This window comes from Glycine max, chromosome 13 (assembly GCF_000004515.6).
Source record: "Glycine max cultivar Williams 82 chromosome 13, Glycine_max_v4.0, whole genome shotgun sequence".
NCBI lineage: Eukaryota > Viridiplantae > Streptophyta > Magnoliopsida > Fabales > Fabaceae > Glycine > Glycine max.
Genome location: NC_038249.2, coordinates 13,404,009 through 13,533,821, shown reverse-complemented (window position 1 = coordinate 13,533,821; position 129,813 = coordinate 13,404,009). Strand labels below are relative to the sequence as shown.

Sequence of the window (129,813 nt, the reverse complement as noted above, 5' to 3'; positions counted from 1 at the left end):
ATTATGAATTAAATAACTAAAAAATAATAAAGTAGAATTGTGGAAACAATACTGGGGACTGTCTAATGTTACAAGTTCTTTTTTCTTCTTCAGAATTTGTTAATAGTAAGGTTTAAAAAAAGGAAAGAAAACAAGCTTTAGTGATTTGACTGTCCTTCCCCTTTTTGGAACCAAACAAGGAATTGGAAAATCAAATAACATATGAGCCAATGAATTAGTTATAACTTATGGCACAGTAATTAGGAATTAGAGATAACGTGATGAATGGTCGAGATTTTGAATAAGTCTTCTTGAAATGCTCCACAACCATTCGTCACCTAATTTAATAAAGAATGTTTGAGTTTGCATCCTCTCTTTAACTATTGAATCTAAGCCTTTTGATACTCGAAACTTTCTTTAAGATTTAAAAGATTTTCACTTGTGCAATGCACAAAGTATATATACAGAATGTGAAAGATTTCGTTTGGATTTTTTTTTTTTTGTTTCTAATTACATTTTATGTAATTATAGACATAAATGTTTCATTTCTATGTCTATTTTATAAAGAATTTAACTTAAGACATGATCAATTACATTTATTTGGCCTATTTAACTTTGAAATAACAATTGCAATAAAATATTCCGTATCTAAATATTTTTTTACCTAATTCACTTAAAGTTAATTAATTTAGTTGATAGTAATATTTTTTTATTAATTTACTTTTTTAAAAAAATGAGTATAGACTTCTGTGCCCCTTAGTAGAATCAAATAAGGAATTGAAAAATCAAGTCAGATCTCCTCTAGGATAGTCTCCATGCAGCCATTATTATATATGAAATTGAAGATATATAAAAAAATTTACACAATAACTCACACGTCCTATTCAATGCATTAAACTAGATTTGATTGACACATTCCTTATCTATAAAGCCAAATATGAGTCCTACAATGGGTTATTATAACATGGTAAAGGGTCGATGGGTTCCAAACTCTTGGAAAATAGCATGTGAGGGAATTGAGTCATGCCCAATAGCAGCCTTATCTTAATTTCATAGATTTAGAAAAAGGGAGTACGTTTTTGGTAACAAAAAGAAAGAAAAGAAATTATAGTTTTACATTAACTTAAGTACGTAGAAAAAAAAAGTATATTTAAAAAAGGCAAAAGAAATAAATATTCACTTTGTTTCTACTTCCTTTAAAACAACGTAACAAACGACCGATACATACAACCACTCACTCACACACGCAACACTAATAGGAGAATAGTGTTGTGAGAGAATTTAGAATTATTTATATGCTTAAAAGTATTATTTATGTTTAGAATAATTTTAAATTAAATCCTCCTACTAATTCTTCTACTTACTTTGAATTAAGGGTGTTTATATGATTCAACCCATTTCACTAACATAATCTTAGCCCAAAATTAATTTGAATGGGTTATGGGTTAAGGCTATAGAATTTAGACCCAACGTGTTTTGAATACGATTTCATGTTTAGGTTATCTCAACCCGACCGTATATCCAATATTTTCTTAATTTTTTAAATAGTTATGTATTATTAATAAAAAAAATTAAATCAATGAACAATATTTTATTTTATAAAAGATATTATAATTATATTGATATTATTTATCTTAAAATATATCTTAATTATAAATTTATACTTCTTAATTCTACAATTTAATTATTCATAATGTCTTAATTATAGGTTCGCAAAGACAAAGATATAACCTGCTCCAAAGGCGTCTTACAAATATTTTTACTTTGTATAATAAGTATGGAATGATTTTCATATTTTCGAAGCATTAGATCCAATTACTTTTTAATTTAATACATTTCTTATAAAATATAATTAAGAAGATTTGTAAGAAAATTTGTAAAGTTAACAAAAAAAAAAATAATTGGGAGTATTTTCCAATTCCTTGTCTGATGATTATACTTTTTTTTTTGTTAGAAGATTGTCTGATTCTACCAAGGGTTGGAGAATCACCCAAGTTTGTACTATTTTAATTATTATCATTTATATTGTTAACAAATCGAGAAAAATTTATCCAAAAAAAAAAAAACAAATCGAGAAAAAAATGTAATCTTATCCTCTTCCTAATCACAATGATCTTTTCCAATTTCTTAATTTCTTTTTTTAGTTGATCTTATTATTGCACTTCACGTCTATCCAATTCATTCAATATTTATATTTATAAGTAACAACAAAAAAATGACATTAAAAAAAGTGAAGGGCGGCTACTGGTATATAAACCTAAATGTTACACATAAAGTCCTCGTGTCGAAGTGCTGGCAACAGCAATGAATTGCCAAAGTCTTGTACCAAAACTGAAAGCAACATCCAATATATATATATATATATATATATATATATATATATATATATATATATATATATGAGATTCATATCCATATAATAAGGAATTGTAAGAAACAGACATGTTATAGATCATGTCATGATATTGTTGTAACTTTATTATAGTTTTCTTCTTCTATAACATATCGAAATCATTGACTTATTGGCATAGTAATAATTTTTTTATTATGATGTAAGACATATTTGATGATTTTATTGGCATAGTAATAGTAGCAATAATAATAACAACCAAATCAGCAGTGTTGTCATGTTCAATAACCAAATCCATTCTATTCATCACTTCTGCTATGAATCCACCACAAGAGATTGGTCAAAGAGTTTCCACCATCAAAACCTTTCAGGTTTCTTATCTTCTGCAGTGCACTTTCATTGTCATAAACCCCTTCAAGGGCATACACAAACCCCTTCCATCCTTCACCAACACCACCCTCCCTATCCAAAGCAGGCAAAGTCCACTCCACAAGCTCCTTTACAAAGTCAACATTGGAGAAAATGGCTTCAGAAATAGGAGCCAATGGTAAGAGCTGAATGCCAAGCCTACACTCTTTCCACTCAGCAGGAGCAAACCAAAGTCCAGTGTCCCTCTTGTTAGACCATAGAACACCCATCACCCTATTCTCTTGTGTAAACTCTTTCTCATACAAAGTACCTCCCTCTTTCACATGCCACCACATTTTAGTCCCTTCAATTTCCAATGCTGTGAGTGTTGATCCAAGTGCAACAAGAGGTACATCACCATATGCTAATCCCATCAAAGCAGCAGAATAATATGCACTCACAGCCTCACTTGTGCTCTCTTGATTCCTTCCATCTGTGAACTCAGTTAACCCTCCAGCCCAAGAGTGAAGCACATAAGGGTCAAAACACCTCAAACGTGTGTAATTGGAGTTTAATTTTGTGTCCAAGTTCAAGAAGTCTTGCACTATAGAATAGGCTTGAGGCTTGTACTTCCTACCCCATGCTGGATCAAGCTTAGTGAGCACCGCAATTCCATAAATGAAGTACCCCAAATGATAGTGGTGATCATTGTAAATTCCAAATCCAAAATCACCACCAGCATCAGTGGACCCCTTTTGGGTAATAATGCCACCCCATTTTTCATCATGTAGGAATCCATTCCCACTAAAAGTTCCCTCCAACCATGGCTCAATGGTTTCTTTCAAAAAATTCCTAACCTTTGGAATCACATCAGGGTAGTTCAACTCCTCAGCAATCAATACCAACCTTGCAGCCCTTGCAATCAACTTCCCATAAAAATATGACTCTGTTGTAGTTATTGATGATGAATCTAGGCTCTCAACATCTTTAGAAAGGGCTGAGACAATCTCATCATGGGATTCTTCTTTGATTCCCTTGATTGAATGCCATGTTACAAACAAAGGATCTGTTTTCAAAACCCATGAATCCCCGACAACACCAACAAGATCCCCATCAATGCTTTTATACTTTAAATCTTCAAGAATTTTGACATCATTGTCTCCATTACGAAGAAGCTGAACATGGAGAGGGTGAGCCAAGAGTAGCAAATCCCCTGAATCTTTCTTCTCCCAGTTATATTCCACACAGAAAGGTTCTCTGAACACAGCTTTACCTGACACGGGGTAACAAGAACTATACTTGTCAAGAACAGCCTCGTGTTTCGAATCCGAATCCGGCAACAAAGCTATCCGGATTATGCCAGAAAATGCATTAGAAGTTATCTCAGAAAGGGTGTGGTTCAACTTGATGGGGGAGGTAGCATAAAGAAGCCATGTTTGACCATTGTTGAACTGAAAGGTGTACTTGGTGTTGGAGTCATTTGAAGAGAATGAGAGAATGGAATGGATGGTGGTAATTGAAAGAGGAGTTGGTTGAGTCACAGACACAGTCAAATAGGGGCTTCCCCTAACAAGGAAGAAGCTCAGATTGGAAGAAGGGAAATCCAAGGTGACACTGAGATCACTGTAGGAGGAGATAAGGTGTTTACCAGGGGGACCTTGTTTGGGACCTTGTGGGGCTGAAATGGTAAGATCAGGATTGAAGACTTGGAATATGACAGCTGAACTGGCTTGGCGAGAAGGGTATGAGAGAGAGAGGGAAGAGTTGGAGGATTTGATGAGGTAAGGATGAATGTATTCTTGTTGGTCACCATTTTTTAGGACAAAGTTTTGGAAGAAAGAGTTTGTGGGGAGTGGACTTGAGAGAAGGTTTGAGGAGAAGAATTTGGAGGGATCAGGAAGAACAGTGGATTGTGTTTGAGGGAAGATGTAAGATGTATTGGTTTGGATGTTAACCATTGTTGCTGAAGGTGGTTTAATTCGAGTTTGATTATGGTGAACAATGGTTGAATGGTGATGTTGAAGGTGGTGAATGGTGATCATAAATATATATGGGTTTTTGAGTGTTTGAGGGGCTTGTGATGAATGTACTTGTTTCTTAGAGTTTATTGTTTTCATTATTGGCGGCTACTCTATCTACAACTTGGTTAGTTATTATAATGTTATAAGTAGGATAGTGGGGTTTGTGTTCTGGAGTTTTGGGGATGCTTGTTGGGTAGTTTACCATAATTTATTGATTTGGTGAACTGGATTTCAGCACAAGTTGAGGCTAAAGTTGAGTTGGTCAGTTGTGATGAGACTAGAGAGTACTAAATGATTCTAATGAATGATGGAAGGGTGTGAGTAAAGAAGATTGAATGATTGATTAAAGGGAAGGGAAACTTAAGGTGCGTGAATGTGACCATGTCCAGAAACAAAACCTAAGTTTCTCAATGGGAACGGACCAAATTCAGACCCAAAAATGAAAAATTAGTACTCCACATAAAAACAAAGTTATGTGTACACAATTGGAAGATCTGAACAAGAAGATAAACACGAGTCAGTCAACACACATATGAATCATATTCTATGGAGGTTTTGCTTGCAAAGTCAAAATCCATAGTTCGTTAATTAATTAGCTATAATGTTTGTTGTTCTTTGAAGATGCCTTGACGAAATTTTTACCCATATCCACTCTGTAATAGGTTACTTATCTTTGTACCATTATGTAGAAATTCTTGTATACTTTTTATGAGCAGAAGTTAAAATAATGAAAATAAAAATGAAAGTAGTAATGTAAATGAAATTAAATCAACAGAGAATATAACAAAAACAGAAGGCGACAGAGCCGCACAGAATAGATATGAAAAGAAACTTTGAGTTTATTCAAATCGAAAGGAAAAACTTACAAAGATTTCTGAAGAGTTAGTTTCTTCCTTCTTTTATATATATAAAAAAATTAAAAGTTAAAATAATCAAGTGGGTTTTATAACGGAAAACACGCAGTTGCATGCTTTTACGAAACCGGCTTCGTATTAAACAATATTATTCTTAAATAAATTTTGAAAATAAATATACTTAATAAATCAATTAATAATCAATCAAACATTATTAACGTAGTGAAATATATCTAATTAAAGCCATCAACTATTCAATATATCAATTTCAATAAAATATAACAAACATAAAATTAATATTTAATGGTATATTTATATTTGATATTATCTTTTTTTTCTAACTAGATACATTAAAATATTTTTTAATTTTTTTATAGGGAAAAATATTTTTCATTATATTAGCATACAAATAATTGTTTTTGAAACTTGAAGTTTTTAAACTAAACTTATTAAGGTAAATAAAACAAACAATAAGAGATAAATAAAAATGTAAATCTAGGTTTATCGATTAAAAAACACAATTTGATTAGAAAAATTGAATTTACAAAATACAAAATTACTAATTTTGAATTCATAATCCTATAAATTATATTTTTTTTTCTAGAGACCTATAAAATAAAAGATAAAACATAACTTTGATTGTGTCTCTTACATACCATAATCCTATAAAATATACTTGTAATTGAATATTTTTCACATTTCTACTCTGATCAACAAAAAATATATCATATCAATTTGTACATTTTTTATATATATCATATAAAATTCGGAAAAATAGAATAAATATAAAAGAATCGGTTGCTTTGATCTATTGGTATGTATCCTTCGACAAGGACAAAACGAGTACAAAATTTTATCATCAACGGAGATCAGGAATAAAGACAGGAACATGGACCGGGATGACGAACTACATACTCATTTTCATCATATCCCGTTGTCATGTCTATTCACGGCCATCACTTATATATTTTTTAGTTTTAAATAACTACAAATTTGGATAAGATTAAAATAACTTTTAATCTTTTAATTATTTTATTTTAATTTTATGGAGTGGAGACGGGAGAAAATATATCTATTCCCAACTTATTCTTTATTGTTATGCCTATTCATAATCATTACTGATATATTTCTTGATTGTAAATAACTATTTAGACAAGTTTAAAATACCTCTTAGTCTTTTTTTTTAGTTTTAGGTTTATTTTCTAAATTTAAAAATACTTTAATCCATGTCATTTTTAGATCAATTTTTCATATAATATTATAATGTTAATGATAAACAAAATAATCTATCTCATTTGTCTTTCAGTTGTTGGTTGCCAATATTACTAAATTTAAACTCCATATATGATTACTTCTATTTTGTAGGGTATCATGTTTACGTTCTTACTAACCACAACATAAATATTAATTCATTTAAATATTGATTTCTTTAACAACGATGATCTTAATAAATTAAATATATTATTTATTTATTTATAAAACATACAAAAAGAATTGAACGACTCGTGCGAAGGTACGAATATCGTGCTAGTGTACCCTAAAGTCACTTTTCTAGATCATAATTCATTTATGTACTACAGTAAGATAATAATTCCTTAACCGCGTAAAGTTCCTTAGATTTTGTCCTCCCCTTCTCACTTGGACACGTCACTCTTCACAAATTCTAACTGCACATCATTAAGCCATCCCTTCCTTGCACTTTCCTATTGAGAAACCTCCCTGTTTTCTTTCTTGACATGTTCAAATTCACATAACTTGCTGCCCCAACATACCCTATTCCTTAACCTTCAATCAAACCATTCAATCCTTCATAAACACCCTGCGTACCAATCTCATTCAATTTTGCCCATTCCAAAAACCACACCCTTCTTCCACATCCTATGAAAAACCCAATCCAATAAAACCATTGTATTTGTCAAACCCTCCAACAACTCTCACCCAACATTCCAAAATCCAAACCCCACCACCCAATTTAATGCTATAATCATACTTTTTATTGCTTAACGGACTCTGCTAACCAAAATCATATCAAAACCTCTCAAGACCTGAATTGCTTACAATCAAGTTTCACACATATCACTCTATACAGTCATGATCTGATGTTACAACTTTTTTCTTATACTTTATTAATTTTGTAAAAATTAAAAGAATAAAATTAAGCTTCCAAATATTGACCCTATAACAGTCTTCTACGTAGTTAAAATTATTTTTTTTAACAATAATATAATCATACTAACATAGTTTTAGTCAACAACCTAGAAAATGTTGAAAAAACTTAGACGCAAGGTTAGCACAGCTCTCACAAGTGGTTTCAAAAAAGGCTCCAAACCCGATAAAAACACAACCTTCAAAATCAAAACCCCATCACCACCACGATCACCTTCAACCCCATTGCCACCACTTCTATCACCACCACGAAGATTAACAATGTCTCACACCAGAAAGCACTCTCCTTTTCTGTTCCCAAATGTTGATTCCACTGTTGTCCCTGACCCCTCCAATTTCTTCTCCCCAAACCTTCTCTCAAATCCACTCCCCACAAACTCCTTCTTCCAAAACTTTGTCCTAAAAAACGGTGACCAACCTGAATACATTCACCCTTACCTCATCAAATCCTCAAACTTTTCTCTCTCCCTCTCATACCCATCTCGCTTCTTCAACTCCTCCTTCATCTACCAAGTCTTCAACCCTGATCTCACCATCTCTTCCTCTCAAAAATCCCACCTTTCCCATTTGAACCACACCATCTCTTCCCACAATGATCTCAGTGTTACATTGGATATCCCTTCTTCCAATTTGAGGTTTTTCCTTGTTAGGGGAAGCCCCTTTTTGACCCTCTCTGTGACTCAACCAACCCCTCTTTCCATCACCACAATCCATGCAATTCTCTCTTTTTCCTCCAGCGAGTCACTCACCAAACACACTTTTCACCTCAATAATGGCCAGACTTGGTTTTTGTATGCTTCTTCACCGATTAGGTTGAGTCATGGACTCTCTGAGATCACTTCTGATGTCTTTTCTGGCATAATTAGGATTGCCCTGTTGCCTGATTCTGATTGGAAGCATGAGGCTGTGCTTGACAGGTTCAGTTCTTGTTACCCTGTGAGCGGTGAGGCTGTGTTTGCAAGACCATTTTGTGTGGAGTATAAGTGGGAGAAGAGAGGGTGGGGTGATTTGTTGATGTTGGCACACCCTCTCCATCTTCAGCTTTTGGCTGATAGTGGTTGTGAAGATGTTAGTGTTTTGAGTGATTTTAAATATGGGAGCATTGATGGGGAGCTTATTGGGGTTGTTGGGGATTCTTGGCTCTTGAAAACTGATCCTGTTTCTGTGACTTGGCATTCTGTTAGAGGTGTGAGGGAAGAATCCCGGGATGAGGTTGTTTCGGCGCTTGTGAATGATGTTGAGGGGCTGAATTCGTCGGCAATAGCGACGAATTCGTCGTATTTTTTTGGGAAATTGATTGCAAGGGCTGCAAGGTTGGCTTTGATAGCTGAGGAGGTGTGTTTTCTTGATGTGATTCCCAAGGTTAGGAAGTATTTGAAGGAAACCATTGAGCCGTGGCTGGAGGGGACTTTTAATGGGAATGGATTTCTGTATGATAGGAAATGGGGTGGCATTGTCACCAAACAAGGATCTACTGATGCTGGTGCTGATTTTGGGTTTGGAATTTACAATGATCACCATTATCATTTGGGGTACTTCCTTTATGGAATTGCAGTGCTTGTTAAGATTGATCCAGTGTGGGGTTGGAAGTATAAGCCTCAAGCCTATTCACTAATGGCAGATTTTATGACCTTGAGCAGAAGATCGAACTCAAATTACACAAGACTAAGGTGTTTTGACCTTTATAAATTGCACTCATGGGCTGGAGGGTTAACTGAGTTTGGAGATGGAAGAAATCAGGAGAGTACTAGTGAAGCTGTTAATGCATATTATGCTGCTGCCTTGATGGGTCTGGCTTATGGTGACACGCATCTTGTTGCTATTGGATCAACACTCACAGCATTGGAAATTCATGCAGCTCAAATGTGGTGGCATGTGAAAGAGGAAGATAATCAGTATGATGAAGAATTTGGAAAAGAGAACAAGGTAGTTGGTGTTCTTTGGGCTAATAAGAGGGACAGTGGACTATGGTTTGCACCTCCTGAGTGGAGAGAATGTAGGCTTGGCATTCAACTCTTACCGATACTGCCTATCTCTGAGGTCTTGTTTTCCAATGTTGATTTTGTGAAGGAGCTTGTGGAGTGGACATTGCCTGCTTTGAATAGGGAAGGTGTTGGAGAAGGATGGAAGGGGTTTGTCTATGCTCTGCAGGGTATTTATGACAATGAAGGTGCAATGCAGAAGATAAGAAGCTTAAATGGATTTGATGATGGAAACTCATTGACTAATCTCTTGTGGTGGATTCACAGCAGATCTGATGACGAGGAATTTGGTCATGGAAAACACTGCTGGTTTGGTCATTACTGCCACTAGGTATTGTTAATGATTTCGGGTATTTAAAAAGAAATTATGATAGTTTCTTGCACTGTACAAAAATAAATTTCTGTATATATCTGATGTCTGTTTCTTACAATTTTTATTCAGTAAAATGTGTGTTGTGGACTTAAGAATTTGTTCTCTGTTAACCCTCACTGTGTTACGAGGACATCATGGTTTAAGCTCTTTAGCTAGCATCTGGCCTTTACTTTTCCATTGTGTGTTTTTTTGCATTTCCATTTTGAAGAGTAGAGGCAGCTGTTAGCTGATGAATACCCTCTATAGTCTAAAAGCATTAAGTACAATTAAGGAAGCACTAAATGAGTATTGACTAAAACTGCTGCAAGCCCTTGATTTAGGGGAGATCAAAATTGACTTATTTTGGTATATCATGTTATTTTGTTTTTCTTTTTTTGAAATATCAGTGTATTTGACAGCAAGGTACAATATTTCTGAAACTTTGGTTTTTAACTGTGCCGAATGACGTTGTGTGATCCATGTAGCCAAACTCACCTAGTGAGATATGGCTTTGTTGTTTTTGTAGTGCATTTGACAGCAGGTGAAACTAAAGAGGTTTTTGATGATGTAAACTCATAGACTTGTGCAATCTCTTAACAGTGTCAAGGTGACAAGAAAATAACAATCTGTGTTTTCAACTGACTCTCATTTTCTCTTGTTCCCTTCATTTTCTTTTTATGGTCAATTTGGAAGGAATAGTTAATTAAAAGATCTTAACTAAAAACCTGGAAAGTTTCTCATTAATATCTGAACTTTTCTTTTTGGATACAACATTAACATCTTAAATCATCCAACTCAACTGTTTTAGTAGCCAACAGCGATCTTGTTTTGTGCCATGAGGCATTAGATAAAACTTCAAAAAGTTTGAAACTCTGGCTCATGATGGTGCAATCTGTGACAAAGCATTGAAAAGAATTAGTCTCAATAATTAGTTGGTATATCACAAAAACACCAAATTCCTTTTCAACCGTTGTAGCTTCCCTTGTTATTTTGATGCCTCATGGTATATCTTAGGTATATTTTTAATTGTGTGCTTTGGAAGAAACATTTATTCCTAACTAGTAAATTAGTCGATTGGATTAATTAGAGGATTTTTGTTTGATCTGCTATGAATGAGTCTGAATAGGTGTGATAGAAACATTACAGATTTAGAGTCATTGCCATGAAATGAAAGAAAATGCTGCTCATTCTGTTCTGCAACCATGAAGATTTGAACGCCGGAAGGAAAGTAATGTTTGTTTTCAATAAGAGAACTTAATTTGTTTGTAAATTCCCCATGCCACCAACCTATTCCTTTTATTTTTTCTTCATTATCTGTGTAATCTTGTATTTGGAAATGCTAGATAATGTTCCTATCTTTTGAAACAAAATTGTAATGTTATTTGCAAACCATTTTTCATTATATCATTCTAACACATCCGGCTTTTTAATTTGTAATTAATTATAATTTTGATTGTTATTCTAAAGCTTTGGTTTTACATAGAGTTGAATGACATCATGTGATCCATATAGTCATCTTATCTTGTGGAATAAAGGCTTTCTTGTCATTGTAAACTTTTGATTGTTATACGTCAAACTCCTTTCCAACCTGGTCTCTGCATCATTCAAACTGGTTCTTAGATGTGAAATTATTCTAAATTCAGCATTATTATACGTAGGGACCAAAATTAAAAACGTCTAAGGATCAAAATTCTGCTCTGTACGGGCTAAATAGAAAACAGTTATATATATAAGGTTTGATTTGAAAACTTCTATTGGGAATCACTGAAAATAAGTCATGTATATATAGGGATTAATAATTGAATAAACATGTATGATAAAACAAGTAAAATACATATTCCAATATACTAGGTCATAGGTATTTTTCATAAAGACAATCATGTTTGAATCGGATAAGATCATTATGAATATTATAGTCCTTTCAAGTTGTGTTAAATACTTTGAAGGAGAGTTTTGTTCGTCCATCATAGTCTTATCGAGTTGAATAAGATTATTTTTTTCTGAATAATATTTCTGATCTATACTTAAAAAAACTTTAGTTTGCAAATAGCAAAATTTCTTGCCCAAATTTTAGTAATTAGGTGACTAACAATATGTAGATATCTTGGTCAATAGAGGTTTGAGTTTGAAGAGATTTTAATCAGATTATCCGTTTTAAGTTTTTAGTCTTATCTAACCCGTGTTCCTTTAATTATTCTTCTAGCATTCTTCCTTTAATTGACTAACCGTTGTTCCCTTAACTATCCAATTTTAGTCTGAAGTTTATTGAGCTCATTATCAGTTTATTGCAAAATTTGAAATAATCGTATCGGTACAACTTTTTATACAATGTTTTGTGCAATAGAAGAGAAACATTGTGGAATAAGATAATCGATCTGACGGAAAGATGTTAAAAGAAAAAAAAATGTTATAGAAAAGTGATGAAACTTTTTGTTTTTTGATTTAATAACTCTTCTTAGTCGGGAATGACATTGTAGGATGATGAAGAAAAAACAACTTTGAAACCAATTTATCTCTTGGGAACATAGAAGATGAATAACTTTATTGTATAGGAAAATATATCTCTCAAACTCACGTTTCAAAAACAAAATTGTATCAACATTTCTTAAGAATTTTGAAATAATTATAGGACTCATTTTTAAGTTCTGAAATTTTTGCATGCACCATTAGAGAAAATTTGATGAAATTCTTAATTTTATGTCACATTGTAGGACCTACCAAAAGTGAGTGAAACAACTCCATTAAGATGCTAAAATTAACTTGTACATAAAATTTAATAAGAATGACTTTTCTATAGGGGAATAAATTATTGTTTGAACAAGTTACGGAAAAGATGCAAGGTACAATATCAAATGCCAAACAACCTCGTCATGCCATCTCTTCCTTGCACATTCAACAATGAAACCTTAAAGTAGCTTGCAGTGATCCTTACCCCTTTTTCCCCACCCAAGCCAACGAAAGGCATCATTTCTTCTTCTTGACATTTTTCTGTTTCTATAGCATAATGTACACTCATAACATCCCTTCATTTTCTTTTAACAATTCCTTTCTTCAAACATTTTCAAATTCCTTACTTTTCTTTTCAGCTTCAGTTTTCTCTGTTATATAAAGCACAGTAACTCCAACCCTTTCTATTTCCATCCAACTAACTTAACGTCCATTACATCCACATCCAAATCTAAATCCAAACTCACCATGTTTAAGAAACTTGGAAAAAAGATTGAAAGAGAAATTAAAAGACCCTTCAGAAATCGACATCGACCACGACCATCATCTCCACCTCCATCTCAATGTCCGCCTTCACCTCCTCCTCCACCACTTCCTCCATCTACATCTCCACCACCACCACCGCCCCCACCACCACCGCCCCCACCACCGCCATCACCTCCTCCTCTTCCCAAGCAACCAAGTGCTCCTTTTCTCTTCCCTCAAACTCACTCCATAGTTCTCCCTGATCCTTCTACTTTCTTTTCTCCAAACCTTCTCTCTTCTCCACTCCCTACAAACTCTTTCTTCCAAAACTATGTTCTCCAAAATGGAGACTCACCTGAGTACATTCACCCTTACCTCATCAAATCCTCAAATTCCTTCCTTTCCCTCTCTTACCCTTCTATCACCTTCAACTCTTCTTTCATAACGCAGGTTTTCAACCCTGATATCACTATCGCTTCCTCGGAGTGCAAAACCACCCCAGGCTCAAACACAAAGCATGTGATCTCTTCCTTCAGTGATCTCAGTGTCACTTTGGATATTCCCTCTTCAAACCTCAGGTTCTTTCTTGTTAGGGGATGCCCTTTTGTTACAGGATCAGTGACTTGTCCCACACCACTTTTCATCACCACCACGCATTCCATTCTTTCACTCTCATCCAATAAATCCCTCACCAAACACACCTTGCAGCTCAACAATGGCCAAACATGGCTCATTCACACTTCCTCCCCTATCAGTTTAAACCACAACCTTTCTGAGATTAATTTTGCTGACTTTTCTGGCATAATTAGGATAGCAGTGTTGCCTGACTCTGACCCAAAGTATGAGGTAATCCTCAATAGGTTCAGCTCCTGTTATCCTGTGTCTGGAGATGCAGAATTCACAAAGCCATTCTGTGTGGAGTATAAATGGGAAAAGAAAGGGTGGGGGGAGTTGTTAATGCTAGCTCACCCTCTTCACCTTCAGCTTTTGAATGATAGTGATTATGGTGTGACTGTGCTACATGATTTAAAATATAGAAGCATTGATGGGGAGCTTGTTGGTGTTGTTGGAGACTCATGGCTATTGAAAGCTGATCCGGTTTCGGTTACTTGGCATTCCACAAGAGGTATCAAAGATGAATTCCATGAGGAGATTTTTTCAGCGCTTTCTGAAGATGTGGATGGTTTGAATCCCTTGGGAGTAACTACAACATCGTGTTATTTTTATGGGAAGATTATAGCAAGGGCAGCTAGGTTGGCATTAATAGCTGAGGAGGTGGCTTTTCTTGATGCCATGACAGAGATTAAAAAGTTCTTGAAGGAGTCTATTGAGCCATGGTTGGACGGAACTTTTAGTGGAAATGGTTTTCTCTATGATGGGAAATGGGGTGGAATTGTTACTAAACATGGGTCTAAAGATTCAGGTGCAGATTTTGGGTTTGGTGTTTATAATGATCATCATTACAATTTGGGGTACTTCCTTTATGGAATTGCAGTGCTTGCAAAGATTGATCCAGCTTGGGGAAGGAAGTACAAGCCTGAAGCCTATTCGCTTGTGGCAGATTTCATGAATTTGGGAAGAAGATCAAACTCTAACTACACGCGTTTGAGGTGTTTTGATCTCTATAAATTGCACTCTTGGGCCGGAGGGTTAACTGAATTTGCAGATGGAAGAAATCAGGAGAGTACTAGTGAAGCTGTGAATGCATATTATTCTGCAGCATTGATGGGTTTGGCATATGGTGACACTCAACTTATTGCCACTGGATCAACACTTGCAGCATTGGAAATTCATGCAGCTCAAATGTGGTGGCATGTGAGAGAGGGACATAAATTGTATGAGGAAGATTTTACCAAAGAGAACAAGGTTGTAAGTGTTCTTTGGGCTAACAAGAGAGATAGTGGACTATGGTTTGCTCCTGCTCAGTGGAGAGAGTGTAGGCTTGGTATTCATGTTTTACCATTGTCTCCTATTACTGAGGCGTTGTTCTCAGATGTTGGTTATGTAAAGGAGCTTGTGGAGTGGACATTGCCCAATTTGAATAGGAAAGGTGTTGGAGAAGGGTGGAAGGGGTTTATCTATGCCATGGAAGGAACTTATGATAAAGAAAGTGCATTGCAAAAGGTAAGAAGCTTGAAAGTTTTTGATGATGGGAACTCAATGACTAATCTGTTGTGGTGGATTCACACCAGGGGTGATGTGGAGGAGGAACTTGTTCATGGAAAACAATGTTGGTTTGGCCATTACTGCCACTAAACATTGTTAACTATAAACTATCTCAAGATGTTAAGAAGGTGAAAATATATGGCAGGCTAATGCTAAAATCTTGCCCCGGCACCTATATGTTAGTGTGATAAGTATGTAGCTTATTAATCAGTGGATAAATTTATAATTAGTATCATTGTAAAGATAGTGTTAAAGGAGATATTTGTTAGTGTGTTTAGTATGCAACATATTAATCTTATATACAATATAAAGATGTGTTTTGAAGAGTTATATAACCACTTCATCCAAAGTCTTAAGACTGTTGTCTTTAAACGAATGAAGCCACCTCTTAGCTTCTCTAGATAATGAGAATGAAAATAAGCTCAATCGAATTGCATCTTCAGGCACACCAACCAATCAAATAGTATTGCATATTTCAATGTAAGTGGCCAGGTGTGCGTATGGGTCTTCATTTGGTAGACCACAAATAGTATTGCATATTTCAATGTAGATCTCGAGCCCACCATCATCAATGAAGTTTGATGCGCAATTGAACAACTCTTCCACCCTGAACAACTCATCTCCGACAAAGAAGATGTCGCCAACAACTTCGTTGGAGACCACGTCACTGGTTCATCACACCTTCTCACACTCACATTCTTACTCTATTTTCAATTTCACTTTCTCTAACCTGATTTTCATTTCCATTTTCCTAATTTCTTTCTAGCCAGAATTAAGATTATTGCATTAAAAAGGGGGAAAGCAAGTCCAACCTTGGTTCTTCAAACCATCCATTCCTCAACTCTATGATCATTTTACTATTATTCTCTTTTACTTAATTCCATTTATTCTTATGTTGTTCGTTTGGTATTCAATTACAAACCTTACCAGAAACTTCTACAAATCTTAATTAGTCTTTTAATTGGAATTTCCCGGATAATCTCTAATCCTTGAGGAGATAACTTGGACGCAAGTCCTAATATTATTTTGAAACTTGGTTTCACTTGACCACACATTACTAAAAAAAACATTTTAACAATGGTTCTGGAAGTGTTGCAACAACGGTTTTTAACCATCGTTGAAATTAACTTTGAAATATGGCCTTCAAAGATGGTTTTGGGCGAAACAGATGTTGAAATTAACATTCAACAAGGTTTGTGAAAACCATCTTAAAATATTTACAATTATTTAAAAGTTTGCCACCATATGTTTTTATAATGATGATTTTGTACCGTATTTAATTCGACGTTGTAAAATCTCATTTTTCTAGTAGTGAGACAAAAAATCCCTTACATAATTCTATAAAGATTTATGTAGAAATTTAACCTATCTGGCTACCAACAATGCAAAGGTACACTACAAAATAGTTGATAAATAAAGCTAAAATTGGAAAATTTAATAACAATAAAATTTAATTATAATTCTATTAAGAGATGCTCAAAATGAAGTATCAAAATGAGTTATCTGACCAAGTCTGAAACCCAGACTGCAATATAACTAGAACAAATTCTCTAACACTTAATTCGAACTTTCTCACCATCCACAAAGACACAAAAGAAGGCTTATATTCATTCTAAGATTTGTTTCAAGTCACATAATTTCCTTTGGTCAAGAAATAAAGTAAATTTGAGATTTCTAACAAATCATGTTGAGATTTCTCTGTGTATTCTCTACCAGTACACATGATAACTTCTTATTTTCCATAGACAAAGTGGACCCCATGAAACTTTCTCATTCAAACTAAATCCGTTCCAAATGAACTAAACTAGCCAAATTAGATGTATTTTCTAAATTACACCTTAATCCTACACTTTACAATGATTTTTACTTAAACCATACACTCATCAAATCATATTCACCTAGGGAGATGCAACAAATTCAAATTTTATAAACTACTTCTTGATTAAGTTTCTACATATTTTTCTACACTCATCAAATCATATTTCTTAAGCCTTAAACCTAAGATTATTTTCGTCACAAAAGCTCACTCATTTCATGTCTATATTCACCCGCGTATGAGTGTATTAACACACACACACACTTCTTTTCAATCATTTGCAAAGTTTCTAAGTATTGTAGAGAAGAGGAAAAGGGAGAAGGGTAGGTGGTGAACCCTAGCTTCTAGATGTCAACTTCTTGATTCCTTTGCATTTCCTCTTGTTCTCAACTCTTTCTTCTTCATTGTAACACCTTAAAGTACTCTCTATATTTTGTTCTTGACACTCATGTTTTCATTGTCTCATGGTTAGTTGAGGTTAAGTGAAGAAAAAGTCCAAAGCAGATGTTACAACCACGTCCTTGTTAGTGTTGGGTTGGCTATGAAGAAAACCATACTTGCTTGTTAGTTATATAGTTTTCTTATAATGCATGTCTCTATTTCAATTGATATTATTTTTTATCGTTCCTCTCATCATATGTTCCCTAACAATATTACTTAAGAGTGCTTTGAATAAATCTAAGAACTTTTTTTTGGTGAATAATAAATCTAAGGACTCTTATTAAATATTTTGTTTCAAGATATCAACCATGGCGGCTTTAATGATCACACTCAAATTCATCACATAACCTGCTGCATATATAGACTTTTCTTGGTCTACAGCTAGCATATCAATAGTAACACAACTCAAGTAAAGTAGAACTAAATGCAATAACATGATCCAAATTAAAACACAACGAATTAGGATTCATGAGCGAACAAAGACACCAAACTATCTAAATTATTTAGAATGGATGCAACATTTATTTTTTCCCCAGCTTATTTTTCAAATAAAGTTCTATTGGCGATGTATTTCGATGCATAAAATGACTAACAAATGCGATATTGATCAAGGACTTCAACTCTCTTTCCTGTGGTGATTTTGAAATCCCTCAAATCTTCGTACTTAAATGGTCGATAGCGTTGTACATGGTCAACTTCCACCAATTTTTTAGGCGCCTCAACATTACCATCCCTTGGTGATAACATATATGCACCAAATGAATAACCAGTACCCGTTTCCTTGCATATTACACGATGTCTAGCATTCCAAAAATTTCCATTGCTCCAAACCTGTACAAAGATATATTTATTTTCAAGTGCATACATGATGTTCAAAATTAAAATAAGGTTTAGCTAATGTGATTCAAATACATAAAAGTATTTTGGTAATCTATGCTTACATGTCCAACATCTCCAACAATGCAAAGGAAGGCCCCTGGTATGGGAGGAACTGCCTTAAATGTGCCAAAATCATCTATCATCTCAAGACCACTAACATGTTCATCATCTTGAAGTAGAGTGATAAATCCTGTATCTGAGTGCAATTGTGCTGCCATGGAGCCTATAACATCTGGGGTAAAACTAAATTTAATAGTCCTCAAAATGAATGGCCAGTCCTTGAAATCATTATCGACTATACCCAAAGACTCAGCCATTTTTTGGGATACATTTGATGCCAAGTCATGAATTGCTTGACCATATTCCTTTATTATTTGCCTATGAAGAAAAAAAGTCCAACTTAATGAATGTTAAAGATAGGATATCAAGCTCATTCTATATCTGAATTTAAAGCCAAATAGAAAGAATTGAAGAATGATAAAAATAGAGGAGAAATAAAGTATATAATTTTTTCTTGACTAATTTATTAGATGATCATAAAGAGAGTGAAAAAAATTAATGAAAATATTATATATACTAATTAAAAATATATATTTACTTCATCCTTTTTTTTCACGACACAATTATTTATTATATAATAGTAACAATGATTTATTATTGTATAATGACAACAATGAGCTTCAAATCTAATACCTTATATTAATTACTCTAACTCTTACAACTAGGTCAACTAGGCCAACTTTGAATCCGTTTTGAATTGTTATTCTTTATATATATAAATATTTAATTTTAAGAAATTAAAAGAGAAATACATTTGCACCAACAAATCATCTCCCGCTCAAGGCAAATTGGACAGATTTCCCTAATGGTAGTATCCACGAAATTTCGTAACCCCTACCTCTCATTTTTGTAATCAAATTCAGTGACTTTAAAGCGGGAAAATCACCTTCACTTTCCTCCCATTTAAGCCATTAGATTAATTTTTATGGTCTAGATTTTACCATGCATTTATTTTAAAAATACTTTTAATTTAATTATTGACTTGGTTTGTATATTTATTATACTTTAAAATTATAAAAAATACTACTTAGCGATGAGCGCGTAAATTAATTAATCCAGAGTTATTTTAGTTTAACAAGTCGTCTATAGTATTATTCAAATTGTCTAAAAATTTCTGACAATTATTTATTTGTAAGAAATCTTTTACCGAGAATGAAAATTTTTACAGTTTAAGAACTACAACATTTTTTTTTCAATTTTTTTATGCACATCATCAATATCTTTTATTAGAGATAATCCTATTTTAATAGTTAATCTACACGCTTAATAATATTGTTTATGATTTTAAAGTATATAAAAATATAAGCATTAAATTAATAATATAAGTAAAAAAGATCTATTAAAACAAGTGATAAAATCAGAACCACCAAATTAATCTGATTATGTAAAATGAGTGATTTTTCCTCCACAAAGTCACTGAATCCACACCCCTCTTTTTTCTACCAAGCAAACAGGCAAAAATCAATAAATCATACTTTGTCCAATTTTCTTTGCCTCCAACATTATCCAATCTAAACATGTGGTTATAAATCTTTTTTGTACTATACCAGATAGGTATTCGGCCTAACCTAATACCTCATACCCCCTATAGTGTTGGATACTTGGCCTATCCAAATACCTAATACCCCTTTACTAAGTACTCAGTCCAATTAAATACCAAACATGTCTCATCCAACCTATGATGATTTATATATATATAAAGATAGGTTACTCATGTTATTTGAGAATGTATCATTAGGGATGAGATCAATTCCCTAATGACAATTATATATACATTTTCTAAAGAGGCAACCTTGGAAAGAGCCATAGGTAGAAGGTCCACTAAAATATGTATAAATATAGTTACGTGAATATTGAGATAAAACACTGTTGATTCTCATTTATTGTCCTCTTTTATTACTCTTAATCGAGATCTTACTTAAACATTGAAACATCTTTTATAGGTATTCCACTCTTTGGCTGACCAAGTATCATTTAGAGAAGAAGAAAGATCATTCACAGAAGATAAGCAAGGAACAAAGTTACCTATTTGCCCCGTGCCGATACAAGTACTACTCTGATCTTAAATATAAAAAAAATCTTGGTCTCAAATATAATAAAAAAAATCAACTAACTTTACCTCATTTAATCTCAAATATAAAACAATTTCAACTAATTTTATCTTATTTAATGTTATTGTCTTTAAAATAACCTTCATTTAATTAAGATTTTAATTTAAATACTCCTTTTTATTCTTAATACCGAGTTCCCGTAAAGGATATAAGTTGAAAAAGAATAAATTTTTAATTAAGATTTATACGATTAACTAACTTTTATAGTTAGAATAAATCATTTTTTCTTATATTTGAGACTGGATAGAGTAGGTAGCAATTTTCAATAAAAGCACACAAAAATAAATTCTATATTGTTGGAGCCAAATAAAGAAGGATTGAGTGAGAGAGTAAAATAAAGAACCTGTGACGGGGTGACACATTCAAGTTGGAGCAGAAATCTTCAAATGCTTGTGGTGATGCATGCATGTCATATATTCCCATGCCCTCGTATAGAGGACTTGTTGGCGATGCCGCCCTATAGCCACTCTCAGGGACGGAGGAGGGTTTGTTGCGCATTTTGATTTCCGTGGGAAGGTCATGCAAGTATTTAACCACTGACTTCATGTCAGCCATGAGTGTTAGTGGAATTGAGTGGTTGATGATTCTGAAACACCCTGGTTTCTCACATGTTTTTCTCAGCTTCTTGCGCTCCTCTTCCTCTGAAAGCCTCTGGAAATCCACCACTGGAACAATTTCCTCCATCTCTTTCTCTTTCACGTTACTTTGTTGGTCTTGTTCTTGTTCCTTTCTTTGGCTTGGGTGAGAGTGAAGGAAGGAACTCTTATTAATAGTATTGATTGTTGCCTTGTCAGAAAAAAACAATTCGAAGGAAGTGAAGAAACAAAGACAAAAAAGAAGGGACAGTAAAAAGGGAGAGTTAACAAACAGTGTGATGATAACAATGATATGTAAATTATTGATTTTAACATCAAAATAGTTTCCATGGAAAATATATTTCTGAATTTGGAAAGTAAAAAATAACTGTCCATGTCTTATTGTTTGACACTAGAGAAACCACCCTGATTTGGAAATTTAAAAGGCAAAAATAAAAAGTACATACTCAACGCGTGAAATTCTGTATTCGTTTAAAATGAATGTATGGGTTAATTTAAAATTATATAAGTTCACCAATTTTTAACATGGTCCCGCGAAGAGCGCTTATCATTGCTACACAAATCGATCATTTGTTTTCAAAATTATATAGGACGTAAGAAAAATATCATGGACACAATTATGTACCAAAATTATCGGATATGGGATAAGATTTTGATATGCCGTTTTGGCCACAATTGATCCTACCACCACGATTGGGAAATGCCAATTGTGAATTTATTTAAATAGTTAAATTAAAACTACCGTCATAACATGGTGACTTAATAATATTCGAATTATTGTTAAAAGATCTATTTCGAATAGAATTATATTTAAAGGAGGATATTTAAAAAATAAAAAATGAAAACTAGTATAAATTTCAAAAGTTTGAATTTGCATGTCCAATCTATCTTAAATAGATATTAACAGAAAGCTTTTGCACATTATTATTTAAATAATACTATAAAGTCATTAAATTGTGATGAAATCTTTCACCAAATTATTTTATTATTGTGATAAGGTGAGATAAGAATAAGATAAAATTTTAAATAAACACTATACATTTAATTTACATCCAGATTAAATAAAAAGAAGGTAAATGAAGAATTGAACAGGAAAGGAAATTTCGATCACATGGTACAATCACAATCATACTAGAGAACAGAGAGGTTGAAGAAGACACAAATTTTGGTAGCTTGTAAAGTATAAATATAATAATAAGCAAGTAAAGAGGTTACAAAATTATGATTTACGAAAACAGAAGAATATTGAAATTAACACAAAACAGAACAACTGGCCAAAATCCGAAACTACGGAGGAAGCCACCGACACCAAAACGGCATATCAAAATGCTTTGATTTGGGATATGGGATAAGAACATTGTCCATCACAATTAGCTTGATTTGCAAAGTCGAAAACAGTTTCAAACTGTGTTTGCAAGACTGCAACCATTAATATTGAGGTTTCAGATGTGTCAAGTTTTAAGTTGCAGTTTCACACGTGCCAAGTTTTAAATCCGGTTGCAATCGAAGATCTTGCAAATAAATACCAGTGAGAAGGGACACTAGCTATGAAGCACGAACACTCCAGCCCTTTGTCGTGTCCGGTGTCCGACTAGCATCCGTGTCCGACACCGACACAACACCCGTACTACGTTCTATATTTTGGACATTATAGGTGTTCACGTGTCTATATATATATATATATATATATATATATATGTGTGTCGTGTCCGGTGTCCATGTCGGTGTCAGTGCTTCATAAGACAGTAAACTTAAAAATGAAATTAAAGGAAAGCAGGGATCATCCAAATACAGAATCACAAATTTTACACAGTCAAATTTGGATCCAACTCCTCTAAAGTGAACAATTTCACTCTATAGACTAAAGCAAGTAATCAAAATCGTTTGATTACAAGATCAACCATTCAGTTTGTTATCAACCACTGTGATTAATTACCTTACTCAAACTTCTCTGAAATCGTTGATATTATGTTTGTTTTTTTCTTAGATAAAAAACCTAGAAGAGCTAACCAGCATAGCATGGAATCGAAATTCAGTTGATACAATAAATAAATTTGTATCCGATGGCGAAAAGACAATTAATTCGGTTTCAAAAGGAGGGGAGATCCAAATCTAGTTAAGGTGCAGTGCACTGTTTTCATAGTAATTTTGCAGGTTAACGAAGGAGGGGAAAATGGGAGTAATAATAATAAGCAGAGAAAAGAGTGAAAAGGGACGCAAGAAACGGCGTGGAATTGGAATGGAATAGCATGCATGCATAATAGATCGGAAAGGGAAGAAGAGAAATGCGCACCAGAGGAATGTTTGTTGTTAGATTCAGAAAAAATAGGGGAAAACGCAGAGATCGCCAGAAATTTCCGAGTGCTGTGCTGTCAAACAAAAACTGTCCCAGCGATAGCGAATTCTTTTGCTTCTTAACCCAATCCACTCATCTGTTTCAACCAATGAAATAATATTTCTTTAATTTTATTAAAAAAACATTTATAAAAACCTTTGAGAGAACTTAAAAATATTTAAAAATGATGGTTGTATAGTTTTTTAGAGAGGTATATCATCTTCGGTGGGAAGAAAAACATGAAGCGGAGAGGAGAAATATATACATATTATGTATATTTGTTTTTTTGGGGTGTCTTTATATATAAATATTTGTGTGAATAATTTTCTTGCAGGTGTAAACTAATTGATAGATAGTAACATGTGAATAATAAATATTATGATAGATCGGTATCATTAAAAAAAAATGTTAGCATGTTCTTTTGCTGACACTATTTATTATGATTGGTTGAAATTAATTAAAAATTACCTATTTAAAAATGAGATTTATTAAAATAAATAATTTTTAATAAATTACAATCAAGTATAAAGTAATAAAAGGAAAATGTTTATTAACAAAACATTCGTATGTGTGAAATTAAGTTAGATGTTCTTAAGTAAAGTTTTAAGTTTAATAATTATCGATGAAAAAATAATTATTAAAATAAAAACTTCACTAAAAATAACCAATTAAATTTTTGAGTGGAGAGTGATCATTATTAACAAAATTGGTGAATATTCTCTACCGATATCATATAATAATAAAAAAAATATATGAGAAAATATCTCTAACATTCCTCATTATTTTACTCAAATTATAAATCTATTTTTTTATAATATAAAATATATATATATATATATATATATATATTTGTAAAATATTTATATGTGGACATTTTTATTATTATTTTATCTGAACCCCAAGATTTCAGGATGAATCCTGCCTCAAAATAGTTTGTTCAATATGAAAAAAAAAATTAGTTGGATGATAATTAAATAATAAATCCCATTCCTTTTATTAAAAAAAATCAGTCAGTCTCTATATATATTAGCACGGTGCATAGTGAAAATAAATAATAATTTAGAAATATTAGTATTATATATTACTCGTTGGCGTTGCGGATAATTATATATATATATATATATATATATATATATATATATATATATATATATATATATATATATATATATATATATATATATTATAATATTAACATGGTGCATATAATCATATTGTATAAATTATTGTTAGACGTGGGAAACGCAGATACATAAACATGGTTTCTTTTTTGTCTGCAAACATAAAATTGTTAATATTATTACTAGGAAAAACAGACAATTCGTGTCTAACTGCTTTTTTCATTTTTTTAAATAAAAAATAATAATAAAGGTTAATGAGGGGTTTGTGAGAGTAGTTACAAGTATAAAATAATAATTTATGAATGTAATTAAAGAGATAAAATAAACATAAAAATATGTATACCAAAATATCATATTATATTGCTTATATATATAATTATAAATAAAGAACATCACAAGCTAGATGTGTGTTAGTATACAAGAATTATAGCCTAAAGTAACCATCCATCATGTTCCCACGGTACAAAATAAGTAATTTATGATACATAAATTATTCGTTATTTTAAATATTTCACTAAAAACTTCTTATTTTTTTATTTCTTTCTTTTTATCATCATATTATAAATTTTATTATATTTATAATTTATTTTACTCTTTTTAAGTATTGAATAATATATTAAGTGTCTATCAAATATTTTCTTTACAAAATCTATCATTCATATACTCAAAACAGAACCTCAATATTCAGATCCCAAATCTTACAATATACAAAAGTGTCAATCATACAATAAGATTGAGGACATGAGCAATAACAACTATAAATCATCCACTTACATCTCCTAAAATGTAATTACCATTATCTAAACATATCCCATCTCATTAAATCCAAGATAACTCGTTAAATGAAATATGATGAAGTGTCCACACTCCTGTCAACCGGCCGATATATATCACATGTAAAGCCCCCGAAAATCACCTTCATTCTTCATAGTTATATCTTTTTGCCATTACAATTTTGAATAATTCATGTAGGCCTCAAATGACATCCAGTCAACAATATATACTAACAAATTGTTGATCTGAGTAGTACCGAATTCAATTTCTTTAAGTAAGGTCTCAGATTTAAATCTTATAAATGTAAAAAAATCTGATTAAAAGGGAAGATCCCATTAAAGGTGGTCAACAAGATTTTCGACAGAGATTTCTAATCGGAAAAGTCGCACTACTAAAGAAAGGTTATTCTAAGTTAGTTAATTTACACATTCAGCGTTGCTTATTAACCGTCGTCGTAGGCAACATTGTAGAATATATGATGATGGTTCACCACCCGTTTTAGAAGGGGTTACATTCAAAGATGATTTTCGTGCCAATTCTAAAACGGTTTTGGCGGCAAAATCGTCTTAGAAGGGGTTACATTTAAAGACAGTTATCTCGCTAAAACCATCTTAAAATGTGTCACATTCTAAGACAATTTTTGTGAGATAACCGTCTTTGAATGTGACTTTTTTTAACTTTTTTTTCATTGTCACCTATTATATTACAAGCAGGAAACGTCATTCAATCATCAAAATTGAAATAGGTTATACACAAAATAAAAAGTACATGAAGGCAATAATGCATATGTTCTATATTATATTAGTCACATAGCAAACACAAAGAAATCATAACTAACTTCAAAACTATTAGCAATTTATTCATTCTTTTTTGGTTCTAAAGTAATTTATTAATCCAAATCTACAAATGACATTGGCAACATGAATCAGTATTAACCTCATTTCAATGATAGTTTCAAACGTGACACAATAACGCATGGTCCTAAACCTAAAGTCATTGTCAACTTTCGTGAAACACTTAATTTCTGTCACCAATTACCTCCATTCCTTAAAGTTATTTTCTTGAAATTAAATCAAATGATTCACATTTATAAGTTAACTAGGTAATATAGGTATAATGTTTTGTCCAAGTGAGTAGTGGAATACATAACATCAACTAAGTATGTTATAACAAAGTTTCATGAGATTTTTTTTATCTTAAAGAAATACAAAAATTTAAATGTTAATAATCAAGAATGTGAGTTAAATTATGAAATTATATAAAACTGCTCTCCAACAATATTATTCTGGAAAACTGCTCTCCATAGTTAGTATAACTTAGGAACTTTCGAATCCCCTATACTGCTAGAATAAAGTCATTCTATGTCGGTTAAAAGTTGTCTACGCCATTAGTTATTAACCGTCGTTGTAGCCAACCCATAAAAATCATCTTAAAAAATGCTATCTTTCTAACACGATTTTTAGCTCAAAACTGTCTTAGAATAAAACATTTTAAAGATGGTTCTTAGGTAAAAACCATCTTAAAATGATAGACATTCTAAGAAATTTTTTCAGAGAATTGTCTTAGAATGTATGATTTTTTAAAAAAAATTAAAAATATTGAGGATTCTAAAATGGTTTTCCCAAAAAATTGTCTTAGAATGTAACATTCTAAGACGATTTTTTAGAGAACCATCTTAGAATGTGTTTTTTTAAAAAAAGAAAATTAAAAACTTCATATACATTGCTTTCAATCAATCTCAGATTTCTATCCTAGTCATATGTCATTTCAATTTCATATATTCTGAAATAATAATAATAGAGCTAATAATTATATTAATATCAGGATAAAATTGCTAATAATAATAATTTCATATACATTGCTTGTGATCCATTAGATTATGAATTATATTATACTTTTCTCAAATTTCCATGTATGTTATGCTCAAAAAGAACACACCTCTATCAATAAAAAAATTTAGAGTCTTTGTACTTGTTATTGCATTATACATGGATAGAATGTAATGAAAGGATAAAACATGTCCAGTAGACGAGAATAAGATATTATAATCATTACTGTACAGTAATAATCTAAAGTTACCTCCTCCAAACTTCTAGACCATAGTGACTTTCTTTTTTCAAATGTTTAACTTGATTCTTTTGACTTTTAAGTTATGCCCTCAAGATTGAAAGACCATCTCCTACATGATGAAGAGAGAGTCAAGATTTTGTGCATAACAAATTACCTATAGAAATATTGCACAATGTAACACAGTCAAAACTTCTAATAGTTTAATAATATGTTGGAACCAGACATTTGAATTTTAAACCTACAACTCTTTGATGTTGAGTTTTCAATCATATAAAGCCCAAGATTAAGGAAATCATGGTTGACAAATAAACTAGAGCACAAGAGTGCATTTTGAACACATTTTTGCTAGAAAGATTAATGACTGGTAGAATAATTCTCTTCCAGTAGAAATTCTTTGAGGACGTGCTGGAAAAGGAATAGGAGAACTAAGACCGATGCCTCTATTTGAACCGTCAACTTGAATACTCTATTCAACTTAAATGCAAGTTGGCTTTTGAACTTTGGACTAAATTGGTTAATGGATTACACTTTCAAGGATATTTTTGAATTTTCTTACTTTCACAGACTAATGTGAAATTGCTATATTTTTTTGTGACCCATATGATATTTTATCTCCAACAAATTAATACCATGGAGGCGTTTATTGCACGGAATGATTTATCTTCTTGCATTATCAAAAATATGAAAGTGGGAAGTCAAGGGAATGATCGTTGGATTTGGTTGGAGGATACTTCAACTTCGCTCATAGTTAAATCCACTTTCTTGGCTTTGTATAATTTGCAATTTATAGAACTTACGAAATCGATCCATGTTGAATTGTATGGGTTCAATTGCTTCCCCAAGAATTTATTTTTGCTTCTATATGTTCTTTAAATGAATGTAAAAAGTTACAAATGATAAAAGAAGAATAAAAATTGGATTATCGAATTGATTCTAAATTGCACCTCATCTATCTTTTATGCTCTTAAATGGAATAATTCTGCTTTAGCTTGATAGTTTTATTCCTCACAGAGGTATGGGTTAGGGTGATCCTATGTCTCTCTATTTGTTTTTGTTGTGTACGGAAAAACTTGCTATTTTGATCCAGGAAAAAGTTGATTCAGGTGATTGGCAACTTGTAAAAATTCTAGGATTGGGCCCTCTATTTCTCACCTCTTTTTTGCATGTGATTGCCTCTTATTTGTTAAGGCCTCAACTAAGCAAGTTAGGATGGTTAATGAGGTGTTAAATTTGTTATGCAAAACTTCAATCATTAATAAACCATGCACAATTAAACTAAAATAATATACTTTAATGTAAGGAACAATAATGCATTTCTAAAAAAAGGGTAAAGTACTAATAAAGAAATAACCTATACACACTACACACTACTAGAAATAATGTTTTTCAAATCGGTTATTTTGAACATTCAACATCAGTTTTAAATAAATGTTGAAACAAACATCATTAAAAGTAGGTTATTTTTAATACTGGTTATAAAAATCGATGTTGAAATTTACTATACAACATCGATTATTCCCAAAATCGATGTGGTATAGTAGTAGCAAATAATAAAAAAAAATCATAAAACATCACTTCTACCAAAACCAATGTTGTATAGTACTTACAACAACGGTTTTTTAGAAAAACCGATGTTGTGCTATACGACATCGATTTTGGCATAACTGATATTGTATAGTACTTGCAACATCAATTTTGGGGAGAATGAATATTTTTTTTTAATATTTTGTTTATTTATTAAATGAACTCAAACTTGTAAATTAAAAAAAAAACCAATTCAGGCCAAAACCAACTCAATCCAGGCAGTATATATTATATTCAGCTATATTATTGAATAAATACTAATAAATGAGTGAATAGACAATTTAGTCTCTGAGATTGTACCCGTTTTGCATATTAGTCCATAACTTAATATTAAATTCAAAATAGTCCCTATCTTTGCATAAGTGTTGCAAAATAATTCTTTCATTAAATTTTAAAGTAACGCCGTTAGTGAGGTCAATTTTAGTGTCACGTGGACTATCCAACATGACACTAAAAGATGGCGTGGCATGGCACGCGGACGTGTCTCCTAAAAGATGTCACGTCATTTAATGATAACAAAACGAGTAAATAGACAATTTAGTCTCTGACTTTGTACCCCTGTTGTATATTAGTCCCTAATTTAATGAAAAATTCAAAATAGTCCATATCTTTTGCATAATTGTTGCAAAATAGTCCCTAACTTAAAAGATGCCAAAAATCATGCTTAAAGTGTCCATGCATTGCAAAGGTTGTGCCTTGCACGATTTCTGGCGGTGCAAATTCCTCCTTGGATTCCTTGTCATCTTTTGATTCCTCTGGTTTTTTCTCTTTTTCTTTCTTTTCTTCTTCATTTGCTTTTTTCTCCTCCACTTTTTTTTCCTCTGGTTTTTTCTCTTCCTATTCAAAAAAAAAATCAGAACCCAGAATGATACATTGATGGTAATTGAAGAAAAAAAAAGAGGAAAAGAGAATTGTTATGCAGATCTCGCCCATTGGTGTTGACGACTACAGAGATAAGGTTGTTGCTGTGGATTTTTTGTTCTTTTTATTTGTGCAAGTGTGTGTGGATTCTTTTTCGTATATATGCCTCAATTGGTTCAGAACCATAAAATTTGAAGAAGCCACTCATTCTATCATCATCAAATAACGTGACAATCTCAACCTGCACTGAAATCCAATTTTGAGTACTTTCTTATCATTATTGCTTTGAGAAATTGTATTCATAAAATCTCTTCATACAAAAATTTGTACAATAAAGAGTGAGATAGGATGAGAAGACTGGGAAGTATGTAATAAGATGGCCACAATGTTATGAAGAGAGATAAAGAGAAAGAATATATCACATGGACCTACATAAAGAATATATCTCTTCATACAAAAATTTGTACAATAAAGAGTTAAGTGTTAAGGTAAAATTGAAATTAATTAACTAGTGTCAAAACTTTTGGCATCTTGATAGCAAATAATCCTAGGCAATACATGCAAAAAAAATAAAATTATTCTACATAAATATATCACATGGACCTACATAAATATATACCATCATCAAGGACCTACATAAATATATACCATCATCATGTTTCATTCAAACAAAAGATAAAAACTAGCAGTTTTGGTAGCTGTCCAACCTCTAAAACAAAAATATTTTAAGAGTTGTTACTTGTTCTGTCTCAATATAGTTTAGATTGGATTATAACCCGAGCTCCTGAAGCAACCTTGTAAATCAAAGTCATCAATCAATGACTGAAAACTATAAATCAAACAACATTAACTGGAATTTATACTAAGTTCTTGATGAAGAAAAACAATGACAACTTATATTGGCAAAATATACAGTTGTACACATAGGTATTTTTTGTTGATTATTTCAAATGAGAACATTTGTTTCCAAAGTTAAATCGATAAAAAGAAGTTGGTGTATATGTTTGCTTGAAGCATATGGAAAAAAGCGTAGTAATTTGGTACTAAAGAAATTTATTTGAATTAAAATTGAGCCAGTGAAATAAACAAAACTACTGCAACATTTCTAAATATATTGTCTATGTATCCCTCATGAGTTGGAAAAAGGCAACATTGCTTCTCAAATTTAGCACGTACACGGAGGCACAAAGTTACAATGAAGACATGAAGCTTACCTCGAACCCGACAGTGACAATGGCAGCGAGACTGACATTGAGATCAGTGACAATGGCACAGAGACATGAAGCTTACCTTATACCTCAGGTCACCACGAGTTCCCCAATCCTTGCAGTAGAAACCGAAAAAGGTCCTTGGGTTAACCACGAGTTCCTGAAACAGACCTAGGTTTTCAATATAACAACACGGGTAAGTTACAATGAAGACATGAAGTTTAGACGAAATGTACCTAGGTAAGTTGGCGATGGACAACAAAAAGTGAGTTGTCACGGTCTTTAGCGCGATGGAGAACAACAAGCTTAGATGCAGAACAAGAGAGGTTACATGGAGAAGAAGAGAGCGCGAGCAAAATAGGTCGCGTATGATATAATTTAAAATGTAAGTCCAACATTGGTTTTCAATACAAAACCGATGTTAACAGAATGATGTTAACGTTAACATCGGTTTTCTTCAAGAAACCAATGTTAACTGGTCATACGTTAACATCGATTTTCAGAAAATCGATGTTAACGAACATAGGTTAACATCGGTTTTCTTCAAACCCGATGTTAACGAAGAGATATTAACATCGGTTTTGGAAAAACCGATGTTAACAAATTAATGTTAACATAGGTTTTACAAGAACCGATGTAAACGTCACTTCGTTAACATCAAATTTTAAGAAAACCGATATTAACAGAAACACATTATTTACCATTATGCCACTGCATTTATGTTAACATCGATTTTGTCAAAAATTGATATTAATCTCTCGATGTTAAATCGAATTTTTGTAGTAGTGAATAAACATCTAACAAGATCACCTATATACTAAACACAAAAAATAATCCCATTTCCAAAATGCATTCATATATTGCTTTAATCAAATTTCTAGAAAGACCTTTCAGTTTAGAAGCAGACACAATTTTTCATTCAAGAGTACTACAACAAAATCCATAATTAGTTTATTTAAAATCCATAATTAGTAGAACTATGGATTTCGTTGTTGTATGTTTGGTAGAGAGGAGTGAAACATGGTTCAGACTGTGCCTTTGCATTTATGTTAGTTTATATAAAATCTTCATTAATATACTATTAGTACGTCTGGCAGAGCAAATTTTTTTTTATTAGTACGTCTGTTATATATCTTTTTTTCTCTTAAGTAACGTTTTGGTCCTATAAATAAGAGTTTTTGTTTTTATTTTAGCTATTTTTAAAGGTTTTTGTTTTAATTTTTATTTTTTTATTTTTTTATTTTAATTTTTGTCATCAAGTAATCACTTCATTAAAAAATCTATTAAAACAATTTCATATGTAAAAAAAAATTGTGATTTTTTTAAAAATTCTCATATATTTAAAAAATTGATAACATCAAACTAATTAATAAAAAAAATTAAAAAAACACAGTTTAACGCATAGGCTAAACTGCCCTGTATTACAATGTCTCGTTCAAGTTTTGGATATCAAAGATGCAAAATGCATATGTGCATGCGTGGCATTTATTGTTGCTTGGTTTCAGACATATGTCTTTATGCCTTTAGAAAGAAGTTTGACTTCTACTGATAATTAAATCATAAAACTATTTTTAATCACGATCTAATATATATTTTGCCATTTTCATTTTCTTGTGAAGAAATAAGTTCCCATTCGACCGAAAAATATATATCTAGAATTATCTACAACTACATATGATAAGAAAGGATATCAAATATAGGAGGGCTTATCTTTCTTGACATTTAAATGTTTTGCTATGAAATTATATATACTAATTATTATTTTTGAATTCATAATAAAATTAACTTGAGAAGGTTAGAAATGTAACGCTTCCTGGGTAGTATGCCTCTCCAATCGTAGCTATGGCCTTTATTCTCAATGAAGTATTTATCAACAAAAGGAGTTGTGTCTACAAAATAGAAGTATACATTTTCTGCCACCAAATAAAGCAAAAGTATATCAATAAAAACGAATATATCAAAATACAAATTGTACTAGGTAATTGAAATTCGAATAACGTCCTTATCTCTTTGAAAAATGAATAACAATTTTTCTTCTGATAGAAGACAAAATTTACTGAGGTTTTCACTTAATCATTCCTAGTGTTGAAGCAAAACTTTGGATCTGGTACTTTAATACCACATGGCATCAATACCATACCTAGTGTTGAAGCAAGTGCAACAATGATTAATCTATGACTTAGATACTTTTTTTTATTTACAATTTAATATATTTTTTTTCATTTTCATTCATCGTGCATATATAATACTTGCATTCGATCTTGTATTCTTGTTATCGTTGGACCGTTCAACACCGTTCCTCAATTCACAAGCACTAATTTATGAAACTTCATTATCCACATTAAAAAATAAAATAATTCTATTAAAACTTTGCATCAATATAATAGAACCATATTAAAGGTTTTGTAGTAACACAAAAAAATCAATGATGAAAAATTAATTAATAAAATCATCTTAAAAAAACGTATCATATTAATCATATTAATAATTAATAATCATCTTACAAAAAAACTATTAACCTTATCCGTAATGTTAAACTTAAATTTTTAGGTTAATATTTCATTTTAAAAAAATATTGTAATTTCATTGTTTAGGGACTACTAGATGCTTTGGCCTCCTATAAATTAATATGTACATGAGCTTCTATCCCTACTCTCTACTAGCTTAATATGTTTGTCCCACATTACAGGTATAATGTTGAAGCAGTACTAGTGTACAGTAATAAAGAAAAAAATTCAAAGTAAATAAACAATGCAACATTCCTCCCCTGTTGGATAGACAATGCTGGGTAGAATGCATGGTCTCAATGATCGTTAAACCAAAACTATAGGATAAACAATCAAAGACTTACAGCTTCACAAAGTTTGCAAGCAATGCAACGTTCCTCCCCTATTGGATGTCATCGGAGTGCATGTTCACCATAGAAACGGGGGCTCAAAGGGCCTTTCTCAAAAGGATTGTTAATCTGCATTAAAAATCATGCATTTAAAAAGAAGTTGCAATAATCTTGGCCAGCAACAAGTTTTAGAAGACACTTGCTGTAACTTTTGTTTCGAAGAAGTGTTTCAGTGTCAGCATTAAACCTCAAACCATTTCAGTGAGAAAAAGTGTATTGATGCTACGCTCCAACACTGTCATCCAAAGCATTGGTAATGATTAGTTACATTACAGAAAAAAAACAAAAATCAAACTGAACATGAAAGGCTCCCCAACTAAATATCAGAACTCCAATCCTTTGAAATGACAGACCTTTTTTGGAAGTTGTAGAAAAGTAGAGTAGAACTGTGCATTTAATATTCTTACCATAATATTATTATTATGGTCATACAATAGTGTCCAAGACATAAGCAATGATCAATACTATAAAATAGCAACCAAGACATAGCTAATGCAATATAGATCAACATCAATACCATTACAATGTGAAAACAACACCAGAAAGTGAAAGCCATAAATGTCAACTTATAATAAACAATGACAACTTGAAGATAACATCCTAGGTTCAAATGACGATTTACAAAAGAAATAGATATAACTGAACAAGAGAAAACAGAACAGAGTATCAAAGAGAAGCATTGCCTTAAGGTTACTAATATCATGATGCAATTTAGACAAGAAACTAGCAAGATTATGTCCATCAAGTATGTCATGTGCAGTTGCATTGTGCTTCTCCTAAACAGAATCCAATGCAGCTATATAAGCTCATCGCGTGATTGAGCCTTGTGGATAAGGTCATACATCATATTTTTCACCTTTGACATTGCAGAGACAACCACCAATTTTCTCCCCGAATCATCCTTAAGAATTATGTCAGCAACATTTTTTATTCTTTGAGAGGTTCCCACACAGGTTCCACCAAATTTGTGAACAGACCAAGTTTCTCCTTTGGGTAGTTTTTTTTCCTCCAAGGACACACCAGGTTTCACATCTACTTGCAAATAAAGTAAAAAACATAAGTTACTATATTTGTCTATTTCAAAACAAAAAGGACAAGTTCTAGCATAAAAGTAAGTCGCAACCTGTAAGTGAAGCACGTACTGTGGTACTTGGTGGTAAAGTAAGACCCTTCCTGAGAATCAGTATAAAGCAAAACACAAAAAATCCAATTAATTTCATGGGGAGAAAATCATTTAAACATGTATATACTGCCAAAATTATGAGAAAACAGTTTATGCTTTGCAAAGGATAAATAAACAAAAAAAGGGAGAGTAAAGAATATACTGTGTGTGGAATAACCAATCACTTGAAAGCTTATTTAGCACGTATCTGCCAAACAAACGATGTTTACAAATTTTGTTAATTTGCTCTTATAATCTTATTATTCAAACTGAGGGAATATAACCTCAAATTCTCCATTAAGCTGATAAACTTAATAATCAAACATCACGTTTCATAAATGATATTCGCTCTCTCTTCTCAGGTTATTCTTTTTCTTTTAAGAGCAAAAACTAAAAAGAATTAAAAACAGTAAAGTCGCATCATTCAATCACGAATGTTCAAGTAAACTTGAAAAAGCAAAGTTTCGCGTTTACTAAACTGAAAAAAATTAAGTAAATGGAGTGTGATGAGAGTGTGAGATTGTTGTGAAAGTGAAAGGAAAAGAAGAAAATGAACACAAAATAAGAAAGATAAGTTAGGAAAGTGAAAAGTTGGAGGAATAGATTACCCAATGAGGAACACGCCGCAGCAGATTCCAGAATCAAGATCGTGATCCTCACGAACAGAAATGGCAGCACAATCCCGAGCACCAACACCAGCACCACCGGAAACACCGTCGGAGCCGATATCCGGCAATCAGAGCCGGCCGCCACTACCGTCATTTTTGCCAATCCCTTTCCCTCACTGTTCGATATTGTCACTCTCTTTATCCCCCTCGTCGAGAGAGAGAAATTGCATTTCTAGTAAGAAAAAGAGTTCACGGGTTCGAAATTTTTATTGGCTCCTACTAGGGTGAGATCAATTTTCCTGAGAAACAAAGAATATCAAAGGTCCTGACCTGTCCGCCCAGTGGAGAACGAAGGCGGTTTTCTCTTAAAAGTGTGGTTGTTGTTTTGTTAATAATTACAAAATTACCACTAATGTATATTAATGTGAGTTGTAAAAAACAATTTTTGGGTATTTTAATTACAAGTTTATCATCGTGTCATATTCTAAGACAGTCCCAAATAATCGTCTGTGTGTAGTGAAATGAAAAGAGGAATTGAATAAGCTGTATGGATTTTTAATTTTCTTATACAAAAAAATATTCTAAGACGGTTCTCAGAATAACTATCTTAGAAAATTGTTTTTGAATTTTAAAATCATTTCATTTTTTGTTTGAAAAACATTTTAAGACGGTTCTCTAAAAAACCGTCTTAGAATCTTATACTTATTTTAATTTTATTTATAAAAAAATTATATTCTAACACAATTATTTGACAAACCATTTTAGAATGTAATCATTCTAAGACGATTATTTTTTTGAGAACCGTCTTAGAATGTACAACTTTTTTTAAGATGATTTTTTAAGAATCGTCATAAAAAAATTTGACTTTTCACATTGTTGGCTCTATAATCGACTTTTAATGTGCCATAAAACCGATGTAGAAACATATTTTTCAAGTAGTGGTACTTTCTAAAGTACACCTTAATGCTACACTTTACAATGATTTGTACTTAAACCATACACATCAAATTATATTCACCTAGGGAGATGCAACAAATTCAAATTTTACAATTACTTCTTGATTAAGTTTCAACATATTTTTCTACACTCATCAAATCATATTTCTTAAGTCTTAAACCTAAGATTATTTTCGTCACAAAAGCTCACTCATTTCTTATATATCTATATTTACCTGTATCGGTAAATTAACACACACACACACTTCATTTCACTTATTTCTAAAGTAGAGGTTACAACCACTTCCTTGTTAGGTGTGTTGGGTTGGTTATGAAGAAAACCGTACTAGCTTGCTTGTTAGTTATATAGTTTTCTTATAATGAATGTCTCTATTTCAATTGATATTATTTTTGCTCGTTCCTCTCATCACATGTTCCCTAACAAGATTACTCAAGAGTGCTTTGAATAAATCTAAGGACTTTATTTTGGTGAATAATAAATCTAAGGACTCTTATTAAATATTTTGTTTGAAGATATCAACCATGGCAACTTTAATGATCACACTCAAATTCATCACATAACCTGCTGCATATATAGACTTTCCTTGGTCTACAGCAAGCATATCAATAGTAACACAACTCAACTAGAACAAAATACAATAACATGATCCAAATTAAAACACGACGAATTAGGATTCATGAACGAACAAGGACACCAAACTATTTAAATTATTTAGAATGGATGCAACATTTATTTTATCGCCAACTTATTTTTCAAAATAAAGTTCTATTGGCGATGTATTTCGATGCATAAAATGACTAACAAATGCGATATTGATCAAGGACTTCGCCATCCCTCTTTCCTGTGGTGATTCTGAAATCCCTCAAATCTTCGTACTTAAATGGTCGATAGCGTTGTACATGGTCAACTTCCACCAATTTTTTTGGGGCCTCAACATTACCATCCCTTGGTGATAACATAAATGCACCAAATGAATAACGAGTACCCGTTTCCTTGCATATTACACGATGTCTGGCATTCCAAAATTTTCCATTGCTCCAAACCTGTACAAAGATATATTTATTTTATAGTGGATACATAATGTTCAAAATTAAAATAAGGTTTAGCTAATGTGATTCAAATACATAAAAATATCTTGTTAATCTATGCTTACATGTCCAACATCTCCAACAATGCAAAGGAAGGCCCCTGGTATGGGAGGAACTGCCTTAAATGAGCCAAAATCATCCATCATCTCAAGACCACTAACATGTTCATCATCTTGAAGTAGAGTGATAAATCCTGTATCTGAGTGCAATTGTGCTCCCGTGGAGCCTATAACATCTGGGGTAAAACTATATTTAATAGTCCTCAAAATGAATGGCCAGTCCTTGAAATCATTATCCATTATACCCAAAGACTCAGCCATTTTTTGTGATAAATTTGATGCCAAGTCATGAATTGCTTGACCATATTCCTTTATTATTTGCCTATGAAGAAAAAATAAATCAACTTAATGAATGTTAAAGATATCAAGCTCATTCTTTTTATCTGAATTTAAAGCACAATAGAAAGAATTGAAGTAAGAATGAAAAAAATAGAGGAGAAATAAAATATATAATTTTTTCTTGACTAATTTAGATGATCATAAAGAGTGAAAAAAAAACTATATGAAAATATTTTATATACTAATTAAAAAAATATATTTGCTGCATCATTTTTCTTCACGACACAATTATTTATTATATAATAACAACAATGATTTATTGTATAATGACAACAATGAGCTTCAAATCTAATACCTTATATTAATTACTCTAACTCTTACAATTAGGCCAACTTTGAATGAGTTTTAAATTGTTATTCTTTATATATATATATATATATATATATATATATATATATATATATATATATATATATTAATTATAAAAATATTTAATTTTAAGAAATTAAAAGAGAAATACATTAGCACCAACAAAGCATCTCTCGTTCAAGGCAAATTGGAAAGATTTCCCTAATGGTAGTATCCACGAAATTTCGTAACCCCTTCCTCTCATTTTTGTAATCGAATTCAGTGACTTTAAAGCGGGAAAATCACCTTCATTTTCCACCCATTTAAGCCATTAGATTAATTTTTATGGTCTAGATTTTACCATGCATTTATTTTAAAAAATACTTTTAATTTAATTATTGACTTGGTTCGTATATTTTTTATACTTTAAAATTATAAAAAATACTACTGAGCGGTGAGCGCATAAATTAATTAATGTAAAGTTATTTTAATTTAACCAGTGATCTCTAGTATTATTCAAATTGTCTAAAAATTTCTGATAATTATTTAGTTATAAAAAATCTTTTACCGAGAATGAAAATTTTTACAGTTTAAGATCTACAACATTTTTTTATAATTTTTTATGCGTGTATATCTTTCATTAAAGGTAATCTTATTTTAATAGTTAATTAACACGATTAATAATATTGTTTATGATTTTAAAGTATATAAAAATATAAGTATTAAATTAATAATTTAAGTAAAAAAGATCTATTAAAACAAGTGGTAAAATCTGAACCATCAAATTAATCGGCTGATGTAAAATGAGTGAGTTTTCCTCCAAAGTCACTGAATCCACACCCCTCTTTTTTCTACCAAGCAAATAGATGAAAATCAATAAATCATACTATGTCCAATTTTCCTTGCCTCCAACATTATCCAATCTAAACATGTGGTTAAAAATCTTTAATTGTACTATACCGGGTAGATATTTGCCCTAGCCTAATACCTGATATCCCCTATAGTATCAGGTCCTTGGCCTATCCAAATACTTGATACCCCTTTACTAGGTACTGAGTCTAACTGAATACTAAACATGTCTCATCCAACTTATGATGATCTTTATAAAGAAAGATCACCCTGATTATTTGAGAAAGTATCATTAGGGATAAGATCAATTCCCCAATGACAATTACATATACATTATCTAAAGAGGCAGCCTTGAGAAAAAACTCATAGGTCGAAGATCCACTAAGGTGAGGATGAAAATGAGTTGAGTCGCTTGTCAAGGACCTATGACTCGGCCTATTTAAGGCTCGCCTCGGCTCGACTTGTTTACTATAAAGGTCAAGTTTAAGCTCTTTAAAAAGTTTTTTTAGATAAAAAGGTCAAAGTCAAACTATAAAAAAAACTTGTTAAGCTTGACAAGCCGACTTGTTTAAGTAATAATAATAATAACTATTATCTATAACATTTTTATGGCATTATGAATGACAGTATGAAGTGGCATAAAGTGCTTAGAGAGTTCCCTTGCATGTGAAAAATTTTCAAAAAGAAAAGGACTTAAATTAAAAGGATAATACAACCAGATTAATACTTCCCAAGAAAAGAATGTTTTGTAAAGACATTTTCAGACAATTTAAATATTTTTATTTGGCTATATTAGTATAAATCATGTCTAATTCATATATTTTTTAATATTATGTTCTTTTTTTTCATTTTCTTTTGATATACTTTGTGTTTTAATAACTTGAATTCAATATGATTTTGTACATTACTTATACAAAATTTTATAATTGTTTTTTTGGTTAGTATTTCACTAGGTTTTAAAACAATTAATTGGTTAAAGATGTCTTTAAGTAGGCTTTTAAATAGGCTCGTAGGCCAAACCAGACTTTTATGTAAGCCCAGCCGAGCCTCTAAAAAAAGTCTATGATAGGTAATGAGTCAAGCTCAAGCTTTGCGTATTCAACTCAAGCCGAGCTGAAAACCTAGTAAAGTTTGACTTGATTTAACTCATGTCCACCCCGTGTGTATAAATAATTACATGAATATCGAGATAAAACACTGTTGAGATCTTATTACTTAAGCATTGAAGTACCTTTTATAGGTACCTCATCCTTGGCTGGCCAAGTATCATTTGGAGAAGAGAAAAGATCATTCAGAGAACATAAGAAAGGAAAAAAGTTACTTATTTACCCTCGTACAAATACAAATGCTACTTTGATCTTAAATATAAAAGAAAATTACTGGCCTCAAATATAAAAAAAAAAAACTAATTTTACATCATTTAATTTCAAATATAAAATAATTTCAACTAATTTTACCTCATTTAATGCTACTATCTATAAACCAACCTTCATTTATTAAGATTTTAATTTTAATACTATTTTTTATTCCTAATACTAAGTTCCAGTAAAAGATATAAATTGGAGGAAAATTAACTTTTAATTAAAATTTATGTAATTAAACGTGATTAATTAACTTTCATATATAACAATTTTCAAGCATACAAAAATAAATTCTATATTGTTGGAGCCAAATAAAGAAGGATTGAATGAGAGTAACATAAAGAACCTGTGACGGGGTGACACATTCAAGTTGGAGCAGAAATCTTCAAATGCTTGTGGTGAGGCATGCATGTCATATATTCCCATGCCCTCGTATAGAGGACTTGTTGGCGATGCCGCCCTATAGCCACTCTCAGGGACGGAGGGTTTGTTGCGCATTTTGATTTCCGTGGGAAGGTCATGCAAGTATTTAACCACTGACTTCATGTCAGCCATGAGTGTTAGTGGAATTGAGTGGTTGATGATTCTGAAACACCCTGGTTTCTCACATGTTTTTCTCAGCTTCTTGCGCTCCTCTTCCTCTGAAAGCCTCTGGAAATCCACCACTGGAACAATCGCCTCCATCTCTCTCTCTTTCACGTTACTTTGTTGTTCTTGTTCTTGTTCCTTTCTTTGGCTTGGGTGAGAGTGAAGGAAGGAACTCTTATTAATAGTGATGATTGTTGCCTTGTCAGAAAAAAACAATTCGAAGGAAGTGAAGAAACAAAGACAAAAAAGAAGGGACAGTAAAAAGGGAGAGTTAACAAACAGTGTGATGATAACAATGATATGTAAATTATTGATTTTAACATCAAAATAGTTTCCATGGAAAATATATTTCTGAATTTGGAAAGTAAAAAATAACTGTCCATGTCTTATTGTTTGACACTAGAGAAACCACCCTGATTTGGAAATTTAAAAGGCAAAAATAAAAAGTACATACTCAACGCGTGAAATTCAGTATTCGTTTAAAATGAATGTATGGGTTAATTTAAAATTATATAAGTTCACCAATTTTTAACATGGTTCCGCGAAGAGCGCTTATCATTGCTACACAAATCGATCATTTGTTTTCAAAATTATATAGGACGTAAGAAAAATATCATGGACACAATTATGTACCAAAATTATCGGATATGGGATAAGATTTTGATATGCCGTTTTGGCCACAATTGATCCTACCACCACGATTGGGAAATGCCAATTGTGAATTTATTTAAATAGTTAAATTAAACCTACCGTCATAACATGGTGACTTAATAATATTCGAATTATTGTTAAAAGATCTATTTCGAATAGAATTATATTTAAAGGAGGATATTTAAAAAATAAAAAATGAAAACTAGTATAAATTTCAAAAGTTTGAATTTGCATGTCCAATCTATCTTAAATAGATATTAACAGAAAGCTTTTGCACATTATTATTTAAATAATACTATAAAGTCATTAAATTGTGATGAAATCTTTCACCAAATTATTTTATTATTGTGATAAGGTGAGATAAGAATAAGATAAAATTTTAAATAAACACTATACATTTAATTTACATCCAGATTAAATAAAAAGAAGGTAAATGAAGAATTGAACAGGAAAGGAAATTTCGATCACATGGTACAATCACAATCATACTAGAGAACAGAGAGGTTGAAGAAGACACAAATTTTGGTAGCTTGTAAAGTATAAATATAATAATAAGCAAGTAAAGAGGTTACAAAATTATGATTTACGAAAACAGAAGAATATTGAAATTAACACAAAACAGAACAACTGGCCAAAATCCGAAACTACGGAGGAAGCCACCGACACCAAAACAGCATATCAAAATGCTTTGATTTGGGATATGGGATAAGAACATTGTCCATCACAATTAGCTTGATTTGCAAAGTCGAAAACAGTTTCAAACTGTGTTTGCAAGACTGCAACCATTAATATTGAGGTTTCAGATGTGTCAAGTTTTAAGTTGCAGTTTCACACGTGCCAAGTTTTAAATCCGGTTGCAATCGAAGATCTTGCAAATAAATACCAGTGAGAAGGGACAGCATCTATGAAGCACGAACACTCCAGTCCTTTGTCGTGTCCGGTGTTCGACTAGCGTCCGTGTTCGACACCGACACAACACCTGTACTACGTTCTATATTTTGGACATTATAGGTGTCCACGTGTCTATATATATATATATATATATATGTGTCGTGTCCGGTGTCCATGTCGGTGTCAGTCCTTCATAAGACAGTAAACTTAAAAATGAAATTAAAGGAAAGCAGGGATCATCCAAATACAGAATCACAAATTTTACACAGTCAAATTTGGATCCAACTCCTCTAAAGTGAACAATTTCACTCTATAGACTAAAGCAAGTAATCAAAATCGTTTGATTACAAGATCAACCATTCAGTTTGTTATCAACCACTGTGATTAATTACCTTACTCAAACTTCTCTGAAATCGTTGATATTGTGTTTGTTTTTTTCTCAGATAAAAAACCTAGAAGAGCTAACCAGCATAGCATGGAATCGAAATTCAGTTGATACAATAAATAAATTTGTATCCGATGGCGAAAAGACAATTAATTCGGTTTCAAAAGGTGGGGAGATCCAAATCTAGTTAAGGTGCAGTGCACTGTTTTCATTGTAATTTTGCAGGTTAACGAAGGAGGGGAAAATGGGAGTAATAATAATAAGCAGAGAAAAGAGTGAAAAGGGACGCAAGAAACGGCGTGGAATTGGAATGGAATAGCATGCATGCATAATAGATCGGAAAGGGAAGAGGAGAAATGGGCACCTGAGGGATGTTTGTTGTTAGATTCAGAAAAAATAGGGGAAAACGCAGAGATCGCCAGAAATTTCCGAGTGCTGTGCTGTCAAACAAAAACTGTCCCAGCGATATATTATAATATTAACATGGTGCATATAATCATATTGTATAAATTATTGTTAGACGTGGGAAACGCAGATACATAAACATGGTTTCTTTTTTGTCTGCAAACATAAAATTGTTAATATTATTACTAGGAAAAACAGACAATTCGTGTCTAACTGCTTTTTTCATTTTTTTAAATAAAAAATAATAATAAAGGTTAATGAGTGGTTTGTGAGAGTAGTTACAAGTATAAAATAATAATTTATGAATGTAATTAAAGAGATAAAATAAACATAAAAATAATTTATGAATGTAATTAAAGAGATAAAATAAACATAAAAATATGTATACCAAAATATCATATTATATTGCTTTTATATATAATTATAAATAAAGAACATCACAAGCTAGATGTGTGTTAGTATACAAGAATTATAGCCTAAAGTAACCATCCATCATGTTCCCACGGTACAAAATAAGTAATTTATGATACATAAATTATTCGTTATTTTAAATATTTCACTAAAAACTTCTTATTTTTTTATTTCTTTCTTTTTATCACCATATTATAAATTTTATTATATTTATAATTTATTTTACTCTTTTTAAGTATTGAATAACATATTAAGTGTCTATCAAATATTTTCTTTACAAAATCTATCATTCATATACTCAAGACACAACCTCAATATTCAGATCCCAAATTTTACAATATACAACAGTGTCGATCATACAATAAAATTGAGGGCATGAGGAATAACAACTATAAATCATCCACTTACATCTCCTAAAATGTAATTACCATTATCCAAACATACCCCATCTCCTTAAATCCAAGATAACCCGTTAAATGAATTATGATGAAGTGTCCTGTTGGGAAAATTCAGACTTTTCCGCTTCGTGAAGTTAATATAGGTACTTAGTAATTAAAGGTAGTAATGGGAGCACACGATTATAATTCTCCAATATGGAGATTCTTCCACTATACAAAATGATAGTAAGGTTACAAGGATGTGTTTTCAAAATTGACTCACTCTATGGTGGCTCACTCAAGCTTGAGGATAGAGACTTCCCAAACTATTTTTCTTCTCTCTCAAAGAGGCTCTTCCTCACTCTAAGAAGTGGATTCACTCTTGTCTTGGATTGAATCACTCTATGGTGGCTCACTCAAACTTGAGGATAAAGACTTCCCAAGCTTTTTATCTTCTCTCTCGGAGAGGCTTACTCAAGCATGAGGATAGAGACTTCCCAAGCTATTTATCTTCTCTCTCAGAGAGGCTCTCTCATTGGATTGTTAGGAATGAAGGCTCCTACCCTTATTTATAATATTGCACCTTCGCAATGAATGGTGGAGATTACTTGTATCCTAGGGTGGAGATTAATTCTCTAGAATGCTCCACATATTCTAGGAATCTCTACACTCTTCTACTTCCTTCCATACTCTTCCATAAGGTTTTAGAAGGTTCCACACGTCTCCAGAATATTCCAGAGGTTTCCACATTCTTCCACAAGCTTCTAGAGAGTTCTACACTACTCTAGAGTTCTCCAGGACGTTTTAGAAAATTCTACACTTTTCCAGAAAGCTCTAGAATTTTCTAAAACCTCTCCAATTAAGGAGGGATCCCAACATGTCCACACTCCTGTCAACCGGCCGATATATATCACATGTAAAGCCCCCCAAAATCACCTTCATTCTTTATAGTTATATCTTTTTGCCATTACAATTTTGAACAATTCATGTAGGCCTCAAATGACATCCAGTCAACAATATATACTAACAAATTGTTGATCTGAGTAGTATTGAATTCAATTTCTTTAAGTAAGGTCTCAGATTTAAATCTTATAAATGTAAAAAAAAATGATTAAAAGGGAAGATCCCATTAAAGGTGGTCAACAAGATTTTCGACAAGGATTTCTAATCGGAAAAGTCGCACTACTAAAGAAAGGTTATTCTAAGTTAGTTAATTTGCACATTCAACGTCGCTTATTAACCGTCGTCGTAGGCAACATTGTAGAATATACGATGACGATTCATCACTCGTTTTAGAAGGGGTTACATTCAAAGATGATTTTTGTGTCAATTCTAAAACGGTTTTGGTGGCAAAATCATCTTAAAAGGGGTTACATTTAAAGACGGTTATCTCGCTAAAACCATCTTAGAATGTGTCACATTCTAAGACAGTTTTTGCGAGATAACCTTCTTTGAATGTGACTTTTTTTAACTTTTTTTTCATTTTCACCTATTATATTACAAGCATGAAAGGTCATTCAATCATCAAAATTGAAATAGGTTATACACAAAATAAAAAGTACATGAAGGCAATAATGCATATGTTCTATATTATATTAGTCACATAGCAAACACAAAGAAATCATAACTAACTTCAAAACTATTAGCGATTTATTCATTCTTTTTTGGTTCTAAAGTAATTTATTAATCCAAATCTACAGATTACATTGGCAACATGAATCAATATTAACCTCATTTCAACGATAGTTTCAAATGTGACACAATAACACATGGTCATAAAACTAAAGTCATTGTCAACTTTCGTGAAACACTTAATTTTTGTCACCACTTACCTCCATTCCTTAAAGTTATTTTCCTGAAATTAAATCAAATGATTCACATTTATAAGTTAACTAGGTAATATAGGTATAATGTTTTGTCCAAGTGAGTAGTGGAATACATAACATCAACTAAGTATGTTATAACAAAGTTTCATGAGATTTTTTTTATCTTAAAGAAATACAAAAATTTAAATGTTAATAATCAAGAGTGTGAGTTAAATTATGAAATTATATAAAACTGCTCTCCAACAATGTTATTATGGAAAACTGCTCTTCATAGTTAGTATAACTTAGGAACTTTCGAATCCCCTACACTACTAGAATAAAGTCATTCTACGTCGGTTAAAAGTTGTCTACGACATTGGTTATTAACCGTTGTTGTAGCCAACCCATAAAAATCATCTTAGATAATGCTATCTTTCTAACACGATTTTTAGGTCAAAACTATCTTAGAATGAAACATTTTAAAGATGGTTCTTAGGTAAAAACCATCTTAAAATGATAGATTTTCTAAGAGATTTTTTCAGAGAACTGCCTTAGAATGTATGATTTTTTTTAAAAAAATTAAAAATATTGAGGATTCTAAAATGGTTTTCCCAAAAAATTGTCTTAGAATGTAACATTCTAAGATGATTTTTTAGAGAACCATCTTAGAATGTGTTTTTTTAAAAAAAAAAATTAAAAACTTCATATACATTGCTTTCAATCAATCTCAGATTTCTATTCCTAGTCATATGTCATTTCAATTTCATATATTCTGAAATAATAATAATAATAATAGAGCTAATAATTATATTAATATCAGGATAAAATTGCTAATAATAATAATTTCATATACATTGCTTGTGATCCATTAGATTATAAATTATATTATATTTTTCTCAAATTTCCATGTATGTTATGCTCAAAAAGAACACACCTCTATCAATAAAAAAAATTTAGAGTCATTGTACTTGTTATTGCATTATACATGGATAAAATGTAATGAAAGGATAAAACATGTCAAGTAGACGAGAATAAGAGTTTATAATCATTACTGTACAGTAATAATCTAAAGTTACCTCCTCCAAACTTCTAGACCACCGTGACTTTCTTTTTTCAAATGTTTAACTTGATTCTTTTGACTTTTAAGTTCTGCCCTCAAGATTGAAAGACCATCTCCGACATGATGAAGAGAGAGCCAAGATTTTATGCATAACAAATTACCTATAGAAATATTGCACAATGTAACACAGTCAAAACTTCTAATAGTTTAATAATATGTTGGAACCAGACATTTGAATTTTAAACCTACAACTCTTTGATGTTGAGTTTTCAATCATATAAAGCCCAAGATTAAGGAAATCATGGTTGACAAATAAACTAGAGCACAAGAGTGCATTTTGAACACATTTTTACTAGAAAGATTAATGATTGATAGAATAATTCTCTTCCAGTAGAAATTCTTTGAGGATGTGCTGGAAAAGGTATAGGAGAACGAAGACAAGTGCCTCTATTTGAACTGTCAACTTGAATACTCTATTCAACTTAAATGCAAGTTGGCTTTTGAACTTTGGACTAAATTGGTTAATGGATTACACTTTCAAGGATATTTTTGAATTTTCTTACTTTCACAGACTAATGTAAAATTGCTATATTTTTTAGTGACCCATATGATATATTATCTCCAACAAATTAATACTATGGAGGCGTTTGTTGCACGAAATGATTTATCTTCTTGCATTATCTGAAATATGAAAGTGGGAAGTCAAGGGAATGATCATTGGATTTGGTTGGAGGATACTTCAACTTTGCTCATAGTTAAATCCACTTTCTCTGCTTTTTATAATTTGCAATTTATAGAACTTACGAAATCGATCCATGTTGAATTGTATGGGTTCAATTGCTACCCCAATAATTTATTTTTGCTTCTATATGTTCTTTAAATGAATGTAAAAAGTTACAAATGATAAAAGAAGAATAAAAATTGGATTATCCAATTGATTCTAAATTGCACCTCATCTATCTTTTATGCTCTTAAATGGAATAATTCTACACTAGCTTGATAGTTTTATTCCTCACAGAGGTATGGGTTAGGGTGATCCTATGTCTCTCTATTTGCTTTTGTTGTGTACGAAAAAACTTGCTATTTTGATCCAGGAAAAAGTTGATTCAGGTGATTGGCAACTTGTAAAAATTCTAGGATTGGGCCCTCTATTTCTCACCTCTTTTTTGCATGTGATTGCCTCTTATTTGTTAAGGCCTCAACTAAGCAAGTTAGGATGGTTAACAAGGTGTTAAATTTGTTATGCAAAGCTTCAAGCATTAATAAACCATGCACAATTAAACTAAAATAATATACTCTAATGTAAGGAACAATAATGCATTTCTAAAAAAAAGGGTAAAGTACTAATAAAGAAGTAACCTATACACACTACACACTACTAGAAACAATATTTTTAACATCGGTTATTTTGAACATTCAACATCAGTTTTAAATAGATGTTGAAACAAACATCGTTAAAAGTAGGTTATTTTTAATACTATTTATAAAAATCGATGTTGAAATATACTATACAACATCGATTCTTCTCAAAACCGATGTAGCATAGTAGTAGCAAATAATAAAAAAAAAGCATAAAACATCACTTCTACCAAAACCAATGTTGTATAGTACTTACAACAACGATTTTTTAGAAAAAAAACCGATGTTGTGCTATACGACATCGATTTTGGCATAACTGATATTGTATAGTACTTGCAACATCAATTTTGGGGAGTATGAATATTTTTTTTAATATTTTGTTTATTTATTAAATGAACTCAAACTTGTAAATTAAAAAAAAAACCAATTTAGGCCAAAACCAACTCAATCCAGGCAGTAAATATTATATTCAACTTATTATTGAATAAATACTAATAAATACAATAATGTCAATACATAAATATCATGTGTAACTTAAGATTTACATATCATTTATAACCAAGGATTTACATAAGTCTAACATTTGCAAATTTTCTTAAATAGTAGTTAGTGCTTCATTTTTAACTCTTAGAAAATATCTTGTCCATTGAATACAAATTGTCTTTATTCTCTCTGGTTCCAATGGTTTTGGATTAGTACTAAAATATAACATTATTGTCACCAAAGATTGTATCTTTAAACCAATTTATGAAAGTCTTGTTATGCTCTTTCAACACCCTATTCTAGATCATTTTTGGGTTACTTTCCTTCACTAAGGCTCCATGACGAACTATGTATAACATGCAACCCTCGTGAGCCCTTATCTCTCACTCTCTCATCATGTCGAGACTCGAAAGCCCAACAGGTTTTGCCTTTCCAATGTACTATAAAAAAAACTTCATAGCTTCTTCTATAATGTCCTTTTAACAATAGGTGCTTCAGGACTGTGTAGATTCTTTGTATACCCTTTTAAGATCTTCATGTATCACTCAACCAGGTACATCTATAGTAAATAAACGAAACCACACAATTTAATTTCTTTCCCCAGATGAACAATTAAGTGAACCATAATGTAGAAAAATGAAGAAGGAAAATACATCTGCAACTGACACAAGATAATGACAACCTTATTTTCCAAGTCATTTAACTTTAGAGGATCAATGACTTTGCTACATATGACATTGAAGAAAAAACACATGCAAGTTATGGCATGCCTGAATTTGTTTGGCAAGAAGTCTTGTATGGCCACCGTCAAGAGTTGTTGCATCAAGACATGGTAATCATGAAACTTTAAGTCAACTAATATTAGATCTTTCGCTTGCACAAAACTCTTAACATTTGAAGAGTATCTCTGTGACACTTTCGCACGCCTCAGACATTGACCAAAATTTGTCTTCTTATTTCTTGACGACAAATTTTTCTCCCGGGATTTTATTCTATTGTTTATATTCTTTTCCTCATGTATGCAATTTCTTTTTCCTTTTTTTTATTATGCATGGGGGCAAAAAATAACAAAAGCTAGAGGAAAATTAGAAAAAAATGTCACAAACACTCATTATGTGATTTAATATTTAGCAAGAATGAGAAAAAAGAAAAAAATATATAAATATAATAAAATTGATGAACAAAGCTAGTGAACCAGCTACACAAAAAGCAAATGCCAAGAAAATGAGGATCAACAACTCAATATCTAAAAAGGCACCATCCCAGTAGCTACTACTTGCTAACACTAACCAACAACAGAGTTTAGGTTAGGCAGCTGATTAAAGTTTTAAGTGCATTCTATGTTGTTGCTAATGGACTTTATGCTTGATGAGGTGTGTATGGTTCACCTATTCTTTTATCTTTGAAAAGAATTGCTTGAGGAGGGGAAGCTAGGGAATGTGAGAATTTGTGGGAGCTGTTGCTTCATATCAAAAGAATATTAAGAGATTCTAGAAGATGGATTTGTGGAAAAAGTGTCATGTGAATATACAATTACTTTCTTTCCAAGGAGTTAGTCATTTAGCCATGTATTTTAAATTTTTATTAAGTTGCAATACAATAGAATGATGAATTAGGATGGAGCTTATTCATAACTTCTTGTTACTAGTGTACATGTGTAGCACCGAATATTTTGAATTGTTTCTAAACTTGTAGAAATGCTAAAGAACATAGTAGTGCTTATCTTAAATTTTTGCTAGACTTTCTTTTTTACTTTATGTTTGTCCTAATGTATCCTTATTTAATCTACTGAGATGAGAATTAAGTAGTTTGATGGATGGAGTGGCCTTGCATTAGTTTGGTGTCAATTTTATATTTGATTTGTAACCCTGATGTTTTAACTTGTAGTGGTATCTCATAAAAAAATTTAATATGCACTAAATTGTGAGATTTAGCAATGATATATAACTATTTTCATTTTGTTATTTTAATTGTTGATTCAGATTCCTTTTGAAGACAATAATGGAGAATTGCCTAATTGGGGCTTTACCCAATCATTGGGTTTGGAATTTGGATCTAATTATGGTGCTAGTTTACTGGGGGGTGTAACTAATAATGCAGGCCCAGAAATTGATCCTAAGTTGTTCACTTTTAATGGCGAGTTAAAAGAGCAGTATACACATGGGCAATCTCAACCTGCACTGAAATCAAATTTTGAGTACTTTCTTATCATTATTGCTTTGAGAAATTGTATTCATAAAATCTCTTCATACAAAAATTTTTACAATAAAGAGTGAGATAGGATGAGAAGACTAGGAAGTATGTAATAAGATGGCCACAATGTGATAAAGATAGATAAAGAGAAAGAATATATCACATGGTCCTACATAAAGAATATATCTCTTCATACAAAAATTTGTACAATAAAGAGTTAAGTGTTAAGGTAAAACTGAAATTAATTAACTAGTGTCAAAACTTTTGGCATCTTGATAGCAAATAATCCTAGGCAATACATGCAAAAAAAAATTATTCTACATAAACATATCACATGGACCTACATAAATATATACCATCATCAAGGACCTACATAAATATATACCATCATCATGTTTCATTCAAACAAAAGATAAAAACTAGCAGTTTTTGGTAGCTGTCTAACCTCTAAAACAAAAATATTTTAAGAGTTGTTACTTGTTCTGTCTCAATATAGTTTAGATTGGATTATAACCCGAGCTCCTGAAGCAACCCTGTAAATCAAAGTCATCAATCAATGACTGAAAATTGTAAATCAAAGTCATCAATCAATGACTGAAAACTGTAAATCAAACAGCATTAACTGGAATTTATACTAAGTTCTTGATGAAGACAAACAATGACAACTTATATTGGCAGAATATACAGTTGCACACGCAGGTATTTTTTGTTGATTATTTCAAATGAGAGCATTTGTTTCCAAAGTTAATTCGATAAAAGAAGTTGGTGTATATGTTTGCTTGAAGCATATGGAAATAAAGTGTAGTAATTTGGTACTAAAGAAATTTATTTGAATTAAAATTGAGCCAGTGAAATAAACAAAACTACTACAACATTTCTAAATATATTGTCTATGTATCCCTCATGCGTTGGAAAAAGGCAACATTGCTTCTCAAATTGAGCACGTACGCGGAGGCATGAAGTTACAATGAAGACATGAAGCTTACCTCGAACCCGACAGTGACAATGGCAACGAGACTGGCAGTGAGATCAATGACAATGGCACGGAGACATGAAGCTTACGTCATACCTCAGGTCACCATGAGTTCCCTAATCCTTGCAGTAGAAACTGAAAAAGGTCCTTGGGTTAACCTCGAGTTCCTGAAACAGACTTAGGTTTTCAATATAACAACATGGGTAAGTTACAATGAAGACATGAAGTTTAGACGAAATGTACCTAGGTAAGTTGGCGATGGACAACAAAAAGCAAGCTGTCACGGTCTTCAGCGCGATGAAGAACAACAAGCTTAGATGCAGAACAAGGGAGGTTACACGGAGAAGAAGAGAGCGCGAGCAAAATAGGCTGCGTATGATATAATTTAAAATGTAAGTCCAACATTGGTTTTCCATACAAAACCGATGTTAAGATTAATTTGTTAACATCGGTTTTCTTCAAGAAACCAATGTTAACTGGTCATACGTTAACATCGGTTTTCAGAAAATCGATATTAACGAACATAGGTTAACGTCGGTTTTCTTAAAACCTGATGTTAACGAAGAGATATTAACATCGATTTTGGAAAAACCGATGTTAACAAATTAATCTTAACATTGGTTTTACAAGAACCGATGTTAACATCACTTCGTTAACATCGGATTTTAAGAAAATTGATGTTAACAGAAACACATTATTTATAATTATGCCACCGCGTTTATGTTAACATCGATTTTACCAAAAATCGATATTAATCTCTCGATATTAAATCTGATTTTTGTAATAGTGAATAAACATCTAACAAGATCACCTATATACTAAACCCAAAAAATAATCCCATTTCCAAAATGCATTCATATATTGCTTTAATCAGATTTCTAGAAAGACCTTTCAGTTTAGAAGTAGACACAATTTTTCATTCAAGAGTACTACAACAAAATCCATAATTAGTTTATTTAAAATCCATAATTAGTAGAACTATGGATTTCGTTGTTGTATGTTTGGTAGAGAGGAGTGAAACATGGTTCAGACTGTGCCTTTGAATTTATGTTAGTTTATATAAAATCTTCATTAATATACTATTAGTGCGTCTGGCAGATCAAATTTTTTTTTATTAGTACGTCTGTTGTATATTTTTTATTAGTTATTTTTAAAGGTTTTTGTTTTAATTTTTTTATTTTAATTTTTGTCATCAAGTAATCACATCATTAAAAAATCTATTAAAACAGTTTCATATGTAAAAAAAAAATTCATTTTTTTAAAATTCTCATATATTTTAAAAATTAATAACATCAAACTAATTAATAAAAAAAATTAAAAAACACAGTTTAACGCATAGGCTAAACTGCCTGTATTACAATGTCTCGTTCAAGTTTTGGATATCAAAGATGCAAAATGCATATGTGCATGCGTGGCATTTATTGTTGCTTGGTTTCAGACATATGTCTTTATGCCTTTAGAAAGAAGTTTGACTTCTACTGATAATTAAATAATGAAACTATTTTTAATCACGATCTAATATATAGTTTGCCATTTTCATTTTCTTGTGAAGAAATAAGTTCCCATTCGACCGAAAAATATATATCTAGAATTATCTACAACTACATATGATAAGAAAGGATATCAAATATAGGAGGGCTTATCTTTCTTGACATTTAAATGTTTTGTTATGAAATTATATATACTAATTATTATTTTTGAATTCATAATAAAATTAACTTGAGAAGGTTAGAAATGTAACGCTTCCTGGGTAGTATGCCTCTCCAATCGTAGCTATGGCCTTTATTCTCAATGAAGTATTTATCAACAAAAGGAGTTGTGTCTACAAAATAGAAGTATACATTTTCTGCCACCAAATAAAGCAAAAGTATATCAATAAAAACGAATATATCAAAATACAAACTGTACTAGGTAATTGAAATTCGAATAACGTCCTTATCTCTTTGAAAAATGAATAACAATTTTTCTTCTGATAGAAGACAAAATTTACTGAGGTTTTCACTTAATCATTCCTAGTGTTGAAGCAAAACTTTGGATCTGGTACTTTAACACCACATAGCATCGATACCATACCTAGTGTTGAAGCAAGTGCAACAATGATTAATCGATGACTTAGATACTTTTTTTTTATTTACAATTTAATATTTTTTTTTTCATTTTCATTCATCGTGCATATATAATACTTGCATTCGATCTTGTATTCTTGTTATCGTTGGACCGTTCAACACCGTTCCTCAATTCACAAGCACTAATTTATGAAACTTCATTATCCACGTTAAAAAATAAAATAATTCTATTAAAACTTTGCATCAATATAATAGAACCATATTAAAGGTTTTGTAGTAACACAAAAAAATCAACGATGAAAAAATAATTAATAAAATCATCTTAAAAAAACGTATCATATTAATCATATTAATAATTAATAATCATCTTACAAAAAAACTATTAACCTTATCCGTAATGTTAAACTTAAATTTTTAGGTTAATATTTCATTTTAAAAAAAATAGTAATTTCATTGTTTAGGGACTACTAGATGCTTTGGCCTCCTATAAATTAATATGTACATGTGCTTCTATCCTTACTCTCTACTAGCTTAATATGTTTGTCCCACATTACAGGTATAATGTTGCAGCAATACTAGTGTACAATAATAAAGAAAAAAATTCAAAGTAAATAAACAATACAACATTCCTCCCCTGTTGGATAGACAATGCTGGGTAGAATGCATGGTCTCAATGATCGTTAAACCAAAACTATAGGATAAACAATCAAAGACTTACAGCTTCACAAAGTTTGCAAGCAATGCAACGTTCCTCCCCTGTTGGATGTCATCGGAGTGCATGTTCACCATAGAAACGGGGGCTCAAAGGGCCTTTCTCAAAAGGATAGTTAATCTGCATTAAAAATCATGCATTTAAATAGAAGTTGCAACAATCTTGGCCAGCAACAAGTTTTAGAAGACACTTGTTGTAACTTTTGTTTCGAAGAAGTGTTTCAGTGTCAGCATTAAACCTCAAACCATTTCAGTGAGAAAAAGTGTGTTGATGCTACGCTCCAACACTGTCATCCAAAGCATTGGTAATGATTAGTTACATTACAGAAAAAAAACAAAAATCAAACTGAACATGAAAGGCTCCCCAACTAAATATCAGAACTCCAATCCTTTGAAATGACAGACCTTTTTTGGAAGTTGTAGAAAAGTAGAGTAGGACTGTGCATTTAATATTCTTACCATAATAATATTATTATGGTCATACAATAGTGTCCAAGACATAAGCAATGATCAATACTATAAAATAGCAACCAAGACATAGCTAATGCAATATACATCAACATCAATACCATTACAATGTGAAAACAACACCAGAAAGTGAAAGCCATAAATGTCAACTTATAATAAACAAGGACAACTTGAAGATAACATACTAGGTTCAAATGACGATTTACAAAAGAAATAGATATAACTGAACAAGAGAAAACAGAACAGAGTATCAAAGAGAAGCATTGCCTTAAGGTTACTAATATCATGATGCAATTTAGACAAGAAACTAGCAAGATTATGTCCATCAAGTATGTCATGTGCAGCTGCATTGTGCTTCTCCTAAACAGAATCCAATGCAGCTATATAAGACTCATCGCGTGATTGAGCCTTGTGGATAAGGTCATACATCATATTTTTCACCTTTGACATTGCAGAGACAACCACCAATTTTCTCCCCGAATCATCCTTAAGAATTATGTCAGCAACATTTTTTATTCTTTGAGAGGTTCCCACACAGGTTCCACCAAATTTGTGAACAGACCAAGTTTCTCCTTTGGGTAGTTGTTTTTCCTCCAAGGACACACCAGGTTTCACATCTACTTGCAAATAAAGTAAAAAACATAAGTTACTATATTTGTCTATTTCAAAACAAAAAGGACAAGTTCTAGCATAAAAGTAAGTCGCAACCTGTAAGTGAAGCACGTACTGTGGTACTTGGTGGTAAAGTAAGACCCTTCCTGAGAATCAGTATAAAGCAAAACACAAAAAATCCAATTAATTTCATGGGGAGAAAATCATTTAAACATGTATATACTGCCAAAATTATGAGAAAACAGTTTATGCTTTGCAAAGGATAAATAAACAAAAAAAGGGAGAGTAAAGAATATACTGTGTGTGGAATAACCAATCACTTGAAAGCTTATTTAGCACGTATCTGCCAAACAAACGATGTTTACAACTTTTGTTAATTTGCTCTTATAATCTTATTATTCAAACTGAGGGAATATAACCTCAAATTCTCCATTAAGCTGATAAACTTAATAATCAAACATCACGTTTCATAAATGATATTCGCTCTCTCTTCTCAGCTTATTCTTTTTCTTTTAAGAGCAAAAACTAAAAAGAATTAAAAACAGTAAAGTCGCATCATTCAATCACGAATGTTCAAGTAAACTTGAAAAAGCAAAGTTTCGCGTTTACTAAACTGAAAAAAATTAAGTAAATGGAGTGTGATGAGAGTGTGAGATTGTTGTGAAAGTGAAAGGAAAAGAAGAAAATGAACACAAAATAAGAAAGATAAGTTAGGAAAGTGAAAAGTTGGAGGAATAGATTACCCAATGAGGAACACGCCGCAACAGATTCCAGAATCAAGATCGTGATCCTCACGAACAGAAATGGCAGCACAATCCCGAGCACCAGCACCACCGGAAACACCGTCGGAGTCGATATCTGGCAATCAGAGCCAACCGCCACTACCGTCATTTTTGCCGATCCCTTTCCCTCACTGTTCGATATTGTCACTCTCTTTATCCCCCTCGTCGAGAGAGAGAAATTGCATTTCTACTAAGAAAAAGAGTTCACGTGTTCGGAATTTTTATTGGCTCCTACTAGGGTGAGATCAATTTTCCCGAGAAACAAAGAATATCAAAGGTCCTAACCTGTCCGCCCAAAGGGGAACGAAGGCGGTTTTCTCTTAAAATTGTGGTTGTTGTTTTGTCAATAATTATAAAATTACCACTAATGTATATTAATGTGAGTTGTAAAAAACAATTTTCAGGTATTTTAATTACAAGTTTATCACCGTGTCATTTTCTAAGACAGTCTCAGATAATCGTTTGTGCATAGTGAAATGAAAAGAGGAATTGAATAAGCTGTATGGATTTTTAATTTTTTTATACAAAAAAAATATTCTAAGACGGTTCTCAGAATAACTATCTTAGAAAATCGTTTTTGAATTTTAAAATTATTTCATTTTTTGTTTGAAAAACATTTTAAGACGGTTCTCTAAAAAACCGTCTTAGAATCTTATACTTATTTTAATTTTTTTATAAAAAAATTATATTGTAACACAATTATTTGACAAACCATTTTAGAATGTAGTCATTCTAAGACGATTATTTTCTTGAAAACCGTCTTAGAATGTACAACTTTTTTTAAGATGATTTTTTAAGAATCGTCGTAAAAAATTTTGACTTTTCACATTGTTGGCTCTATAATTGTCTTTTAATGTGCCATAAAATCGATGTAGAAACATATTTTTCAAGTAGTGGTACTTTCTAAAGTACACCTTAATGCTACACTTTACAATGATTTGTACTTAAACCATACACATCAAATTATATTCACAACTACTTCTTGATTAAGTTTCTACATATTTTTCTACACTCATCAAATCATATTTCTTAAGTCTTAAACCTAAGATTATTTTCGTCACAAAAGCTCACTCATTTCTTATATATCTATATTTACCTGTATCGGTAAATTAACACACACACACACTTCATTTCACTTATTTCTAAAGTAGAGGTTACAACCACTTCCTTGTTAGGTGTGTTGGGTTGGTTATGAAGAAAACCGTACTAGCTTGCTTGTTAGTTATATAGTTTTCTTATAATGAATGTCTCTATTTCAATTGATATTATTTTTGCTCGTTCCTCTCATCACATGTTCCCTAACAAGATTACTCAAGAGTGCTTTGAATAAATCTAAGGACTTTATTTTGGTGAATAATAAATCTAAGGACTCTTATTAAATATTTTGTTTGAAGATATCAACCATGGCAACTTTAATGATCACACTCAAATTCATCACATAACCTGCTGCATATATAGACTTTCCTTGGTCTACAGCAAGCATATCAATAGTAACACAACTCAACTAGAACAAAATACAATAACATGATCCAAATTAAAACACGACGAATTAGGATTCATGAACGAACAAGGACACCAAACTATTTAAATTATTTAGAATGGATGCAACATTTATTTTATCGCCAACTTATTTTTCAAAATAAAGTTCTATTGGCGATGTATTTCGATGCATAAAATGACTAACAAATGCGATATTGATCAAGGACTTCGCCATCCCTCTTTCCTGTGGTGATTCTGAAATCCCTCAAATCTTCGTACTTAAATGGTCGATAGCGTTGTACATGGTCAACTTCCACCAATTTTTTTGGGGCCTCAACATTACCATCCCTTGGTGATAACATAAATGCACCAAATGAATAACGAGTACCCGTTTCCTTGCATATTACACGATGTCTGGCATTCCAAAATTTTCCATTGCTCCAAACCTGTACAAAGATATATTTATTTTATAGTGGATACATAATGTTCAAAATTAAAATAAGGTTTAGCTAATGTGATTCAAATACATAAAAATATCTTGTTAATCTATGCTTACATGTCCAACATCTCCAACAATGCAAAGGAAGGCCCCTGGTATGGGAGGAACTGCCTTAAATGAGCCAAAATCATCCATCATCTCAAGACCACTAACATGTTCATCATCTTGAAGTAGAGTGATAAATCCTGTATCTGAGTGCAATTGTGCTCCCGTGGAGCCTATAACATCTGGGGTAAAACTATATTTAATAGTCCTCAAAATGAATGGCCAGTCCTTGAAATCATTATCCATTATACCCAAAGACTCAGCCATTTTTTGTGATAAATTTGATGCCAAGTCATGAATTGCTTGACCATATTCCTTTATTATTTGCCTATGAAGAAAAAATAAATCAACTTAATGAATGTTAAAGATATCAAGCTCATTCTTTTTATCTGAATTTAAAGTACAATAGAAAGAATTGAAGTAAGAATGAAAAAAATAGAGGAGAAATAAAATATATAATTTTTTCTTGACTAATTTAGATGATCATAAAGAGTGAAAAAAAAACTATATGAAAATATTTTATATACTAATTAAAAAAATATATTTGCTGCATCATTTTTCTTCACGACACAATTATTTATTATATAATAACAACAATGATTTATTGTATAATGACAACAATGAGCTTCAAATCTAATACCTTATATTAATTACTCTAACTCTTACAATTAGGCCAACTTTGAATGAGTTTTAAATTGTTATTCTTTATATATATATATATATATATATATATATATATATATATATATATATATATATATATATATATATATATATATATATATTAATTATAAAAATATTTAATTTTAAGAAATTAAAAGAGAAATACATTAGCACCAACAAAGCATCTCTCGTTCAAGGCAAATTGGAAAGATTTCCCTAATGGTAGTATCCACGAAATTTCGTAACCCCTACCTCTCATTTTTGTAATCGAATTCAGTGACTTAAAGCGGGAAAATCACCTTCATTTTCCACCCATTTAAGCCATTAGATTAATTTTTATGGTCTAGATTTTACCATGCATTTATTTTAAAAAATACTTTTAATTTAATTATTGACTTGGTTCGTATATTTTTTATACTTTAAAATTATAAAAAATACTACTGAGCGGTGAGCGCATAAATTAATTAATGTAAAGTTATTTTAATTTAACCAGTGATCTCTAGTATTATTCAAATTGTCTAAAAATTTCTGATAATTATTTAGTTATAAAAAATCTTTTACCGAGAATGAAAATTTTTACAGTTTAAGATCTACAACATTTTTTTATAATTTTTTATGCACATCGTGTATATCTTTCATTAAAGGTAATCTTATTTTAATAGTTAATTAACACGATTAATAATATTGTTTATGATTTTAAAGTATATAAAAATATTGTGAATGTATGTATACATGATTTTGATGATGTCAAAGAAGAATCTAACAAGGCTGCTTCAAATGATAAGCATTTGCTTCAAGAATAATTCAAGATTGCTTCAACAAACAAAGCCTTGTTTCAAGATTCACTAAAGACCAAGCCTTGCCTTAAAACAATGTGCTTTCAAGACATGCAAGGCTCTGGTAATCGATTACCAGAAAGTGTAATCGATTACCAGAAGACAGGGTTGAGAAATAGCTGTTGAAAAAGGTTTTGAATTTGAATTTTCAACATGTAATCGATTACCATATGTCTGTAATCGATTACCAGCAACGAAACTTTGGAAATTCAAATTCAAAAGTCATAACCCTTCAAATTATAATTGTGTAATCGATTACACAAACATTGTAATCGATTACCAGTGGAAAGTTTTCAGAAAATCTGCCAACAGTCACATCTTTTCATTAGATTTGTGAATGGTCATCAAAGGCCTATAAATAGGTGACTTGGGCACGAATTTTAGACAGAGAGTATTTTTGGTCCAAAATGTCTTATCCTCTCAAAAGACAATGAGAGAGATTCCAAAAGAACTTCATTGTCAAATGCTCTCTCAAAAGAAATCCTTGACCAAACACTTGCAAAATCTATAAGGATTCTTACATGATCTTCATTGTAATATTCTTCTCTTGAAGAGAGAATTCTTCTTCCATTCTTCTTATTCAATGAGATTGGTTAAGAGACTGTGAGTCTCTTGTTGTAAAGCATCTGAACACAAGGGATGGGTTGTCCCTGTGTGGTTCAGACTTTGTAAAGGATTTTACAAAGATAGTGGAAATCTCAAGTGGGTTGCTTGAGTACTGGATGTAGGCACGGGAAGTGGTCGAACCAGTATAAAATTGTGTTTGCATTTTCTCTTCCCTTATCTTATTTATTTTGTTGCAATCAATTGTGTCTTGCATGTTTAAAGAACATTGTTAAATTGATTGTTGTTGCTTCTTCTGTATTCTAAGCCTATCTCTCGTAAAATTATTGAGGCCACAAGGTCCAACAAATATAAGTATTAAATTAATAATTTAAGTAAAAAAGATCTATTAAAACAAGTGGTAAAATCTGAACCATCAAATTAATCTGCTGATGTAAAATGAGTGAGTTTTCCTCCAAAGTCACTGAATCCACACCCCTCTTTTTTCTACCAAGCAAATAAATGAAAATCAATAAATCATACTATGTCCAATTTTCCTTGCCTCCAACATTATCCAATCTAAACATGTGGTTAAAAATCTTTAATTGTACTATACCGGGTAGATATTTGCCCTAGCCTAATACCTAATATCCCCTATAGTATTAGGTCCTTGGCCTATCCAAATACTTGATACCCCTTTACTAGGTACTGAGTCTAACTGAATACTAAACATGTCTCATCCAACTTATGATGATCTTTATAAAGAAAGATCACCCTAATTATTTGAGAAAGTATCATTAGGGATAACATCAATTTCCCAATGACAATTACATATACATTATCTAAAGAGGCAATCTTGAGAAAAAACTCATAGGTCGAAGATCCACTAAGGTGAGGATGAAAATGAGCTGAGTCGCTTGTCAAGGACCTATGACTCGGCCTATTTAAGGCTCGCCTCGGCTCGCCTCGACTTGTTTACTATAAAGGTCAAGCTTAAGCTCTTTAAAAGTTTTTTTAGATAAAAAGGCCAATGTCAAACTATAAAAAAAACTTGTTAAGCTTGACAAGCCGACTTGTTTAAGTAATAATAATAATAACTATTATCTATAACATTTTTATGGCATTATGAATGACAGGATGAAGTGGCATAAAGTGCTTAGAGAGTTCCCTTGCATGTGAAAAATTTTCAAAAAGAAAAGGACTTAAATTAAAAGGATAATACAACCAGATTAATACTTCCAAAGAAAAGAATGTTTTGTAAAGACATTTTCAGACAATTTAAATATTTTTATTTGGCTATATTAGTATAAATCATGTCTAATTCATATATTTTTTAATATTATGTTCTTTTTTTTCATTTTCTTTTGATATACTTTGTGTTTTAATAACTTGAATTCAATATGATTTTGTACATTACTTATACAAAATTTTATAATTGTTTTTTTGGTTAGTATTTCACTAGGTTTTAAAACAATTAATTGGTTAAAGATGTCTTTAAGTAGGCTTTTAAATAGGCTCGTAGGCCAAATCAGACTTTTATGTAAGCCCAGCCGAGCCTCTAAAAAAAGCCTATGATAGGTAATGAGTCAAGCTCAAGCCTTGCGTATTCAACTCAAGCCGAGCTCAAGCCTAGTAAAGTTTGGCTTGATATGACTCATGTCCACCCCGTGTGTATAAATAATTACATGAATATCGAGATAAAACACTGTTGAGATCTTATTACTTAAGCATTGAAGTACCTTTTATAGGTACCTCATCCTTGGCTGGCCAAGTATCATTTGGAGAAGAGGAAAGATCATTCAGAGAACATAAGAAAGGAAAAAAGTTACTTATTTACCCTCGTACAAATACAAAAGCTACTTTGATCTTAAATATAAAAGAAAACTATTGGCCTCAAATATAAAAAAAATAAACTAATTTTACATCATTTAATTTCAAATATAAAATAATTTCAACTAATTTTACCTCATTTAATGCTACTATCTATAAACCAACCTTCATTTATTAAGATTTTAATTTTAATACTATTTTTTATTCCTAATACTAAGTTCCAGTAAAAGATATAAATTGGAGGAAAATTAACTTTTAATTAAAATTTATGTAATTAAACGTGATTAATTAACTTTCATATATAACAATTTTCAAGCATACAAAAATAAATTCTATATTGTTGGAGCCAAATAAAGAAGGATTGAATGAGAGTAACATAAAGAACCTGTGACGGGGTGACACATTCAAGTTGGAGCAGAAATCTTCAAATGCTTGTGGTGAGGCATGCATGTCATATATTCCCATGCCCTCGTATAGAGGACTTGTTGGCATTGCCGCCCTATAGCCACTCTCAGGGACGGAGGGTTTGTTGCGCATTTTGATTTCCGTGGGAAGGTCATGCAAGTATTTAACCACTGACTTCATGTCAGCCATGAGTGTTAGTGGAATTGAGTGGTTGATGATTCTGAAACACCCTGGTTTCTCACATGTTTTTCTCAGCTTCTTGCGCTCCTCTTCCTCTGAAAGCCTCTGGAAATCCACCACTGGAACAATCGCCTCCATCTCTCTCTCTTTCACGTTACTTTGTTGTTCTTGTTCTTGTTCCTTTCTTTGGCTTGGGTGAGAGTGAAGGAAGGAACTCTTATTAATAGTGATGATTGTTGCCTTGTCAGAAAAAAACAATTCGAAGGAAGTGAAGAAACAAAGACAAAAAAGAAGGGACAGTAAAAAGGGAGAGTTAACAAATAACTGTCCATGTCTTATTGTTTCCCACTGGAGAAGCCCTGATTTGGAAAATTTAAAAGGCGTGAAATTCATACTCAACGCGTGAAATTCTGAAATGGTCCCGTGAAGAGCGCTTATAGGACGTAAGACTATGTATGTCCCAGGATAAGAAAAAAACAAAAACACAAAAACTAGCATGGTCCCACGTACTGAACCAATCACATGCAAATAGACATGATATCTATTACGGTCTAAATAAATACAAATTAGTACCCATGGATCGTATTCCGATCCTTACATGCTTAGCTTCTTGCATTTTGTGTTTGAGTTTAGGGGCTTGTGTATCCTCCTAAATCAAATTGTATTTCAATTCTTAATATTTAGTTTTTATGCACTTTGTGCTAGACTCTAAGAGCCTGTATATCCCTTGGATCGGGTTGTATTTCGATATCTACACACCTAGTCTTTAAGTACCTCGTATTTGAGGTTAGGAGAGTGTGTATCCTCTTTGATCGGTTTGTGTCTCAATCCCTATACAATTTGTTTCTCAGAACCTTGTGCTTGAGGCTAGGGACCTGTCTACCCCCGGATCGGGTCAATTTTGATCCCTACACACTTAGTCTCTACGGCATCTTATGTTTAGGTTATGAAGTTATCTACCTTCCTGGATTGGTTTGTGGCCTGATCCACAATCCTTCTTATAGGATCTTAATTAGCCTGACCACTGTCATATTACATCCAGTCCAATCTAATCACCTTCGAGGGTGATTGTGCTATAAAATATCATGTATACAATTATGTACCGAAATTTTTGGGATATGGGATAACATTTTGATAGGCCATAAATGCTTTGATTCGGGAGTACAGGAAAAAATATGTGCTATGGACAAAAATAAATAATTATTTCTTTTTGTAAAAGCAATGGTAAAAGATAAATAATTATTTTGTACAGTCTTACCCTTTATCATTCTTTTTTCTCCATATCGAAGTCCAGCTGATTCTTGAAGCATGAATTTCATTCTTCATTTCTTCTTCTATGTTACGTGTCAACATTGAACCTTTAAACAATTTCTACATGCTCTCAACAATGTAGATAACGCCATTCTGTTGGGGCAATTAAGAATTGCATGAGTATGATTTATTTAACTTTTTTTCTCTTTCCTCTCTGGCTACACTTCATTTTTCTATCTATTCAGATATATAGAACCTTCAACAAGATGACTCACAGCATAGGCTGTCACCGAAATGGGCAGTAATTAGACAAAGTATTACGGACAAGAAAAAAACACTTTGGAAGTGCCCAAATACCTCAAACTAGTAGCCAGCACATAAATATAGCCTCAAGACTCTATGATGATAATAATTTCATTTAATGGTAATAACAATTCCATTTAATGGTATTAAAAAAAAGAACATTACCGACAGATAAATAACAATTTCAGTGTGTATATATATATATATATATATATATATATATATATATATATATATATATATATATATATATATATTAGTTTGTAACCCGTGCATACATACGAGTCGTTTGGTTTTTTATTCAATAAGCATTGGAATTTTTGATTGCATGGTAGGAATAAAAGAAAATATAACCATGAATGTAGCCCACAAAAAGAGAACTGAATATTTATAATAATATTGTGCTAAAAAAATAAAATATTATATGCAATTGAAATAAACTATAACCAAATTTAACCTGAGTCACTGTCTTTCCAATTTTTTTGCCTTCTGATAACTACTTCCCAAATTTTATCATAAGACCTGAAGTAAAACAAAATTTCATCTCCATGGATGAAATCATTGTCCGCCAAAAACTGATACCAAGGTCGAACAATGCGTTTTTCGCCAATGCCAGGGTCATTGACGCTAACTTTCCATTGAAGGGGATGGGCATGTTTTCTCAGGATTGTCATATGTTGAGCACAAGCATCAACATACAATACAACAGAGGGTGGAAGTGCATAGAGTAGAAATTGAAATAAGTAATATAATTTAATAAGTATTGGAATAAGAAAGTATAATTAGTACATGAAGATTTACCAGTGGATAAGGGGCACCGAGCATGGATTTAGTGACTTATGTAGTCGTCCTTACATATTTTCTTGTAGTTAGTCAAGGTCTTCCACATGTTTGTTGTTCTAGGGGTGGTATGAAGTGTAAGTTGAATATCCAGTTCTGGTCGCAAGCGTAAAAGTTGATGGTAGTGGATTCACAAATATTTAAGTCCCTTCTGAACTCCTTGAATCCATCAACGAAGAAAAATTTGTTGCGATGTTGCTAGACTTTGATTTGGTGAGTGCCTCCATTGTATTTGAAGTGGACAAATTGCGGATAGTGTGGTGCCCACGATCGGTGGTAAAATGATGGTATTTCAATGATGTCCTGGAAGAAAACATTTAAAAGATTACTAATACAACTTGAATGAATGAGCAATCAAAATGAAAATAGATTTGTTTTGATGTAGAGAGTACAACATAGTTGTATAAATAGTTAATCTTACCATGTCATTGTGAAATGCGACTATGAATTGGTAGATGATGGGTGATATAATAAGTGTATGCCTTATCTGCAGTGAGCCCGCATCATAATAGTATAAAAAATTAAAATAAACAGATGTACTTTATGAATGTGATTCTAAAGGATGAAGGTGGTGTTATTCTCAAAATACAGGAGTAAAGAAAATGAATGTTGAAAACATATAGAAAAATAAAAGAAATGAATGGATTGAGGGCGTTGGGAGAAGTTGATACGAAGGACTTATAGCGCTGGAGGCAGTGGATGATTGTGAGCTCATGTTGGTAATGGCAAGGAGATGAAGAGTTTTTGATAAGCAGCAATATTGTGTTGAACATTGGAAATGGAGTATCATCGAAAAGTTTGATTTTGGCGTGTGCAATTGGACTGTGGTAGCAGGTAATAAAAAGATGATGACTGGCTTTTCCCAAGGGTGGTAACTGGTGGCTATTGGAGTGGCTCAGGAAGTGTGGAGCATTTATTGTGGCGTGTGAAGACTAAAAGGTAAGGGGTAGGTGAATGATTGTGAAACTAGAGAGGCAGTTATGATGCCCTGTTGTAAGGATATGAAGAGTTTGTTATGCTTGTTGTGGATCAATGTCAGTATCCTTTTCTGCATTATTCACTAAAATAGTAATGTCATTATTGTTTATTGTAGCAAAACTAGCCCATTATACGTAATTGTAATTCAAATTTCATGTTTATAAAATATCTATTATGATGTTGTTGTTCTATGTTAGTATTTTCAATGTTGGTTGTTGCAGCTGAAGAACTTTGACCTTGTTCTCCAAATGAATGCGGTGCATCAAACTATTGTAAAGTAGCTAAATATGATGTCGCTGAATTTGGTGTATTGAAATCGATGCCAAATAAATCGGTCATCCATTCATGGGTGGTTGTGGTGACTGACTCGCCAATGTGGCCAAAAGTTTGACGAGCAAGTGAAGGAGTAGAAAACATTGACTGAGGATGTGGAATTTCAAAATATGTTTGTTCAACACCTGACCCTGCAACATTTTGGGTAATTGCTGTGTATGATCATGTAGTTGTTGTGCAACAGACAAGAACAAAGTAGTGTTTTTCCTATACCATTCCATGTACGCTGGTGTATGTGTCACTATTCCTTCAACCCATTGCCCAGCTAAAAGATTGTTGTGTTTGTTTTTCTAGATATTAATCTACTCTATATAGTATTCCATCCAATCAGTGTAATGATTGCCTCGCATGTCAATTTGGTGAAGTAGATCAAGATTCATGGGATCAATAGGGATATTTTGTTGTAGTCCAAACTGTAGCTTCACCCGATTTGTTTGATGCCATTCGACAATCGAGAAACAAATAATTGCAGTACATGCAGACCAAATCTCCATGTCTCTATAAGCATGTCTGGGTAGGTGTTCTTCAAATCCTCTATATGGGACCCAAGAAAACTGAAATATATGCCAACCAGGCAACATGTTAGTATGTATGTACATATTTAAGGTACAGATCATGATAGTATTATACCTCATGGCTCTCCATATGATCTATACGAGACCTATATCCGACTAAGTCACCATGTTGTGTGGCCCTATATTCTAATCTACCACCACTCCATCTGAAATGTAAAACATACAAAATTAGTATTCATTGTAATGTTATAATACACGTCGTTGAAATAAAAAAATTAACATTTCGCTATATGTAAATAACCTTTTAGCCAGTGGAAAAGTTATTTCGGGTTGTGGGACTCTTAGTGCAATAAAAGGCATGCGGTACCAAGCCCATGACTGCAATAGTATGACACAACCACCCATAGATTTACCTACCTCTGATGATGCTCGACATAGTTCTCTATACAGGTTTGCTAATCAAGCCGAATCCCAACTATATTTTTTTGTGTTGTTCAAATCACGTAATAGGTTCAAATACATTAAATGAACTTTATTTCCAGATTTATCAGGAATTAAAGCACCGCCAATCATATACATTTATGTAAGCTCTACACCTGCATTGTAGTTGGTGCGTTGTTGGTTCTTCGGGCAATGGTGCACGCATGGTTGTTAAACTCGCGATTCTACGTAGAATCGTGGAGGTTTCGTAAAATCGACTCGTAGAATCGAATCGTAAACTCGTAAGAGTTTATTCAAAAGGGCAGCAACAGAACCCACTACCCAAAAGGCAACAACAAAACCATCTACCCACCCTTGATGAAGCCAAAATTTCAATTAACAGATAATTTGTCCATGTTCGGAGGACCACCTTAGCGTTGCCAAAATTCAACACTAAGCATCGTTTCAAACTTTCAATTAACAGAGATTTCAATTAACTGATACTCTCTTAATTTAGCAATAGAACCCAAAACTCAACACTACAATGAAGCTAACAATAGCCTTGCCAGAATTTCAATTAACAGATACTCCCTTAATAAGCATCATTTCAAACTTTCAATTAACAGAGATGAATTAACAAAGAAGCTTTGAGAAAGAAAACACCTTAGCGTCGTGGAGCAAAGCTTGGAGCTAGGTCAGGAAATGAGAGCTTTCAAGTTTCAAACAATGATGAGGACCACCACAATGCGATTAGCTTAGCAGTCCAGCACTGCAGCACGACAGCGATGACGACAACCACGACAACACGAGTAGCTCAGCGAGAGTCACTTTGGGGGGTTAGTAGCTTGAACAAGGTAGAGTGAGTGAGTAGAGAGAGTCACGAGAGTCATTTTCGGGGGTTGTTGTAAGACGTCGTTTCGGGTTTTCATAAAATCGTGGACTCGAAGCAGACTCGCGAGTCTACCTAAACTCATCCGAGTCTACGCAAAATCGGACGAGTCTACTCCGGTTTCGATTCTACTTCTGATTTAACTCGTCAACTCTTAGTAGAATCGTAAAATCGTAAGATTTTATGATTTAAATCGAGAGTTTAACAACCATAGGTGCGCGCAACATGCTTAGCAACCATGTCAGCTTCAATGCGGCTCCTTTACGTGCATTTTCGGGAGGGACTTCCCCTAGTAACTCGTGGCATAACTCATCCCAATGTAAGAAGCTAGGTCCAGCCACAACACGACCATCGATTCTAATGCCTAGATGAAGTGCAACATCTTCGAGTGTGATGGTGCACTCTCCCCATGGCAGGTGAAAGGTATGTGTTTCAGGCCTCCATCATTCAACCAATGTAGTGATCAATGCATGATCAATTTTACACTGTTTGATTAGGGCAATATGTTGGAACCTGGTACACGATAATAATGGTATAATTTGTGGTTTTGGTTCAGGTATTGTATGGTAATAGGAAATAATTAACTCATTAATCGTAGTACGTGAACGATGAACGTGTTGATGATGCAATAAAGGTTTATCATCCATGAGAATGATGTCAAATGGTAAACCGAATACAAATGATATAAAATTTGAAGTTGGGTGATGCAAATGTGGTATTGACATGCACCTCTCATCTATTTATCATTTAAACTGTGTTCAGTTTTGCAAGCACAAATACACTTAAGGTAACTATAATGCCTTGACATTCCAAAGCACATTTATAATTTGTCTCGTTGTAAGGCCTGGAGATTCCAAAGCACGTTAACATGACTGTGGTACTGTGATGCATCGAGATTCTAATTCACGTGAATCAATGAAATTTCGTGCACACTGTTCACCCGCATGCGTACGTTAGCCGCATGAACTTGGTTCTCAATAATTCGCATGTCCTTAACATTACACTTAAGGTAACTGTAATGCCTCGAGATTCCAAAACACATTTATAATTTTTCTCGTTGCAAGGCCTCGAGATTCCAAAGCACGTTAACAACAATTGTGGTACTGTCACACATCGAGATTCTAATGCACGTGAAGCAATGACATTTTCATGCATACTGTTCACCCGCATGCGTACGATAACCGCATTAGCTTCGTTCTCAACATTTCGCATGGCGTCAATGTTACACTTAATGTAATTATAATGCCTCGAGATTCCAAAGCACGTTAACACGACTGTGGTACTGCAACGCATCGAGATTCTAATTCACGTGAACCATGGACCCATGATTGATTGCATATATAAACCTACCATGTCACCCAATACTTTGCACAGTTGTGTCTAATCAAATTGTGAGAGAAAATAAAGAGGGCTAGCAATGAGGTCAGAGCCTATTTGTGCATACGTTTATATCAATGGTGAAATCATTCAAAGTTCAAATGAAAATGCAATTTTCAGAGGTGACAACACAAAGTCGTTACTCTTGAATCCAACAATGACGCTGTCAAATATAATCACTGCAATACAGTCATCAATTACAGATAATGGTGTTACGCCTATAATTAATGCCATTTGGTATCGTTGTCCTGTATATCAATTAAATGGTGAAGTTCAATATAGGGCAATTGAAATTATTGACCAAGAAAGTGTCTCATGCATGTTTCATACATTTCTCAATATGACAAGTGTAATATGTATGGAACTTAAGTTGATGTTCATAATTCATTATCACCTACTCAAGTTAATGACCTAAGTTGAGCCGACATGGAGCAGAAGCTGGAGAATACCCTGAAATTAGAATGAATAATTTAACATATTTTGTTGTTGTATTGCGTTGAAGTTTTTCTCCATCTTTATTATCTAGTTGCAGTTATTGCATGCTTTGAAGTTGTTATTTTTAATTTACTTTAGTAATAATAGTCTACATATGCATGATTTCAGATATGCAGAGCAATGTCATACCTAACCCTCACATGCACTGACACCCCATTAAAGTGTGGTGTTGCACACTATTCACTCACATGCGTATGTTTATCCCATTAACATGTTTCTGAACAATCCATGTGACCTTGGCATGCGATACGGAACACTACGGTCAACAATCATGATTAAACAAATAGTCTGTCATGTATATTAATGTGTGAGGTTGCATATTGTTCACTCACATGTGTACACTAATTTACTCACATGCACTTAATGTCCTACCTAATCGTCGTAACTAACTTTGCTGCCTAACCCTCCCACCTAACCTTTCGATCTAACTCTCTTACCTAACTTTCCAATCTAACATTCTCACCTAACCTTCTTATCTAACCCTCGTAACTAACTATCCCACCTAACTTTTCAAACTACCTCTCTCATCTAACCTTCCAATCTAACCCTCCCATCTAACCCTCGTAACTAACTCTCCCAACCTAACCTTCCAATCTAACTCTCCCACCTAAAATTCCAATCTAACTCTGGTACTAAACTTTCTCAGCCTATATATAATATCACAATTTGACAACAACATATCACACACAACAATTTTCTCACAAAACAAAACTCCATTTGTAACTCTCTCTCCATTTCCACTCATATCCCATAAGCACCACCATGGCTCCACCTAAAGAAATTGCAACCCTCATTTACCAGAATGGTCACATTGTAGACGATTCAGTTCAAGGATCGACGTACACATGTACGACCCCAATATTTTTTTACGCCAATCGTTCTATTACATTTACACAATTCATTTGAAAAACTAACAATCGTCTCCCTACTCGAGCAACTGAACAAGTTGCTCAATTGTTATTTCGTGTCCCTATTTCATTTCATCTCGGCCAGACATGTAATGGATTGTTATTTATAAATAAATGGAATTTAAAAAAAGGATTAATTATTTCGTGTCCCTATTTCATTTCATCTCGTAAACTAGATTAAAAAGGATTGTTATTTATAAATAAATGGAATTTAAAAAAAATGATGAGATTTTATAAATAAATAAATAAGGAGATATAATTATTAATTAAAATAATGATTTGAGAGAAAACAAAAAGGGTTTTTTTTATTTATTTGATAAAGAATAAAATAAAGTTTGTTTTTATAAACTAATAAATAATAAATAAATAAATAAATAAATAGAGTAAATAATAGGTCGTAAATGCCCCTAGCTATAAATAGCAACATGCTTGTTCAGTTTTCAGACTGACTCCTTAGCCTCCTCTGCCTCACAATTTCGTTTTTTCTTTCTTCTCCCAAAACCCTCTCTTTTTCCCGCAGGCCATCTAACATGTCTCAGAAAAATAACGATCTCGGACTCATTCACCTTTGGATCGTCGTGAAATTTGAGAACCACATTCGCAACCCAATTATGAGCATTCTCACCATTGGGAATTTCGATATTATGTCTGAGCTAAGAGAAATATCCTTCGCATTGTATCATTTTCCTTTCCCGTAGAAACCCAGAGCTGTCTCGGTAAAACTACGATCCCGATTTCGTTAACCGTTAGATTTTCATGAAATTTGTATATGTTGTTTGAAATTCAATGTCGCACTCTTTCACCGTTGGGATTTGCGAGATAATATTTGTGGAGGGAGAAAAATAAATCGTTGGTGACAATACAAGTGGAGACTTCAATCTCTTCTCTGTCTCTTTGATGTTTGGGAACTCTATTGGAGCAGTTAGAGGAAAAAATTGGAGGAACTCCAGGGAACCGCTAGAGATGTTGCTATTGCTGGCTGAAGACATGTGAGCCTGCTTAGAGGTAAGGGATGAGTTATTCACAATTGAGAATTAATGAGAACATGTGTAGGGATCCTTAGAGATATCAATTGGAATGAGTTTTGGGGTATTTTTGCAATTTTCATTTTATCCTTATAATTATTACAGTGAATTATATATGTTTGACAGACCAATCTTTGTGAAATTGATATGCTATTGTGTTGAGCGTGAACCTTATAAATCGAGTACTTTTTCTAATTAATATGAATTGATGAAATAAAGTAAGGAGAAATTTAGAGAGAAATATTGATTTTTTATTTTCTCTTTTTCTTGTTGTTTAGGTTTTTATATATAATTAAAAAAATTAATATCATAATTGAAACTGACCAAAGTGTTCATATAATTATTTAGAATTTGTGCATTGAAAGCTTACTTTGTAATTTGTGATTCAATATGATGTATGCTAGCTTATACATATATAGAGGTAGTTATTTATATTAATAATTTATGTAAATAATATTGTAGAGTGTTATAATATGATTCCAAAAATTATTAAGTGTTGAAGTTTGAGAATATTATGATTAAATTTGATGAACATGTGTATGTTGTACCTTATGAATATCATTAGGAATGTTATGAGATGGTTGATGTGATGTTATGAGATGTTAAAGTGTGGACATGATATTCGATTGTAAATAAGTGAATGTGTTTAACACTTGATGTTACATTAATTATATCGTGAGCTATGGATTATACAATAACCCGACCAGTGTTTATGTGCAGTGTTAAAGAGAAAGTGTAGGTTCCTAGTTAGGAACCAATGTTAAATTGTAGCGCAATTGTGTTAAACATGTTTGAAACATGAGTGTGAGGTCGTGGTATTATATAATTCATGAGCAGTGCTTATAAATGAAATATGTGATGAATTGTGGAATAAAATGTTGCCTTGAGATTATAATATTGTTATTGAGATTGAGTAAAAGTGTAAAGTAGAACAGGTGTTGAATTGTGAGATACGTGAAAACATGTAATGGTGGATTGTGACATTATGAGATGTGAAATTGTGAATGAGTTTTGGTTGTGAATAAGTGTGTGATTAATTCTTGATGTGACATTATTTGTGTTGTAAGCTATGAATTGTACAATAACCCGACCAGTGTTATCTTGATGAAAAGTGTAAATGTGCAGTGTTAAAGAGAAAGTGTAGGTTCCTATTTAGGAACCAGTGTTAAATTGTAGCGCAATATGTTGTACGTGTTTAAGACACGAGTGTGAGGTTGTGGGTATTGTATAATTCACTAGCAGTGTCTGTGTGCTAAAATGATTTTAGGGGTTGGACCTGAATCAGGAGGGAGAGGCCCTGACAGACTCTTCGGAGTGTAGGCCTTGGGGGTCACCCGGTTTGAGTGCTCCTTTAAGCCTATGCTGATCCCATATGGTTGGAGCATTCTCGCAAAACATCGTGACCCTGACTGGTCTCCCTATGATCTTACTTAGTGAGAGTGACCTGACAAACCCATTGTGTGGTGTGTCTTGTTATGTACTCCTAAGCGCCCTAGGGTGGTTTTTCACTGACATGGTACCACATTGCATATAGGCTTGAGTCTTAGCATAATTGTCTCATGCGCTTGCTAATTGTTTATTATGAAATTAATGTGTTATTATGTCTTGATCAAAGCATGTGATTTGTGTGTAATGTGATTGATGATTGAAAAGTGTGATTGATGGATGAAAAGTGAACTTTGAATGACAAAGTGGTGGAATTGCGTGAATTACGTGTAAGTAAATTTTATTTGGTTTATATGATATGTATATCTAGTTGTCTTGTTTCTCTATTAGTTAGGAATGTGATAACTCGGCAAATTTACGTGGGAGGGTTGGTTTTAGAAACTTTTTACTGAATAGGGTCTGATTTATAAGAAATTATGGGGGGGGGGGGGTTTGTTTTCTACGTGGGGGCCGCCATTGACACCGGCGGGAAGCTTGAACCGCTAGTGGCAATGGCGGGATAGGGGCTGACTAGGAGAGAGGGGGAGGGGTGCCGCCAGCAGCAATGGCGGGATGGGGTAAAACAGGAGAGAGAAGTGTCCCGCCCTTGGAGATGGCGGGATAGGAGAGAGCGGTACCGCCAACAGTGGTTGCGGGACAGGGGAGAGAGGATCCCGCCAACAGTGGTTGCGGGATAGGCTTGGGAGAGAGGATCCCGCCAACAGTGGTTGCGGGATAGGCTTGGCCTGCACAAAACCAGCTATCTTCACGTGATATTTGAAGATTCACTCTTTTCACTTTTAAATAGTAAAGATGCAAAATGCAAAAGACTTAATTAAACTGTACACGTTGCAATATATACTAACTTGGAGATATTTAAAACCTATTGCTTACGAAGGATGTGTTTGAATTTCTTGTAGAAATTTTTTAAAAGTTGGAGTTATGTTTAGTTGCTTTTGAAAAGTATGTTTGAGAGTAGATTTTTTTTTTGTTTAATTCAGTTTGTGAAAAGTAAGATTTATAATATTTTTATAAATTCAAGACAAATAAGACTTATAATACTTTTATAAAATTCAGTTTGTAAACTTAAATTTACTAATCCAAACATGCAAGACGATACTTAATTATTATGCTATGCTATGAGAGAAAAAAAAATGCTGAGTATTAGAAAAATATTTTAAAAATTATTTGAATCTTCAAATATCATAGTATCTTCTTTGCCGACGTACCGTTATTTATTTATCTTCAAAGAACATGGAAAACAAAAAAAATATACTCTTTCATGTACAAATTAAATAATTTTTTTCTCATTTTGATTTATCTTTTTAGTTTTAATTTTTTTTATAATTTTGAACACATTTTTTATTCTTGTTTCTATACAACTAAACAAGAAGAGAACAATACTAATTTTCTTATCTTTTATTTCTTTCTTATCATACAATTTGAAAAAAAAAGGATTTATATATTTTGTATTCCTTTTCCTTCCTTATTTTTCTCTTTTTATACTTTTTTTCCCATAAATCAAACATACAGTTCTCTATATAATAATAATAATTTTAAACCACTCCACTTGCATAGATTTGATGGGACTGAAGCTTGGAATTGATGCTCAATGAGGAGACTCAAGCCTGATGCAGTTACGGTTCACATGCATTGAAATTTTTTTTCTATGCAGACTAGGGAGGAGAATAGGGCACTGTATTGGATAGAGAAATCATAAATGACATGCATGCATGACAGCTTAATCAGCTACGCATCAGCTACGCATGTAGGAGGTGACTTCCATACAGAGTTACTTTAATAATGGTGTACCTTGCTTTTTGCTAAAGAAATTCTTTAAATAGAGCAAACTTGAATCACACTCTGCACTTGCATAGATTTGAGACCGAAGAGAGTATTGTGAAAGAGGAAGAAGCAGTTTTGAAGTTTGATTCTATAGTAAGTAAGGATGTTTTATATTTATTTAATTAAAGTTTTCTATCATTTTGTTTATTTATGATGTACAAATTTTTTATTTTGAAGTAACAAATATTATGGTTAGAATGAAATTTGAAGCTCAAATTTAAGTCTATTAATTTTGTAAATTACATTTTAAATTTAAAAAATATTAGTAGTAATTATTTGTAAGCCTTTTTGTTAATGGTTTTTGCGTCTGAATTATTATTTGACATATAATTTAATTTAAGACAAAAAATAATTACATGCTATTTCTTAAGTATTTTGTTGTTTGGTCTGAGTAAGAAGTATTATTTTACTTGTAATAAAATTTAATATAAGTTAACAAAAAGAAATTGTAATTTTAATTATAAAAACAATAAGAAAAATATTACCAATTTTAAAAGTTCCGTCATTTAAATTTACTAACATGGGAATAACAATTTTTCGTGACTATATTTATTAGTAATTTATTGATTTTTAATAATCATAAAAGAAGTTTACTTGGATTTTTAGATTATTTTATAGTAGATCAGGTCTAATACTTGTCCAATTTTCGAAAAATAGTAGGTGAATATTTTTTCTCTCCAAGCAATCACTAGTGCAGAAAATTAAAAAATATAGTTGAATTAATTCTTTAACACTCACTAATTTTGTATCTCTTTGTTTTTATCACATATATCATATTAGTTATTATACTTGAATTGTATATATTTCTTTTATCTCCTTGTCTCACTAAGTTTTAAATTAGTTATTCACCGAGTATTTTTTGCCTTACATATACACGCATGTAATTTAATTAATTAACCATTGAGACTATTAAGTAGAGATGGAGGAAAAATTACGCCTTATTTATCTGTGTCCTCCATTCCTATATATAGATAGTATACTTTCCTACTAATTTTGTCATATGTATATATTAATTAGTACTGAAAAACGACTTCGAAGATACAAATATGGGGGCGCCTAGGCGTGTTGGCCATGTTTCGTCTGAAATTTTTTTAAGTGTAATCCTTTCATTTATAACCCTTCCATTTTGTGTTTGTCTGAATTTTTTTTTTAAGTGTAATCCTTTCATTTATAACCCTTCCATTTTGTGTTTGTCTGGAATTTTTTTGAAAAAAATTGGAATTTTCCATAAATTATTTAATTAGAGTACTTTTTTTTAGAATAAAGTATGAATGTGAAGTTTAAGTTTAATAGAGGAAGCAAATAAATATTTGATATTTAATTGAAGTAATGATTTTATTTGTTAGACTAATATTTGAAGGCAAAGTTTAAGTGAATTAATTTTTTTAATTAGAATTTTTATTATAAAATTAGTATGAGTAATTATTTATTTTAAAACTCCTATTGTTATGATTAATTATTATTAATTTTGATGATGTAGGTATATCATGAATTCAATTATTACAGTGTTGTATTTCAATGGAAGAGTATATGAAGACAGTGATGGTGTAATATTTGAAGGCAGTAAAAAGGCCATTCAGATTAAACGCGGAATTAGTTTCAATGCTTTGAAAAAAAAAATTGGAGATAAGGTAAAGTTAGAAAATAATGAAATTATTTCTACTATAAGTTGTAGATTTTTAGTTTCAGGAAAATATGTTGCATTGCAAATTTGTGATGACGAAGATGTTGAAACTATGATCGAAAGTTTTCAACAACAACAACAAATGTCAGTTTTAGAATTGTACGTAGAAAATGATGTTGCTGGTGGTTCGATGTTTCATGCTGCAAATTCTGTTACGTCATGTGGACGTAATGTATCTCATCATGAATCGGAACTGCCAAGAAATATAAGTAATTTACATGATGATGAAGATGATGATGATGACGATTACCTTGCATCTAACTCATACGTTGAAGAGTCGTTCAATGAAGATGATAGTGATGATGGAATATCTGATACAGACGATGAAGTCACTGACATCGTTGAACCAGTTTCAATTGTTCACCCAACCGAAGGTAAATGTTTGTGAGATACAAAATTAGTTGAATACATCTATCTTTTTATGAGAATTGTATTTAATGGTAACTAAATAGGAGTAGTTTGTTGACATGATTTTTTTTTTTAAAATTATTAGGTGTACCACAAATTCAAAATCCATTTTGGAATGATGCTATGCATTATAATAATATCAATTGGAGTCATCCGGACGAGGAGGACATTTGTGGTCTGGACATGCCAACGACTTTTAATGTTGGACAAGAATTGTATGTTGGCATGGATTTTGACAGTAAAGATGCGGTAAAAAATGCACTGAAACAATATGTGATGAAGGTGCATCAAACTTTTAAGGTTGTTGAAACGAAATCACACAAATATATCGTTTGTTGTCCCAACAACACCGAAGAGTCTCCTTGCCCTTTTTATATGAGGGCAATTTTATCCAAAAAAACTGATGCATGGAAAGTGACACAATGGGGTGGACCGCACACATGTCTAAATATGACTATGACACAAGACCATGAGAAGCTTGATTCAAATTTAATTGCGACTTGCGTAGTAGGTACGTTTTTTATGTTCATATTATCCTACTTTTGTGTTATTTGTTATTTTAATTTGTAATTTTATTTTAGTATTTGAATTACAGGCATGATCAGAGAAGATCCATCAATAAAAATTTCTTTGATTCAAGAAAGGATAAATAGTGAATTTTCCTATAAGGTTTCATACAGAAAAGCTTGGATGGCCAAACAAAAGGCGATTGCAATTGAATATGGCGATTGGGAAGAGTCGTATGCGAAACTCTCGTCATGGCTAACACACATGCAAAATCATTCTCCTGGCTCTTACTTTCAAATACTACATGACGATTTTATTGTTGGTAATAGGGTAAGTCGCGAATATCGTCAGTTTCATCGAGTATTTTGGACATTTGGTCAATGCAAAGAGGCTTTTAAGTACTGTAAGCCAATCATACAAGTTGACGGCACACATTTATACGGCAAATACCGTGGGACCCTGTTAATGGCCACATCGCAAGATGGAAATGGTGGTGTTCTTCCTCTAGCATTCGCCGTGGTCGAAGGCGAGACGCTAACAGCATGGTCATGGTTTTTGGCCCACTTGCGTGAACACGTCACAGATAAGAATGGAATTTGTCTAATATCTGATCGTCACGCGAGTATAAAGTCTGCTGTCGCTAACGAACATCTTGGTTGGCAACCTCCCCACGGTTATCATGTGTACTGCGTCCGACACATAGCCAGCAATTTCAATCGCAAATTCAACAACGCGAAACAAAAAGAGATGTTCAAGAAATTGGGTAAGGTTGATTTTATACATTAATTTAATTTGAGTTTGATGTCTACGTACAACTTTTGATGATAACAAATTTGATGCAGCGTACACTCCTTGCAAGCATGTGTTTGATCAAAACTTAGAAAAATTTCGTCAACTGAGTCCAGCCATAGCAAGATGGATTGATCGCATTTCAAAGGAAAAATGGAGCATGGCTTACGATACATCTGGACGACGATATGGTCACATGACAACCAACCTATCAGAATGTGTCAATAAGGTGTTGAAAGATTGTCGCAGCATTCCAATAACAGCGTTGGTCAAGTCAACATATAGTAGGTGCCGAAAGTACTTTGTTGATCGTGGTCGCCAAGCCCAAAGACAATTAAGAGAAGGCCAAGTTTATTGTTCTAAGCTTGTTACAGAACTTAGGAAAAATCAAGAACAAGCTTGTTCGCACATCGTTCGTGTGTACGATATCCACTCGACAAGGTTTGAAGTAGAGGAGACCTTCAATCCTATCACGCAACGTGGCGGACAAAAATGGGCAGTTAACTTGAATGGCCATTATTGTCAATGTGGAAGGTATTCTGCGCTTCACTATCCATGTTCACACATTATTGCAGCTTGTGGTTATGTGAGCATGAACTACTACCAATATATAGATGTTGTTTACACCAATGAACACATCTTAAAAGCATACTCCGCACAGTGGTGGCCTCTTGGGAATGAAGCGGCAATTCCTCCTTCTGATGAGGCATGGACACTAATCCCTGACCCAACTACAATTCGTGCGAAAGGTCGGCCAAAATCAACAAGGATAAGGAATGAGATGGATTGGGTCGAACCATCTGACCACCGACAAAAATGTAGTAGATGTGGAGCTGAAGGGCACAATAGGCGTCGATGTCCAATGCAATCTGACCGTGGGAGTAATTCATTTAATTGATTTATGTATGTTACATGACGATCTTGTATTGCTTTAGGTTTTGTTCAATGTATTTACTTGTTGGTCTTCAATGAAATCGTCAGTTACTTTTTGTTGAATGTGTGCTTCTAATGAAATAAAATTACATTTAGAAGTTGAAATAAATGGAGTGGATCAATCGAGGTTGAGTGACATTGGTGTTGATCGTTAGTTAGAAACGTTAGTGTGTAAGTATTTTGTCTACCTTAGTTTTTTTAACTATCTACAATGACAAACTATGGACTTAGTCATTATGGTTTAGTGTCTAAGTATTTTGGTTTAGTGTTTAGGGTCTAAGCCTTAGGTTTTAGTGTTTAGAACTATGGGATTACGGCTAAGTTTTTTAAAATTGAAGGGTTAGGGTTAGTTCTTATTTTTTTTAGGGGTTAGGGGTTACTTCTTATATGTTATGGGTTAGGGCTAATTTTTTTTAGTTTAGGTCTAGGGTTATGTTTTTGAATTTGAAGGGTTAGGGTTACTTCTTATTTTTTTAGTGGTTAGGGGTTACTTCTTATTTGTTAGGGGTTAGGGTTTAGTTCTAATATTTTATGGATAGGGTTAGTTTTTTGGTTTAAGCGTTAGGGTTTAGTTCTTATATTGTAGGGGTTAGGGTTTAGTTCTTTTTTTTATTTTAGGGTTTAGTGCTTATTGTTTAGGGGTTCATGTTAAGTTCTTTTTTTGTTAGGTTTTAGGGTTACTTTTTTTATTTATTTTAGTGGTTAGGGCTAACTCATGTATAACGGTTTAGTGCTGAACATTTTTGGGTTAGGGCTAATTTTTAGGGGTTAGGGTTATGTTTTTATTTTAGGATTAGGGTTTAGTTCGGAACAATTGAGGGCTAAGTGCTTATATTTTATAGGTTAGGGTTAGTGTTTCATATTTAAGGGTTATGGGATACTTTTTATGTTTTATGGGTTAGGGTTTAGTTCACATTGAAATTCATCGTTACTTAGAAACATTAGTTTTTTCCCTTTGGCTACCTTTGTTATTTGGTTTAGGGTTCATTGATTATTATAGTTTGATACGCGACATAAATTCTATCCATAAGTAAGCCTTAATAAACTGAATATCATACATTACGCCATGAATGTCAAATTACAAATATACAACAAAGCCTTAATCAACAGATACATGCAAATCATTCATTTTGGTGTCCGTGATGCCGTGAGGATGTGCCACATGGTCGATCCCATCTTCGTGCTTGGCGATCAGGATTTCTTCTGCCCCGATGCCTCCTCGCTTCTTCTTCGTCAGCCTCCGCAGAAAATGCGTTACGCAAATCAACACCGAATAAGTCACCTGTATTAGGTATTTGTCCCGGTACATTCCATTGTGTTCCTAACGGGGCATTAGGTGTTGGAATTGGCCCATGATATTGCTGTGAAGGGGTCATTGTGGGCCATGAAAATTGAGCTTGTGTTTCCGCAAAACCACCGAACGATTGCTGGGTTGCAGAAGTATCAGTGTCATGACCCTGAAAAGGATACTGATACATCTGTGTCGGATACTCAGCAAATGTTTGTGGCGTGTAATACATTCCATGGCCACGCTCCGCCATTTGTTGGGAATATTCTTCCGCTTCAACAGTGTCCCTTCTTCTGTCTATCCCCTGAGTTTCAATACTTGACTGAAGCATGTGAAACTGTTGTGCGGGAAATTGACGCTCTGATGCGGGACCATGTGACACTGGCTCAGTGACTCTCTTGCTCTTCGGATAAAATTGTAATTTTTTCCACATAAGGCACGAGATCATCAAATGTGCATGTTTTCCTCCCTTGAGGAGACACCATGTATTGTAATGCCTCTGCAACTTCACCCTGCATTTGTAACGGTAACAAAATTAATGGCCATCATTAAATAAAAGTTCAACTTAAAATTTGAAAAAAAAGTAAAAAATACCAATGTAGCCGTCTTTGCATTTTCTGGGTCAACAAACATCTTTGTCTTTCGCCTATACCAGACCATGTAGTCCGAGTTAAAACTCAATAGGCCTTCTTGTCGGGGATAAGCGTCGACCCTAAATGCATGCCGATTATTCCACTGCTGAATCATTGGGGCGAACAATTGCCCCCAATTTTCGTCATGTTTCCCCTTTAATGTTATGCCATGAATGTTTAGGGGTTGTGAAGGAGACTCTGGAACTGGTTGTTGCATCCCAAATTGTCTCAAGACTCTGTCCGGTTGGTGCCACTCAATAACTTGGAAACAAATTAGTGGCACCACCGCGTACCACGCGAGACTTTCGACTAAACAAACAGGAGGCAAGAATGACATAACGGTTGATGGGTAAGGCTCCCACACAAACTGCATATAACAACATAGTTGTGAACATTGTAGTAAAATAAGACATATAATTTTTTATTTTACAAATACAATAGCATGGTTCTTACCTCATGACGTTTCATAATATCGAACTTGCGACGAAAAACTTTCACATCATCATTGCCGATATGTTGGTTTCCACGTCGCAGCCACCTACAAAGAATAAAATTTAATATACCCTAAAACCATTTATTCTATTAAAATGAAAGACGCTGTTAAAAATGACTGACCTGTGCCCTAGTGGTGTATTTTCTATGTGGGAAGGAGTCCTCTTTGGAGCCAAGGTGGGACATCGTTCCCATGCCCACAATTGTAGTAAGATGCACATACCTCCGATTGATTTAGTTTTATAATCGGTGGCACTGCACATCTCTCTGTATAGAAAACTAAGTACGGCAGCTCCCCATGCATATCTACCACATTCTTCAAAGTCACGTAAAAATTGAAGGTACCTTACCGAAACTCTGTTACTGGTTTTGTCAACGAACAAGACACCTCCAATAAATCTCAGTATCCATGCACGGGCAAACCTTCGCACTTGTTCTTCGTCGTCGTCATTATTAATTTGATCAAAATGGTGAGCCAGCCAACTTAATTTAACTACACTACCTTTAATTTCACCTTCTTGTGGTCTGACTCCCAATAATTCCTCACATAAGTCAGCCCAATCAAGATTTGTTGGACCGATTAATGGTAAACCATCCACACTTATACCTAACAACACAGAGACGTCTTGTAGAGTGATAGTACACTCTCCGCATCTCATGTGAAACGTATGTGTTTCCGGCCTCCATCTTTCTATCAGAGCACTAATTAGTGAGACATTTATTTTTAAGAAACCCATCTTGATAATCCACCCGAAACCAGATTGTTGAAGAAAAGGAAAAATTTGTTCTGGAATTTGTTCTTCCCCTTGATACGTGGGGACAGCTCGTCTGATATGCAATTTCCTTTCTTCTTCCCCATTCCAAACATGTTCTGAAACATGCTTAGGTTGCATCCATAATACATCAGTATCGATGGGGCCAGATTTAATGTTAATGTGTGATGAAGATGATGATGAAGATGCCATTGCTGCTGCAAAATAAAATATAATACATGTGAAGAAAACTTTAATTTATTAGTAAACTTTAAATATATAACAATAAATTTGTAAAAAATCAAACTCGGCAATTTTTAATATATTCTATACATAAATTAAAATATATGTGAAGAAAACTTTAATTTATTAGTAATTTTTTTTCTACAATTAACAAATAAATAATTGAATAAAATATAGACTAACAAATTATTTTTAATACAAACAAATATTGAAATGCAAAAAATCTTTTCAATAATATATATACAAAAATAATAATAATAATGTACAATGTATCATATATTTAATCACTTAAATTTTCTAAAACAAATAATAATAACGTACAAATTAAAACTAACAAATAATATATATATCATTCTAACTAAACAATAATTAACTCAAATAATATTAAATTATGATCTCATTTATTTAAAATACAAAATTATAATACTAAAAAGATAGATTTACGTGTGTGAAGTGTCTAATATTACAATTATTTATTTAAGTGTCAAATATTTAATATTACAAAAACTAAAAATTTAGGTGTGTCTAAAATTTATAAATATATACCTAAAGATAATATTAACTTGTGCCTAATACTAAAAAATCTAATATTACTTATTTGATCCTAAAGTATCATCCATGTATATATATTTAAGAGTATACACAACAACTAAATATATATACACGTAATATTTTTATACTAACTAAACAAATATATAATATTATTTTCAATTATACTTACTCATACAATTTTTTTTACTAGAGATTAAGTTATAAAATAATTTCTTATTTAAAACTCATAAGAATAATTAGTTTGTCAACCCCTGCATCATATATTTTAATTCTACGAATAATTAAGAATACAATTAATTATATATGTAGTACACAAATAAAATAAATTTACAAAAATAATTGAAACAAGTTGATAAGAAAGAATAATTATTTTAAAAAATTTTATATTTCTTGAGTTAGAATATATTTTATTTTACAGATATTTCTAGAATTCATAATAAAATTCTCATTCTTTGATAAAAAAAATTAATAATAATATTCTATGCTATGCTATGCTGTAATTACTACTAATAATACTAAAATATTATATACAATAATCAAATAACATCTAACAATATATACAATAACAATAACTAAATAAAATTTTAATTCTAACTAACAAAATAACAATTACTACTAATACTAAAATATTATACACAATAACCAAATAACATCTAACAATATATACAATAAGAATAACTAAATAAAATTTTAATTCTAACTAACCAAATAATATTTTCATACTAACTAACCTAATATTGGAATATTTATTAATAAGTAAAAAATAATAACACAATAGCTACTCATACAAACTAATTTAAACTTAGAACTTTTGTTAATAATAACTAACCTACTATTTACATACTAACTAACTTATAATACTAACTAACTTAAACTTATAATATATATTAGTATATTTACTTTGAAAATACATACCAGGAATTTAAGGGCACTTGAAGCACACTTGAATCACACTTGAAGCACACTTGAAAGATGAATGCACACAACACAAACACAATAATCTCTCAAACTCCAGAAGAAGAAAGAAAGAGAAAGCAAACTAAGGAAGTTGTGTAAACGTAAAACGTAAAGAATAATGACTTCAACATTTTTTTTATAGCCCAAAACTTAAACCCCACCCCCAACGTTCAAATTTTTTTTAACGTTAACATGCTATATATGCAGCCTTTTCAGAACCTTTGAAAGCTATTGCTTGCAAGGTGCTTCATTCATTCACGTGAACATAGGTGTGCAGGCTTTTCAGAAAAAGGTACAATCCTTCATTCATTCACGTAACCCACACACACGTAACCCACACAAACACAACCTCTCTCTCCCCCTGATATTTACACACGTATACTATGATATTTGAAGATTCAAATAATTTTTAAAATATTTTTCTAATACTCAGCATTTTTTTTTCTCTCATAGCATAGCATAATAATTAAGTATCGTCTTGCATGTTTGGATTAGTAAATTTAAGTTTACAAACTGAATTTTATAAAAGTATTATAAGTCTTATTTGTCTTGAATTTATAAAAATATTATAAATCTTACTTTTCACAAACTGAATTAAACAAAAAAAAAAATCTACTCTCAAACATACTTTTCAAAAGCAACTAAACATAACTCCAACTTTTAAAAAATTTCTACAAGAAATTCAAACACATCCTTCGTAAGCAATAGGTTTTAAATATCTCCAAGTTAGTATATATTGCAACGTGTACAGTTTAATTAAGTCTTTTGCATTTTGCATCTTTACTATTTAAAAGTGAAAAGAGTGAATCTTCAAATATCACGTGAAGATAGTTTTGTGCAGACCAAGCCTATCCCGCAACCACTGTTGGCGGGATCCTCTCTCCCAAGCCTATCCCGCAACCACTGTTGGCGGGATCCTCTCTCCCCTGTCCCGCAACCACTGTTGGCGGTACCGCTCTCTCCTATCCCGCCATCTCCAAGGGCGGGACACTTCTCTCTCCTGTTTTACCCCATCCCGCCATTGCTGCTGGCGGCACCCCTCCCCCTCTCTCCTAGTCAGCCCCTATCCCGCCATTGCCACTGGCGGTTCAAGCTTCCCGCCGGTGTCAATGGCGGCACCCACGTAGAAAACAAACCCCCCCCGTAATTTCTTATAAATCAGACCCTATTCAGTAAAAAGTTTCTAAAACCAACCCTCCCACGTAAATTTGCCGTGATAACTCACTCCCCGTGTGTTGTTTGTATTTGGATCCTGTGATGATCTTGAACTTTGTGTTTGGGGGAGCAGACGACTAGGTGAATTGATTTAAGGAACCTTGTGTTGAAGGACGTCGAGACACAACGCTCTGATAGGATGTGACATTGGGGTATAGGATTTTATATTAATTGTATGAAGTCTTAGACGGTCTTGTTTAAACCGAGATAACTTTATTATTTATTTGGACAAGTTTGAATATGATGTAGAAGAAAGTGAATGTGAGCCTTTTATCCCTTTGAAAGACTTGTATTTACAAATGTAAAAAAAAATACTATTAATTAATATTTAGATTTTTATTCCTTTGTCAATATATATGTGAGGGGTAGAGGGCGTCACAAGACACGTTTTATTTCAGCTCAACTATTCGACAATGATGATCTTAGAGGCGCGATGGAAACAATTATCCAGAATCCACAATTGAATTCTGCCGAATTCTATGTTGTTACTGAGCTTATTCCTCAACAACAACCATCATCTCCACAACCTTCATGTCCACAACTACAACTACCGCCTCCACAACAATTATCGTACAACAACATCGACCTCAATAATTCAGTATCTTCATACAACAACCTTGAATCACAAGACCCCTTTGACATTTATACTTCATACACACAAATATTATCAGAGAACGATTCTTTTTTTCATGGCCAACAAACCTCCTTTGACCAACAAAATCATCCTTCATCCCCCTTTACGCCACCTTCACAACTACCACAAACCCAAACATCAAACCGAGATGAACATCCCATTGCTAACGAAGATCCCATTATACGATTTCATGATGAAAACATGGATGAGTTTACTGAGGATGAGGATCAACAGTTGTTTGATCACATCAATCACCAAAGTGATGACCAAAGTGATGACCAAACCGATGACGAGGGTGTTGGCAGACCAACGACACCTCCATCACCTCCATTGCAATATCAGTAACCTAGGTGTCCAGTAGACTTGAACTTTGACCACCTACCACACTACATTGATCAATACCATTTTGTTCATTAGCAACACAATGTACAACCACCAGTCGCTATACTCGAGGTTGGCTTGACCTTCGATGACAAAGCACAATGTATTCGAGCAATCAAAGAATACAACATCAGAAATCATTTTGATTGCAGAACAGTTTACTCTGACCAGAAAAGGCTAAACTTCATCTCCAAGTTACATGAAAATGGTTGTACATGGAGCTTGGGCGCATGCAATTCAAAGAGGCATAACAAATGGATTATCAAGAGCATCAAAGGTCATCACACTTGTCTCATGCCGATGCTCAGACAAGATCATCGCCAACTCAACAAACACGTCATAGCATAGATCATCCAACCAATTGTCAAAACAAACCCAACCGTCTCCATCAAGACGTTGATTGCAGAGATCAAAACGTTCATGAATTATACGCCATCCTACAAGAAGACATGGTTAGCAAAGCAAAGAGCGTTGGAGATGATTCATGGAAACTGGGAAGAATCATACACCAAACTGCCAAAACTTTTCGGAGCTTTGCAATCTTGTATCCCCGGGACTGTGGTCGCTGCTCAAACAGAATCCTTGTATGAGGGGGGACAAATAGTACCGGGCAAAAGATTGTTCAAACGTGTCTTTTGGTCATTTGGTCCATGCATTAATGGTTTTGCATATTGCAAACCCATAGTACAAGTAGATGGTACATGGCTTTACGGGAAGTATATTGGCACAAGTTGATAGCTACCGCACAAGATGGAGCTAATCATATATTCCCAATTGCTTACGCCATTGTAGAAGGGGAGACAACTTCAGCTTGGGGGGTTTTTTCTAAAGAATTTGAGAAGACATGTTACTCTGCAAATTAACATTTCTCTCATTTCAGACCGACACCCCTCAATTATAAGTGCCTACAACAACCCAAGTAACTTATGGGTCCAGGACACATCCTATTTCTTTTGTCTGCGCCATATTGCACAATTTGTCGGAGTCTGTTAATTCCATGTTAAAAAACACAAGACATTTGCCGGTGTCATCGTTGGTTGAGGAGACGTATTTCAAGACCGCATAACTTTTTGCTAATAGAGGTCGACAAACTCAGGCAATGATCAACTCTGGCTCACAGTATTCTGAAGTCGTCTTCGATGCAATGAATAGCAATCAACAAGAATCTAATACACACATTGTAAATGAATTCGACAGACACAATCACACTTTTATTATAACAGAGACTCAATCCCCACTTGAAACACCAAGGCCACCTGGAAGGTTTAGAGTAATTTACGATCCCAAAAGTGTGATTGTGGTGAATATCAAGCTAAACACTTACCGTGTTCTTACGTCATGGCTACCTGTAAATCTGTCAATGTTGATCCCATGACCTATGTGTCAATGTTATTCACTTTACAACACATTTTGCACATTTACGACAACTCCTTTGGTTTATTGCCACACGAATCAATGTGGCAAGAATATGAAGGAGATCAGTGGGGTCCTGATCCAAGGAGAAAGAGGACTGCAAATGATCGTCCCGTTTCAACTCGCATTCTTACTTAGATGGACAAAGACGACAATGAACGACCAAGTAGAAAAAAATGTGGACTTTGCCGACAACATGATCATAACAGAAACAATTGTCTAAATATATCCTCTTAAATTTTTCCTTAGTCAATTACCATTGTTTAAATATTTTATTGATAATGCAGTGTAATATTCTTCTATAGATAAATTATTGAAAGCTTTAGTTTTATCATTTTTAATTAAATCTAATGACATAAATAAAGTAATTATATTTAGTAAAATAATTAAATTTAAAATTTACTATTTTTACTAAAATCAATATATTATTATAAAAAATTCAGATTTTAAAACAAATATTTAACCAAAAATATCTTAAATAAATTAAATAATATAACAAAAATAATTAAATCTAATGATATCATTTTTTAATAACAAAATTATAAAATAATTTTTCTAAAATTAATTTATTAAATAAATATTTTTAAAATCTATTAAAAATAATTTTATATAATATAATATTTAACTTTAATTAAATTTTAATTTACAATAAATAATAAATAAATAAAAGAAAGAAAGAAAAAAGCTGAAGAACGGAAACCCGACTTCCAAGTGCAAGATAAAAAGACGTGTACTTTGGGAAATTTTTTTCTAAGTAGTGTACTTTAGGCATTATGGAGAGAGAAGTAGTTTAGTACAGGAAAAAAACTCAATGAACTCGCTTCGTGATATGACTATAATTTATTAAAAAAATATCAGTTTAATTAAACAATTTAAGATGTTAATATTTTCAATATAATATACTTTTTGCTAAATCAGAATGTCATAATTAAATAACCAGCTATTATAATTAACTTAAAATTTATAAAGAAAAAACAACTAAAAGGAAGTTGTCGTTTTTAATCATTCACAAGCATCCCCTGGTATATAAGAACTAATGGAAAACTTAGTCAATATATATTATCGTAAATAGAAATAATTTATGAGTAAGAGTAACATTAACTGTATAACTCTTATAGACACCCTCCTCCCCAAAAAAGTTTGATTGGTAGGGATTAAATAATTGTTAAAAGTTGTCGAATTCTATTTTATCTACTGGTTCTTTATTTTATTTTTTATTTTCTCGTGAAATGACGTAGATGTAAAAATTGAATAGTTTGAAAGCAACTTTGAGAAAAAGTTTTGCAAAATACTATAGAGGTGGTAGCAGGTGGTAGCTTAGTGATGGAAAACGTGAGAATTCAACTATCTTGGTGAGATCTTCTACGTTCCAAGAAGTTTCAAACTTTTGCTTAAGATAAACCAGTACCATCTCTCACCAAACAGACCCATACTTTTAAATGAATAAAAGAAGAGAACACCGACCCGGGTTATTCAAAACCTCAACCACCCAAACAACCGGCAGGACAAAACATACCTGCCATGCCAGCTAATTAGTCATTACTATAACTGACAAAAAGATTTGAAAGGGGGAAAAATCGATGCAAATTGTGGTGGAATTACACTGCGAGGTGGGGCTATGATTTGTCATACTGATGTAACTTCATGGTAGCATGCAGCGGGTGAACGCTTCACAACCAGCACAATGATAGCAACCCGCACTATTAAGAAATCGGAGACCACATCAACGACGTGGACCCACACCAGGCCCAGTAGGACCATCAGAAAGCCTACCCGCTTTGGGGATTTCGTTTGAAGCCATTATCCCCATTTCACTATTCCACTATTACATTTTGTTATCTCTATTACCTTACTCACTCAATTAGTTGCTACAATAAAGGAATGTTCTCATTCTGTTATGATAATTCTCAAAGAATATTACCTTTTATGCAATATTTTTCTTATCCTCTGTTCTTTATTGAGTTTTGGGGTCTATGAGACAACAAGCCTCAGCGTTAAGACATATGAATGGTTGTTTAAATTTTTAAACAACAGTGTTGATTTCTGAACAACAGAGGCAAAGGGTGAAAAAGGGTAATATGTGATGAGTTCATAGCCTAGCTAGAAGATCATTACAACTTTAATTCGTGAAACATACTATACACATAATAATAAACTTAGGCTATGATGCCAATTGCCAAAGTAGCTAGCATATATATCACTACTAAAAATATCCTATTTTACGACGCACATTCTACGTCGGTCATACAGTATCCGACGTAGTAGTGCACACGGTGGCATTTACGTAAATATATACGATTTTTAAACGGTACATTTTGTAAACGACAACGTTTGAATTTAACCCCGTCTTTGTACCTTTGGTTGAACTTATCGAAGACGGTGCGTTTGTAGACACCGTCGTAGAAATAAAAGGATACAAAGACGGTGTTGCTTATACACCGTCTTAAATTTTGTACTATATATACTCGTGTTTCCATTGATTGAACACTTCATCTCCTGTCTTCGAAAATCCTATAGCAAAAACCTAAAACCTAGCGCGCTGTGAACTCATCCCACTCGATCTCCTTTCCATTGACTCCTTTGTGCCCACCCTCACATTGCCGTTCCCTGACCTCCGTCGTGCCCACCCTAGCTACCTATTGTTCCCACCACCGCCATAGTCAAAGTCGTGCTCTTTGGAGTGGTGTCGCGACCTTGCTACTGTCAAGGTAAGGATGTCGAAGTTTTTGAGTTCTTGTTTGGTGATATATATGTGTTATAGTATTAAGGGTTTACTTAAGTAAGACTTTTAAAATGTGATTATTAATGTGTTGAGTTGCCCTAACAATGTCATCGTTGAATATGCCAAAAGGATTTGAAGGCCAAAGGGTTTACTTAAGTCACAGTACTAAGGAAGTTTATGTTCTTGGTGGTTTTGGTTTCGCGTTTTTCGTATCTGGATTTATTACATATACATTTGTGGTTTGGATTATTTTCCTCCATTATTAGATATGCATAACCTGTTGGATTCAAATGACAAAAGGAATCTACGTTACTGTACTAGTTTTCGTCTTCACACTTATTAGGGTTATTATTATAACTATAAAAATGCACAAGTGGTTGGATACAACTTTCGTCTTGCCCCACTGTTGAATAATGTATTTTTTTATTTGCGTTGTGTAGTTTTTTGTTTTGATGAATAGTTGACACTGATTGTTAAGCTTGAACTGAAACTAAGAGTCCAACAACTGCTATTCGAGTTGGATAATTATTTGGCACTAGGTTTTGGAAAAGTCTAAAAGAAATGCTCTTGGGTCATGGCTGGAATAGAACTATCCCCACATTTGTAATAATATCTGGTTGCAGCTTGAACACCTACATGAAGAAAGAAATATGTCTGAGCTTAGTCCTAACAAATTAGAGTCATTAATTGCAGTTATTATTCAATTGATACCATTGTTTTTGTTTTCATATAGTCACTCAGAATTTATTTTTAACATATCATCATAAAAATCTTATACTTTGTAGCTTCATAAATTTAAAGTGTATAAATAGTAATGTGCTTAACAACAAACAATTAAATATTGTTATATGATTGGGGATATTATTAGAAGAACTTCAATCTCGGTAATTTGAAGACGCGACTTTCTTAATGTGGACTTGGCTCCATAATTTGGAGAAGGACTTTACATTACATTTTAATCAATGGTCTAGTAACTTCAGACATCATTTTTTTGCAGCAGTAGGGGTTTCATTAGGGAGTAGGGATCAATATATGTATACTTTGCTTCCCATATTTTGGTTCCCAATCAGACTTATGTTGTCTGACTGAGGAACCATTTTTATGGTGACTAACTCTGTAATCAGTACCTCTGGTACTTCCAGGTTATATATATATAATTTATTTTTGCTGATAAAAAAAAAGAAGAAGAGTAATAAATCAGAAATTTGAAATTGCAGTGAACAAAGCTTCTTATTGTGGGTTTGAATTAATTTCGTTACATTTTTTCAGAGGAAGTTATATCAATTGGAAGAGTTACTCAAGAAGGTTAAATTGAAGACCATAAGGACTGAACCAGCTTTTGAATCTATTGCTGCCACAACCACAAGGTACTTTTTGTTTATTAAATATACTTTGTGCGTTTAGAAATGATTAAAAATAAAAAAATTTCTTATGGGTTGTTATTGGTTGGTAACTTTGTGTATCTTAGTTTTTTTTGTTGATTGGTAAGTTGGTATTAAATGCATGCGTGTCAATTTTGATTGATGCTTTGCCAAGTGATTCAGCAATCTTACTGGCAATACAGTAAGATGTAGACTGAATGGTTACCATGGGGTTGATTCAGCAATCTTACTGGCAATACAGTAAGTTGGTATTAAATGCACCCATATCAATTTTGATTGATGCCCTTTCACCTCACCAAACTCAACACTTTTTCCTTTTGTGCTCTTCTCATTTATCTCTACTTTCTTCATCAAATCTTGTATGGTGATTTGGAGGTTTGTCAACTTCTGTGCATCACAATGAAGTCTTTCTAAAATCTTGCTTTGGTTCCCTTCTTCGCGTGGTAGTGTCAATCTTCTTGAGACCTCTAACTTGTCCACACTCAACTCTTTTTCCACCAAGGAATCTGTTGAAGGATACCTATTTTTGGGTTCCTTGGTTGTTCCTCTTTGATGATTGCCAGCAGCCATCTTCTGTGTCTTTTCAGCTTGCTTGCCAATCGTGGCATCCTTATCTGTTGTTTCCCACAACTCAAGCATTTGGTCAAGCATGATGTCTTTCGGCAGAACTTCAATCTCGGTAACTGGGATAGATGGCCTTGCTTGATCTGGTTGAGTAACATGCTTGCTTGCTTGAATGTTCTCTTCATTCTTCAGTTTAAGACTTTCATTTAACTGCTTAACTGTCCTTGCAATTGCATTGATCCTTCTCTGCATGTCTTGGAAGTAAGAGAGTGCATCTGGTGCCATAACAGTCTGATCTTCATCTGATTGTCGACCATTTTCAGTGCATTCATTATTCACCAAACAGTTAACCTGAAAATGCTGATTATGATAAAATTATTACTAAAAAGCAGATTTTTTTTTTTGGAAGGCAAAGATATAATATATTATAAAATAACAAGTACCAGAGGTACTACATAATACATAAAAGGGGGTCCTGACAATTCAGGAGATACAACACCCTACACAAATGAAAACCCTACTAACAAAAACTTTAACTAAAAGCTATAGACATATTTGAAGACCAGCTATAATAAGGAATCTGGAAGTTCCTTTCCCAACCCCTCAACCAGGTCCATGCAAGGAACAGAGTGCTATCTGTCAACCTAGTGATATCAAAAGTTTGATTCTGAAAAATGATATCATTTCTGAGCCTCCAAATTGAACTTGTAGCTGCTATCCACCACATTGTCCTTCTTGTGTTAGAATCCTTTGAAGTTGCTGAGGAGTAGTGCTGGAGAAAATTATCCAAAGGCCTGTAGTGAAACACCTTGTCTTCTTTTACCCAAGAAAGGAATTCCCACCATATAGGCATAGTTTTGCCACAGGTGAAAAATATATGGGATGCAGTTTCGGGTTGACTATGGCAGAAGGGACATAAATCATTATCTACCTGAATCTGCCTCTTGATCAAGTTGTCCTTCGTGGGAAGTCTATCCCATAATAACCTCCAAACAAAAGATAGGGCTTTAGGAGGAAGTTTGACCTCCTAAAGTTTCTTGAATCCCAGGTACTGACCTTCATCATCCATGTCAGATTTAATAACTTGATAACCAGATTTAGTTGAGAAAATCCCAGTGGATTCAGCTCTCCAAACCCAGGTATCATTGAGATTGTTGTTTACTCTGATTTGGTGGATGTGATCAATGAAATTAGAGGCTATCTGCACCTCATTATCAAACAAGTGTCTTCTCCAAACCATATTCCAGACCTACCCATTCTCTATCCAGGATCCCACCTCTGCCACCCTTAACTCTCTTTGGGAAGAAAAATTGAATAAATTAGGGAATTGGTCCTTTAGAGGAACTCCTTCATCACCCCAAGGATCTTCCCAAAAGAGGAATTTGTCACCTCTCCCCAGCTTCCACCTGATTTGATTATCAGCACTGACCACATTCTGATGTTGAAAGATGGCCCTTAAATCGGCCCACCAAGTAGAAAAATACTGGTTTCTAGGTCCATGCTCCAATCCCCTCCAGCCATTGTACTTAGAGTTCAGAATTCTGGTCCAAAGCTGGTCTGGTTGATGGAACATCAGCCACTTTCATTTGAACAGCAAAGCCTTGTTGAGACTTTGAATATCTCTGATTCCCAACCCACCCATATGCTTAGGAGTGCAGCACTGGCTCCAAGAAATCCAAGCAATCTTCCTACCATCTGGTTTTCCCCCCACTAAAAAGCAGATTATTGAGAAACTAATTTACGGAGACAAAAAAAAGTAGTTTATTTAATTAGATACATTTGGAAATTGATCTATTCCATATAAATCATAGCCAATGAAATAATGAACCATATGTTACAAACCTACATGCTTCACATGTTGATATAATCAACAAAACAAAATCATTTTATCCTAACCACGCAAACTATTATTGGTTGAAAATACAAAGCATTGGCAAACAAACTAATTGCAAAACCAGACGTCATTACAATTTACATATCATTTTGTAAGACATTTTGGAAGCCTCCAAAAGTCTCTGCCACTCAACTAGAAGGGAGAAGTTCTTTTTCTCCAAATCATCAACACATTTCTGCAAGATGAAAATTTGAACATGAGCATGTATAGCTCTGTCCAGTTCCTCCTCATATTCCTTTTTCTTACAATTTGCATCTTCTTGTAGAATATGAATTTGTAATTCCTTCTCAGCCAATTCATCTTCATTCAATTTCAAAACTCTGGAATTCTCTTCCCTCTCAGAATATAAGGAAACTAGTAGCTCTTCTACCTTTTGAAGTGCAGACTCCCTTTCTCCTTTTTGTTCCAAATGCTTCAATTCCAATAAACTGTGCAGTTCCTCAAGATCTTTTAGTGTTTGATGAGTTATGTTCAACTGTGAAACTAAAGTTTCTTTCTCTTGAAAGATACTGGACTTCTCATGGTCAAGTGATTGGCATGTGTCTTCTAATACCTTGGACTTCACCCTTAATCCTTCAAGTTCAGCATTGACATCAAACAGTGAATTTTCCAATAGGTTGCTCTTTTCTGATAGCTTCTCCAGCTTTTCAGTTGTGGACTGTAACTGAGAAAACAAGGTGGCCTTCTCAGCAGCAACATTTGATTTCTCCTCTAGAAGAGATTGGCATGTTTCTTCCAACACATTTACTTTTCCTCTCACACTATCCTGCTCGGCATTGAAGTCTGAAAGGGAATTCTCTAAAACTGTATTTTTCTCCAGAAGTTTCTCCTTGTTTTCCAATTTTAGCAAAAGAGCTTCTTTCTCTCCTTTGTCAGCCGCACAAGTTTCCTTCAACTTTAAATTCTCATCTTGCATTTTTTTCACAGCTGATCCAAAGTACTGTGGGTGTATGTCAGTTGACCTGACCTCCTCTATGATGGCTTCATGTTTTTTATTAACATCATTAAGCTCCTCTTTAAGACAATAAATTTCTTGCTGAAGAGCATTTGTTTCATCAATTCGAAGCTCCACCTCCTGTTCAACTTTCTCTATTGTTTCCCTCAAATTCGAAATCTCATCCTGCTTATTTTGTATGGACAAAGATGAAGAAATTTTGACCTCATTTAGAATTTTGTTTGATATTGATTTCCCTGAGTACTTCATCCTCTAAAGCCTGCTTACGTCATTCCACATTCCCCAGTATTTCCACTTTACTGGTAAGTTTAGAATCAAGAGATCTAAGCTCTGCCTGAGACTGAGAATGCAACTGCTGAAGAGTTTGGAAAGCAGTTTCAGCCTCAATGAATCGCAGTCTCTCGTCTTGTATGCAACCCCAAAGTGTACCCAATTCCTGCTGCTTCTCGTTAAGTTCTTCACTTTGAGACCCCATTTTTTGTGCCAAAGATTGTAATTCAGACTGCAGCGTGTGATTTGATGTCTCCAAGAGAAGACACTGCTGCTCAGAACTCTGTAACTTTTCAACCCCATCAACTATCTTGGAATTAAGACTACGCACCTCCTCTTCAGCACAAGAGAGCTTATACTCCAAACTGGAAATTATCTCCAAGCATTGCTGATAACGGAGAGTGGCATCTTCCTTTTCTTCATTAAGTTTAGTGACTTGTAATTTCAAAGCCTTCATTTCTTTTTCTGCTATATCAGCATGCTCCTGAATCCTTATTGCATTATCCTCAACTTCTTTTATTCTCTCCTCCAGTTTAGATATTGTCTCTAAGCACTGGTTATATTGAACAAGGGTAGCTTCCTTTTCAGCTTCTACTCTAGCAAGGTCCTGCTTTAGGGACTCAGAAAGCTCATAAGTTATTTGTCACTGATAGATTTGGGTGCTTTGGTGTCCACTATTATAGTCTTCTGATGGTGAGCAAAGAGTGTGGGGAACATATGGTGTGACCTGGGACACTTTCTGCATATTACTTCTGTGTGGTTGAAATAAGCAAAAGCTTCCTCATCTTGGTTGTTCAAGTCACCTTTGTTCATAACAAAGGGTAAAGATGTTTCATCATCCCAAAACAGAACCCTCACAGCCACTCCTTCCTCTGCCTTCTTCTTCAATAGTTCACCTAATATACTTAAAAATAATTGACATCTGAAAGTTGGTGGCTAATATAGTTAAAAATTGTGAAGTTAACTTATTAAATTATAATTATTTAATAAAATTATTTGTTAAAGTAATTAATAAATATAAAATGAGTGAAAAAAAAATGCTTATATAGTATTTTTATTTTATTGATTAAAGTATATTTTGGGTGTTTATAATTTTAGTTTTCAAATTCTTGTAATTTTTTGTTTGTAGATCAATTATGTTATTTTTTTTTCATTTTAATTTCAAATAATACATTTTAAAGTATTTGTAATCAAATTTAATGGTATATATAATGGTATAATGTTAAGTTATCTTGAAGTATAATGTTCAAAATAATAGAAATAGAGGAATGGTTAAAATAAACAATCTATAAATATGTTGAAGTTTAATGGCTGAATAATAAAATAAATATTATAAATAATAGAATAATTAAAATAAATATTATAAATAATAGAATAATTAAAATAAATACTGTAATATAAAAATATTCAAATAATAATAGAAAATAAAATAATATTATTATCTATCATTATCAACATCTTATATAATAAAAGGGTAGCATCTTATGTAAAATAGAAAAAAATAATAAAACCCTACTGTTGACTTATTATGAGTGAAAGAAGAGAACAAAAAATATAATAAAATGTAACCTATAAAATCCAGTGTTACATAAAAAGAAGTGAAAGAGAATCTTATAAATATTTTAAGGACAATTTTTTTAACAAAAAATAATAGCTAATTAAAAAGTAGCATTTTTAAAAAATACTGTTTTGAAAAATGTTACATAACTATTAAACAAACTTGTTTTTGCCAAATATTACTAAAAATAATTTTTAACTAAGTTAGTAAAAAAAATTAGAAGTGACTGGAAAGATGTGGCAAACACGGCCTAAGTTTTTGAATAGTATATTCTTACTAACCCAAGCTCATTGGTATAAAATCTTATCCATTATCTTAGTTCTTAATCCTGTAAATATAAACATAAGGTTTTACGACAGGTATATATACTTATTTTCATACACTTAGTTGTATTTTCCTTTTCGCTCCAAGAGTCGAAGACACTATATATGACTCTCACTTTATATGAAGTCATTTTTATAATAGGATATATACTTATTTACGTACACTAGCTGACTTAGTGAAGTTCCAAACATAAAAAATGATATTTGCATAATATATAATGTGAAGTTAAATCATATCAAATTAAATCCAGCTTGGTGCTAACGTTAACGTTATATATGTCAAACACAGCATCAGAGAGTTAATGGGTCAGTATGGAATTTTTCTTTAGAGTTTTTCACTTTATGGCTTGTCTTTCTCGATCAATAATATTCCTCCAATTCTAAATACTTTGTGACTATGCAAAGACTTAATTGAAACTTGTTTGGAGTAGCAATACGGGCGTAACATCTATAATAAGATGAAGGGTATATATCCTTCAACTTGTGAAGAAGGGACCTCACGAAGAAAATAGAGCACTACTAGTTGTAAAGAAAGAACAATTGATCATGCCCTGGTGATTGGTTTATAGTGGAAAATAAACATGGATGATAAAGATTCCAAGTTTATTCAACTGATGATACATATCTCTTAGGATATATCCTCCTCCTCCTCCTCTTCCTATATGTCCAAGTTGAGCAGCCTGTTTCAACAAATTATCAATGCTGCAAAAGGCATATTGAAACAACTTGGAGTATGAAATCAAGATAGGAGACAGCAATCTCTTCCATGCATGGTTACATCATTATTTTCTCAATAACCCTCTGTATCCAATCGCCATACCCCCGTATCACTATAATTGTATAAACATTTCATAAGTGCTCCTAGGAGCAGAGAATAAGATTGTAAAATAAATTGAATTTCTCACACAAGTTAAAATCAATTTGTGTATTTAACTTTTATAATTCTGTTATTGAACTTTTCCAAGAGTTATAAGTTGATCTTAAGTTATTAGAAAAATTATATTCATTCTACCTTCTTATTTATCTTTTTTTTTTCTTTCTTTCTCTCAATTCTATTAGAGTTATTATGAGTGATAAATTTCTCTCTTCAATTATTTAACACGATTCAGAATACCTCTAGTTTAGTATTTTCCTTTTCTTTAAATATTTAACGACAAATTTATATAAACAGGAAATAATGTAAACAGTCACTATGGTCTCTTCTTGTCTGCTTACATGAGTTGAAATCTCACTATATTCTTAGTTGTCATGGACTCATGGCGAAGATGGGATAATGCAGTGTGTTTTAGCATAAATGATAGGAGGTTTGCACTGCAAACTTTTAGTTTCTAGTTAATTATTTTCTTGGTGCAAATTATGTCTTCGTAGCATACTAGTCCACTAGAAATCATTAGAGGACGAGTCTTGAGAAAGCCACATGCTGAGATGGTTACCTTGTATTGAATTTGGAGTTTCTTTGTTACCTTAGTCCTCCAACTTGCTGCAACAATCACTCCTAAGCACTTCTTTTTCTTCATTCCATTCTTTACATTTTCAAGTATGAATCTCTCAGCTTTACATCCAGTGAGGATCACTGCACCATTGCCTACAGAATCAACCAACCAAGTGGAGTCAGTTCCCTTCTTATCTCCTGTTCTGCAACCATAACAGCATGAACCACAATAGTCATCTGCTGAGGAATTTATAGCCATAGACTCTACTTTGAAGCCCATTTTCTCACATCCTTGTATGAGAATTAGGTTCGGAAAGCTTTCCTTCTTGCACTTTTCTGTTACACCAATCCTTCTTTGTATGATGCAATCAAATTTTATAATCTCTAGAGGCTGATATTAGTAATCAAGGAAAAATAGACATTCCTTGGTTTCTAATTTCATTCATTTGTTAGAGTTTTTTCCCAAGATCTAAGGGGGTGTTTGTTTCAAGGTTTCTAATTACATTCCTTGGATTCTTATTTTTGGTGGCATTACTATGAGCAAGAACTCCATTCTCTGGTATTTTAGGGAAAAAAACCATTTGATTAGTGTACCGTCCAGATATGTCTTGACTAAGCATGATGTGGCCCCTTATGAAGCTTCATCTGAGTTCAGAGCTTCAAGGACTGTGTACCATGGCACTCGGATATAACTCAGTCAAACCTGATGTGCCCCCCTATCAGGCTCCATTGCCTCTGTTGAGTGAACAGCTTGGGGCTTTGCATCATCTGGATATAGAATCCAAGATATACTCAACCTCAACCCATCCCGTTGCACATTCACTTCTCTACCCCTCCAGCCTGATAAATGTTTATGCCCTATTAACAAAGCAAATTGACCTCTAATTCCATATGAACAATAGGTTGATTTTCAACAATATCCCTAAGTCAATCAAACAAATACCTCCCACCAATTGATATCAGGACTGGTCACAATTTAAGCTCCCATTAAATTTTCCATCAATATACCACCAGTTTAACCCCATCACATGGAACCTTCACCCTTTAGACTCAGGCTAGGCTAGTCCAAGCTCCCTTTCTGGGCTAATATGGTCAATGAGAGTTGTATGCATCATTATCAATTCCTGAATAGAGATGCAGAGCATTTGACCCCAAAACTGGTATAGTAGGATAGTAGATAGTGGAATAACCACTATTATGAAATTTATAGATATAAATTAAGTAATTTATATTACATTATATGCTAAAAAATTTAAAAAGTTACACAAATAGTTTCTTTTAAATTTTTTTTTCTCAACAAACATAGAATATGATGTAGTGAAGACCTTCTTCCATGATTTCAGCTTTATATATTACTGTTGGAACTCTGTCTTCACTGCTTTCTTTAGTAAATGCCTTGCAATTTAATTATGTATCATATCAAGTTGATTGCCACAAATTATTTTCTACATATTACACAAATGTTTGTCATAGAAGCAGTTGATTGACCAAAGTGTTATTATTTTTCAGGCTGAATCAGGCACCAAAGAATCACCAAAGAACTCCTTTCATTATTTGCAGGTGTGTTTATTGTTTCTAGTAATAGTTTAAAATATGTTTTTGAAATTCCACAAATCACAAACATGTATGATGCCTGAAAACATGTATTCGTTTAATGCCTTCATATTCATGTCGTGTAATTGTTCTTTTGAGCTGTCTAGTATGATGTTTATTATGTCTTTTTGTGCCAATATCGTACAATTACGAGAGTACCATAGGTACTATAGGAACAACTATAAATTAACCCCAATTGTGGTTGAAAAGATGAAATTAGAGGATGGTATTGTGGACCAGCTACACCCCATAACTTAAGTACATGTATGCTGCACCTCTTGGAAGAGGTCTCAGCATTTACCCTTCCTTTGTTGTTTTTTTTTTTGCACGGCAAAAATCAAATATATTATGTATAAAATTCAGTACTAGGTGTACTGAAATATTCTACAATAAATCTCTTCATCTCCGCCTTTTTATGTCCTTACCCGACCACCCCCAGAATATGTATTGCAAGCTGTTCAAATTTCTCTAGTCCCCTTGCATGCAGACCATGTCATTGACCGCTGGAAGATGGCTAATGGAGTTCTCGTTCATGAGACAACCTGGTCTTGACCTCCACATGCAACTGCTACATATGGATGGTGTAGTCCCTGGTGTAGTCCTTCTCTGCACATTTTAACCAAGACCAAGTATGGAACAAGGTATCATCCATAACCTTTTCAGGATCAAACGGCTGGTTCTTGAAAATCATGGCATTTCTATGATGCCAGATGGAGAAGGATAGAGCTAACCACAGAAATTTCCATCTGTTGTTTATACTAGCTTTGTTGTTCCATTGAGTGAATTGCAAAAAGTGGTTCTTTGGGTCTGTGGAAAAAGGACCCACTCTATTAACCCATCTCAAAGGCTCCCACCAAAGTCTCCTTGTCATTGTACAGTTGAAAATAAGATGATTAATCGATTCTTCTTCATGATGACAAAGAGGGCAGCTATAAGAAGGCATTGTGACCTGTCTCTTTCTGAGATTGTCCCTAGAAGGGAGTCTATTCTTGAGGAGTCTCCACGAAAAAGCACTCACTTTTGGAGGAATTTTCAGTTTCCACATGGTGTTTAGAACATTGTCTTGACTAACACTATGATGAGCCCCCTGCAGCACCTTGTAAGCAGATCTTGTTGAAAATAAACCATTAGGATCTGGCTTCCACCACAGAATATCCCTGCTGGATTGGTGTATGTGAGCAGAATCAATCTCCTCTAGAAAGTCAGCTGCCATTTGTATTTCATAGTCAAAAAAGTCCCTTCTCCAAGATAACTTCCATTCCCATCTGCCCTCCACAAATTCTCCCATAGAATTAATTAGAGAATTCTGTTGTTTACTTATTACATATAATTGTGGATACTTTCCTTGGAGATTACAGTTGTCCTCCAGCCATAAATCGTTCCAGAAACTAATATTGAACCCCGTACCCACCCTCCACTTTAAATTATCATTAAAGCAGTTATTGTGTTGCTGCTGAAAGATACTCTTTAAATCCTGCCACCATTGGGAAGTGAAATTTCTTCTACCACCAGAAATTAGCTACTTTGACATAGATTATTTTTCCCAAATTCAGCTGATTTGATTTTATAAATGTTTCAAAAATGATGTTGAATTTCAATTACACCACTTTCGTCATTAAATTTCGATGTTGTCGTTTGTGCAGTTTTTCTTGATTTTTTCTTATAAGCATTGGTAATAGAGGCCAACAAACTGAAAAATGCCAAATCCCTTGAAATAGCCATGCACCATTTTACTTGTTAGCATTGCTGGTCCAACTAACTGCAATTGCTAATGTGTTTTCCACTGCAGTGTTTTGTACAAAAGGTGCAGTTCTGGTGTGTTTTCTACTGCAATTGGTGCTCTATGCTTGTGATGCATGTCAAGTAACCCCTAAGCCACTAACGTTTGACATAGAAGGTGTAACATGGATCGAAGTTGGATGAACGCATCACGTATAACTGAAGAGTACGAGAATGGTGTTGAAGAGTTTTTGCAGTTTGCTCAAAGTAAAGCGCAACCTATGTGTGGAAAAATTTTTTGTCCATGTGTGAAGTGTGGAAATGGGAGGTGCCAAACAATTGATGACATAAGAACTCATCTTATTTGTGAGGGAATAATTCGTAGCTACACAAAGTGGATATGACATGGGGAATCCCTCGATACAGCTGACATGTCACAGCCTGACGATGCTACTACAGACAGCGGAAATCCTACAGAAGAAATGATTCGCGATCTTGGGCAAGAGGGGTTTGAAGAGGCACATGCAGCGTTGTATGACAACATAGAAGTTGATTCAAAAATGCCTTTGTATTCCGGCTGCATATCTTTCACAAAATTGTCAGCTGTGTTAGCTCTGGTTAACTTGAAGGCTCGATTTGGGTGGAGTGACAAGAGTTTTAGTGAGTTGCTGATGTTGTTGAAAAACATGCTTCCTGCTGATAACGTCTTGCCAAAGAATCACTACCAAGCAAAGAAGATTTTATGTCCAGTTGGGATGCAGTACGAAAAAATTCATGCATGTTGTAATGACTGCATTTTGTATAGAGATGAATTTGCTGAACTAGATTACTGCCCTGTGTGCGAGGTTTCAAGGTACAGACCGACCAACGGAGATTCTACTGTACTAGTCTCAGACACCGACCGCCATCCAGCAAAGGTGTGTTGGTATCTCCCAATAATACCAAGGTTTAAGCGGTTGTTTGCTAATAGGGAAGATGCAAAAAACCTTATATGGCATGCAAATACCAGAAAATCAGATGGATTGATGCGACATCCTGCAGATAGCCCGCAATGGAAGGCAATTGATCGTCTGTATCCTGAATTTGGGGCCGAGCCTAGAAATTTAAGGCTTGGTCTTGCAACGGACGGAATGAACCCATTTGGAACCTTAACTACTAACCATAGCTCGTGGCCCGTTTTGCTGTTCATTTATAATCTCCCTCCGTGGTTGTGCATGAAGCGAAAGTATGTTATGCTGAGTATGATGATAGCTGGTCCAAGACAACCAGGTAATGATATTGACGTATATCTAAGACCGTTAATTGACGATTTGCGGAAATTTTGGGATGAAGGGGTTGATGTATGGGACGCAAATTTGCAGCATGCTTTCAAGTTGCGTGCAATGGTTTTTTGTACCATCAATGACTTTCTAGACTACGGAAATTTAAGTGGATATAGTGTCAAAGGACATCACGCATGTCCTATATGTGAGCAGAATACAAGTTTCCGCCAACTTAAACATGGAAAGAAGACTGTGTATACTAGGCATCGAAGATTTCTCAAACAGTATCATCCGTATCGATGATTGAAGAAGGCATTCGATGGAAGTCAAGAACATGAAACCGCGCCAAATCCATTAACTGGCGATGAAGTATATCAGCGGGTCAAGGATGTCGTAAATATGTTCGGCAAGTCCCAAAAAAAAACCATCATCCACTTCAAACATGTGGAAAAAGAAGTCTATTTTCTTTGATCTTCCGTACTGGCCCGATCATCATGTTAGGCATTGTATAGACGTCATGCATGTCGAGAAAAATGTTTGTGATTCTTTAATTGGGACCCTCCTAAACATTAAAGGCAAGACAAAGGATGATTTCAAGTGTCGTCAAGACTTGGTTGACATGGGTATACGTCAGGTGTTGCATCCTATCTCAAAAGGTACCAGGACATATCTGCCCCCAGCCTGTTACACAATGTCAACAGCTGAAAAGAGAAGTTTTTGTGAATGCTTGCGTAATATCAAAGTCCCACAAGGCTACTCTTCAAACATCAAGAGTCTTGTGTCTGTGAATGAGCTTAAGTTGGTTGGCTTGAAATCGCATGATTGTCATGTGTTAATGCAACAACTTTTGCCTGTTGCAATCCGCGGAACATTGCCTGAGAAGGTCCGTGTTGCAATCAGTCGCTTGTGTTTCATTTTTAATGCTATATGTGCCAAGGTCATTGACCCTAAACAATTGGATGCTTTGGAAGATGAGGTTGTCGTTGTCCTTTGTCAAATGGAGATGTTTTTCCCTCCTTCATTTTTTGACATTATGGTACACTTAGTTGTTCATCTGGTAAGGGAAATAAGGTGTTGTGGTCCTACGTATTTTAGATGGATGTATCCAGTTGAGCGGTACATGAAGGTCTTAAAGGGTTATACGAAGAATCGACATCGACCAAAGGCCTCAATAGTGGAAAGATACGTTGCTGAAGAATACATTGAGTTTGCCTCACAGTACATTGACTCATTGAAACCTGTCGGTGTTCCTGCATCCCGGCATCACCAGCCAATAGCCGGCAAGGGTACTCGTGGATACAATGTTGTGACAATGACTAGACATGACGTGTCACAAGCACATTTGTATATATTAAACAACACAACAGAGGTGTTTCCGTACATAGAGGCTCACAAAAAACATGTTAGAGATAGTCACCCCAAAATGAACATGATGAGGGTATTGCAAGAGCACAACAAAACTTTCATAAATTGGTTTAGACAAACAATACTTGCTGATAAAAGTGTTTCCAGACGACTGACATTGTTAGCCATTGGCCCAAATCTGAATGTCCCTACATGGAAGGGGTATGACATTAACAATTATTCATTCTACACAAAGTCTCAAGATGATAAAAGTTCGGTACAAAATAGTGGGGTCTGTGTTGATGCTGATTTGGAGCACTTTTCCAGTACATCGGATAACAACCCCATTCGAGCATCCATGTCTTACTTTGGTGTCATTCAAGAAATTTGGGAGGTTGATTATACATCATTTAGAGTGCCTGTTTTTAAGTGTCAGTGGGTGAACGGGACAACGGGTGTGTTTCAAGATCCATTGGGATTTACTTTGGTAGACCTTAGTAAGGTGGCATATATGGAGGAACCTTTCATTATGGCAGCACAAGCCAGACAAGTTTTCTATGTACAAGATCCATGTAATTCAAGTTTGTGTGTGGCTCTGCAAGGAAGACCAAGTGGAATGAATTACCATAATGATGAGTCAACCCTTGACATTGGTCAAATGTCTGGTTTTTAAAAACAATTGCCTTCAATGAATGAAGCTGATGAAGTGGATGATGGACATGCAAATCGTGTAGATCATGATGAAGGTCTATGGGAAAACATCCCTACAGGCTGAGTGCGAAAGTAATGCTTTGTTTAATGTGTAAATATAATGATTATGTTAGTATTACGCCTTTGCTTTTGTTAATGTCTAAATGTAATCGTTAATATTAATTGTGTATTTTATTTACAGGATCATGGCCACAGATCCGACGTCTCCTCCGCAGTCCGATGGTCAATCAGAGGCGACTTCCAAGAGGAGTAGAACAACGACACGGTTGAGAACATTGACATTAAGAACCGTGGATCAGCCCAGACCGGCAGTTTATGTGGATCCCGCTACTGGGAGAGCATCCGGACCGATGCGTGAAAAGTTCCACAGCTACCTAGGCGTAGTGGCGCGAGAAAAGGTTCCCATTATCCACAATAATTGGAAAGACGTACCTGAAACGCTAAAGGAGATTGTGTGGAATGACATTCTAGTAAGTCCTTCATACCAATTAGAATATTTGTATTAAGAATCAATTTTTCTGTTAAAAACATAATTGACTATAACAAATAGTTGTCCTTTATAATCTCTACATGTGTTTGATGCCCTTTATTTTAAATGACTTGTCCTTTATTTGAATAGTTAATCACTATCCTAGACTCCTATATTTGTAAAGAACGGCACAAGGGCAGTTTTTATTTATACATCAATATTAGTTAGTTAGATGAGGTTGAGAACAAATATTGGCAGATCAAAGTTAGAGACCAGAACAAATCATGTGTATAATAACTTCACAAATTTAAATTGATAACTTAAACAAATGAAAATTGGCATGGGTTTTGTGTTAGGGAGCAGGGGTAGTATTTTTATCCTTAAAAACTTAATAGCGTAATGCATATTATTTTTTATGCTAATGTAACCATAAGTTTGATTTTTATGTTATACTATTTTTTTATGGAATAAATTGATTTGTATCACTGTAAACATCCCAAATTTCCTAAAGCTATGAAAATAGCTGCCTACCCACTTGCACCACCAAATAAAGCATTGCTTTCCAATCCACATAATCCAGTGGCCCTCCAAATATTATCATTAATAGGGACTTCTTTTCTTTTTTGTTTTTTACAGAGACTTAGAACTATACAAACTCAGTTAATACTTAATAGCATTTTTATCACACAGTTTTTTTTTTTGGAAGGCTGAAAATATATATATTATTAATAAGAGAACCAGTACCAGTGGTACCAGAAAAAGAGATTATCACACAGTTAATACTTAATCTTGTGTAAGTATGTTTTTATATTAACAAACTATTTTGTGTTTGAAAAATTTACAATAAAATCAAATGTTTTAAAACACGCTTTAAATAATAATATTTTTAATATGTTTTCAAAAGAAAGTCCAAATTAAGGTTAATAACGTTAAGCACATCTGAGAACAAAACCTGAAGCTGTGCAAAGAAAATTACTCTAGTATTCATCCTTATCATATATGAAGGTACTGAAAATGAGTTATTAAATAATTTATTATTATGCATTTTTGTATCAATATTTATTATCATCCTTATCATTATATGAAGCTAGTATTAAAATCTTTGTCTTTAGCCTTGAACCAGGACCAAACTAGATATATAGCATGATCCATGACTTTATAGGGATCGAAAGGACTTCCTTGGAAAATCAGATTGTTCCTATGGTGCCAAATAGAACTAGTCAAGGCGATCCACCATCCACCCCTTATGTCCTGATTTACAGGATCCCCAAAGCCTTCACAAAATTGAGTAAAGTGGCACTTTGGGTGACTTGGAAGGGGACCTACTACCCGGATCCATCTCTAGGATTCCCATCATAAACCTTTTGTCAAATTACAGTTGAAGAATAGGTGACCCACATCCTCTTGTGCATTACCACACAAAGGGCAGTTTTGGTCCTGGATATTAATGTTTCTTAGGAGATTGTCTTTGGTGGGGAGTCTATTTTTAAGGAGTCTCCAACAGAAAACTGATGCCCGAGGGGGAATTTTCAACTTCCAGATTTTCTTATATATGTTCCCATATCAGTTTGTTGTACTGGGAATAGTGCAAAAATTGTAAGCTGATTTAGTAGTGTAATGACCATGGGGTTCAGCTAACCACACCCTACAGTCTTTACCCATGCTTGAGATGAAGGAGCTTTGCTGTCTACTAATCTAAAAAAGTTGATTATACTTCTGCTCAAGAGTGTAATCTGCCCCTAGCCACCTATCTGTCCAAAATTTGATTCTTTCCCCACTCCCAACCTTCCAAGTCATATGCTGATTGAAAATATTAGGATCCGACTGATGGTAAATCTTTCTAATATCCCTCCACCAATGGGAATTACCCCTCTTGTTAGAATGAAGCTGGAATTCTGACCAATTCCCATATTTACAATTTAGGACTCTAACCCAAAGTTGCTGCTGACCAGATGCAAAGGCCTAAATCCATCTACCTCTGAATTTTTTAACAGTGATGATTCAAGTAGCACTTTTCGAATAAGAATAATAGAAGAGACGGGTGGGGAACATTATTGATTACTACAACGTGCTCCTTCACTAGAACTAAACTCTTAAGTCTTAACCAACAAGTTTTATCAATGAGATAGTGAGCAAGAGGCTTTGTATGCTTAAAACATGATAGCCATAATTGGTTATACATAATATTACTTTACACAGTGCAAACTGTTTTCCCTTTTCCACACTAGTAGGAGAGATATATTCCACAGTTATCTTCATAGGGTGCACAAGTTTATCAGTCTTATTTACAGTTTTCAGCCCTAGATTTACTGTTCCAATAGTACTTAAATCTTGCAGTTGCTGGGGTGGGGTAGGACAATTTTTAGCATGCTAAAAATTCGTGTCTAGCAGTTTGTGCTAGGGACATCACAAATTCGTCTGCAGAATCCTTGGAAGCAGCATCTTTGTACGAGCAGGCAGAAGTTATTTCCTTGTTTATTGTGCCATGCACATTGTCAACAACTTTAACATAAAAGAGATGAAGAGGTAAGTTACAATTGCAAGTCTTAAGTTATTTCCTTGTTTAAATCACACCAAGCTTAATATTGTTAGGCTTCTTCCTTGTGTCAACTTGTCAAAAGGTGCCCTCTTAGGAACAAAGAGGATAGGCTTAAAGTCCAAGTGTCCCTCACCTGAGAAGTGCTTCACAGGCAAATGCTCTTGCAGTCATTGGTGAGACTCTTGTAGAAAGCATAATACTCCTCCTTTGTGATCTCCTCAGGCTCTGTCATCCAAATGGCCTTATGCTTGTTCACCAACGAGCATTCATGTGACACTACCTAGCTGAGCAAAAAAAAAAAATGTGACACTTCCTTAATCTTCTTTAAATTTTTTTCTTCCTTCTCCTTCTCTTCGTCAACATCCTCCACCAAAGTACATTAAAAAATTAGATATTGAAGTAAAATTGCAATTCGAAAAATACCAAAAAAAATAAATAAACGTTTTAAAGTACTTCTTTAGATGTTATTCCTTATGGTTCAAGTAGCAATAACGATGACAATTGTATGCATGTTTTGTTTGATATTGATTTGATTTTTTGCATAAAACAAAAAGGGGAACGAGCAACAATTTGAAAGTTGTACATTCATGAACTAAAGAATTCAAAATAGCTAGTAATAAGAGGGATTTGTTTTTGGGATTTTCTAAGCACCAATAGCGGCTACGCAAGAAGCTTGCACTTGAGGAGGGAAGGATGTTTGCAGATAATGAACAACTTTCTTAACTACTTGTCCTTCAGACATTCCTGGTTCTTTTTGTTAATATGTACATCACAATAGTATAAGCTATGGCGTAAAAACATGGTCTATATTGTCTTCTAAGATTGTTAGGGGCAAAAAAGCCCATGTCCATAAGTCATAGCCTTATACTATTTATATTACATATTACCAAAAGAATCAGACAAATCTGAGCGACAAATAGTTAAGAAAGTTGTTCATTAGCTGCAAATATGCTTCCCTCATCAAGTGCAAGCTTCTTGCGTACCCGCTATTGGTGCTCAGAAAATCCCAAAAACAAATCCCTCTTATTACTAGCTATTTTGAATTCTTTAGTTCCTGAATGTACAACCTTCAAATTGTTGCTCGTTCCCCTATTTGTTTTCTGCAAAAAAGAAAATAAATCTGAAACAATTCAGACTGAATTGTTATCGTTATTATTACTCGAACCATAAGGAATAACAGCTAAACAAGTAATTTAAAATGTAACTTTTAAATTTTGTGGTATTTTTTTAATTACAATTTTACTTCAATATCTAATTTTGTTAATCTACTTAGGTCATTTTTTTAATATAAATATGAATTTAAACGTGATCTACTGATAATATAAAGTACTTGCTAATCACAAATTATGATACCTATCATTTTAAATTTTAACTTAATTTTATAAATATTAATAAATTTATAATAAGACAATATTTTAACATGTGTTGTAGTGATTCCTTTGACTTCACTATAATCTCCCTGGCATAATTAAGAATTAGACCTGGGCTGCAGTGATTCCTTTGACTTCACTATAATCTCCCTTCTCAAGCCTTTGATTGTCTATGTTAACTTCTTTGCCTCTGATACTGTTTAACTCTTCAACATGCCATTGCAGCAATTATTTTACCAGGCACATACATTTTTAATTACAATTCCTTTAATTTGTATAAGGATACAAAAATAAAACACTTGTAGCTGAATGGCAAATAAAAAATGAAGGAAGCATGAGACTGTCAAAATAATATGTTTATATATGATAGCATGAGACTGTCAAAATAAGTAAAAGAAGCATGTACTTTAATGTATTATTTTTTGAAATCATTAGGCCTTAGTCTTAGCTTGTTTTCATTTGGCTTTATGGCTACTGCATAAGGAATGAGACACAGTCATATGAGTTCTCTGTCTGATTTGACAGTAGAGGATATGAACATATATATGGGTGCTTTATTGTGATATTATTCAATATATCAGTTTTTTTTATGTTCTGCCAATGCTATCTCTAGTAGTATCTATTTTCATATCTAGGATGCCTTGAGGGTGTATTATGATTTGGGGTTCAGCCGCAACTTGATGGACTTCATGGTTACCACTGAGGAGCCTGAATTTCTTAGAGATGCTGATGGGACGGAACATAGTTCTAATTCAGTTGAACAAGTATCTAGTAGCTCCAGCAGGTTTGGGAGTGGAAGATATTCCAGATTTTAGGTCAGAGTGAGACTACTTCGAAACAGGATGGGGTTTCTGCTTCGAATTCGAAGAATTTGAATTCTGTTGCTGCTGAGCTTATCTAGTTTGAAGTTAATTGCTGAGACATTTGATTGGAGTGATGATGCCTAGACTTGTGAACTTTCGTTGCTTGCAAAATGTGTAGATTTGTTGTTAGTGCATTATTTGTGGATTTCAGATTCATTTTTAGTAAGTTTTTGGATTGAAGGGCACATTGCTTCTTGGTTGAATAACCTGTTTGTACATAGCTCAAATAAAATTTTCAATACTAGCACTGCTGGTCCTTTTTTTTGCAATTCTGTTACCAGCTTTTGGTTTTTTGATCTGTCAATTTCTTGGCTTATTTTACGTAAGATTTTGAATTAATTTAAGACATGTTTCTTCAGAGATAATTAGGCATCAAACGTAAATACCTCTTATAGCATAGATTCATACCTTTTTTGTCGCCTTGTGAGAGATAAATACCTTTTGATTTTTTTTAAAATTAGTAATAAAAGGTAGGTATTCTTCTATTTTAAACACTTTGACTATATTTTGTTTCTTCTTCTATCACATCATATAATTTATTATATTTATATTTTTTAACCATGTATCTCAAAATTTAATTAGATGTTAGGTGTTAAATAGGTGGTATGATGTCCACAAATTAATTATAATGCATAGTTGGTAATTTGTGATAACAACATCAGCATAAAGGTAATTTGTGATTGAACCATGAAATTCTAGCACCCAAATTTTGGAAAACAGCAAATAGTATCTGCATAGTTGGAAGATGAATTCACTAATCACCTACACCAACTTTTCTTTTCTTTTACTAGTGAATAATCTGCGTATGCCATAAGTTTTGATTTTTACTCTGTTGTTTTTAGTACTTTGCATAAAACATGAGAAATCAATCTTTTAGTAATGATTTCAAATTACTTAAGAATTATCAATGTACATGGATTATCAATAACATCATTGATAAAAACTCAATTTGTGCGAAGGCTGAAGCATGTTCTTAACAAACCATGAAAACAAGTTTTTCTAGGAATTCATACATTAAGGCAATAATTGTTATCAGTGAGTGTCACAATTTTTTTTTTCATTTATTATTTCTTCAATTTGGATGTTAAATTTGATGGCTGTGATTGCATGGTAAACTTACATTATATGCTGATTGGATGCTTTTGCTTTACTGGGGGTATTGTGGCAGAACATTGTCATTAAATTATTGATTGCTAGTATTGTATAATGATATACATTTGGCTGCCTTTAACCCTTTATTTTGACTAATGTATTTATGTAGGCAAAGTTTGATATCGCAGAAGCTACGAAGGTGAAGACGAAGGTTATGTCAACAGTAGCGACGAGACGGCGGCAATTTAAGTCCACATTGACTAGCAAATTTGTGTTTGCTAAGAATGAAGGTCAACAAACACAGGATGTTGTGACAAAATATGGACTAGATCCTGAAGCGTGGAAACAATTTGAAGAAACCCGCCTGACACCTAACTGGGAGGTTAGTTGAATCTGTTTATCGTAACTTCAAATGAATATTTTTTTACCAATTTGATTATTTTAATTTGAAAAAAGTCTCCGCAATTATGTATGTCACATTACAGGGTATTAGGAAACGAGCACAATCAATTCAAAAACACAACGACTGCCCTCACGTACTTTCACGTGGGGGATATGATTTGCTTGAGAAGAAATTGTTAGACCAGAAACAAAAAAGGATACAAGAGGAAGCATTGTTGAGTGAAAATCCAGCAAGTCCTTATGAACCCCCATCTCCAATAAAAAGACATGTTAAGTGGAAGGTTGCTCGGACCAGGGCTGTTGGCAATATGACATCTGACTCCGCACAGGAAATTGCAGATAAAATAGTAAGTTCACCAATATGTTGCAATGTTCATATGTTTAAGTATTTTGTAATGAAAATGACTGCACGTTGTGTATTTTTGTGTCACTTGTTTTGTGTAGGACTCCTTAGAAGAGCAGGTAACGCAGGGTTCGTTTGTATCCCATGGTCGGCAAGACATACTGAACACTGCCATTGGCCGACCTGACCATGGGGGTCGCGTTCGGGCAGCAGGCTCAGGTGTGACTATTACTCAGTACTACGGAAGGGCATCAAGGACATGCAGCAGCTCGTCCACATCCATCAGCCAACAACAACTAGATGAAGTTGTTGCAAGGCTTAGGGAAGACATGACTGGGCAGATTAGGGAAGAATTGAGGACTCAAATTAAGGAAGAATTGAGGACTCAGCTAGAAGAGGAAAATAGAAGGAGCTTGGAAATAATGACCAATGCATTGAAAGAGGCTATTAAAAAAGAGTTGTCAAATAAAGGATCCCCAGAGGCACTCCAAATTCAGCCGTACATACAACAAGTAGGTGCGCGTGTCAGCACACAGGGAAGTAATGTTGTTACCAATACGCAGGCTTCACAAGAACATCATGTTGATGCCATACCATTGATGGGACTGTTTGTGCAGCGTAACGATGGTACACCAAGGTTTGTAGAAATATTACCTTACTTACAATTGAATCGGAGTTTTGTTTTTTCTTGCAGCTGTAATTGTTGGGTTTGGTTTGTGTTTTGTTCATGGTTTAGTTTGTGTTTTATATGCATTAAAACAAGCTTTGTTTATGGTTCATTTAAGGTTGGTGGCCATGGGGAAAATAATGGAGGGGGATTCAATCATACACACAGTGGCATATGCAGATGATGTTGTCAGGGTAAGTGTAGAAACAGTTATTGATCCTGAGGCTGAGGTCCCCTATGCCACCTCAGAAATACAATATGTGAAGCAGGCCATCTATACATTTGTAGCTTGGCCCACACACCTTGTGAAAGCTGTATTAGATGAGGTAACATGTTTGATTTGACATACGTAAAGTAAAACATTCATAGATTACAGTACAAATACTCACCCACTTTCATTAACCATGTAGGATCCACAAAGTATTCCACACAACGAGGATGCACATGTGCCGAAGCCGGCTAATGTGGACGCAGATGATCTGTTGCGTGGATTGATAAAGTACAATTTTGATATTTACGACAACCCACTTGAAATCAGCTTTGATGGGAGCTTTCTTGGAATTGTAGATGCATCTACATCGATATTCATCACATATTCAGATGTTAGTGAAATAATAGCAGGAGACAAAAGTCTGAACATATCTGTCATACAATTATGGTTAATGTAAGTGAAATCCTTCATTTATTTATTCCTCATTCATTCTATATCATGATCCACTACAATACTTTCAAATCATGTGAATAGGTATATGCATGAGTGGAGTCAGATATTCAGTCAAGGTTTCATGTATGCATTCCTTGAGCCACAGTCGTTGGTTTGTTCAAAGGATAGACGCAGTGAATGTGAACAATATCTTGAAAGATGGCTTAAGGAATATGACCAAGAGGTGTACATTGGACCTTACTTCCATCAGTAAGTGCTATTTAACAAACATACTTCAAATGATGTTTGGGTGTATACGTATCTAATGTGCATGACATGCAGGGCACATTGGCAACTCGTAGTTTTGTGTCCTAGGCAACATGTTGTTGTTTGGTTCTGTTCTTTGCGTAGGAAACCTAATATGCATATCAAAGCTACAATTAATAGGTTATCTCATACCATATAACTTTTTACAAGCCTTCTTTAATGGTCATTATTGATTGACATTTTGTTGTATATGCGTTGATGTGGTTTTTTAAAAGCAGTGTAATGACAAAATTGAAGAAGACCTTGCCTCCTGAAACTAAGGCAGTTGCACCTAAGTGGATTGAAGTAAAGGTAAGTCAGCAATGTACCATGCGTTATTGTTGTCTAGTTAAGTCATGAAATTATGTAATGTATACGATGTTCAAATGTTTTCCATATGTAGAGTCACGTTCAACCCGGCTGTTATGAATGTGGATATTACATAATGCATTGGATCTGGAACATCATAACCAGCGACATAAAGAGTGACTGGTCCATGGTATGCATAAACTTCAGTGCAATTGGAACTGAATTTTTATATTTGCAGTACTAACTTACAATTATGAATACTTGCAGTGGTTTGCTAATGACACACCATTGGACATCGACATCATCACCACAATTCGAAAGAAATGGGCAACATTTTTTTTAAAGACAACAATAAGTAAAAACGGCTAATGATGGCGTAGGAGTATTTTTTTTCCCTGTATTTGAGACAATTGTTATGTTATTTGACACAACGGCTATTTTATTTTCGGTCATGCTACTAATATTTTGTTCTTAATATTACCTACTCAATTTCATATAATTGTAGTAATATATTGTCTTTACCCCCTTCTACTGCATTGCATCTGCATTTGATTACCACAGCAACAATTTAGTGCAGCTATAGTACCACCAAGCTTGCCACTGCAGCAGTTAAGTGAACAAATGAAGTGTCGACAGTCATTGGATGGTTGCTTGGTAGAGGTACATGTTATTAACTAATAAGATTTCCTGCGTGTTAGGTATAATTATTAAGAAGAGGCACTATATATATAGACTTTTATATATAAATCTTATTAGAGTTTTAACACAATCTCCACTGGTGGTTGAAATTTATTGAGAATTATAAAATCAGAAGAATGACTCATCAAATGACTAGAGGGACCTGCCAAATTTGTGATTTTTAAGAAATTTGAGCCAACAATAAAGAGTGTGTTCAACAGAATGTGTTAGAGACAGTGTTGCTATCATTTCTCTATTTAGGAATAGTGTTTGTAGTTATTAGTGAAAATAGAAATAGAAAATATTTTCCTTATGTCAAACAGGCTCCTGATTTTCAGTTTCCTCAGACTTGTGCTGCCATGTGCAATAAGCAACATGCTCCCTGCTATGACATTTGTCATGGCTGCTATTTTCAGGTAAATTTAAATGCATAATCAGTTAATCTTAATCTTAATCTTAATTCTATTCATTTGTTACTATTAGTACTATTTTTTTTTGTATTGCTTTGAGATAACATGGTTTTACTCTCTGCTTGGGATGCCAACCAAAGGTGATTGGAACTGTAGTAACAGTTGCTAGGGCCATGTTGATGACATTGTACAAAGGGCAAGTAATCAGTTTCTTGGGGTCTAAGTACGTGCATCACCCAACAAACTATGTACCTGAAACAACACTGATTCTGGTGAAAAGGATTGGTTGAAGGGTTCTGTTCTTCTCGTACTTGCCACCCTTTCATGGGCTTCTTCATCCTTCAGGCAACTAATTAAGTCTTTACTACTTTGATTGTTGGTCTAATGAGAGTGACTTGTGTACATTATTTATGATTAATGCAGGCAGTGACATTAAGGAAATACCCTGCTCAGCTCTCCCTCACAGCACTTGTGTGTGCCTTAGGTACACTTTACTGCAGCCTATGCTGTAAGCCACTCTCTCTCTATTTTTCTATCCATCTATGATCTATCTGATAAATTATTGTATGGTCTAAGATCATCTGATTCCAATTAATTTTTAAGTAACACATAATCGAGTTTTATTAATTATTTTTTAAATTAAAAGAAACTTGAATTACCTATGACATAAAAATTGATCAGGAGTCAAGATTATAGACATGTCCTAGTCTCGAAATATACAATAATTTTTATTCAACCCTACTGTGTATTTGTTGTTGAACCATATGATATGACAATCTAAATGGACGTAAACTTTGGTGAACCAGGGAATAATATAATCAGGTATCACCTACTATGTTCAAGGGATTGTCATGCAGAAAAGGGCATGTTTTCGTTACTGCTTTCAGCCCTTTGATGATGATTATCGTAGCCATCATGGGTGCCTTCATCCTTGCAGAAAAAATATATCTTGGAGGGTAAGTACTCAATACTCATATTCACTCCCAATGAACATATCTTGTTTTAGGCACAAAGAAAGAAGCTTAAACGTTTTAATTGACTCACTCTTGTATCATAAACTAAAAGTTTGGTGTTTCTTACATAAAAGTTGAAACATCACAATCTTAAAAAGCTATAGTCATTAGAGCTATAGCTTTGAAACAGTGGATTTATCTGCAGCTGATTTCAGGGGTCATTAGAGTTATTCTCATAGTAATGGGACTTCACTCTTTCAGGTTGGAGCTGTAGTATGTGTCATATATTGATCCAAACATTAACTATTACACCCTTGATTACTTATATAAATATATGGAACCCCAAATTTCCATTTGCTAGTATGACCTGAAGTATCCTTTCTGGTTTTTTTTTTTGTTTTCATATATATATAAACAATGCATGCATGCATGATTGTGTTATTTATCCTTTCTGGTTTGTTGTATATAAATGTAGCTTTGTTTTTGAAATTTGAATGGCATAACACAAATTTCGTCAGCAGGCAAAACACTTCAACGACGGTCGTTAACTAAACCCGCCGTTATATTGTTATTTACCAACAACGACGGGTGCTAGTGACACCGACGTTGACATACTGCCAAACAAAGTCGGGCCTTTCTAACCCGAAGTTGAAATGAAACAAAACAATGATGTCTCTTGGGCTACCCGTCGTTGAAATGGAACAAAACAACGACGTGTTTTGGGCTACCCGTCGTTGAAATGGATCACAACAACGATGGGTTCTTCATAATGTGCATCGTTGAATCCTCATTTATAACGTCTGTTCTTTTGTAGCCACTGACGTTGTATTGTTGCATTACAAAGACGGGTGCTAGGTTAACCGATGTCGTTGTTGTTGACATACAACGACACCTAGAACAAAGACGGTCTTGGGCCCGTCGTAGATACTGATTTTCCACCGATGTAGAAGCTTTTTTTTGTGGTAGTGTATGCATCCATTTTATAATGGAAAGAGAAAGAATGAATGTGTTGTCGAGGTAGTGACTGTATGTGAATTAGAGGCAATGGCCAACCATTGGGGGCTCACTAGTGACCACCTTAGTTAAAGAACTTAACTACTTCAAAAGCCTGAATACATTGATTAGGATCTCAAGATACAATACAAAGTGGGCTCTTTCTTCATCCAAAACAACTATTATTTATGTATCTAGATATGTGTTGGTCCCTAGCTAGAGCTATGTACTATAGTACATATACATAATTCACACCGCAGCAGTACGGGATGCATCCTATGCATGTGACAAAGGGAGCCTTGGTGGAGGATTTGAGTCATTGAGGGTTTGCCTCGAAAGGTTCCTTCCAATCATGGAGGGTTTGATTGAGTCACAGTAAACACAAGAATAATCATATGGTTTCTGATGCAATCCTACCCCGCAAGGGCATTGGCTAGAAGACTCCAAGTAGATTGGGCTAGAGATCCAAGAAAAGGCCCTAGGGTTCTCATGAGCCTTAGGGTAGATTTCGAGCCCATGGGCTAAGTATGAGCCCGCTTATCTTTGTAAATATTAGAATATGTTTTTAATTTGTCTAGGCCTTGTATTTTGGCCATTCTAGTAGTATAGGGTTTTAGCCTTGTATTTCGGGGCATTTTGAGTTGTCTTTGTAATAAGGACTTTTTTTGTTATTTTCATGTCTTTTTTGTCATGGGGGTGAGCTTAGCTATTATAGGGGGTGTGTAGCTAAGCTCTAGCTTCTCATCTCAAGGAGGTGAGCTTAGCTATTAGAGAGGTATGTGTAGCTAAGCTCTAGCTTCTTTAGGAATCTTCTTAAGGAAGCTTCTCAAGGAGGTGAGCTTAGTTATGAGAGGGGTGTGTGTAGCTAAGCTCTAGCTTCTCAAGGAAGTTTTCTCAAAGAAGCTTCTCAAGGAAGTTTTTTCAAGAAAGCTTCTCAAGGAAGCTACCTAGTCTATAAATAGAAGCATGTGTAACACTTGTTGTAACTTTGATGAATGAGAGTCTTGTGAGACACAACTCAAAGTTCAACTTCTCTCCCTTTTTCTTCCTTCAATTTCGTGCTCCCCCCTCTCTCTTTCTCTCCCTCTTTCTTTTCCTCCATTGAAGCATCCTTCCAAGCTTCTTATCCAAGGCTCATCTTGGTGGTGAAGCTCTTTTTTTTCCATGGCTTATTCCTTAATGGATGGCGCCTCCTCTCACCTCCTTTCCTTTGTCTTCCGCTGCATCTCCATGGTGGAAAATCACCATTAAAGGACCCCATTGAAGCTCAAAGATCCAGCCTCCATAGAAGCCCCACAAGCAAGCTTCCATCAAGTGGTATCAGAGCACAAGAGCTTCAAGTAGGTGCTCCTTAAATCTCCATTAATTTTTTTTTGCTTTACCTTCTCTTCCATTGTTGTTTCTTCATTTTTTCTCCATGTATCTCCTCATATGTCTTGTTCTAAATGTTGTTAACATGATTCTTTAGAGTTTCCACCGATTAAACTTGCTATAGAAGTTAGATTTGATTTTCTATGGTTCAAATTTCTTGTTCTTAGTTCTTGAACCATGAATTGTGTTGAGTTTAGGTTCCTTTGAGTTTTGTCTTGTTATTTTTTGTGGCTGAAACCATAAAATTCTTACAAAAATATTAAAGTAGAAGAAAACCTCAAAAATCTAGAGTGACTTGTTCACCTATTGTAGTTTTGTCATAGAAGTCATGTCTAGTCATGAAACTTGTCACATAATTATGTTGTGCTGAATTTTATTTTCTTGTTTCTTTGTCTAACTCATTTGTTCATGAGTGTATGAAATTCTTTTAGCCTATTATTTTATTTGAGTCAAATCTTTCATGTTAATTAGTCCTTAACATGTTCATGCAAAATTCTTAGAGAGTCTTTGATTGTGAACCTTTTCTTGAACTTTTAGGTTTCTTTATGATTGTGTCTATTGTGAATTTGAGTTTTGGTGATTGAATTGCTGGCTGAAATGTTGATCCTAAGTGAATATTGAACTCCGAAAACTGTGGTAAACAATCCTAGTGAGTTCAACATACATAGGAAGGTTGAAAGTAAGCCCAAGGCAATCAATATACCATGCTTAAAGAAACAAATCGCTGGTGCTGGCAGCTTGGACATACAAACTTGTAAAAATTACTGAGAATTGGTTACTTCGAATTTTGAGCTGAAATTTTTAATGAATTTTCTAGACATCTGGAAAAAAGTTATAAAAAAAGAAACAAGTGATTTGGATAAAATGAAAAAATACGAAAAATCGCACAAGTTGGCAGGAAAATCAGTATCCAGAAAAAAAAGGTGAAAGGGAAGGGTGCTTGTTGTTTTGGCTCAAAATTTATTCTATAATTGGAAATTTCAATTCAAAATTAGTGTGAAGACAAGTGCCAAAGCTAGAGTTTTGTTGAGTCTTTTTTTTTCAGTTTTTTTACTCTACTCTAGAGCCATTCTAAGTTTCTCTTTGACTCCTAGCTTGCTTCTATGTCCTTTTCATTGCTTTAATTGTTGAATAATCCTTGAAAAATTGTCTTGTTAAAAATCCATTGGTTTAGCTTTCATTTCATTTTTTTTTGTCTTTGGTTATTGCTTGTCTCTTTGTTTCCTTGTTTGTGGGTTGCCATATAGGGAATTGGAAGGAGGATTGGTGCCATCCCTTGAAGAATTTGAGTCCAGAAGCAAGGGGCCAACCACCTTAAGAGCTATTGGACGAAGAAGCACTCCAAATTGAGTGAATCACCAAAGAGAGAACAACCACCAAAATTGAGGACCGTTTTGTAATTTTGTAATTTGCAATTTACTTACCTTTATTGCTTTCAAGTTTTTGTAACAAAAAGGCCTTTCATTGGAAGTGTGTTGGGAGCCTCCAATAGGTTACCAAACTTCCATTTGTGTGTAATAATTTTAGGCAATTTTTACTTAGGATAGTGAGTGTTTTGTTGGGAACCTTGAATGTGGTCATCCAAACACTCTTAGGATTCACCTAGTTTACATTTCTTGCTTACTTTCATAGCTTATTTCTTTTACCTTCCATTGTCAAACCACCTAGATAGCTTGCATTTTACCAATTAGTTTTTTTACCTTATCTTTCACACCTCTTTTAGTGTTTATTTGGCTAGTTTCAACCATAGTTTCTTTTACCTTTTGTTTTCAAACCTCCAACAAGAAAGAACCACAACTTAGGAACCAACATGAGTCATCATTCATCTAGTGTTAATGGCGAGGGTACTAGTCATAAAGACCCTTTATCTAGAATCTTAGATGAGTTGAGTTCCCTCAAGTTATGGAAAGAAAAACAAGAGAGAAAAGAAAAAGGAAAAAAAAAGTGGAAGAAATAAGTCAAGATGAAAGAAAGAAAATAAGAGAGGAAGAAAGAAGAAAAATAATGAAAGAAATGAAAAGAGAAAAACATGCCTCCTATAGTAGTCATAACTCTTGCAAGAGCCTAAGTGAAGAACTTCGTGACTATTACGAAGGAAGGCATAGGTCACATCTTAGACCTCACTCCCATAGAAGAGAAAAGGAAAGAAAGCCTCAAGAGGCTAACATTAACCTCTCATACTTCCATGGGAAGGACAATGTAGAGGCTAACTTAGATTGGGAAATAAGGGTAGAGCAACAACTTAAAAAGAAGTCTACTTCAAAATCTTATGGCTCTCACTCTTATCCAAAGAAAGACCAAGGTCAAGGCATCTTAGGGGTGACACCTTCTAAGCCCAAAGATGATAAGGGGAAGGCAATAAAAAAGCAAGCCCCTAAGGCTAGTATGCAAGAGAAAACTAGCTCTATAAAGTGCTTTAAATGTCTTGGAAGAGGACACATTACTTCTCAATGCCCCACCACAAAAACCATGATTATGAGGGGCCAAGACATTTATAGTAGCCAAGATGAGGCTACTACTTCACCTTCCTCTAGTGAAAGTGAAGAAGCAAAAGGGGAAGAATCTAGTGAAGAAATCTACCCCCAAGAAGATGGACAACCATTAGTGGTTAAAGAGAAGTGTAAGGAGGTAAGTGTCTCCTCCAAGAGGTTAGCTAAGAAGGAAACTCATTTTATAATAAAGACAAACATTAAAGAAACTTTCCCTCTTAGAAAACCTCCACATTTTCTCTTTTGTAAAAAGACACTTGCTAGCATTGCAACACCTCTTGGGCTTGAGTTTATTCCTCAAGTAAAGAAGTTGTTGGATGAGGGTTTGGTTCGCAAGAGCTTAAATCCTTGTGCTTTTTTGGTGCCCAAAATAGGTATTATTAGGCACCAAGTCCCTAAAATAGGTGGTATGATGAATGTTTTGAGTGGTGCAACCCTCTTTTGTAAAATCACTCGTACACCTAACATCTTCATGGTGTGTGTACATAGGGACCCATTAGGTAGGTTTGTTCTTATTTTTAGTTTCAATACAAACTTAGGTACTCATATGGGACACCTTAGGTTTGTCATACTTTTTTGTAGGAATAATCAATATGAAAATACAGAAAAAGGTATGTTTTATTGCGTTACTTTTCTTAATTTTTCAAATAGTGATCAACAGGTTCCCATGAACCCTAAGAGAATAAAGGTCATTCCTGAGTGGCTCACTCCACCAAGTATAAGAAAAATTTGGGGCATCCATGACTTAACAAACTTTTACAAAAGGTTTGTCCCATATTTTTCTATACTTGTAGCACCACTCATTGAGTTGGTGAGAAACCATGTTCCTTCATGGGAAGATGCCCAGGAAATGGGTTTTCAGACCTTACCTTACTTCAACATACCAAACACCACTAATACATGTGTTTTTATTCTTTTTACAGGTGTTGAGGGAAGGAGCCCAGAGTATGAAGAACCTCGGGATTTGAGGTCAAATCCTTTCCAAGGTGGAGGGAATGATGCAATCCTACCCCGCAAGGGCATTGGCTAGAAGACTCCAAGTAGATTGGGCTAGAGATCCAAGGAAAGGCCCTAGGGTTCTCATGAGCCTTAGGGTAGATTTCGAGCCCATGGGCTAAGTATGAGCCCGCTTATCTTTGTAAATATTAGAATATGTTTTTAATTTGTCTAGGCCTTATATTTTGGCCATTCTAGTAGTATAGGGTTTTAGCCTTGTATTTCGGGGCATTTTGAGTTGTCTTTGTAATAAGGACTTTTTTTGTTATTTTCATGTTTTTTTTGTCATGGGGGTGAGCTTAGCTATTATAGGGGGTGTGTAGCTAAGCTCTAGCTTCTCATCTCAAGGAGGTGAGCTTAGCTATTAGAGAGGTATGTGTAGCTAAGCTCTAGCTTCTTTAGGAATCTTCTTAAGGAAGCTTCTCAAGGAGGTGAGCTTAGTTATGAGAGGGGTGTGTGTAGCTAAGCTCTAGCTTCTCAAGGAAGTTTTCTCAAAGAAGCTTCTCAAGGAAGTTTTTTCAAGAAAGCTTCTCAAGGAAGCTACCTAGTCTATAAATAGAAGCATGTGTAACACTTGTTGTAACTTTGATGAATGAGAGTCTTGTGAGACACAACTCAAAGTTCAACTTCTCTCCCTTTTTCTTCCTTCAATTTCGTGCTCCCCCCTCTCTCTTTCTCTCCCTCTTTCTTTTCCTCCATTGAAGCATCCTTCCAAGCTTCTTATCCAAGGCTCATCTTGGTGGTGAAGCTCTTTTTTTCCATGGCTTATTCCTTAATGGATGGCGCCTCCTCTCACCTCTTCTCCTTTGTCTTCCGCTGCATCTCCATGGTGAAAAATCACCATTGAAGGACCTCATTGAAGCTCAAAGATCCAGCCTCCATAGAAGCTCCACAAGCAAGCTTCCATCAGTTTCATTCGCTAATGAACACGAATTTAAACATTACATTAACTTCAACACAGTTGAAACAAAAAAAATTGCATGAAAAGCTACAATTAACTAATATTAATTTTGCATTGAATTTTGTTACGACCGAGACATGTCGTCTTCCATTTCCATTACTTGTTTACTAAAAATAACTAAAATTTCTATTGGCCCAAATTGTTTCCAGTAGTTAGATTCTACTACGACCTTTAGCACGTCATTGTCAGTTTTTAGCTCAATAATTTCAAATTTGATAACTTTGTCTAAATACTCATAATGACCTGGTTGTCGAAAAAACAATCGTCTTACCATTTGTGATTCATGAATAGTCATAATTTGAATTTTGGATTTTTTCCTGTGAACGAGTAACCGACAAAGTCATGTTGGCGTGGCATGTTCCCCTTCTTTGTTTTGAAGCTCATTACAAGCCTTAAGTGAAAAACCATGATTTCACCCTAATCTTAAGGAATTTTGGAGCTTTGGAATTGTTTTGGGAATAAGTGTGAAGGGGGGAGGGGTATGTTTCATTGGATGATATGTTTTTGTTGGCCATGCTTGATGATGTATTTTGGTCATGCTTGATGTATATACATATATTGCCTAATTGTTGCTTTATTTTTCAAATGCTTTCAATTGTTACTGTTCACGTTCAAAAAAAATTAATATATATATATATATATATATATATATATATATATATATAGAAAGAATAAGGTTGAATAAATCAGGTCTTGGTTTGAAGACTTGAATTGGTTTGAGGACTCAGTTGATTTTGTTTTGGGTTACTTTTTAGAGCTTAATTTGTAATTTTGGTTTTGGGGTTTATTATTTTTTCTTACTTCCTACTTATTCCCCATTGCTCCTCTATTTCTTTGGGTTTTAGCTACCATTCCATACTTTCATCTACCTTGTCCTTAGCCCCATTACAACCTTAAAAGACCTTTTGATCCTCATGTGCATGTGCTTGTGATGTGGTTATCAATTTTAGAGTCTTGCCAAGTCTATGTGGTGTTTGTTTTCATGGGTGCTCTGTGAGTAAACAGTAGCCTAGATACTTGAGAGATAGAGTGCATATCTTGTGAGGCTTTATCACTTTTCATTCTTGAGTTGATTTACTATCTTGCCATGTTTGAGATGCTTGGATGATTTTCATGACGGCCTTGACTCTTTAACTCTTTACGTGTTGCATGTTACCCATTCTTTTCATTCCTTGAGATTCATTGAGAAATATGTAATTGTTGTTGTGTCTGTTTGTTTCTCTTTAATGTATTTGGATTTGTCCCTTGCTTTGTTTTTTTTATTTTGCCCAAGAGTGCAAAAGGCTAAGTGTGAGGGGATTTGATGTGTCATCATTTTTTCATATTTCTTAACCCTTTTTGTCACCATTTTAATTACTGATTAGCCTTAATTGTCAACTTAATTATGCAGTTTTATCATTTGGGCCTACTGGATTAATTTTGTGTTTTTAATTTAATTTCAGGAGAATTATAAGTAATTGGGCTTGAATCCGGAATTGAGCTTGGACTTGAAGATAGCAGACAATTTTATTCTACCAAATCTTATCTTATCTAGATTTTATCTCATCTAGATATTATTTCATCTAGATTTTATCTTATCATATCTAGATTTTATCTCATCTAGATATTATTTTATCTAGATCTTATCTTATCTTATCTAAATTTTATTTCATCTAGATTTTGTCTTATCTTATCTTATCTAGATTTTATTTTATTTATGGGCTTGGACTTAAAACAGATTTGTAAGCTTCGAGGCTGAGAACTATATAACAGCACCAAGGTTCTAGTTTTAGGCTATCTCGTTTTAGCTTTTTTTATTTCGGAGAATAATTCTAGTTTTCTTTGTTCTCTACTACAATTTCGTTTTCTCTTGATTAATGGAAGACTAAGTCTCCAGCGTTGTTTTGTCTTGAGGATCAAGCACAACTCTCTTTGAGGTTTTATTATTATTATTGAATTCTGATCAGTTTTTCCTTTTCACCAATTACTCTGTATTTGTTGCTATTAATCCATGCATGCTTAGTGCTTGATTAATTGTCTCTGCGCTTAATTTACGTTCATGCTTAATGATCAGTTTCGTTCATGATTAATTGGTGTATGTGTTGCTTAATCACATAATAAATGCCTTATGTTAAATTTCACTTAGTAATTTAATTTAGGGTTGGATTAAGTGATTGAACTGATAAAGGATAAATCATCGTAACCTAGGATAAAAGACTTGCTTGTGAATCAAGGGGAAACAACGTGTTTTAATTCTGATATTTTCTAATTCAAATTTACTTGCGGTTTAATTTACAAAAACAAAACAGCCCCCCTTATTCGTTACTGTTTTATTACAATCTGTTATTAACGTTTGGTTGATCATTGCTCGTTGGGAGACGGCCTAGGATCACTTCCTAGATACTGCATTTTTAATGTTTATTGGATTCGGGTACGACCTCGATCAGTGTAGCATCATAGCCTCTTGGCTCCAACTTCTCTTGCTAGCTTTAGACCTGCAATGAGTGCCTCATATTTTGTCTGGTTGTTTGAGACTCTAAATTTGAGCTTAAGGGCTTGCTCTAGAGTAATATTTTCAGGGCCTACGAGGATAATCCCTGCCCCACTTATTTTTACATTGGATACACTATTAACGTAAAGGGTCCACCAGTCTAGGGTGGTTGTGTCTTTTCCAACGAATTCTACCAGAAAGCCAGTCGTGAGTTATGTCTTTATGGGGTCGTGTGGTTCATAGTGAATGTCGAACTCTGAAATTTCATCGGACCAGGCTACCATCCTTCCTGCAAGTTTAGGCTTTCTCAAAACCTGCTTAGTGGGGTAATTCATCTTGATTACCACTTGCTGACTTTGGAAGTAGAGCATGAGTCGTCATGCCGCAGTGATGAGTGCTAGTGCCACTTTTTTGATCAATTGGTAGCGCTTCTCGATGCCATGGAGCATGCGGCTAGTAAAGTAGATAGGGAGTCAGTGCTTCCCTTCCTCTTGTATGAGGGTTGAGCTGATGACTTCGTTAGCTACTGAGAGATACAAGAGCAGGGGTGCTCCTGGCTTGAGTCAACTCAAAATTAGCGATGTGGCAATGGTCTTCTTGAAAGCCAAGAAGGCTTCTTCACAATTCTCGTCATGTGAGAAGGGCTTGGTCTTTTCTAGCAGTTTGTAGAATGGATTTGCCTTTTCGATGAACTTTGGGAAGAACCTGGGCAACGTGAAGTTCACTATGATGATGGAGACCTCAAGTCTCTAGAAATTTTTCCAGTACAGGATATTAGCATAATTGCCCAAGTTGATGAGGACCCTAGACACCATGAAGTTCATTAAGATGATGGAGACAACCACGGGGTCATCTTAGTTGACGAGGTTGATGCCTTGAAGTCCTTGTCCGTAAAGGTGATGGGATGGAGACTTCGTTGTAGGGGTGCGTCGACAAAATTAATGTTGATGTCTAAGATGGTGTGAAGGTGTTGCTTTTGGGATTGGCTGGACTGTCCTCCATAGGAAAATCCTCCATTGATGGTGTTGATTACAACTCTGATGTGCTGGGCGGGTTCCTACTTTGGTGGAGGTTGTCACCCACGCCGTTGTGGTAGGTGTCTTTGTCACTCAGGGCGTAAGGCGATGATCATGGAATGCAATACTACCTCAAGATTGAGATTTCGGATTTGGATGGCTATGCACCCAAATATATCCATGAACTTTCTAAGGGACTCGTCCTCTGCTTGTCGCAGATTGGTCAAGGCAACCAAGGTCATGCGAGGAGACCTACTAGTGGTGTACTGTGCACTGAATCGTTCAATAAAGGTGTCAAAGCTGTCTATAGACCTAGGTGGGAGTCCACCGTACCAAGTCAATGTTGCCTCCTTGAGGGACGTAGGGAAGACACAACATAGAATCACGTCGTCATTGGTGTAGAGTTCACCAGTGTGAGGAAGGTGTACAAATGCTTGTCTGGATCTGTTGTCTCGTCGTACCACTTGAGGTTATGTGGTTTCCACCCCAAGGGTATGCCTGCCTCCATAATGCGGTCGACTAAAGGATGCCAACGAACAGTCCATGCTGGATGGTGCATGTGGGATCTACAGTGTTGCATGTGCGTCGGAGGTGTGATTCCCCTTGGGTGTGTTCAGGAAAAGTGTGGGCGGACTGCTTGTCATCATGGGGACATTTGACACGAGCCTCTAGATGGTCATGATCAGCCTTTAGCTTTGTCAACTCTTCCTTATGGCGTCGCTCCATCTTCGCGATGCGGTTTCTGAGTTGTTGCAGAGTGTCTGTGTTTGTCATAGTTGTCGGACGAGGATGGGAGTCTGTAAGGGGGGTCTTGCGTTTGAGGCCAGACCAAGTGCTAACCATGGATGGATGTAAGAGGATTGATGAGAGGCTACGGGGTATGTTTTACCACGGCCCCACAGTGGGCGCCAAATGTTCTTACTAAAATCTAGAATCGTGACACATCAAGATGAATGTGGTTGAATTGAGTCCCGAACTTCACACGTCAACTAGGAGAGATGCCTTTGACAGGAGGGGGGACCTACAAAATAAAGAACTCTAACGCTCAAGTAAGAGTATGAGTTAGGAAAGAAAAGCAAGTATATGCTTAATATGGCTCATATGAGTGAGAAAAAGATAGGGGGCACAGGCTTGTTGCTATATGCTGAGTGTGTGAGCAAGTCGTGTAGAGGGATTCAATAGAACCTATATTTATATTAGTTGAGCGAGGGTGTTGGTCCTTGTTTGTAGGGATTTTTGAAGCCTTCTAGATAATTCCCGACTTGTAGATAATACCCGAGAGCTTATAGATAATGTTAGAGATAAACATTTGCTTATAGATAAAAGGTAGAAGATAATCATGCCTTGTAGATAATGTGTGGCATTATAGATAATTAATTAGCTGCCAATGAATAGGATATTCAAATACATTTGAATATTAGTTAGGTTAGAGATAACCTATTTGTTGAGGAACTCGGCTGCTATAGGTCGGGTGTCCGCGCTCTTGTAGCAAGGCTGGCGTGGAGGGTTGACATGTGTCTCTAAGTGCCAAGTAGAATGTCACATAGATTTTGTGGGTCCTGGACAATACAGTTATAGAATTCACAAAGTACACATATATATTAGATATTCTCAAGTAATTACTTTTGGCTAAATCAATCAATTTCTAATATCACAAATGAATATAAAAATATAGGAAGACAGGATA

At 33.7% G+C, this 129,813-nt stretch overlaps 9 protein-coding genes and 2 long non-coding RNA genes across 34 annotated transcripts; 4 read left to right on the top strand and 7 right to left on the bottom strand.

Moving 5' to 3' along the window:
* Nucleotides 1-2,409: 2,409 nt before the first annotated feature.
* On the bottom strand, nt 2,410-4,787 carry LOC100776030 (probable endo-1,3(4)-beta-glucanase ARB_01444). Its single transcript, NM_001425271.1, has one exon. It carries the CDS (start codon nt 4,717-4,719, stop codon nt 2,629-2,631), a length of 2,091 nt encoding a protein of 696 aa, NP_001412200.1. The 5' UTR covers nt 4,720-4,787; the 3' UTR covers nt 2,410-2,628.
* Nucleotides 4,788-7,390: 2,603 nt separating this feature from the next.
* LOC100779224 (probable endo-1,3(4)-beta-glucanase ARB_01444) lies at nt 7,391-10,165 on the top strand. The gene has a single exon (XM_003541208.5). The coding sequence runs from the start codon at nt 7,815-7,817 to the stop codon at nt 10,029-10,031; it is 2,217 nt and encodes a 738-aa protein (XP_003541256.2). The 5' UTR covers nt 7,391-7,814; the 3' UTR covers nt 10,032-10,165.
* Nucleotides 10,166-12,377: 2,212 nt separating this feature from the next.
* On the top strand, nt 12,378-15,715 carry LOC100816319 (probable endo-1,3(4)-beta-glucanase ARB_01444). Its single transcript, XM_014765366.3, has one exon. It carries the CDS (start codon nt 13,248-13,250, stop codon nt 15,498-15,500), a length of 2,253 nt encoding a protein of 750 aa, XP_014620852.2. The 5' UTR covers nt 12,378-13,247; the 3' UTR covers nt 15,501-15,715.
* A 2,341-nt stretch (nt 15,716-18,056) lies between these two features.
* Nucleotides 18,057-23,696, bottom strand: LOC100783522 (gibberellin 3-beta-dioxygenase 1-like). The gene is given in 4 exon segments (NM_001254188.1): nt 18,057-18,498; nt 18,609-18,924; nt 21,061-21,503; nt 23,607-23,696. Coding segments are annotated over 3 exon segments (900 nt in total). The 5' UTR covers nt 21,402-21,503; nt 23,607-23,696; the 3' UTR covers nt 18,057-18,255.
* Nucleotides 23,697-30,687: 6,991 nt separating this feature from the next.
* On the bottom strand, nt 30,688-36,292 carry LOC121173373 (bifunctional aspartokinase/homoserine dehydrogenase 2, chloroplastic). 15 transcript variants are annotated; one of them, XR_005888093.1, is made up of 7 exons: nt 35,933-36,292; nt 35,286-35,335; nt 35,019-35,194; nt 34,350-34,397; nt 34,118-34,231; nt 31,503-31,571; nt 30,688-31,426 (listed from the first exon to the last, which is right to left on the bottom strand). XR_005888093.1 is itself a non-coding variant. In XM_041008677.1 (5 exons), the coding sequence occupies exons 1-4, from the start codon at nt 36,084-36,086 to the stop codon at nt 34,166-34,168; spliced, it is 444 nt and encodes a 147-aa protein (XP_040864611.1). In that variant the 5' UTR covers nt 36,087-36,292; the 3' UTR covers nt 32,955-33,179; nt 34,118-34,165. The 15 variants fall into 15 exon arrangements, 2 of the variants coding, with proteins under 2 accessions (XP_040864611.1, XP_040864612.1); XR_005888099.1 differs by lacking the exon at nt 34,350-34,397; XR_005888092.1 differs by lacking the exons at nt 30,688-31,426; nt 31,503-31,571 and adding an exon at nt 32,955-33,179.
* Nucleotides 36,293-37,437: 1,145 nt separating this feature from the next.
* Nucleotides 37,438-43,959, bottom strand: LOC106795447 (2-oxoglutarate-dependent dioxygenase DAO). Its single transcript, XM_014765266.3, has 4 exons — nt 43,753-43,959; nt 41,220-41,659; nt 38,043-38,358; nt 37,438-37,932 (listed from the first exon to the last, which is right to left on the bottom strand). The coding sequence occupies exons 2-4, from the start codon at nt 41,555-41,557 to the stop codon at nt 37,687-37,689; spliced, it is 900 nt and encodes a 299-aa protein (XP_014620752.1). The 5' UTR covers nt 41,558-41,659; nt 43,753-43,959; the 3' UTR covers nt 37,438-37,686.
* Nucleotides 43,960-52,486: 8,527 nt separating this feature from the next.
* LOC100527216 (NADH dehydrogenase [ubiquinone] iron-sulfur protein 8, mitochondrial) lies at nt 52,487-57,474 on the bottom strand. Of its 10 annotated transcripts, none has more exons than XR_005888102.1 (6): nt 57,055-57,423; nt 56,141-56,316; nt 55,471-55,518; nt 55,239-55,352; nt 52,698-52,823; nt 52,487-52,621 (listed from the first exon to the last, which is right to left on the bottom strand). It is a non-coding gene; the product is annotated as an NADH dehydrogenase [ubiquinone] iron-sulfur protein 8, mitochondrial (long non-coding RNA). The 10 variants fall into 10 exon arrangements; XR_005888105.1 differs by lacking the exons at nt 52,487-52,621; nt 52,698-52,823 and adding exons at nt 54,123-54,300; nt 56,408-56,457; XR_005888104.1 differs by lacking the exons at nt 52,487-52,621; nt 52,698-52,823 and adding exons at nt 54,123-54,300; nt 56,408-56,457 and having other exon boundaries at nt 55,471-56,316.
* Nucleotides 57,475-58,433: 959 nt separating this feature from the next.
* LOC100790426 (1-aminocyclopropane-1-carboxylate oxidase 2-like) lies at nt 58,434-63,770 on the bottom strand. Its single transcript, NM_001254142.3, has 3 exons — nt 63,374-63,770; nt 59,129-59,444; nt 58,434-59,018 (listed from the first exon to the last, which is right to left on the bottom strand). Exons 1-3 carry the CDS (start codon nt 63,709-63,711, stop codon nt 58,773-58,775), a joined length of 900 nt encoding a protein of 299 aa, NP_001241071.1. The 5' UTR covers nt 63,712-63,770; the 3' UTR covers nt 58,434-58,772.
* Nucleotides 63,771-78,452: 14,682 nt separating this feature from the next.
* LOC106795615 (uncharacterized) lies at nt 78,453-81,854 on the top strand. Its single transcript, XM_041007918.1, has 3 exons — nt 78,453-78,780; nt 78,865-79,449; nt 81,694-81,854. Exons 1-3 carry the CDS (start codon nt 78,453-78,455, stop codon nt 81,852-81,854), a joined length of 1,074 nt encoding a protein of 357 aa, XP_040863852.1.
* On the bottom strand, nt 81,306-83,868 carry LOC102663830 (serine/threonine-protein phosphatase 7 long form homolog). Its single transcript, XM_006593656.4, has 4 exons — nt 83,034-83,868; nt 82,872-82,956; nt 82,381-82,785; nt 81,306-82,298 (listed from the first exon to the last, which is right to left on the bottom strand). The coding sequence occupies exons 1-4, from the start codon at nt 83,801-83,803 to the stop codon at nt 82,173-82,175; spliced, it is 1,386 nt and encodes a 461-aa protein (XP_006593719.3). The 5' UTR covers nt 83,804-83,868; the 3' UTR covers nt 81,306-82,172.
* A 9,231-nt stretch (nt 83,869-93,099) lies between these two features.
* Nucleotides 93,100-107,046, top strand: LOC121173372 (uncharacterized). Its single transcript, XR_005888086.1, has 3 exons — nt 93,100-93,146; nt 101,667-101,717; nt 106,968-107,046. It is a non-coding gene; the product is annotated as an uncharacterized lncRNA (long non-coding RNA).
* The last annotated feature ends 22,767 nt before the right edge of the window (nt 107,047-129,813 follow it).

Excerpts from the sequence above, each read along its gene's own strand:
- LOC100776030 (NM_001425271.1), bottom strand. The coding sequence starts at position 4,719 with ATGATCACCATTCACCACCTTCAACATCACCATTCAACCATTGTTCAC.
- LOC100779224 (XM_003541208.5), top strand. The coding sequence starts at position 7,815 with ATGTTGAAAAAACTTAGACGCAAGGTTAGCACAGCTCTCACAAGTGGT.
- LOC100816319 (XM_014765366.3), top strand. The coding sequence starts at position 13,248 with ATGTTTAAGAAACTTGGAAAAAAGATTGAAAGAGAAATTAAAAGACCC.
- LOC121173373 (XM_041008677.1), bottom strand. The coding sequence starts at position 36,086 with ATGACGGTAGTGGCGGCCGGCTCTGATTGCCGGATATCGGCTCCGACG. Across the intron at positions 35,195-35,932 it reads TGCGGCGTGTTCCTCATTGG|ATGTGAAACCTGGTGTGTCC; the intron begins GTAATCTATTCC and ends ATTTGCAAGTAG. Across the intron at positions 34,398-35,018 it reads TTGTCTCTGCAATGTCAAAG|TGTTGGAGCGTAGCATCAAT; the intron begins GTGAAAAATATG and ends TTTGGATGACAG.
- LOC106795447 (XM_014765266.3), bottom strand. The coding sequence starts at position 41,557 with ATGGAGGCGATTGTTCCAGTGGTGGATTTCCAGAGGCTTTCAGAGGAA. Across the intron at positions 38,359-41,219 it reads AATGTGTCACCCCGTCACAG|GCAAATAATAAAGGAATATG; the intron begins GTTCTTTATGTT and ends TTTTCTTCATAG. Across the intron at positions 37,933-38,042 it reads TTGTTGGAGATGTTGGACAT|GTTTGGAGCAATGGAAAATT; the intron begins GTAAGCATAGAT and ends ATCTTTGTACAG.
- LOC100790426 (NM_001254142.3), bottom strand. The coding sequence starts at position 63,711 with ATGGAGGCGATTGTTCCAGTGGTGGATTTCCAGAGGCTTTCAGAGGAA. Across the intron at positions 59,445-63,373 it reads AATGTGTCACCCCGTCACAG|GCAAATAATAAAGGAATATG; the intron begins GTTCTTTATGTT and ends TTTTCTTCATAG. Across the intron at positions 59,019-59,128 it reads TTGTTGGAGATGTTGGACAT|GTTTGGAGCAATGGAAAATT; the intron begins GTAAGCATAGAT and ends ATCTTTGTACAG.
- LOC106795615 (XM_041007918.1), top strand. The coding sequence starts at position 78,453 with ATGCCAACGACTTTTAATGTTGGACAAGAATTGTATGTTGGCATGGAT. Across the intron at positions 78,781-78,864 it reads AATTGCGACTTGCGTAGTAG|GCATGATCAGAGAAGATCCA; the intron begins GTACGTTTTTTA and ends TTTGAATTACAG. Across the intron at positions 79,450-81,693 it reads TGGTTGGCAACCTCCCCACG|GATTTCTTCTGCCCCGATGC; the intron begins GTTATCATGTGT and ends CTTGGCGATCAG.
- LOC102663830 (XM_006593656.4), bottom strand. The coding sequence starts at position 83,803 with ATGCAACCTAAGCATGTTTCAGAACATGTTTGGAATGGGGAAGAAGAA. Across the intron at positions 82,957-83,033 it reads AATACACCACTAGGGCACAG|GTGGCTGCGACGTGGAAACC; the intron begins GTCAGTCATTTT and ends TATTCTTTGTAG. Across the intron at positions 82,786-82,871 it reads ATATTATGAAACGTCATGAG|TTTGTGTGGGAGCCTTACCC; the intron begins GTAAGAACCATG and ends TGTTATATGCAG.